General features: G+C 39.3%; 3 protein-coding genes across 5 annotated transcripts; 1 reads left to right on the plus strand and 2 right to left on the minus strand.

Annotated features, from left to right (window-relative positions):
* Positions 1–19,426: 19,426 nt before the first annotated feature.
* On the plus strand, positions 19,427–28,119 carry CYP1B1 (cytochrome P450 family 1 subfamily B member 1). The gene is made up of 3 exons (XM_019742220.3): positions 19,427–19,841; positions 20,256–21,299; positions 24,078–28,119. Exons 2-3 carry the CDS (start codon positions 20,257–20,259, stop codon positions 24,664–24,666), a joined length of 1,632 nt encoding a protein of 543 aa, XP_019597779.2. The 5' UTR covers positions 19,427–19,841; position 20,256; the 3' UTR covers positions 24,667–28,119.
* Positions 28,120–59,767: 31,648 nt separating this feature from the next.
* RMDN2 (regulator of microtubule dynamics 2) lies at positions 59,768–120,263 on the minus strand. Of its 3 annotated transcripts, none has more exons than XM_019742177.3 (11): positions 120,126–120,263; positions 110,695–111,163; positions 88,874–89,048; positions 87,761–87,863; positions 84,241–84,301; positions 77,415–77,490; positions 76,278–76,355; positions 71,926–72,024; positions 66,432–66,485; positions 66,264–66,344; positions 59,768–59,962 (listed from the first exon to the last, which is right to left on the minus strand). In XM_019742177.3, the coding sequence occupies exons 2-11, from the start codon at positions 111,144–111,146 to the stop codon at positions 59,909–59,911; spliced, it is 1,233 nt and encodes a 410-aa protein (XP_019597736.3). In that variant the 5' UTR covers positions 111,147–111,163; positions 120,126–120,263; the 3' UTR covers positions 59,768–59,908. The 3 variants fall into 3 exon arrangements, with proteins under 3 accessions (XP_019597736.3, XP_088652340.1, XP_019597766.3); XM_088796214.1 differs by lacking the exon at positions 120,126–120,263 and adding an exon at positions 115,516–115,614; XM_019742207.3 differs by lacking the exon at positions 120,126–120,263 and adding an exon at positions 115,286–115,511.
* LOC141571750 (uncharacterized) lies at positions 103,504–105,262 on the minus strand. Its single transcript, XM_074333897.2, has 2 exons — positions 105,246–105,262; positions 103,504–104,635 (listed from the first exon to the last, which is right to left on the minus strand). Exons 1-2 carry the CDS (start codon positions 105,260–105,262, stop codon positions 103,591–103,593), a joined length of 1,062 nt encoding a protein of 353 aa, XP_074189998.1. The 3' UTR covers positions 103,504–103,590.
* Positions 120,264–144,179: the final 23,916 nt, after the last annotated feature.

The following is a 144,179-nucleotide window of genomic DNA, read 5'->3' on the forward strand; positions in this document are numbered from 1 at the left end:
TCAGTTAAAAGGACATTACCCAACTCAGCATTATGGGTGATTGTTTACATCCTATGTGGTGGTAAATTGGAAAATCCTTTGAATATTTAAGAGCCTCTTCTCAGGACATTTGGCTCTACCTGTAATCACTACCCTAGGATAAAAGATGGGGGCAGGGGTTGGTCGGGAGCTATTTTCAGATATCTTAACATACATTTGGACGAAACATGTAGAAAAATATCATTAATTTATACATGTATAAATTATTCCACCCCCAAATAACCGTGGTGAAGAACATTTTTGCATGTACACATACTTAGTCTACTGGTTTTCTGGCTTTATCTTTCCCTCCCCTTCAGACTTCATGGGGCCCCATTGTGCGGACATTTAGACTCATGAATTTTCTAGACTTATTATTCCAGTGGATTTAAGCCCGTTGGGCATTGAGGCTGTGGTCAGTGCTGTTATTACTCTAATATAAATGTTCTCCCCCATTTCTCTATGCTCAAGGTCTCTAAGGAAAGGTTTTAAACTCTAAGAAGTGACTCCAGGGCCCTGGGAAGGCCCTGCTTCTCCTAGCAGCCTCCCAAAACTGCAAGTTGTTTTGCTGACTTCTGCAAAGAAAGCCAATTTCACATGGTGTTGATAAAACAAACATGTACCTAATGGCATTTTTAGAGCAGAGGTGAAGGGACAATTATGCTTGAGGTGTCACAATCATAGAAATTATTGCAGGAGATTGTAAGATCAGGTATTACATACCTTCCTGACATTCCTGCTGGCTTTCCTTTCCCTCCCCTACAACATTCCTCAGCTAGAAATGTCCCTTCTCAGATTCAGAAAGGAAAATGACTTCCCCTCCAAAGTCGTTTTTTGTTGCACTTTCATTTGTCTCTCTGGTCTCTTGTCCTAAACACTTAAGAGTCCCTCCACCTTCGCCCAGAGTTCTCTTCCTTTCCCCAGCTACCAGCTTTGAAGGGCCACTGCCTTTCTCACTCCCCTGCTTATCTTTGCGAGCTAGCTTTGCCATGTTCATTACCACTGCTAAGAGGTCTTATTAAGAAGCACACCGCCTCTCCTTTTTCTGTATGTCAGCATTCCAGCAGGCTGGGAGGAGAAAGGTCAGCTTTTCGTTGCCTCTTCCTTCTGGGACCTGAAATTTTATTCATTCCCCCCCATTTGAGGAATGTTGCGCCCCCATCTGCATTTTTGGTAGCAAACAGGTTTTATCTGTTTTGTTCCTCAAGCATTTATTGAACTTACCTCAGTCTTCTCTAGCTCTCTTCTTCACTCCTTGAAAATGATTTGTGAAGTTGCATTTGTCATGCTTATCCCAATTATTAAAGAAAAAAGGACACTTAACTACCATCCATTGAATTCCCCACATAGCTCTTCTGGTCACCATAAGTGACCTCTAAGCCTCCTCTGGCTCTTAGTGAGCCTGGGAGTAATAAAAATCCTAGCTTTCTTTACTATTAATGACTACATGTGACAACCACACACATTCTCTTACATATATCTTTGGAGAGATAAATCACATATTTTAAGAAAAAGGCACCTCCAAGGACACAGCTATCTGAGCTCGTAGTTCTTTCAATAGCAGCAATATTTTTACCAAGATGATCAGCTTTTCAATCAACTTTGTCCTTTTCTGAAGAAATTGTTCAAAATGTGCAGCGTCCATGACGTCATCTTCCCTGGGAAGGCAACAATCAAGGATGGGTATCAGAACCTGTTGATTTTTTTCTTCTTCTTTTTTGCGACAAAATTTTTCTGTTTGTTTCTTTTCATTGTAAAAGCTTTGTTGAATCTCCTTTCCAATAACATAGCTCTTCCTCATCTCTCTACCACTGTGTTTAAAGCACTTCATCTAAACTTTTCTTCATTAGGCTAACTTTTCAACTCCTCATTCGTTTTAAAATGAGAATCGGATTTTTTGCAACATCTCTACCTAGTAAAAATCAAGGAATTTGCTTTAAACTAGAATTTACATTCAACAAGAAAAAGACAAACCCCCAGGGTTTGAGGGCTCCAAACATGACTTTACACCAAAGCAATAAAGGCACAGATGCATTTAAGGGTTCCTCTTGGAGAAAGAGTAAGGCAAAAGGAAATGTTCATAAGAGAGTTGCCATATACTGAAAGGAAGCGCCTGGGACAACTACACTGAGTAGCAACTATTTTTTTTTAGGTTTCAGGAAACCTCCAAGTAATCTGAGTTGGGTGTTGTTTACACAACATGCTGACAGGAGGGTCACCCAGCTCATTCTAAGATTGACTAAGGAGAAGGGAGCATTTGACCTCTGTTAGCAAGTAAAGCTAGAACAGACAAACTTTGCCTGCCACACAAAAGCCATCTTTCTCCAGGACCCCACAGTGTATTCCCCTGGGACCCCAGAGCAGCACCCTAAGCCTACAGCCTCCCTCACACCTCGGATGGGGATCTGTGTTGCTCAGCCTGGGCGTGAACTTAGTCGAAACCAGGGAACATTCTTATCCCATTGTGACGAAATCCACAGGGTTCAACAACTTAATTCTTCTACGAACACTGAATATGTACCAGGTGCTGGGGGAGGGAGGGAGGGAGGAGAGCGGAGAGGCTGGGCTCTTACGATGACCAAGTCCTCACTGTCCAGGTCCTGAGGGGCTAGTGGAGCATAGATATATTGGATATGAAACCAAGAATATCACCAGATAGGATGAAGTCAATGGAATAATAGTGCAAATTGCTCAAGGGACCTGGAGGAGAAAACAATTTCTTCCATAAATGGGAAGGGGAAAGGAAGAGATTTTTCACAGCAGCGAAAGGGAGGGGGCATTTTTGACTGAGGGAACAGCCTTGAAATGCAGGCTGTATTTAGAGGCCATTTAGCGGTCTGGCATGGCTATGGGGGAAATTCAATAATTTGATAATTCAATGGAGAATGAGACCAACACAGAATCTCCACATCAAATGCTACGATGGGGGGTGGGAGGAGTGGTGGTGGTTAGAATCCTCCTTGATTCACATGAGTGGGGCAAATAAAAACATTTTTAAAGAAGAGTTTTGTAAGAATGTCCCTGGCTAGTGAAATCTTTGGAATTACAGAAGAGAAGCACAGATAGTAATAATAGTAATAGTTAACAATAATAATAGCTATTATTATTATTATTATTCTGTCAAACTGGAAGTGATTTAGGACGTACACAGTCTTTTATTGCTGAAGGGACTTAAAAGACCATCTCATTTAACTCAGTTTTTTACAGGCGAGGAAACCAATGCAGAGAGAAAGTTCTTCAGCTCAAATCCACAACTAGTTAGAGGGGCAAAGCAAAGTTGAAGCACAGATCTCCTTCCTCCTAAACCAGATCACTTTCCATTAAAACGTGTCAATCTGCACCCCTGCCACCTATTTTTCCGAGAAGGAAAAACAGTGGTTGGAGTTTACGAGTTTTGCCTGTATCCCCACAGCCAATGGTGGCTCAGCTGGAACTCAAACCCAGGACATTGAACCAACAGTCTCCTATAAACATTCTTACTAAAATTAAACCCATTCACAAGGGGTGAAGCATGAGACAGAAGAGTGAGTGTGGTGATATAAGCCCAAGAATGCCTGTTTCTCTAATCATGACCTGGGTAAGAAATCCCGGGGTTGCAAGGAGTCTGCTTTGCCTCAGCTGCCATGCAGCCTAACCGCACACAAGCCAAGCTGCAGGGAGCTCATTCTTCACCAGAGGCTTAGCTGCAATATGGTTTAAATTAGACATTTCTTGCCTGAGTAGAACAAATCACTTAGGCTATGTGCTGACAAAAAGGGAACAGTCTGCATGCTTGGAAAACTTAGGGGGAATTAAATTATGTGCTGTCACTTCAGAGTTGTTCCTCTGTCCTCTCACCACCACCTCTCAATTGCCCTCAGGAGTTGTGGAGCATTGCGTGCAAGCTGAGCCATAACCTAAGGCTTAACGTAAACTTCGGGCTCTCAGGTCATTGGGAAATAACAGGTATATCCGGTTGGGCCTTTTATGCTTGTCTGCACGCAAATTAAAAGCTTGTGCAAAGCCGAACTCCTTAGAGCCTCTGGTTAGGGAGAAGGGAGGATTCTTTGGAAGAGAATTCTCACACAATCTCCCTGTTTATTTTTTCAGGGAATGAAGGGGGGGTGGGGAGATAAAGCTTGTTTATGGGAAGTTCGCACCTCTGGGAGGCTGAGCTCAGAAGGGGCAGGATGTGGAGGTGGCCTTGTGCCAGATGGTCTGCTAGGGAGCAAGGCTCCAGATGACCCCAAGTCAGAGCTCTGAAGGGGTGTAATTTGTCTAGACCTTCAGAGGGGGGTTGGAGGTGGGAGTGTCAATCCCCAAACTTCTTGGCTGGTGGCAACAGTGACAAGACAGCTTGCAGGGCAGAGTTGGGTGAGGAGGGGCCTAAAACCAAGGGGTCATGCACTGAGAGCTGTCACCTTCATTAGTCTTGTTGATGACCCCAAAACAATTCAGTTCTGAAGCCTCCAGAATGCTGGTTGGAGAGCGAAAAGAGTGCCCATTCTGTCCCCATGTTTCATCCCATGGGAAGCAGTAAACCTGAATTCCAATTTTGGTTCAGCTGCCACGGGAGCTGTGTGACCTTGGTTAATATCTCCAACTGCCCCTACTTTGCTTTATTTGTCTGTAGAAAAGGGATTATGGTAATAGTTACCTCAAAGGGTTGGTTGGGAGGGATTAATGAAATGATTTATGTCAAGTGCTTGGCACAGTGCCTGGCTCAAAGCACTCAATAGTTCTGCCATTATTAGCAGCATATTATTGTTGTTACTGTTGTTATTATTGACAGAGCAGCCACTCCAACTGCTGCTGTAATTTCAGGTGCTCATTTGGCCCCACACCTGAGCAGCATCCCCCACCCCTTGCACTGAGTCATGGTCTCCCAGCCACCTGACTCAGGGCAGCAGAGATTTGCTACTTTGCCTGTCTCTTCTTTCTGGCCCTGATTGAAGGTTAAGGTGCATCATCCAGCCAGACACCCAACAGGGTTGCAGTGCTGTTTGAATGTGCCCATAGGTGTATCAGGGGCTTTCCTCCTAATATCACTCCCTCTGAAATCTACCCCGTACTCCTGCCACCCTTCTGTATGAAGACCATAGCCCTTTAGGTAGTTCTTGGATGGAGAGACACTTACAAGATAAATCACACTTTTAAGCTGAGACAGTGGTTCTCAAAGTGTGGTCCAGGGACTCCTTGGGAGGCTGGGTGGTCCCTGAGACCCTTTCAGGAGATCCACAAAGTTAAAACGATGGTCGTGACATTCTTTGCCTTTCTCACATAAGTCTCCTTCTCTCATAAGTTTACCAGGGGTCTCTCAGGGGCTACACGACGTTTGTTATCACTATAGATTGCATGCAGAATCAGATTTGAGTATTCAGTTGTCTTCTGTTAAGTCAGAAATTAAAGAGATTTGTAAAAATGTAAATCAATGCCACTCTTCCTAAATATTTTTGGTTTTGGAAAGTATAGTTATTTCTCATAAAAATGTTATTTATGTTAACATGTATTAGGTTTAGTATTTTTAAAAGAATAAATATGTTAAATTTTGTTCCATTTTCATGTCTAAAATTGTAAATATTGATAGATATAACTTGGATTAAACAATAGCTCTTTGGGTTCTACAGTAATTTTCAAGAATATAAAGAGGTCCTGAAAACAAAACATTTGAGAAGTACTGAGCTAAGATTTTGGCATCAGGGCCTATGAAATCATTGCTTTGCTCACTTGCTTCTAAATAAAACTATCATTTCTGAAGATTTGGAATAGTGTGAATTTTATAGTCATTTCAGTATACTGGATTTGAGTGTAGCAGATCTAGTCATGAAACCCATATGGAGGCTTTGTTCCAATTTTCTGCATGTTGCAGCCACTGTTTTAAAGGAAAATTTAAAGCCCTCCCAAGATTTTATTGTAGATTATAGAGGTTAAATTGTGCTGGGCAGATACCAGGGGTACTCTCCACTGGGAGGGGAGAGAGAGAATATGAATTGCATCCCGCTTGGAACCAAGATGGTTTTGCCTGTTGGGATAATGGCCCCTGGAGGGAGTCAGCTCTCCTGGCTGGGGAGAGGTTTGGGGTCACCCAGATCCTTAACAGGAGTCATGGTACCAGAGAAGCCTATACTTAGTATAGAGGGAGAAGGAAGGGGCTTCTGTAAGATTGGGGCAAGAAGTTAATGAGTGTTTACTGGTGTAATATGGATGGGCTTCAGCGCCTGCAGAGATCTGAGTTCATATCTTGGCTCCCTAACTTGCAACCTGTATGATTTTTAGCAAATAGTTCACCATCTCTGAACCTTAAGCCCCTTATATGTAAAGTAGGCTAAAAATACCCATACTTTTAGGCTGATAAGGAGAAGCAAATGAAATACTAGATGTAAAGCATAGGACACAGTGCCTGGATTTGGGGGAGTATTAGCTCCTTTCCTTTCTCTGTCCCAACCATCTCTGTGGTAGGCACCGTAAGAGCACAGAGGCAGATAAGCCACAGGCACTGGCCTTCTGATGGTAACATCAGACAGGAGGATCTCCTCCCAGTTAGCTGGGCAGAGCTCTGCATTTGGCACTGTAAATTGTTTATTCCTTGTTAAGTGATATGACTAATGAGATTTTTCACCTCCAAGGCGGATCAGCTGCCTTGGAGAGACTCAGGTATTGTTCTCAGAGCCCAGCAGTCAAAGAGAACAGATATGAAGGCACCTGCTAGTCCAGACTGGAAGTAGATTTCCATTTTACCCCATAGCCCCAGGTATTCCACTGATATGTGGCACTGATAACCTGGGAGCTCAGGGTTCAGTCACATCGTTCTTAGGAAGTCCCTGAAATAGTGGACAGAGAGCAAGGTGCTTGAGGGCACCACTGGTGGGAAGAGGTGGCAGTCACACCTGGACAGGCCAGGGTGCCGTGCTGTCAAGGCTCAGACACTGACAAGCCCCTCCTTCTGCTGCATTCAAATCCTGAAAATGAGTGGGCCCCCAGAGACTGAGTCAGCAAAGTGGCAAACGGAAAAATGGAGGTTAGCCACCACCAAAGTACAGATTATTAAATTTAACTTGTCATTTTGGATGGGGCAGGGGGGATTCTGGACAATGTCCGCCCCGGCATGTAGGAAGGGAGAGGTGAGAGGCGCCTTGCCTTGCCCTCTGGTACACACTCCCAACATGGCTTCAGCTTCTTCAGTGTAGTTGTTAGATGCGCCGTATGCCCCAGGTCTGAGGCCCCAGTGCACTTTCACCCAAACCTGTCATGTAAGAGAAGAAGGCGGTATCTTCTGGGAAGCTGGGAGCATTGCTTCATTTGTGCAGATCACTGGAAGGTCCCATGACAGCACTCTCTCATGTGCTCTTACATTTGCACAGCGTGGAGGGGTGTTTTCTCAACTTTCCTTGGCATGAAACTGCAGGGCTGCAAAGCATTCATGAAAACCACAGAGGGACTGGCCCAAAGACTAGCTTGGAGGAAATTACCCCAGCATGGCCTCGTGTAGGATCTGTCGGGATCTTTCAGGTATTAGGGGTCCTGAGTTGGCACATCTGGGTCAGGTGACACGAGGTGAGGAAGAAGTACTGCACAGCTGCCATTAGGGAGTTGGAGGAAAGCGCAAACGGGCTATTGGTGCTGAGTCCTTTTGCCAAGAACAGATGGCTCTGAGCTCAGCCTTTTAAATGCAAGAGCAAGTGGCCTCTGCCAGAATAATGGTAAGAGCTGATACTGTCGGAGCCCTGACTAGGTGGCACAGTTCTAAAAGCTTTACATGTATTAGCTCATTTAGTCCTCGCCACAACTCTGTGAAATAGATGCTAGTATCACCTCCACCTAACCTAAGGGTAAACTGGACCCAGAGAAGTGATTGTAGCAACTGAAGTCTCTCAACTATGAATGGGAGAGCCAGGTTCAGGCCCTGACTGGCTGTGGAGTGGTGCTCGTAACCACTCAAAGTGCCACTTGGAAAGACGAGGAGGAGGTGATTTGCGTCGCCTTAGGGTTTCAGGAGCTTGCAGATGAGTAAGGGCATGTCCTCTTAAAGGGAGCCATCACAGTGAATCAAGCAGGCCATTTCTTTATTCCTGTGATATCCAAGTCCTTGCATGACTCTGATTTTACTGGGCGGGAATAAGGGTTAGTAGTAATAGTAGTGATGGCAATAGTAGTAGTAGCAGTAGCAGTAATCGTAACGGTCAAGTTGTATTGACTTCACTCTTTGCAATCAACTACACTAATTGGTTTCTTCACAGTATCTCATTTAATCCCTCTGAGGTGAGGATATTATTATTCCTCTTGTATGAATAAGGAAACTTGGGTTTCGAAGAGTCAAATAACATGGCCAAGGTCACCGCTTTTTAAATAGGAGCTGGGCCTCACAGCCAAAAGTCTCTGGCCCCAGAAGCCAAACTCCTGCCCTGTTTCCCCAAAAATAAAGACCTAGCTGAACAATCAGCTCTAATGTGTCTTTTGGAGCAAACATTAATATAAGACCCAGTCTTATAGTAAAATAAGACAGGGTCTTATATTAATGTTTGCTCCAAAAGACACATTAGAGCTGATTGTTCAGCTATAAGACTGTCTTATTTTACTATAAGACTGGGTCTATAATATGATATGATATAGTATGATATGATATGATGATATGACATGACATAACATAACATAACATAACAACATAACATAACATAACATAACATAACATAACATAACATAACATAATAATATACCGGGTCTTGTATTAATTTTTGCTTCAAAAGATGCATTAGAGTTAGTTGTCCGGCTAGGTCTTATTTTCGGGGAAACACAGTAAATGGTCATGGTATGTTGGCTTCATTGCTTTTAATCTCCTCTGGAAGATTAGACAGACCCAGAAGGCATTTGGGCCTGTGTCCAGGGGCCTGTAAAGAATTGTCATCATCTCAGAGGGGATATCCAGGCTTGCTGAGGTTGCTGCCCCAACCCTGGCTTCTGTGATGTCTTCCACAGGGAAGTGGACATCTGGAATGTACCCCTTCTAAAGTCTTAAGAGGCTTTAATCTGGGGGTTTCCCTCAACTGTAAAGAAGAGAAGCCAATGTGAACTCAAGCATACCTATTCTTTAAGGAATAGATCTGAGAGACAAGTAATATTTTGTTTTGTTTGTTTTCATCCTACATTTGCAAAGTTAAATTAAAGCAACCGTTCTTTATAAAAGGTAAAGTATTTTGGCACATGCTACATGATACAAAACCCCAGGTTCATGAGTATACATACTCATTGGAAGATAATGAGGTGGTATCAACACTCTTTAAAATGCATAGTCCCTTGGTTCAAGTATCTCTACTGGGGAAACATTTGCAAATACATACAGAATTGCACAGGAAAGTAAAGTCATTGCAGTAGAATCTATAATAAGTCGGAAAACAACACAAATGACCAGCTAAGAAAAACAGTAAAATAAATTATGTTACAATCATATTATGCAATAGTTTAAAAGCATGAGGTAGATCTATTTTTTCTGTTGTGGTCACCAAGACAATTGTTAAGTTGAAAAAAAATTCACTGAACAGTAATTCTAGTATAATCTCATTTGTATTAAAAATACATACATATGTACATGTGCACATACATAAATAGAAGGCACATGATTCCTGTGGTTATGTCTGAGAAGAGATGGGAGTATGGGCTTTCCCGTTTTTCTGCATATTCTTATATACCAAGTGACTCTTTTTCAACAAGAGTCTATGTACTATGTTTGTGTGTTTTAAGAATTTATATCTGGCACAATCAGAAAAATTATATATATATATATATATATATATATATATATATATAATATGTAATTTAAATTACATATAAATAAAACTTACATGTATATATAAATATATGTAGACATATATTTATATATCATATATCCATATTTTATATATAAATATATGTATAATATATATATATAATATAAAATATCCACAATATTTTATATTTGTGGATATATGATATAAGCTGCAGTCCAAAAATTGGGGCATACAAGTAGTCCACAGTGGGCCAGTGGTCACCCAGCCACTAGACATGCTCTCCCCATACTATTTTCCTACTCCTGTTTTGGTATCTGTCGCTCAGAGCCAGCAAGAGTTTCAACATGTCCAAATTCCCGACATTTTGGAACCTTCGGGAATTGAGAATGGGAAATTGTATTTCCCAAGAATTCTCCCAAAATAATCTTTTAAATTTAATTTTCGTTGATCATCTGTAATAATGGCTGTAACAGTAAATGTTAATAAACAGAAAAGCCATAGAGCAGGTGGGGCAACCAGAGTTTGTGGCCCCGGCACAGTCTTTCAGAGGTTTCCAGATAGTCCTATATGTAAAAGATCAATGCAAAACTTGAGTAAATAAAATCTCCTAACTGGAGGTCGACTGGAATTTCATGACTAGTGCATCTCTTGCCCTGAGTGCTTAAACAGGGGTCACTAAGGTATCATTTTGGCTAGGTTTCTGTTATATTTCAGGTTTTCTCAAAATGTAAACAATGTAATTAATACAAACTGTATTTAACCAAACCTTATAGAATACAGTGAGTTTTTATATATATCAGACAATGTATTAACATTCCCAATCTCATTTAAATATTTCATTTATTAAATTAAACATTAATAGAAAACAAAAGCAAATATCATTCGTTTGAAAATTTAAAAAACACTCCAAATAGTTTTTATTTGTCATTTTTAAAATGAAACTTTAAGAAACATAGATCATTTAATTACCCGATCAAACAATCATGATCTTTGCTTTGTAATAAATATACTTGATATGGAAAAATTTCTTTTATTTTCTGTTGACATTGACGTTGGTCGAATTGTTATGAGTGCGTCTAAAATCATCTTTAAGTTGGGAGTGAGAGAATGCGTTGCTTCATAAAAGCTCATTTCCTTCCTTAGAGAAGCAAATATTTTGTCTGCATGCATAGGGCTAAGCTTTGATGTCAAAATTGATATTGCTTTAGTCAATTCACACTTCAGATCAGATTCTGATTTAACGTCAGAACTCTCTCTAAGGACATCCTTTGTTTCTTCTCTTGGAACTTCTTCTGCTGTAAATGTTCCTATAAAAAGTCTTTCCATTAATGACTTCGCCAATCGTGCAATTTCATTCTTACTTGACAAGGCAAAAAATTCATCCTCTTCCATCTCACATAGACAACTAACATTGCTCAAGTACTTTGTGAGAGACACAAGATTTTTTCTATGTTTAACAAATTCAAATTTTATTTTCTTTAAAAGCATTAAGAAAAAATTAAGAAAGACCTATATTGTGCAGTGAATATTTATAGCTAAAAAGTGCCACAAAACATTATGATATTAGATGGGAAATTATTGCAATATTGGAATAAAATATTAGCAGTGCGAGTTGTTTTTAAATAGACTGACTTACCCACCATAGCTGAGAGAGCCAAGAACACTCACACACATCACAATCCTCAGCCACAAACAAACTGATTGAATGTGGTTGGTAGTATTGGCCGTCACTTTGTGGAAACAATTCATCGTGAAGAACAGAAAAGAGTTTGTATTTACACAGAGAAATCTTTATTTTCATAACCCAGGATTTGACTACAATGTCATATTAAGGTAAACTACCTTAGATTTCCTTAGTTAGTTCACCTGAAGATGACTTTGTAGTCAAATCCTGGGTTGTGGAAATAAATATGTCTCTCTGTGTAAATACAAACTGTTTTTTGTTCTCCATGATCAAATGTGCTTGATTTACAAGAGCTAAAATGAGCTGGTCATGTGATATATGATTCTGGTGTAGCGCCTGCATGTCTGGTGGCATGTAACGTTTTAACACAATCACTTTAGATAGCGATAAATAGGAGAAATGTCTAAGAGACATATTGTGAGTGGTACGTTTATTTCCCATTGTGGGTATTTACTGGGTTCAAGGAGCCGATTTTCCTGATTTCCCGACCAACTTTTCTCGGGATATGGAATGGGAAAGCGAAAAAAATTCCCAAGAACTTCCCGCCTGGAAACACTACTTTGTATTCAGTTATAGGTACATAGGCATATTGAAAAACTGCATTGTCTAGAAAGCACAGATAAGCTGGACAAAATTCTAGAAACCAAGTTATTCAAGGAATGATTGAAGGAACTGGGGCATTTCTTAGTTAATAGAAGATTGGCTCAGCAACACACAGTAGTCATCTTTAAACATGTGAAGGGCTGTTACATGAGAGAGAAATTGGTCTTGGTTTATGTGACTTCCAAAGGGTAGCTCTAAGTTCATCAAAAGACAATCACTCCAGATTCTTTCTTAATGTTGGGAACCTTCTAACATCTAAAGCTTCCTAACCAGAGCAGTCCAATCATAGGACAGGCCACAGCTGAGAAATGAACGCTTCCACCGTAGACTGGAAAAATCCTATTGCGGGCTGATGGACAAAAAGCCAATGTATAATCATCCAGCCCTCATGTTCTCTTTTGGGAATGTGTAGGGGAGGAAATAACCAATTAAGTTATTATACTACCAATTATTTTCTCAAGCCCTGGATGTCACTATAGTTTTTTACCTTAATTTTTGTTTTTTTCTGCAAAAAGGAGAAAACCTGTGAGGGAATACAGATGTAATCCTAAAAACTAAGACGTTAATAGAGAAAAAGAAGACTGAACTCTAGATCCTCAACCAAGAATCCACCCCAAACCTGGAAGCTGTACCCGTCAACATGCTCATGTCTAGATGCTGTGATTTAGCTGAATCCAAATGTATATGCTGTCTTTTTTTTTTTTTTTTTGTACTTTACTTGTTGTTGCTTTAAGCATTTTTTTTTTTTTTTTTTTTTTTTTGGTAAACTGGTAAGTATTTATTTTTAGGAAATAAAGATGATAAACAATTTCCTTCGTCTGCCTAAAGATTTTCTGTGCTTGATCAAAGAATTAAGAAAGTGAAGTTTTTCTCTGTTGATTAAAGCAGTAGACAGCAGACTCCTACTTCCACTCTTAGAAAGGTAAATTTCAGAATTGGATGGGGTGATAGTTGAAGCTCCAGGAACAAATGTGCGGAAGCAACCACAGACCTTTGCTTGTTATGGAGTCATCACTGTCGTGAGTGGGTGAGAGCTTCCCCCCACAAACACTGAGCAGGAGGCCCTCATGGAACGGCTGGGAGACTAGACTTAATGATCACTAAGCTTATCTTTTAGCCCCGTCTTTGATATTTTGCCCCTTTTTCTTTTCTTAGTTGTTCTATCTCCCTGACCCTTTTTCTTACTTTCTTCACTCCCACTTCTCCTTCCTCCTGAGCTCCTACTCTTTACTCTTCCTTGAGAGAGAAAAGGTAATGAGGAGAAGGTAGAGAGAAAGGCTAGCAGAGATGGCGGCAGCTTGAGGAAAGAATGGAGGTCTCCAAAGGTAAGGAAGAGATAAGAATTGATCCAAAGAAAGGAAGGGTGAGAGAGAATGGGAGAGAAGAAAGAAGGGAAAAGGAAGAGCCAGGGGAAGAAAGAAGGTAGAGAGGGAAGGAAACGAAAGGAAGCAGAAAGAAGCAATTGGAGAACTGTACCACTCGCTATGTTTTATGAAGCACAGGAAAGTTCAAGTGGATTATCTCCTTAAAAGAAGGATACAGCGAAAGTAAGAGCAGGTACTTTTTACATATTATATTTCTTCTATTTTCAAAAGGAACTAAAGGAAGCTTTCAATAAAAGACATACGAGGTTGGACAATTAAGTTTGACAACTTGTTGCAACGATGTTGCTAACCTTTTTTGATATCAGAGGGATTATTCATTACAAATTTGTACCAACTAGACCAGGGGTGTCCAAACTGCGGCCCGCAATCCATTGTTAATTGGCCCGCAGCAAATTCCAAAAATATATTTAGTTTACTTAAATAAACCAGGTGAGGCAATAGGTACTTCACCTCGAGTGAGTAGCCCGGCTGTTTGTGTATTTTACTGCATATGGCCCCCTGGTAAAAAACTTTGAAAAAAGTTTGGACACCCCTGAACTAAACAAACAGTTAACCAAGTTTACTATTTGCAAGTGCTGAAAAGGATCCATTAAAAAGTTGACGACCTGAACTTTTCACAAGCAATTCCTGGCTCTTGCATCACGACAATGTACCAGCTCACAGGCTGTGAGGGAGTTTTTAGCCAGTAAACAAATAACTGTATTGGAACACCCTCCCTATTCACCTGATCTGACCCCCAATGACTTCTTTCTTTACCTGAAGATAAAGGAAATATTGAAAGGAAGACATTTTGATGACATTCAGGATATCCAGGTTGATACAACAACAACTCTGATGGCCATTCCAGAAAAAGAGTTCCAAAATTGCTTTGAAGGGTGGACTAGGCACTGGCGTCGGTGCATAGCTTCCCAAGGGGAGTACTTTGAAGGTGACCATAGTGATATTCAACAATGAGGTATGTAGCTCCTTTTCTAGGATGAGTTCTTGAATATAATTGTTACACCTCATAGATACATTCAAACCAATCAAAAAACCAAGACAGCCAAGAAAGTAAAGGTCATATTAGATCATGCTGGGGAAAACTACTGCAACTGAGCACAAACTTTTTCTTAGCTCTGAACTCATAGAAAGACGTGTCCCATGGAGGACATTGAACAACATATCAATCCTTCAATCCAGGTGCTTTTTACTGTCCTTTCTTATAAGACACCCAATAAAAGTTGAGAGGACAATGTAAATTCAAAATGTTATGAAAATATTGCTTTCTTATGCTATTTTTTTATTTTTAGTAACTTTTGATTTTGATATCATTTCAATCTTACAGACAAGTTGCAAGAACATCACAAAGAATTTTCATTTACTCCAATTCTCCAATTCTGAATTATGTTACCACGTTTGCTTTACCATTTTCCTCTCTCTCACTCCCTCTCTCTGTCTTTTTTCTTTGAACCATTTGAGAGTAAGTTTCAGACACTGATATCCCTTTACTTCTAAACATGTATGAAAATATTTTGGTGGGAAACTAGAACAATGCAGTGTAGCTCTGTGGCTTCCACTATTACCAGACTCCACGGAAAGGGCTTGGTAGGGCAAGCTTGATGGGGCAATCAAGTTGAAAGGGAAGGAGGAGTAAGAAACTTGTCTTAAGCAGCACTGATTTAGTAAGTAACTGTCTTTTTATTAGATTTATTTAGGTGATAAAATTAGCAAAATCTTCCAAAGCAGTTTCTATACACAGTTTACATAGGACTAGAAAAACATCAATTGTCCACATCAAGTAACGGTAATGGAAGGGGGATGGTTTGGGAAGTAATGTTCCTGGCCCCACTTGCCCCATCCAAGAAACCTCAGGACTAGCACTGCCTAATACAAAGGTAGAGGTGCAGAGGATCTTTGGTAGCATGCATAGTATGTCATCGACTCTAAAACACGCTTTTAAAAATAACATCGTAACATCTCTGAAATCAGAATATGTCTTACAATCCATGGTCTAATTAATGTGGGCTGCCCCCTGCTGTTTTATTAATTAGTACATAAAATAATGGTGTATCCTACAGATGACAGCTTCATAGATTTTTACCTCTGTGGTTCTCAGCCTGTTTATCATCAGGAGGAAGGACACAGAAGCAAGTCGGATAGGGACTCTTAAGGGTCCTCTCCATCCCAGCACATGATGTGCAGTACTCTACAGTGAGCATCTCCCTCTGTCATACTGTCACCTTGGACACTTGGTGTGTTGTCTTATTCCTGTTTTTCCCACCTTCCAGCATGTGTCTAATTCCTGATTGCTGCCCACCCCACACATCAAGGATTGGCCAGAGATTGTGCTTCTTCTACTCCAGTCTCTTCTCAGTGCACATGTGTATGTGTGTTTGCAGGAGGTTGGAAGAGTGGTGTTTACTCATAAAAATCAGTACAGAGATTATTCTAGAGAAAAAGCCCAGAAAGAACACTAACTTTTAGCTTGGTGACATAAGGGCTGAGCTTTGTGGGCTATTGACTCTAGGAGCAATGTATCTATCTCACTTGTTGATTTAAACTAATAATAATAATAATAATAATAATAATAATAATAATAGTAGTAGTAGTAGTAGTAGTAACTTTGGGCTATCCTCCAACCCAAAAGAGAGCAATGAACAGAAGTGGAGACAGATGGAGCTGTTATCTTTGGCTTCCTTAATGTCCCCCCTTCCCCATGTCTCTTTTTCTGATAACAATCCTAGCCCCTTGGCCACAGCGGCGGCTTGGTGCCCACCTGGCATGTTGGAGACCTTGCAGGGGGCTCTGTAATAAATGACCTTGGAAGAGAGATGTCCTCTTCTTCTTGGAGTGTTTCTTTTCACGCTGCCTATGGCCAGCTTTCTCACCACATGGAGAGGTTGCGAACAAAGCTCTAGGAAAGACCAGCACAGATAGAGATGGGGTGGGGAGCAGCCCAGGGCCCTCCATCCTGTGAGGTACCACAGTTATCCTCCCCAGCACAGGAGCCAGAGCATTCCTGTCCTGCTTAAACAAGCTTAAGCCGGATTTCTGTTCTTTGGAATCAATACAATACAAAGTATTTTAAGCCTCTACTTTAAAGTCTTTAGCTTAGCTGTTCTTTTGAAAGTTATTTGCAGTGAACAATTCAAGTTTCAGATTTGGAAAGGTGAAATCCCCCATATTCTGTGCTGTTGCCTGAAATGAGATCCCTGGGCCTTAGAGACTGACTGGTTGAGAAGTTGTGATGATAATTAAAGAGCCTAGTGTGAATTCTCACTTGAGGGAGGGCCTCACCTTGAGCTGGCTCGGAGTACCCACAGACTACTTTGGATTTACCTTATATCTTCATTAGGTACCAGATGGGCCCTGCAACAGAGGCCTGCACCACAAAGCCTGGAGGAGCCTGAGGCTGGCAGATTCTGAAGGTGTTACCATAGCCAGTCATTTTGGTTTGTCAAAATTGATAAGAGCTTATCTTTCTGACAGCATTTGCTCATCTGGTTCCTCTGCCTTTTTAAGGCATGTTCAAGAACAAGAGCTAAGCTCAAGGCATCAATAGCCCGGAGGACATGCTTAAACTATTTGCTATGGCAGGAAGGCAAGCACTGAGTTTATCTAAAAACTATGACATTATTCAGGAATCAAACAGGAGGTCTTAAGAACAACCTTGCTTTATACTTTTTAAGATAGGAATTTACTTAGTAAAAGGGAACCTGCATATGCTCTGATTCTGGAGGAGATACTGTGATAAAGGCTTTCAGGAATGTTGATAGCTCAGAATTAGCATTAACCCACAGACAATTTCTGTCCACCAAATTAAAGTTCAATGAGAGATTGATGCATGCATAAGTCTTGAATTATTAGGCAAGGGTCTTGCTAAAGCTGGACCTTGTAAGGTGGTTATGAAATTCATTTCAAAGGATATGTAGGTCAACACAGCTCTGGGAAACCAGTGCTTATTTCACTAGTTGCTCAAAAACTAAGTTCATCATCGATGTGAGTATTCCATCATGATGTGTGAAATAATTTTCAGGGGACCTCTCAAAAGCTACCGAAGGAACTTTTACAAAAAGGCATTTTCCTGTCAGGTCAGATATCTTATTGTTGGTTTCAGTGTCTCAAGAAGTCAGACCCTTTTTCAGACACCCCTTTGTTTTTCTTTTAAATTTAACCATATTCAAGCATCAGCAGTGAGGCACAGTCCACAAGTCTCTCTCATTCAAAACCAATTTAATTGCAAAAGATGAGCACACTACTTCTTCTATGTGATCCTCAGAATCCTGAATTCTGTAAACAACTATTAAAAAAATTATTCCAGGGTGATCACTTCCTACGGCGTATAAATGTCTAATCACTATGTCATGCACCTGAAACTAATATAATATTGTATGTCAACTGTAATTGAAAAAATGAAATTTAAAAAATTCTTCCAGCTGACTTTTTGCTTAAAGGCATAGAGATGGGGAGGGAAGACAGGAAAGAAGGCATTTGTGCCTTTTATCTGAGGCTTTCCTTTCGCATAAACTTGTATGATGGATCTGGAGTGGGACTTTGTGGGTTCAAATCCTCGCTCTACCTCTTGGTTGGTAGTGTGGGTAAGTCACATAACCTCTCTGAACTCCTTTTTCGCCTCCGTAAACCGAGAAACAACAGATATTCGCACTGCTAGGAAAGCTCAAACTACAGAGTTGTTACATGGTAAACGCACAACTTTTACATTCACATTAGATGACTCCGGAGATCGGGAGGTACAATTCTTACCTTGTTAACTAAGATACACCCCACCCTTCCCACGGGCTCGCCCTTTCCCCAGTCTTGCTGAGACGACCTTTTCTCTGGAAAATAATTTGTCCTAGCCAGTAGGAAAGGGTACAGCCAGCCAGGCCACCGCTGGCCCTGACGCCTCCGGCTTCCCCTGTGAAAGAAGCGTCCCCATCTCTAGCGCACGCACGCCCAGATATGGCCCGCGGGCAGGAACGTCTGCCTCGCTAGATCCATGGGCACAGCTGTGCGTGCGCTTCGGAGGGTGGTGGCTGCCCACACCCCGCCCGCGGCCGCCGCCCAGCGTGTCAGGTGCCGTGAGAAGCGCCGAGGGATATGACTGGAGCCGACTTTCCAGAAGCCGCGCACGCAAGGCACAGCTCCGCACGCAAGGGGGAGGCGACAGCAAAGCAAACTTCAACCCGATAAAAGTTAGCAGGCACGCGGCCCTTTGCTTCCCCCTTACCCCCCACCCTTTTCCCTCCCCCCTCCGGGAAGCCTCGGAGAGCCCTTCGTCCCCTCCAGTCCCTGGTGTTTGCGTTAGCTTGGCTCCGGGCCCAGCGCCAAGGACCTTAGACGCGGCCAGCGCCATCCCGGGTTCTCCAGTGGATGGCGCCACCTGGAGGAGTTTCTACGCGGGGAAACCTCAGTCAGGGACAGCTGGGTCCGGCCAGAACTGGTCTTTGTGTGCCAAGCACAGATGGGTCCCCGCAGCGGGGGGAGAGGCGTCTTCCAGAGATTCTTGATCTCGCTGCACGAGGTGGAACGAGAACTTTGTGCGCCGAAGGGCTTCATTTGAGGGTCATTTGTTTTCGAGAACGTTAAGATAAAATAACTACGGAGGCTGTAAGGCAAACCGCCACCACAAACCGAACTACCCTCGTTTCCAAATTGACAGGTTTCTTTTCTAGCTCCGGCGCCCGAGGATGTGTTCTCTTGGGGAATGAAGTTCAAGTAATTGGGAGGGAAAGGAGTTTCGGGGAGCACTCCCACGGAGAGCACAGAGGGATGGGCAGCTTCTGTCCCGAGCGCGCTTCCGGGGAAACCGTGCGGCCACAATTGGGATTGACAGTGATTAAAAGCGATTTGGGGACAAACGAAAAGTCCAGACCGCAGCTTCTAGTAAAGCGAGTGGCTATTTCTCCAATGCAGTCCGGGAACGCGAGGGGCCGCCTTGCGTGACTACCGCTTGGACAGTCCAGACGCGCCCCGCCCCCCGCAATCCCCGCCCCCGCCAGGTCCGTCTGCCTCCTCCCTCTTAAACAGACTTTAAAAACGGGATGGCGCGTTTTGACTCTGGAGTGACTGTGTGCAAACGGGCCACGCCTCTGCAACTCCAGCTGTCAGAGCTGCGAGAGGGGCGTGAGGGCTGGAGATAGACTCCACTCCTCGACCCCCACCCTCAAACCTCCGCTGTGAAAAAACCCAGACTTTACCGAGGCCCCGGGTGCAGCGGGTCTCGGCAGAGGAGGCACCTTTCTCCGTCCCCAACCCAATCCAAGTGCCCCTGGCTTTGACGACGCCTCGAGACTCTAGAGTGGGTGCTAAAGCTCCCAGAGCTGGCAGCAGGTGTCCGGGGCGGGCCTCCAACTTCTTGGAGACACTCAGTTTGACATTTGCTCTTGGAGCAGGCGGTCGCGTGCCGCTGGAAACTACACCTCCTCGCAGGTTAGTCTGTCTGCGGAGCCACCTTCCCGCGCGGCCTCTTTTCTTGGGTTCTCGCAGATCTGGGTGGGGTGGGGCGCCGGGGCTGGGATGATAGGCACTTAGAGGGAGCTGAGCGCCACTGCCTCGATGCCCGCCGTGTCGTCCCAGAATTGCAGGAACCGTTACGCGGCTGGGGACGGGGGCCGGAGGCTGAGTCACAGAGAAGAAGCAACACGCCCCTCTCCTTTGGGGAGTGGGTTTGAGATGGGAAGGGACGTCCTTAGCTGCTTCTCCAGTGAGGCATCCCAGACGTGACCTATGTGTGACCTCCATACCTAACAGCGCATAGTAGCCTGAGGCCGGAGGTAGGGGCATGGGGCGCCCGCTCCTTTTTCTGCACACCTGAGTGTCACGCCTTTGCCCTCCTCTCTCCAGCATGGCCATTAGCCTCAGCCTGGACGATCCTCTGCTGCCGATCTCGCTGTCCGCCCAGCAGACGACGCTCCTGCTGCTCTTCTCGGTGCTGGCTGCTGTGCACGTGGGCCAGTGGCTGCTGAGGCAGCGGCGGCGGCAGCCGGGGTCCGCGCCCCCTGGCCCCTTTGCGTGGCCGCTAATCGGAAACGCTGCATCCCTGGGCTCGGCGCCGCACCTCTGTTTCGCGCGCCTGGCGCGACGCTACGGCGATGTCTTCCAGATCCGACTGGGCAGCTGCCCCGTGGTGGTGCTGAACAGCGAGCGCGCCATCCGCCAGGCCCTGGTGCAGCACGGCGCCGCCTTCGCCGACCGGCCACGCTTCGCCTCTTACCGCCTGGTGTCTGGCGGCCGCAGCCTGGCTTTTGGCCAATACTCGGAGCGCTGGAAGGTGCAGCGGCGCGCAGCGCACAGCACGATGCGCGCCTTCTCCACGGGCCAGCCGCGCAGCCGCCGCATCCTCGAGTGCCACTTGCTAGGTGAAGCGCGTGAGCTGGTGGAGCTGCTGGTACGCGGCAGCGCCGGCGGTGACTTCCTCGACCCGCGGCCGCTGACCGTGGTGGCCGTGGCCAACATCATGTGCGCCGTGTGCTTCGGCTGTCGCTATAGACACGACGACGCCGAGTTCCGCGAGCTGCTCAGCCACAACGAGGAGTTCGGGAGCACGGTGGGCGCCGGCAGCCTGGTAGACCTGCTGCCCTGGCTGCAGCGCTTCCCCAACCCCGTGCGCACCGCCTTCCGCAAATTCGAGCAGCTCAACCGCAACTTCAGCAACTTCGTCCTCGACAAGTTTCTGAGGCACCGCGAAAACCTTCGGCCCGGGGCAGACCCCCGCGACATGATGGACGCCTTCATCCTTTCCGTGGGAAAGGAGGCGGCCGGGGGCTCGGGCGACCGCGGCGCGCGGCTGGACATGGAGTATGTGTCGCCCACAGTCACTGACATCTTCGGCGCCAGCCAGGACACTCTCTCCACCGCGCTGCAGTGGCTGCTCATCCTTTTCACCAGGTAAAGCCTCCAGGAGGCATTGGTCAGGCCTTCCAATAAAAGGCGGTGTGGGACTAGAATAGGCTGAGGCCGCGACCAGCGCCGGGAGGGTTTCGCAGTAGGTCCCCACCTCTCAAATCAGATCACGTCCCAAAAGCGCAGCTCAGGAAGGCACAACGCGGGCCGCGATACGTGTGCGGGCACACCCCACCCAGCGGGGCCCGGACCGCTCCGCCTCTCTGATCTTGTTGCTATCTGTTCGAGTGGAGACGAATTTGTGGGAAACCCCTTGGAAAAACAAGATTTTTAAAGTGTCCGCAGATCAGCCCGGATCTCTTCCTCCCTGGCATAGGAGAAGCAAAATTAAAACGGTTCTGAAAGAGAGGGTAACGTAGAAAATACATGTTAAATAAACAAAGCACCCTAGTCGGCTCGGCCATTCTGCTGCGCGTATTCGAGGTCGCCCAGCCCTGCGCTAGAAGCCAGCGCACGTCTGGGCTTTGTTTTCCCGCACAGTAAGCGCTCGGAGGGTAGCCCGGAGGCCCGCAGACCTGGACACGCAGACGGTTAACCCGCATGGAAGCTTTAGGAGAGCAGCGAGAAATCCGCGGGTTGTGCTGGGTTTATCAAACCGCCGCGCTAGGAGTAAGAGAAGTGTCGGGTAAAAAACCAGAGAAGCAGTCACTTTTACCGAGCGCAGAGCAGCATCCAGAAAGGCAAACAGGGTATCCAGGGGACCGCTGCATACCTACGTCTCTGGCCCCAGGGGCCGGGCTCGGTTGGTTGGCTGGTCCCCAGTGCCCACGTTGATTAAGGTCGCGGCCCTCTACGAAGTGCTGTGCACGCACTCAAACAGATTCCCACTATCAGCTGTTGCCAGGTTTAGCAAATAAGTTTTACACGGGACTACTTATACGAAAAGACTAGCCATTGTTTATCGGAACTTCAGATTTAACTGCACGGCCTGTATTTTATCTGGCAACCTTACCCCAGGGGCACATGTCTCGCTCAAGCAAATCTTGATTGCCTGGAGAGACCAGAAATCCTGGTTGTGCTATTTCTTGGCGCACAAGGTAGCGGTGGGGAAAGCTGAATTTGCTGGCACCTCAGAAACTGAAAGGCAAAGACAGCTTCGTTTCTTACTGGAATCCACTGCAACACTGCAACCCTTAGATACTGTACGGCTACTTTCACAAATTGAATTTTTTGTTTATTTAAAATCGCTTTTCAGTATTATGATCTTAGAAACACCTGGGGGAGGGGGCAGAAATCGAATAAAGAGAAGTCAGTAATAGAGCAGGACGAAGCCATCCCAAAATGGGATCAATGGGTCCTTAGTATCCCCAGATAAGCATGTTATCTTTTGAAACAGACTTTCCTAGTCATTAGACACAGATTGGGCAGCGAAAGGAAATAAAACAATTTTAGGGTCACTTTCAATTTAATATAGTTGGTGAGTACATTTTTCTTATTTTTAGTGAAAAGACACTATGACAGGGATTGGCAGATTACACTAACTCCTTTTGTATATATGTTTTATCAAAATTTATAAAATACTCATGTATTGTTCACAGCTGTTTTCACACTATAGCACAAGGCAGAGCTGAATAGTTGCAACAGAGAGGGTTTGGTCTGCAAAACCTAAAATATTTACTATCTGGCCGTTTTCGAAGAAGTTTGCAGACCTCTGTAGAGTGATGCTAATGAAGGAGGCTTTTGAATCACCCATAATTTCATCACACACGTTTAAATATTTTTCAGAGTTACAATAATTATTTACGTTTCTTTTTTACTTCTGACATTTCCACTTATTGTAATGGACATTTCCCCATCTTTTAAACTTCATTTTAGTAATTAAAAAAATTTATTTCATTTTATTGATAGATTGCATAAGTGTCCACCTTGGTAATTTTTGATGGTTACATATTCTTTTGCCATAATAAGATATCATTATATATAATCATTTTTTGAGTTTTAATATTTTGATTACATTTTAAAAATTAAAAAGAGTGGGGGAGGGATTACCCTTATGGATCTTGCTTTGTACTAAGATTTTGTTTTCCAAACGGATTGTGCTAGTTTATATCACCAACAGTGAATAAGTATTATAATTTGTACCATAATCTCATGAACATTGAGAACTTGCTTTTATATCTAGAAGATATGTAGGTTTATCCATCAGGATACCAACTATCTTTATATAAAATGAGAACAGTAGGGAGATGAGGGAAAAAAGATCTCTTTTCAGGGCTGCATTTTAACTTTGGTGGGCCCTGAGCTCTTCTGTCTTTGTGGACTCCTTACTCCATAAAAAAATAAAATAAAAATAAAAATTGTATTTTTATGACTACATTGGTATAAACATATTTAAATTACATATTAAAACATTTTCTTTGACCTAAAAGTTCATTTTTCCCTCTGATTTTAAAAGTAATAAAACCATTTTCGTGGGTATTGTGGGTTGCAGGCACTGCGCCTCCTGTGTCTAACGGGAAAGTTGGCCTTGTCCGTTATTGTGCTTCTTCAGGCTGAGAAAACTTAGACTTTTTTTTTTTACTTACGTTGGGAAAGAGAGCATTAGCCACATGAGGCTTATTAGAGGAAATATAACTATCCATTTACCCATCTTGTAATTTCGTGAGAAATTAGAAGATTGTTTTAATTTTGTTGGGCCAGAAATTCAGTCACTGATTCAGATAAATAAAAGTGGGATGAAAATAAATTGTAATGTGCTTTCTAGATGAAAGAAGAATGCATTTTCCTCACTCATTTCCTCCTTCTCCATTAAAACCCAAACAGGTACCCAGAAGTGCAGGCTCGGGTACAGGCAGAATTGGATCAAGTCGTGGGTCGAGACCGTCTGCCCTGCCTGGACGACCAGCCCAACTTGCCTTATGTCATGGCCTTTCTTTATGAAGCCATGCGCTTCTCCAGCTTTGTGCCCATCACCATTCCTCATGCCACCACCGTCAACACCTCTGTCTTGGGCTACCATATTCCCAAGGACACAGTGGTTTTTGTTAACCAGTGGTCAGTGAATCATGACCCAGTGAAGTGGCCTAACCCGGAGGATTTTGATCCTGCTCGGTTCTTGGACAAGGACGGCTTCCTCAACAAGGACCTGGCCAGCAGCGTGATGATTTTTTCAGTGGGCAAAAGACGCTGCATCGGGGAAGAGCTTTCCAAGATACAGCTGTTTCTCTTCATTTCCATCCTGGTTCACCAATGCAATTTCAAGGCCAATCCAGATGAGCCCTCAAAAATGGATTTCACTTATGGCCTGACCGTTAAACCCAAGTCATTTAAAATCAATGTCACTCTCAGAGAGTCCATGGAGCTCCTTGATAGCACTGTCCAAAAGTTACAAGCTGAGCAAGACTGCCAGTGAGAAGCCAGAAGTGAGCTGGAATCTTAGAAGTACTCAAGTTTTGGGGGGTGGGGAGTAAAAAGTTCTAGCTCCTCTGTGAGCATAAACCAATGGACCTGTAGATACTGCGTTTTATATGCGACTCCTCAGATCAGTACAGGGCTCTGCTATGCAGGAGCTCTGGAAAGATTTTTTGCGTCAGAGTTAAAGGGCTCAAAGAATTTTTATACATATATAGAATACTAGTAACAATTTCTTGAGAGAGCACTCTTTGGAATTAAAACACCATGCTACACATGCAAAACGCTGATGGAGAGGTACTTTTAATACCATGCCTTTGTGGGTGGCATCCAAGAATGCTGTTCTTTGTGCTGAAATCTCCATAGAAAATTGTATTAAGCAAAGTTTCAGAATATATTGTTGAATATGCAAAGGCAAATAATTACAGTGTAAGTCATGTGATTGTGGGTGAGAAAGAAAAGGTAAGATCAGAAATTCCCTTTTCATCTTTTCCATAAAGTAGCTTAGGCAGGCTCTGGTATCTATGGATGGATTTATCTTTTTGCCTACTGATGTGCTTTCTCTTACTTTATTGGATGACTCATAAAGTCATTTGTTCAAAAATAAATTGATAGTAGTTGGTTTAGTCATTATAGTACGTTTCAGTGACTTATCGTGAATTTTAAAGTGTAAGTTTGCTAAATTGTAAGAAATTTCGAACCGTGTTGGTTGCCGAAGTACAGAATTTCAATTATGAGAAAAAAAAAAGACAAAACCCAAAGACAAAAAAGAACAAGACTTACCAGCCCAGCTAAGCTTTAAATTATGTGATCGCGATACAGCTTTCAGTATGTCTCGTAGGTTAAAAAAGGTCACCAGGGGAGGCCAGCCCGGTGGCTCAGGCAGTTGGAGCTCTGTGCTCCTGACTCCGAAGGCTGCCGGTTTGATTCCCACATGGGCCAGTGGGCTCTCAGCCACAAGGTTGCCGGTTCAACTCCCACCAAGGGATGGTGGGTGGGCGACTAGCAACGGCAACTGGACCTGGAGATGAGCTGCGCCCTCCACAACTAAGACTGAAAGGACAACAACTTGACTTGGAAAAAAGTCCTGGAAGTACACACTGTTCCCCAATAAAGTCCTGTTCCCCTTCCCCAATAAAATCTTAAAAAAAAAAAAGTCACCAGATAATATTAAATATGTATACATATATAATTACTCATATTGTATTAGTTATTTTATTATTAAATAGTATTAATTAGTTTGGTCAAGAAAAGGTTGAATAATGTATGTCTTTTATAATGTCATAGCAAATTGAATAGTACAATCAATTCAACTAATTTTGGCCCAGATACATGAAATGAGCTTGATTGAATCAACTACCTATTTTTTAATTTTTTGACATCATGAAAATCAAGTTGAAGCAAAATCTTTTTCTCATCCAAAACTTGTACACAAATGAAAAAATATAAAAATTGGATCTGTAAGATGTGTTCCTTATTTACAGCATATTTATTATGATTATATTCATAATACAGAATCTGTTTTTGAAAATTGATCTAGTTAATATAATTCCAAGCTTTGGCATGCTTAAATTTTAATTTAATTTTAAAGACATTCTGATTATTGAGTTCCAGTTGAAGTTACTGGAAATCTGACTGTTAGCCTGGGGGAAGCAGAGAAATTTAACCCATGTTTGCCTGATGAATAGTGAAAAATGCAACAAATTATCCAGATGTTCTCTTTTCTTTTAAATGATTTTTGGAAATAGCATTAATGTCAGTGTTTTGGAAAGTCCGAACCAGAAGGTAGTCTTGGGTGGCTGTTTTGAGAGTTGCGTCATATACCAGTAGAGATGATCAGATCAGTTGTACTATTTAAAATTGGCAACGCAGTGAGAGGTAGCTTTTGTAACTGTGAAGACATAAGGCTTGAATAAAACGTATATGTTCAGTTTATGTCAATAACCTGAAAACCTTAAAATGTTGGCAGATTGTGAAAGTTTCAAGTGAAATTTGAAGTTTTAACTTTCATTGCATATTAATGTCCAAAGGAAGCTGTGCAGTGTCCTAAAAGCTTACAACTTGTTACATTTTATTAAGCTTTTGGAATCTTTTTATCATAATTATAAAGGAAGGAGTGTATAATGATTGTGTGTGGGTGGGGTGGGAAGAGAAAAGAATGAAAAAGTGAAAAGGAAGAAAGATGGTTAACCATTTCCCCACTCATTCCAAATTTATTAATTTGAAGTATGAATATTTAGAAAAAAAGATGGTTTGGGTGCCAGTGTTACATCCCAAATAGACTTAGAAAAAGTCCACATGTAGCAGATCTATGTTGTAATTTGAATTTTTTATTAGTTAAAATTTCACATACTTTTAATAGTATATCATAGCTGTACCTCTTTGATATGAAAAACTGTGACAGTGCTTTTAAAGGCACTAAAGTCAATTATAGAAATCGGACTTACGGAATACATTTATATGTTTTTGGCACTGGCAATTCCAAAATATTATTATCCTCCCTCCCCCCAGCAGGGCTGTGGTAGTGATTTTGGGCTGCTAACAGCCTACTTATTCTGAGAGGTGTGTGGCAGCAAAAGTAATCATATACCAATCTGGATGCCTCATTAAGTCAACCAGATCCAGATGTGCTACATAATCTGTTTTTATGTCCTTTTTATGTATGTGAGCTCAGTTCATCTGGCGCTTTCAGCAATGGGAAAGCTGAGCTTATATAGAAAAAAGGAAGGCGGGCAATTGGAGGTTAGCTGATTTCTTTAATATGTTTATAACCCAGTTAAAGGAAGGAAAGCAAATCCAAAAACAAAAATGACCAAATTTGGAGGCTACAGTAATCACGCTATAGCTTAATCAGAGAAACCGCATTTTATTCCTCCCAGAGAAAGAATTTACCGGTCACCATTATAGTCAGAACATCTACTCCAGGTTGTTGCAATAAAGCATATTGTTTATTAAATGCCTCATTCATATATCAAAGCTTGACTTTGTAAGAAATTGCCTTTTTTCCAAAACAAAAAAAAATGTCTCAGTTTGTTTTGTGGATTATCTAAAAGCTTTCATGTCTCAGAACTTAGCCTTTACCTGTGAAATGTTATTACAGCCTTAATATTTTTCACATTAGATCTATATCAGATCAAATAATTGCATAGCATTATATATTAACTTGTGTGATTTCAGCTATGAGACAACTATGTGATAAAAAGGTATTCTTTGTTAGACATTTATAACTCAAGAAAAACTTATTTAACCTTTTCTTATTTTTGTATTTTACAATGTATGCTTTTAATATGTACATAGCAAATATAATGCATAATTTCACCTGAAATAGATTTTGGGGACATGGCATTCATATATAGCTTTTACTGTCTGATATACCAAATTAAATAATTCTGTATCTGTGATTTACCTATAATAGGACACCATTACCAAAATAATAAAAATCACTTTCATAATATTGTCATGGAGTTTTATTTTACATTGTAGCAAATATAGTCTAATGCATCTATTCATTTCAACTACTCTTTATAAGTGTTTGAATTAAAATATTGCACTGTAAACATTTTACTTGGCCATTCTATATTTTAGGCTGCTTTCTTTCTTTCTTTCTTTTTTTAAGTAGGTTTTCAGTATCCAGTTTCCTACCAAATTCCTGATTTCTGTATTTTTGAATTTATAAGAAACAACACAGAAGTTAAATTTTAAAGCAAGCAACCAATGTCAAAAGTAATGGGAATTAATTTTTAATTCTGAAGGATTGAATAGATTGATACTTTAAGACTCTGACCTTGTATTTCTGCTTCATCTAAAAAATGCATGACACTTTTTTTTCTCCCTCAACAGCACACCAAGCCTTTCCCTTGAGTATTTCATTTGTTCATTTTTTTTTTTACATGAAAGTCTTTGTTTTTAATTTGGTTGATACACATTCATTCATTCATTTTTAAGGTACATGTGTCTTAATTAATAAGTGCAATTAATGTTCAATGAAATAGAATGGATGAGAGTATTCTGTAATACACGATGTAGACATATTTTTCTGCTGACTTATTTACCTGGTAAAAAGACGTGGCTTCACAGGAACGCTGCTGTGACTCTCCAGGCCTTCACTGCCACACCCCCCCAGATGGCAGGGCGATTCAGTGCCAGGAGCCCTTATTTCTTTCAGACTTTAGCTCCCATTACTGTGAAAACAGGAAAAGAAATTGTGAAGTAAAATTGCACACCATGTTTTTGATTCTTTGGCCTGAGAACATCACTTTAGCAGCCAAAGGTATGGCTATGAATTGCGTTAAGAGAATGTTCACTTGTTTTCCAGATGTACTTACATACAGGCTCTTGGAAATAGTCGTAAAGGTTGAGGACAAGTGAAGTAAATATTTTCATAGGAAAAAAATCTCTTTTACAAAATCATAATTGGGGTCAGGTGTTCACAAAAATGTCAAGCAGAGTTGGATTCTACATAAACAGCCCACTAGAATATCAGGCTGGAATTCAGGGTGGGAAATGAATGCAACTTTGGACGTAAGACAGGGGTGGTTGTTGCAAACTCATAGTGGTTATTTCTCAAAGCCAGTCAATTTTTCTGCACGAGTGCTACAAAAGTTTTGGCTGTTACCATTCCCTTATTATGACTCAATGACTCTCATACTCTCTGCTCTCCAGTTTTGACTTATGAGTTACAACTCTCAGAGAAGGGAAGAGAAAGAAAGGAAATGAATACATTCAAATACAGTCAGAAGCAATTTTTTTAAAGCAAAAAATTGGAGGAAAATAATCTACTTGCAATAAGTCTGGGCAAGCTATAGACAAACAACAGCCTATTTCTGTAGCTTATTCACTCAAACACAGGCTTCATCAACACTTTTCAATACATGTCGGGTATGAGGGGAAGAAATGGAGCGAAAATATCTTCAGCACTTATTATGAATGAATCACCATGCTAAGCACTCGAATACATGATCTCATAACGATCCTGTGAGGGGCAGTAATGTAACGTGCCACAATTATACATTTAGAAGTGGCAGGAGCTGGGTTTTCCCTAGAGATGAACTGACTCCAAAGCCTGTTGTTTTCCTGCCTGTGTTTGGGTATATAGTCTAGTCCATCTATATTTTAATCCCTATGATCCTTGGAGTTTCACAAGCAGTGTACCTCCTTTGTCCAGAGTGCATTCCACACCACTGTCAGGGAGTAAGTAACCGTGTGAAGTGCCGGGAAGATTCACAACGTTCTTCTGAGAAGCATCCCCAAGCTGGTCCTTATGCAAAAAAAGAAAAAGAAGAAAAGCCATGTTTTGTCTTGCAGCCCTAAAACCTTTGTCCTATCATCTGTTTGGGACCCTTGTCTGAGCCAAAGGCCATCCATAGGTTGGACCAATTGCCTGTGAAGTGGCCTGATTCGATGATTCGAGAACTGTCTCTCCAGTCGGGCTGTACTACACTGGGCATTGGTTCCTGTGACTAATCAGAGCTTTTCCTGCTCTTAGAGACCTTGAGTAGGATAAACGCTTACAGCAACGGCCGGAAAGGAGAGAGAGAGAGAGAGAGAGAGAGAGAGAGAGAGAGAGAGAGAGAGAGAGAGAGAGCGCAAGCACGCAGAACCAAGGCATGAATGAGATAGGCAAGGTGACGGGAAGCCTGCCATTGAAAACAACATAAATGGAGAGCCTGAAACTGGCTTTGGACCACTTGAGATCCTTTCAGGTGATTGAAAGGCCAAATAAACTAACTAAATAAATATTGTACTAAATAAACAACGCAATATTACACAAATTTCACAGTATTACAGCACAAACCTAAACCACTGAGATCCCTTCAGGTCAGGGCTGAGTCTCTCCACAACCCAGAAAAATCTTCCAGTCTCTTTTTACATTTTTTAATTCTGGTTTTTATCTAGTCCTAAAAATGGAAATTTTAAATTCTATTTTGTTTCTTTCTCCCTCTCAGTTGTTTCTGTCCCTCCCAATAGTGCTTAATGTGTCTTTTTTTGTTTGTATGTGTTCCAGCAAAATTTGTATTATTGTTTTGTACACATGTGTTTTTAATTTGTGCAAATGCGGTACATATCTCATCCTGTTGCTTAATCTTCTCTTAGCACAGTATTTGGAAGGCCCATTGCTTTCTAACCCCACGGCCCCTAACTGCTGCCTTGTATTGCATGCTATTCATCCACCATGTTCTCTCTGTCCACTCTGCTGGGAACGGGCATGCAGATGGCCTCCAACTTCACGCGTCCCTGGTGCTGCAAGGAGCATCCTTGTGCGTGTTATTTATCATCACCCCAAACTGGAAACGACCTAATGTCCTTCAACAGGTGATTAGCTAAACTAACTGTGATACAGCCATACAAGGAAATGACACTCAGAGATTAAACAAACAATTGATCCATGCAACAGCTTGGATGAATCTCAAGGGAGTAACGTTGAGTAAAAGAAGCCAGCCTCAGATGGCATATACTATATGAATGCAGCGATATGGCAGTTTCAAAAAGACAAAATGAAAGTGATGGAGAGCAGCTCACTGGTTGCCAAGGGTTAGGGGTGGAGGGACAGTGTGCCTACAAAGCATGATGGAGTTTTGGGGGGTTTTCTGACTGTGGTGGCGGTTGCATGGATCTAGACACGCATGAAAATTCATAAAACTGTGTATTAAAGTAGATTGAAATATATTTTTAAAGGAGAGTTGGTGCCAATGAGCTTAAATGAAGCTGAACTGAGGTTGCCAGAGGGCACAGCAGCTGCTGGCACATACAGAAACACTGAACAAAGAAGGTCAAGCCCAGATATGGGAACCTGGGTCACAGCCTGTGTTGAGACCTTGCAGGCTGAGGGAAAAGGGTGGTACTGGGTCCTTAGGGCAGAAGAGGAAAGTAGGACACCAGCCTTTGGAATGAACTATAGCAGCCGGAGCCGTGGGCTGGAACCTACCCCTCAGGGCAATTTTAATTCAATGCTGTAAGTATTAATTGAGCACCTACTAGGTGGAAGGCACTGTGCTGGGCTCTGGGGATGTAACAATGAACAAGACAGCCAGGCCCTCGGCTCTTAGAGCTGGTAGTCTAGTGGGGTGGGTGGAAGGATAGAGAATAAAGAAATAAGATTTAATTTAAGTGTGCTATAAAGACAGTAAAACAGAGTGACAGGTGTGTGTGTGGTGTGTGTGTGTGTGTGTGTGTGTGTGTGTGTGTGTGTGTGTGTGTCTGGAGGGGACTCTTTAGAAGGAATAGTCAGGGAAGACATTCTGAAAGAGGTGACATGAAGGGGTGGGATGAAGGACAAGCACCATCTTCCTCCCTCCCTGTGTGAAGGAAATACCGGCACTGAGTTATCAGACAATAAATTAATTACCTAAAGAGAAAAAAGATGGTTTCAATTGATTTTATAGTCACTAACGAGTCATAGCCCAAAATAAAACAATCTCAGCACACCCATTGGCAAAGGTTGTAGGCAGGCCCTTAATCAGCCTTGGCTTTTGGTTTTGCTAAATCGCATCAGTATGGTCCAGATCATTTCCTGCCTTAGACTCCCAAGTTCGTTCCCCAGCACGTTCCCCTGGGAGCACGAAACAATTCCTGAAGAATTAGGAGAGGGCAAGCTCTGTATGTACGTATGTTACTGGACGATGTTTTGAAAAACCCAAGTTCAAGAGGTCTTCTGATTGCTTAATTTTATGTGCACCAAAGGACTTCAGATTGATTCTTTGAAACACATAACGGATCTTCTCCTGGAGTATTTCATAGACTCTACCTCTGGCCCCGAATGAAACTTTTCTTATGTCTGATTGAAAAGGATTTGCGCTCTTATCTCAGTGGGGTTACGGAGCAGCCTGGGCTTGCTTGCCGTTTCCAGGATCTCACACTCCCCATGCCTGTATTGCCCTTCTGGCCACGCTTTCCTTGCTGTGCATTGCTTTACTGTTTCACCACGCAGCTCTTGCTATTGTCTAGGCCTTGGGACACACCCAGGGCTCAGGTCACACCCAGCTTTGAGAGCCACATGGCTATATTCTCACACTTCCAGAAAGCTGCTCGTGTGCCCTTGGGTCTGGCAGGGTCTGTGCTGCCACTTCTGACACCTCCTCTGGTATTTACTCGCCCTGCTCAGATTTCACTGCTGCCTCGCTTCAGGCAAGAAGGGCACCTGGTTCTCTCACTGCCCTCCCCAGTAACCACCATTTAAGAGTCTGCTTCTGCAATTTCTACAGCCACCAAGCAAATCCCGCTGGCACTCTGCTTCCCTAGAGCTTGGCATTGCCACTGAGGGAAAAATTCGGGAAACATAGGCTAGACAAAGAAGTGGAAGAACACATTCAATTTTTTACTGTTGTGTTTTCCAGTGTGGTTTCCAGAAACTTATTGCAGTAAGAAGCAGAGCGAACCTGCCTGCCACGTAGTTTTACTTTATAACTCTAAGAGATGGTTCTGGAAACATTTATGGAGGCTTTGTTAACAAAAAACAATAAAAACTGTCCTCCTTCCTTAGTGTCCCACCAGGCTCATTTCTTTGTGACATGTCAGGGACTTCGATTCATGCTATAAACCTGCCACTTGGCTCTGCAGAGTTCAGCACCTTTCTCTTCTTTGCCTGCCCCCATCCCCCACTCACCTCCCTCTAGCCTGAGCCAGATCCCACTTTACACATAAAGCCTATCTTGACCACTTTGTTTAATATTCAGCCTGCCCAGCCCCCAGGCACTCTAACTCACCTTACCTTGCGCTACTTTTTCTGGTTTTCTTTTTCATTGCACGTGTCTCCTGTTAGTCTCACATAAATTTAACCTTTTAATCTTGGTCATGGTTTATTGTCTGTCTCTACTGGACCCTGTTCCCCAGAATGAAAATGCCACAGGTATGGGCATCTTTCTGTTGCATGAAAAGTAGACTATACAATTATCCTGCTGGATTTTCTATACAATGTCCAACAGTTGGTTTGCAGGATATTTTAAATTCACATGATCTGAGATCACTGCCCCAAAATACAATCCACTCACCAAAGAATTAATTATTGCCCTATAGACTTGTGCTGTCCAATAAGGTAGTCATTAGTCTCACATGGCTATTTAAATGTAAACTAATTAAGAGTATACAAAATTAAAAGTTCAGTTCTGTAGTCACACTAACCACATTTTTAGGTGCTCAGTGGCCAGTGGCTACTGTGTGGACAGCACAGAAATAAAACAGTTCCATCATAGCAGAAAATTCTACTGGATCAATCTGTCAGCTAATTGAATTTTTTTGGTCAGCTTATTGGATTTTTTTCTTTTATTCAATTGGTATCTTTATATTTAGTGTCTACTTTAAGCAAGGCACCGTAATAAGAAATATGAGTGTGCAGAAAGGATTCAGAGACCTTGCCTTTTTCAGCAAGTGGGTCTGAAGATAAATATAACATGAAGATATATATCAAGAGCCTTGAGATAGATACAGATTAAGTGCTATAGGAATTCAAAGGAAGGAGAGATTTGTATTTTCCAGTTCAAGGTAGAAAATCAAGGAAGGCTTCTTGGAGGAGGTGGGTCTGCAACAGAAAACTGCCCATTACCTCAGTTCTGAAGCAGCGAACACTCAATACCTTGATAACTAAAGGAGAGACCTTATATAAAGTATAAAGTAATAATCTAGTAGGAAATGTAACTCCAAACATGGAGATTCACAGTTATGGTTCGCATGGCTTTAGAGTTCTACTTTTATTTCTCCCTCCCGTGGGCTTATTCATCCCTTCTCCTGAGACCATAGAGGCTGACTCACATTGACCTGGCCTTCACCCATATGTGACGAACCCCGTATTCCCAGTGGAAAATAAACTCAGGTCAAACAAACAAGGCATGTGAGGAGCACGATTATTCCCAAAGAAAATAATTAAACATCCAAGTAGTTAACACACTAGAGTGGCACTCTAATGCCACTAATACAAGTTGACTATTTCCTAAGGGTTTATTCTGCTACTGTTCAGATAAACTCAGTGAGCTCCACTGGCCACCAGCCACCTCGGTAGATGAATCTTCTATGGTTTACACCAGAGGTCAGCAAGCTATGGTCCATGGGCCAAACCTGGCCCACTACCTATTTTTGTACAACTTATGATTTATGAATGATTTCTACATTTTTTTAATGATTGGTAAAATTAAAAAAAGAATAATATTTCATGACACATGAATATTTTATGAAATACAAATTTCAGCATCCATAAATAAAGTTATCTTGACACACAACCACACTCGCTTAGTTACTTATTTGTCTATGACTGCTTTCCTGCTACAATGGTGAAGTTGAGTAGTTGTGACAGAGACCACAGTGCCTGGAAAGCTTAAAATATTTACTCTCTGGCCCTTGACAGAAAAAGTTTACCAACCCTGGTCTATACCAACTTCTCAAGGCACCAGCTAATAATGATAATAACTTCCTCATGCTTCTCAAGCCCTTCATGGCTAACAAAGCACTTCCACATGCATCATTTCCACCTCTGCCTTGAATCATCCTAGACTGTGCAAGAGCCCTGGCAGGCGGATGCTGCTTCACAGAGAGACATGAACCCACAAAGCCAACACCCCAAATGAGACCGCAGAAACAGGTCATCTTTCACAAAGGCAATATTCCAGATTGTTTGAAAATGTAGGCATTTTTTCACAGGCTAGAGAACACAGCAGCTGAATTCAGGCAAAATTCAGACCCATGCAGTATAATAACATCACTAAAACAAAACTGAAAACCAGATTATGGCTTCAGGACTAGAAGTCCTTGTTCAATTGTTTTCTTCTTCCAGAATGATTTGGTCTTTATCATTTTATATCATTTGATGGTGTGCTACAGTTTCACAACTATTAAACATAGCCTAAGGTAATGGAACAATGAAATAAATGAAATTCTTCCTCATATAGTCACAGGGAACACTCTGAAATCTGTTTTTGAAGAATTCTCCTATGTTCTTACAAGCAGAGCATGGTAAAATCGAGTGTAATTTTACATACATTCCAATTAGCCAGGCCATCATTTATTCAGCTTCTAATTTGTGTTTCTAAATATTGTTAAGCACCGTTAGATATTGTTACTAAATACACTTGTTATAAAAGAAATAAACACATTTTTTGCTTCAGAGGTGTTCATTTTCTATTCCAGGAGATAGACTCAAACACTCCTAACACAGTGTGATGGATGCTGTAACAGAGATATGTATGAAGTGCTGTGGGAATAAAGATGAAGAAATACCTAATTCTCCTAGGGAATGTGGGGAGATGAAGGTTAGGAAAGGCTCCACAGAGCAGGTGCCATGTAAGCTGGGCCAAGAAAGATGCTTAGGAGTTGACCAGAGACAGAGAGACAGTACTGGGGAAGGGGGATAAGAAGATCTGGGACAAGTCCCCGAGGCCTGGAAGGGCATGGTCATCTGTTGTGTCTCCTGCTGGGTCCCCAGTGAATGGTACAGTGCTGGCATCTCATATGTGCTCAATAAATATCTGTTGAATGAATGAATATGAGGCCCTTGGGGGCAGTGATAATCCAGGTGGATTGGCGGAGTGTGTGTATGTATGCTTAGTAACATGCTACTTGCAATCATTTTAGGGACCAAACAAGACTGACTTTTAATTTAGTATTTCAAGTGTCTGAGGACAAATAAATGGTACTTCTTGGAGCCCTTGGAAAGAACTTATACTCTTTCTTCAGAAGCATTTCTGAAGCAATCTCCTGTCCTGGCACATACGGTAGACAACGTGTACATTTGACATTCCCATGAAACCCCCAAAACTTCCCAGGACATTGAAGCTAACAGTACTGAGATACTCAACTGTCGACACGTCAGTAATGACCACTTGTCGTTCAATGTTTGGTCTTAGGTAAGACAGGAACTATTTTTTCTCTCACTCTAAAAAGTTGATCACGATTCAAGTGAGAAAGTTGTTATTATAGAGATAATCTTAAATCAACCACTCTCACTCATTTATTTTTAAGGAACATTATTTGCACTTGTTGGTACTTTATTTTTAGCAACAAATTACTTTCAGTTTCACAATAAATTACAATATAATACCTGGGGATTAAGAACCACTGCTTTGAATGGCAATCGAGCTGTGGCATTTGTAGATTGGGCAGTCACGGAGTTGGACAGGATCCGTTCCACATAGTGATTTTGCTGAGGCACAAATGTGAGTCCTGTGGACAGCCAGGTCAGTGTACGGGAGTGAATCTGTTAGCTAGCGAGCCCAGCTTACTGCCCACCTTCATGTCAAAGTAGCATTAACATTTTCCACTTGACTGTAGAGTCCCTGTCATTCTTGGGAACTGATTTACAAAACAAAAAAAAGGGCCGGCCTGGTGGCTCAGGCGGTTAGAGCTCCATGCTCCTAACTCCAAAGGCTTGATTCCCACATGGGCCAGTGGGCTCTCAACCACAAGGTTGCCGGTTCAATTCCTCGAGTTCCGCAAGGAATGGTAGGCTCTGCCCCCTGCAACTAAGATTGAACACGGCACCTTGAGGTGAGCTGCCGCTGAGCTCCCAGATGGCTCAGTTGGTTGGAGCCCAGGCTCTCAACCACAAGGTTGCCAGTTTGATTCCTCGACTTCCACAAGTGATGGTGGGCAGAGGCCCCTGCAACTAAAATTGAACACGACACCTTGAGCTGAGCTGAGCTCCCAGATGGCTCAGTTGTTTGGAATGCGTCCTCTCGACCACAAGGTTGCTGGTTTTGACTCCTGCAAGGGATAGTGGGCTGTGCCCCCTCCAACTAGAAACGGCAACTGGACCTGGAGCTGAGCTGCGCCCTCCGCAACTAAGATTGAAAGGACAACAACTTGACTTGGAAAAAGTCCTGGAAGTACACACTGTTCCCCAATAAAGTACTGCTCCCTTCCCCAATAAAATCTTAAAAAAAAAAAAAAAAAATTGTAGAAAATGGCACCAGAAAACACAGCAACTGCCAGTGATAGCAGTAAAAAAAAAAGAGAAATAATCTCAAGGAAGGGAGATCCTTAGGATCCTTAGACTCGTTCATAAATGCTTATGGAGAATCATTAAGAATATGAAGGTCACTCAAAATTTTCATTTCCACTTGACTGCACTGCACAGAAGGAATTTTGAGTTCCATCTCCATTCACAAATGCCTCTAGACGTGTCCCAAGTGAAAGTGAAGGGTCAACTGTGTCTTCAACACTCCCATTGTGATGTTGTTTTCACTGTGAGTTTGCACGACCCTGAAGAAGGGATTGGCAAATCAAAGATAAACATCAAACCAGACTCAGGCTAATTGCAGAAATTCCAGATTCATGAGCCTTAGCTAATGAGGTTTCATGCCTTAGAGTAAGTCTTCATTCTTGTCACTGTGTTGGTGATATCTTTTCTGAGGAGGCTCGTTTCCTGGGGGCACAGACAGCCTCAGGAGGCCACACTACAGCTTGTTCTCCTCTCTCTACAACTCCGATTCTGGCGCTTAGAAATAATGTGCTTTTCATGATACTTTCTGGGTAAATTTTTCCACGTGAAAGGTTCACAAAAAGCAGAGATTACCCATGAGCCTTCTGCATATGCTGCTGCCTCTCTCTCATTTCCTTCTGATTCTTAAGCATCAACCATTTCGGAGGTTGCCCAACTTGAGTTCTAAAGTTCAGTGAATTGCTTTTATAGCCAGGAAGCTAGCTAGATTCAGAGTCAGAACTACTATTCAATTTTGAATCATGATGATTCTGTTAGAGCGCATCGGGAGGAAACCATAAATAAAAATCATGGAACTAATTACCAAAAATTAAATAACAGCCCATTCCAATTTCTCAAACTCATACCTTTTAAGTAGTATCTTGTTTTCACAGAGTGCTCCTAATTTTTTAAGGTCTTTATATATATATATATATATATATATATATATATATATATATATATATATATTGCCTAATTTTCTGTTTATATAGATCCTATAGATAATAGCGTAAGTCATAACAATTCAATAGAATATCACAGATTATTACACCAATTCAATAGACAAAATGAAAAGTAATCACTCAGAGCCATGTAGTGAAATTTCCTCTGTTCTTACATTTAAAAATATACATGTAGTTCATGCAGAATCATGTTTTGTCTCGATTCCAAGTTCTTAATGAGGTGACCAGGAATTCTGAGAAATTGAGCCATGGTAGGATATCCAGGCCAGCTTTTCTGCCCAAATGAAAACTAGATTGCATCCTAGTCAGACAGAGCATAGGCCCTATGGACTTTTGAAGGCTCCACAAAAACATCTGAGGTCTGAAAACAATAAAATGGGCTGGTCACATTGCTTGTTTTCTTTTTTCAGGAACAAGAGAAGAGAATCAGAGAAATTGGGGCTGTGTGAGGAGATGTGTGGAAAAAGATATATGGTCAAGGAAGGTATTTTTTCAAAGTAGGTGATACTTAAGCACATGTGTATGCTGGCCATAGTGGTCCAGCGGGGAGAGAGGAAAGGATGAGGCAGGATAGGAAGGAGCCAGTTGTAGGAGTAAAGTCCCTGAGAAGGCACCAGGGGATGGGATACCAGACAGACACATGGGGATGCTGTGTTAGGTACGTGGAGCTCATGTGATGTGGGGTTAAGAGCTTTCTGCGATTCTTGGATTCCAGTCTTGCCTCTGCCAGTTTGTAGAAGTGTGTGCATTTGTGCAAGTTAACCTCAATACATGGCCCCTCGTGTGTAAAATGGAGAAAATAAGGTCTCAAATGCAACGATGGTTGGGAATATTCTAGTAAATAATGCATGCTACGTGCTTAGCACAGGACTTGGAATAAAGTAAGCATGTCCCAAATGTTAGCTACAATCGTAATAAGTATTATTGTTGTTAATATTAGGCACAGAGGTTGTGGAAGCAAGATGACAAGTAGATGTATAAATCATGGTCTGTGTCAATAACGAGTTGAAAATTCAGTGTGAGAGAGAAACATGTAAACAATGGTAAATCAAAGCAGAATTGAGTCACTGCTTTCATAGCCTTTACATTTCACCCTCAGCAGGCATTTGGAGGACAGTGAGAACCCTGGAGTGTCATTTCTGAGGGGATATGACTGGGCTCCTAGGTGTCCATTTGATCTTTCTCTTTCTCCCTTCACAGCAGGATGGTCCAGTCCACTTTTAGGACTTTGTGGCTCAGCCAGTCTCTAGCCCATGACCCTAACTTTCCCTCCCCACTCTCCTTCCTTTCCTCCACTCTCTGTCCTTCCTCCCTGCAAAGAGAGAAGGCAGCTGCACCTAAACAGGTGGACTTTCCAGGTCTGATTTGCTGGAGTCCCGAGGACAGAGTAATAAGTAACAATCCCTCACACTGTGAAGAAACTAGCCCCGTCTGATAAGCAGATTTCAATCTAATAATATATAAAAAGAACTATACACCACAAACAAGTGGGATTTATTGTAGGTTTGCAAGGCTGGTCTCACATCTAAAAATCAATTAATGTAATCCAGCACAACAACAGGCTAAAGAATAAAAATTATATGATCATATAAATTAATGCAGAAAAAGCATTAGACAAAAATCCTACACCCATTCATGATTTTAAAACATGTAGAAAAGTAGGAAAAGAGGAAAATTTTCTCAACTGTATAAAAAAGATTTGCCAAAAAACCCTACAATTAACATTATAGTTAATGGTAAAAAACTGTATACTTTCTTCCAAAGATCAGGAACAAGGCATGCATATCTCCTTTTACCACTCCTATTCAACATTGTACTGGAAGGCCAGTTAATATAATGTGATTAAAAAAATAATAAAAGAAAATAACAGGTATATGGATTATGAAATTATAAATAAAACTGTCTTTATTTGCAGATGACATGATCGTCTATGTAGAAAATCCCAAAGAACTGATAAAAAACTCCTGACATTGGAACAAGGTTGCAGGATACAAGGTTAATATAAAAAAAGTCAATTGCTTTCCTATATATATGCAATCAACAATTGGAATTTGAAATGAAAAACAATACCATTTACAATAACACACAAAAAAGAAAAACCTAGGCATAAATCTAACAAAATATGTACATAATCTATATGTGGAAAACTACAAAACTCTGATGCAAAAAATAAAAAAAGATCTGAATAAATAGAGAGATAGCCATATTCATGGATCAAAAGTCTCAAATATGTAAAAAGTTAATTCTTCCCTACTTAATATGTATATTTGGTGTGGTGCCAGTAAAAATCAAGCTATTTTTAGATATGACAAGCTGATTCTAAAGTTTCTATGGGAAGTCAAATACCCAGAATGGCAGAAACAATACTGAGAAGAACAAAGTTGAAGACTAACGTTACCTGACTTCAGGATTAATTATAATTTACTAGCGTGTTACTGATAAAAGAACAGATACATAGATCAATAGAACAGAAGAGGGAGCCCAGAAATAGAGCCATGCAAATACAGTCAATTGATATTTGACAACGGAGCAAAGGCAATTCAATGGAGAAAGAACAGTCTTTTCAATACATGGTGCTGGAATAATTGGATGACATAGGCGAAAAAAGAAAGAAAAAAAGAAAAGAAAGAAAAAGAAATCTAGACAAAGATCTTACGTGTTACACAAAAATAAACTCAAAATGCATTATGGACATAAATGTAAAATGCAAAACTATAAAACTTCTAGAAGAAAACCAAAAGTGACTATGGGTTTGGTGATAAGTGTTTTAGAAACAACAACAAAAGCATAATCCATGAAAAAAATTGATAAATTGAACTTTACTGAAATTAAAAAGTTCTGCTCTGTGGAAATCACTATAAAGAAATTGAAGAGACAAGACACAGATTTAGAAAATATTTGCAAAACACATATCTGATAAAGGACTTGTATCCAAATTATACAAAGGACTCTTAAAACTCAACAATAAGAAGGCAAATAACCCAGTAAAAAAAATGGGCAAAATATCTGGAGACACCTCACCAAAGAACATACACAGACGACAAATAAGCATAAGAAAAGTTGTTCAACAACATATGTCATTAGGAAATTGCAAATTAAAACAATGAGATGCCATTACACACCTATGAGAATGGCCAAAATCCAAAACACTGACAACACCAAATGCTGGTGAGGATGTGGAGCAACAGGATCTCCCGTTTATTGCTGCAGGGAATGCAAAATGGCACAGCCACTTCGGAAGACATTTTGGCAGTTCTTTACCAAACTAAACTTACTTTTACAATGTGATCCAGCAATCACACTCCTAGGTATTTATCCGAATGAGTTGAAAACATTTCTATGTAGAAACCTGCACATGAATGTTGATAGCAGCTTTATTCATAATTGCTAAAATGAAAAAATGCATGTAAAGGACTTAGTGCAGGGCCAAGAACACACGGCATATAACAGATGCTATTATTGTTTTTTTATTATTGTCCTCAAGGACTATATTTCGTTCAGTTTTCACTTTCAACCTTCTGCTCATTTGATAGGAGATCTTGGACAAATTACTTAATATCGCTAAGTCTTTGTACTGTTTTACCCAGTGAAAGAAAACTATAACATTTCTTGTGAAAATTAAATAAGATTGCATGTAAAAGATGCTCACTGTGGAGCTTGGGATATAGCATGTAATCATAAGAGTTATGCTAGCCATGTGACTTGAACCAGTCTGTTTATTTGTAAAGTAAATGAGAATAATAATACCTTTCTTACAATAATAATGGGAATAATAATATGTTTCTCACAATAGTAAAGCATAAGATCACAGTGACCTGGCGAATTTAAATTACTTGTTCAAGATCACATGGGTGGTTATTAATGGGTTAGGACTCAAGGCCAGATCAAGATTATAGGTGCTCAAAAAATGGTGGCTATTAATTATAGCTATTCTCTCTCTCTGTCTCTCATTTTCTCCTCCCACTCCCATCTCACACACACACACACACACAGAGTAATTCTTATGTGGTGAAAAAAAATTAGATCCCTAATTTTTCTAACAGCCTGCCTTCTCATCACTGGGTTTCAGAACTGGCACTCTGTCCTCTCATCCCACATCGCCCTTACCCCAACTTGAAACTGCTCTTTCCTGCTTGTGTACTGGGCGCCAAAGGGCAGGGGCGTTCCACCTGCCTGGGACATGATTCTGCACTGAAGAGAGGGTAGCCCTGCTGAGGGTGGCCGGATAGCCCAACAGAGATGAGGACATGCAAAGAAGCAGGAGGCGGCGGCAAGTAGGGGTTGCCATGTGTTTTGTCAGACATTGTGCTGGGCACCTTTCGTCCCTTGTCTCATTTAATTCTCACAAGAGGTTCTGATCCTCGGTGTCCTTGGGCAGATGGTGAAACTGAAGACATTAGGGAATCCCTCAGGGAACCCATGGTTCCTCTTCAGACACTGGATGACTTTCTAGAAAGGGAGGGGAGGAGTCTATGCTCCAACTTAGTTCCCCTCTGAGCAGAGGCGGGGCCTGTTAGTTAACAATAGGTGTGAACGGAGAGTGAATGTTTTCATCAAAACAGAAGGGATGTGTCAGAGGAGCAGAGGGTGTAGGTGCCCCTCCAGTAAAGGAAATGGGGGTTTCTGCGATAGAGGTGGGAAAATGGAGCTCCTGGGGCTGCTCAAACAACACTCTAGAGACTACATGGCAGCTTCCATCTGTGGCCAGTCTATGGATTTTGGAAGCAGACAGGTCTGAGTTAGAATCCCGTTTCTGTGACTCACCACTTGCAGGACCTTAGACAAGTTCCTTAGCCTCTCTGGGCAATAGTTTTCTCATTTGTAAAATGACTATGGAGGAGAAACTGTTCCACGATGTGACCCCTGCCGGATCAGTAAGCTGGACCCGAGTCAGAAGGGGGAGATTGCTTCCCATAAGCCCCCATAGAGATCGTCTGATTACAATGGATGTTTTCTTCTGACGTAAATCAGTACCTCTCTGCTGCCTCCCATTACGCACTGGTTCCTGGAACAGGCCGTTGTTCTGACCTGGTCAAGTATGTAATTTCCTGTACCTGGTGGCATTCATATACCCATGACTCTTCCCACCTTTTACTCTACATAATTCTTTGGCACCTGTCAAGTGGCGTGGAGTATATCCACTTCGTTTTGCAGCTGCCCAAGATGCACCTCTTACGTAAATTTTCCTTAATACACTGTTAATTGCCAGTCTGGAGTTGCCAGCCTCTTTCTTCAGTCTTTCCTTGCCCTCCTCTTATGGAAGTAGAGTTTCGGTCTCGGGGCTTTTTTCCGGGTCTGAGTGTACTAACAATGAGGACAATCCCAAATGACTAAAGTCCAAAAGGACAAGCCTGGATTTGTCGCGTCCAGCGCAACACGGGCAGTGAGGGTGCGAGAAGGGGCGGCTTGGGTTAAGTTTTTAAGAAAGAAACAAACAGAGACTTAATGCAGTTAAATCTCTCCGAAGGACAGGAGTCTCTCAGTCTCAGAAGACTGGAGCCCAGAATAAGGTCGACTGGAGGTTTTTATTGGTAGGTATACAAATACAAGAAAGTAACATTGTTTCTTACACGGTCTGTGAGACTCATACATCATAGCAGAAAAATGTTTATTCCAATCACCCTTTATCTATAAACAGCCAAAGCAAAAGGTCCCATGATGTCTTACTTAAGGTATGTACCCTCTCAGGGTCAAGTCTCTCATATTGTAACAGCTCCGTTGAGATAAGTGAGAGAACTGATCTTTGTTGTCCTCATGACTTCTCCCACAAACAGGTGCCAGGGAAAAGCCAGAGCCGGCAACAGCTTTTCCCAGGCAGGGGGAAGGGGAGGCCAGGCTCCTTCCCGTATTTTTCTAAGGCAGCTCCTTGGGGGTCCCCACTCGGTTCCGCCTGGCTTAGGTTGTATCTCCCATGAGATATCTTACCCGTCTTTGGCTGCAAACCGTCTTTTGGGGACCAGACAGAGAGACATAAGGTGTAAACACAAGGATGGAACAGAGTCCCAGAAAGGCACAGTCTCACCGACTCTCCTTTCCTTAAGGAAAGACACGGGGTGACAGTTGGCTAGGCTGTTGTGTGACTACATGGATTAAAACGAGGTCCAATAGCATCTGATTTTTGAACAATTGCTCAAAATATCATTTTTATCATCACTTACAAAATTCAAATCAAAGCTAGACATAAAGGAGCTCCATGCCCTGTTTGGTTTCCAGGGGGCATACCTCAATGGGAACCATGTGGATTCCAGAATCAGGTCTGGTGAGGCCAGGGTAGCTCTGCCTCTACCTGTTCATAGTATACCTGTTAGTACCAACACTGTGGGATTATGAGAAGCACCCAGTGTAATCCACCCACCTTTTGTTCTGATTCCAAAAGACTTTTACTGGGCGCCTGCTATGTGGCAGGTTTTATTCCAGATGCTGTGGATACAAAGATTGAAGATGTGTGGTTTCTGTTTGGCTGTACCCTAGCTCAGTAAGATGAAAGGAAGACACAGACTATGCCCCTAAATGCTGAGGCTCATTCATGGAAGGCGCAGAAGGCTCCGGGGAGAGGGATACAGACAGCGGTTACCACACAGGAGACAGATTTCCCAGAAAACAGCTTACATAACACTGGTATCAGTTTTCTCCTTCACGCTTTCCCCCATGTACCGAGGTAAATGAACCAGTAACAGAACACAGCTCATTTGATTGTTGGGAAAACCCGAAAACATCCCAAGGGAAGGAAGAACAGCATGTCTTGTGTAAAGAAAGACTTGAAATTAGCGGTCCGCCCTGCCTGGCGCCTGGGGATGCAGCACTGGTCTCCATGGAGGGCTCCCGTGACCAAGGCAAAGGCCCATCCCCTGGGCTTGGGAGACGTCTGCTGGCTACAACAGAGCCAGTGCCTTTCTATGGTCTAAGTGGGGGAGGAAATGGGAAAAAGAAGAGGATCAGGGAGAACAGAGGTGAGGAGAGGGAAGGAAGGTAGCAAGAGTCCTGGATGTCGGGCTTGCCAGTAAAGTCAATCCCTACCAGGCTCTAAATGCTTCTACAGGCTTACAAAACACTTGAAAGTGCTGCATTTTAATCTTTTCTTAAAATTCTCATCCTCTCACTATCACATTCTGAAAACGCTGGATGTGACTCTCAGCTGAGGCACGCACTAGCTCTGTCACACTGTGTGAGTTCTTGAACCTCAGGGAACCTGTGTGTCATCTCCCGTCAAGTGGGCATAATGGCCCTGTAGGGAGGATTAAAGGAGCCCGAGTGTGTGAAGCAAGGCTCACATTCATTTCTACGAGCAATTTGTGGGTTTCCTTCCTTGCGTTACTTTCAAGCTCTCAGTAGCCAATGGGAAATTGAAAACATTATCCGACAAAAGACATGAATTCAGGAAAGTCTCACCAGGGTTCTGAACTAGGTTTTGACACCCAGTTAAGCCAAGAAAACCAGCACTAACTCACCATCTAGTGTGTGTGTGCAGCTCAGTGTTTGGGACAATCCAACATGTGATGGGATGAAACACACAGCTCCTCTCCCACGATTTGCACAAAGTTCCTTTGAGGCCACCATGGACTTCTTCGTGGAGACCGTTCAGTGAGCTCATTGTCAAGCCTGTTTCTGCAGATATTTATTAAGCAACTAGAATCTAGGGGAATAGTCAACCAGATTCTTATATGTGAGCAACTGTCATGGCAATGCAGGGGCTTGGCGATAAAAAGCAATGTGGAAGGGAAGACATAAAAAGCCAGGAGAATCTCTGACCCTCTAGGACGCAAGCTGAAAAATATTTTCCACTTCTATGTACCAATTATTTTATGTGCATTTATTTAATCCTCCTACAAAATCCTACACAGTAGGAATTTTTATTACCATTTTACAGATGAGGAAATGAAGGCTCAGAGAGTGTAAGTCACTTGCTCAAGTTCACACATGTAGCAAATCCAGGTCTTGATTTGAATCCAGTTCTCAATCCAGTCCTCTTTTTCTCTTATATTATGCCTCTATTCCCTAGGAGCCTAAATTTCTGGGAAATAAATGAACTCCAGTGATAAAGCAGCATATTTCCCCAGGTTCTTTGCTCTCAATCCCTTCCTCCACTTTCTCTGGAAATAGATAGTAAAACCATCAGAATCCCTGAGGCAGCCTTGGGCATTCTTGCACTGTAGTCAACACAGTGGATTTTTGCTTTCCCAACAGACTTTTGCAGAAAGAACACTACTGGTCAGCTCAGTTCAGCACTTCTCTGGCTCCCTTTTTCTCCCACAGGAACTTGCGAGCGTCTGTCTGTGTGTGTGTGATCAGTCTGGCTAAAGAGTTACATGTGTTAGCACAGAAGAAGGGAGCTTTGATGCGAGCTCCACGTCTAGCAAAGCCCTCTCTACTGCCAGGCTCTGTCTTGAGCTCTATGTCTCTCCTCAAGTTCCACAAGCCGTCTCACTGCCTGCAGTGCAAAAGCAAATGAAGCAGCAGGCTCAAAGGGTAATCACTCCCTCCCGGGACCCGCAGGTGGAAGCAGCAAGAGGATGCTGGTTATTCCATGGTTCCTACCTTTAACTTCCTTTGGTGGAAGGTGTCTGGATTCTTGCTGGTTTACATGGTCCATGTGAACCATTGCTCCTTTGGAAATAAAAGGTGACAACAATGAGGTGAGTGCACGTTACAAGCCAGGCTCAACTTAGAGTGAGCAATTACATCCGATCATAGTTTGCAAAGTGTACGCACATTTGTCATGTCACGTCCTTCTTATATGAATCTTATGATCTGTACAGCAGGAAGAAGTGTCCCTAACAACAGGTACTTGGCTTGCTCAAGGTCACACAGAGCCATCCATGTCTCTGGACTCCTGGTGTGGATGGCCTGCAAATGATGGATGTTCCCAGATGACACATCAGATCTCTCTGTGATGGGATCTCCATGGTTCTTATATAGGCACCTCTTTATCTCCAAGTTGGGCCCATCAACAAGGGTCCTCTGAGTGTGTGTCCAGCTGGGCTATTCTCTCCCTCCTTTTACCTCTTTTTCTGACTTGTCCTCTTTAATTCTGAGCCTTGACTTCCTTCCTGGTTGGCATACCTTTCCCTGCTGTGGTATTCAAGGCTAAACAGCATGTGGACTCTACTAAATAGTTACTGTATACAGATCCACACACAGTTGGGCATGCTCAGAATACAACGGTCCACGCAGCACTGCCGGTGCCCGTAAGTGGATCTGTGACCATCGTGATGCGATGGGTGGACGGATCTCAAGATGCTGCTGCCTTCTGCTGGTTAAACTAAATCTAAACCTGTCATTTCATTTTACAATCTATCCCCGTCGTTCCCATCTTCTTTTTCTTCCATGTATTGAAGGCTCATTTATTGAATGATCCATTTTACATACCACCTTTGTCCATTATATTCAATTTGCATGTGTATTTGGGTGTATTTATGGCCTTTCCATTTAGTTTCACTGATCTGTTCATCTATTTATTCACGATACTGCTTAATTTTTATAGCCTTTTAATACAGTTTTTCATATCTGGTAGGTATGGTTTCCTTCCCTTACTCAACTTTTTCAGAATATCCACAAGCACTCTTGTTTGTCTTTCTATTTGAATTTTAGAACCCCAGAAGAATTTTGTTGGTATTTTAATTGGAATTGCATAAATTTATAGATTAATGAGGGATCTTTGATAACTTGAGGATGCTGTTTTCTTAGCCAAAATATGTCTTTCTCTTTGTTCAAACCTTTGGGGTCTTTAGATTTCAGCTGACCTATCAGGCATGATTCTTAGGTTTATTCCTAGATATTTGATTTTGTTATGTACTTGTAGTAAATGGGGTATTTTATTACCTTCTATTACATTATCTAGCTGTTATTTGTATTTGTGATAGTTTTTTATTTCTACACATTAATATTTTACTGCCTTACCTCAGTAAATTCTCTTACTGTTGACAATAGTTTTGAATTTAATTCTCTCAGCCCCGAGACCGAAACTCTATAAGCATGTAAGTTTATTTAGCTTCATAAATAATATTTATTACTCTGCATTACTTTCAAATATATTTTACTTTCAAATGCTATAATGCAATTTACTTGTTTTTTCCTAATTAGCTAGTACTTCCAGAACAATATTAACTAATAGTAGTGATCGTGGAGACAACCAAGATGGCGCAGTAGGTAAACGCTGTGCTTACCTTCTCTCACAACCACATCAACATTACAACTAATCTACAAAACAACCATTATTGAGAATTGCCTAAAATCAAGCTGAACTGAAGCCTTTCAACTAAGGACTTGCAGAAGAAGACACCCCCAGACTGGTAGGAAGGGCAGGGATGTGGAATGGGCTGGTCCCACACCCGCATGTGACCATTAAAGATTGGGAGGGCTATTTCTGCTGAGGGGGTCCCCCCCATCCCCTGAAGGAGCAAGAGATACCAACCCCACGCCAGCCCAGCGTTCCAGTGCCCGGGAGAGAAGTCCCCATAATTTTTGGTTGTGAAGAACAGTGGAGACTGTGACTGAGACTGAGAGTAGCTGCACTCATAGGCACTCCTCTTCAAGAGACCACACAAGGATTTACCCACCAGTGGAACCACTCTCTCTGAGCTCCAGCACTGGGGCAGCAGCTGGAAAGGCAGCAGGCAGGGAAAAATAGTGCGGAATTGAGTTATCTGACTTGGGACGGGGTCTGGAGTGGCAGCTTTCTCTCAGACGGAGGAACTGGTGGAGGCCATTGTTTCTTTGCTGAGCCCGACCCCTGCCTGGCATGTGAACACAGGCGGCCGCCATTTCTGAGTCTCTGCTGATTGTTTGCCACATCCTAGCAATTTGAGACCTGGCCCTGCCCAACTTTCGGGCCCACCCAGGCTTCTTTCAGTGTTTTTTTTCATGCAGACCGCTTACCTTGACTCAAGCTGCACTTTCCTATGGTCTCTCAAAGGTTCTCGGAACTCAGACAAGCAGCATCTGGCTTGAGCGTGTCCTGTACCTCTGGCTGAGCAGCCCTAAGCACAGCACTAGCAGCAGCTGGCCTTGGTTCACAGCTTGGCCTCTCAAGGTGCTTCCAAGCACAGCACAGGTGGCAGACATCTGCAGATTTCTTTCTGGCTCCTGCTAGGTGGCCTCAGGTGGGGTTAGGGCTGTGGCTGAGTAGATCTACAGTAGACCCCCTCCAAGGTAGCCCTGGGGCTGGTGCCCCCAATGACCAGCTTCAAAATGAGCTGGAGCATCACCTAGCCATCTCCAAGTACGACACACCCAAGGGGTGGATTGGGCAGGCACCAGAGTCCTGCTGAGGGAGATCCTGCTCTGTAGGGTCAGCCCTTGCACAACAACTCTTCCACTGTAGTCAAGGTCAGTCCTCATAACCAGTGAGCCCAAGGGTCAGTCCCTCCCACTGATGTGCAATTATCAACCAAGTCTCAACTACAAGAGGAAGACACACATAACCCACACAAGGGACGCACTTGGAGCGTGTGGCTCAGGTGACCAGAAAGACTGCACCACTGAACCCTACAGCACACCTACTACATAAGGCCACTCTACTAAGACCAGAAGAGATAGCAGCCTTACCTAATACATGGAAACAAACACAGGGAGGCAGCCAAAATAGGAAGACAAAGAAACATGTCCCAAATGAAAGAACAGAACAAAGCTCCAGAAAAAGAACTAAACGAAACAGAGATAAGCAATCTATCAGATGCAGAGTTATAATAATGCTCAATGATCTCATAAAAATGGAGATAGAAACCATAAAAAAGAACCAGTCAGAAATAAAGGATACAATAATGGAAACAAATAATATACTATAGGAAATTAGCAGTAGATTAGATGAAGCAGATGATCCAACCAGTGATGTAGAAGATAAAGTAGCAGAAAACACCCAAACAGAACAGCAAAAAGAAAAAAGAATCCAAAAAATTGAGGAGAGTTTAAGGGGCCTCTGGGACAATATCAAGCGTACCAACATTCACATTATCGGGGTACCAAAAAGAGAAGAGAGAGAGCAAGGAATTGAAAACTGATTTGAAGAAATAATCACAGAAAACCTCCCTAACCTGGTGAAGGAAATAGCCATGCAAGCCCAGGAAGCATAGATAATCCCAAACAAAATAAACCCAAAGAGGCCAACACCAAGACACATCATAATTAAAATGCCAAAGATTAAAGACAGAGAGAATCTTAAAAGCAGCAAGAGAAAAGCAGTTAGTTACCTACAAGGGAGCCCCCATAAGACTGGCAGCTGATTTTTCAACAGAAACTTTGCAGACAAGAAGGGACTGGCAGAAAATATTTCAAGTGATGAAAAGCAACGATATACAACCAAGATTGCTCCTCCCAGTAAGGCTGTCGTTTAGAATTGACGGATAGATAAGGAGCATCCCAGACAAGAAAAAGCTGAAGGAGTTTGTCACCACCAAACCAGTATTACAAGGAATCTTAGAGGGACTTCTTTAAGATGGGAGGGGTGTTAAGGATGGGTGAAAGGGAAGGGATTAAGAAGAATAAATTGGATGTTACACAGTAGTCATGGGGATTTGGGTTATAGCATAAGGAATACAGTCAACAATATTGTAATAACTAGGTATGGTGCCAGATAGGTACTAGATCTATCGGGGTGATAGATGGGAATGGGGTTGGGGGCAGGGTGAAAAAGGTGAAGGCGTTAAGAAATACAAATTGGTAGTTAATACAGTATGGAGAATATAATCAACAATGTAAAAATCATGTAAGGTACCAGATGGGCACTGGACTTAGCAGGGGGATCACATCACAGTCTGTGTAGATGCCTGACCAATGTCCTACACACCTGAAGCTGAAGTAGAATAATATTGAATGTTAACTATAACTAAATATGTAGGTATATAGTCACGGGACATGGAGTACAACATAGGGAAGACAGTCGAAGGTATTGTAACAGCTATAGAAGATGTTAAAGGGGTAGTAGCTTGGGGGGTTTGGGGGGTGGGTTATCACTTTATGAGGGGTTTAAATATCTATTACGTTGCTTTGTACACCTGAAACTAATAAAAAAATAATAGTAGTAGTGATAATGTCATCCTTGTCCTGTCCCTGAGTTCTGTACACATACTTATAAATTCAGTATTAATAAGTAGGATGGGCTACGACACATATCTTTTAACATGTTAAAAAGTGTTCCTTTATTTCTACTTTGCTAAGGATTTCTCTTTAACCAAGAAAGGAGGAAACTTACCGTTTAAAATGTTCTATATGTATGTACATTGTATCACGAACATTGCAGTAGCGTATTAATATGTATAATTTATAAGTAAATTAATGTAAATATATTGGGAGATGCCAATTTTTTACAGCTGACCCAAGCATGCAATCAAAAAAGTTAGGAGACCCATGGGCTTAAAAGATTATACTAAAATTAGTTATATTAAAATATGAAAGTTTACCACACACACTTTAATCTTTCTTTTTGAATGTAGAAGGCACTGCAGGATCTTGAAAGCTTTAGGAACATCATTATGGATATCGGCTATCTTATCAGATTACGGAAGATTGGTTAACTGAGGATTAGTCATTGGAAGGCTGTGGATCTCCTCTGAAAAACTCTGATTTTTGTGGCCCTCTGGATGTCTTCCTCTACATCAGACAACTCCAGTGAAGCAGCAGTATACTGGGCTCCCCCAGCCCCCAAACCCCGCATCGTGTCGTCACCACAATATGACGTAGGCAGGTTTAGAGGGCGGGGGGCCAGTGTGGCCTGGATCTGGCCTCTCTGGATCATGCTTCACACAAGTAGAGTTGTCCTGGCTGAAAGACGCACTTTTTGGCAAAGGCAGGGTGGGAGCAGACATACTTATGGGCAGACCAGTCAAAGGGTGGGAAGGAACCAAACCTCATAAAGATCCACTGCTTCAGTACAGTGGGACTTCCTGTGGGGCCACTGCCAGAAGTCTCCCTGATTTTGAAAAGTAAAGAAACACCGGTATCCTTTGTAGTCATAAAAAGAGGTAACATAGCTGGAGGGATAAACATCTCAACCAACAAAATTTTTTTTTTTATGGGATGTCTGGCTTTTTGCAAATTTTACTAAACCAAGACATGTGTTCTTTTCAAATTAGTACATGCAGTGCAAAAACTCAAAACAATATGCTGATTTATGCCATAAAGATAATTTCCATGCTAACTGCAGTTTATTTTACGTTTTCAACAAGAGTAGAGAGTTGGGGGTGGGGGGAGCTGGATCTCATACAGGTTTAGAGACGAAAAGTTTGGATTCACATCTAGACTAGAAATTCAATCTCAGTCTCTCTCTCTCTGTGTATAAAATTGCAAATTTAATTCAACTTTAAAAATATTGATTGAGCATCATGGGAACACAGAAGCAAGATAGGATGTGGTGAATTTTAATCTATTTGGGGAATGGATACATGTACATATGGAGCAGATAACAATTCTTATAGAATTTAACAATGAAATTAGGAGCATGTTGTGAGAGGTCAGAGAACTCATGATTGCTTATTGGGATTGTGTCGCTAGGGTTCCTATAAGTATAGCAGAGCAAGGGAGGAAGTGGGACAGATGACTGATAGCTCCCTTCTCGCAGCAATGTTACCGGTGCCACAGGTTCAAGAGACCTGCTCAACTTTTAATGCAGGGGATTTCAGAAGGTCTGTTTTGATGTTCTCACCAGGGGATGTGAGGGAAATCAGAGCTCCTATCAGCTTTTTTGTGTCCTGCCAGTGTTAAGGCAAGAAAGAATAGGTAACAACCGACCACCAACTGACAAGGATGATTTGGGCTGTAGGATTATGGAATTTCGTGTCATCTGGCTAGTCAGAGCAATAGAGTCAAGGAAGGAGGTCCCCAGTGAGCACGTGAACAGATATTCAAATGACTAGTCAAGAAAGTGCAAATTAAAACGACAGTGATACCACCCCATAATCATTAGAGGGGATAAAACTTAAAGACTGTGATCGACCATGCCGAATGTTGGTGAGGCGATGGAGCTACTGGAACTCGCATACATTTCTGATGGGAATGCAAAACAGTACAACCATCTGAAGCGCAGTAGGGCAGTTCTTGTAAAGCTACCACCCACTTACATGTGACATGACAATTGCACACCTAGGTGTTTTCTTCCCCTTTCCATGTCCTCAGAAAGACATGTACATGAATGTTCATATCAGCTTAATTTATAATAACCCCAAACTATAAACAACCCAAAACAGGTGAATTGATAAACAATGCATGGTATAGGTAAGCTGCACAGTATTACCCAGCAAAAAAATGGAACGAACTATTGATATAGCCAATAACATAGAGGAATCTCAAAAATGTGCTCAGTAAGAGAATGATTCCATTTATGCGGTATTAAAAAAACACAACCCATTAAACTATAGTGAAAGAAAACAGATCTGTGATTGCCTGACACTGTGGTATTAAAAAACAACAACAAACAGAACAAAACATTAAACTATAGCGACAGAAAGCAGATGTGTGGTTGCCTGACGTTGCTGGTGCAGGTGGGAAGCTGACTGAGAAGGGACACAAAGGTCCTGCCTGGAGTGAGGCACATATTTTATATCCTGCTTGTAGTAGGGGTTACACTGCTGTATACATTTATCTAAACTCATCAACATGCACACTAACAATGGATGCATTTTGCTGTATGCAATTTATATCTCAGTAAAGCTGATAAAAAAAAAAAAAAAAAAAAAAAAAGGAGGCACCCTAATGAATGGGCTTTAGGGACAAGTAACCGAGAGAGAGAGAGAGAGAGAGAGAGAGAGAGAGAGAGAGAGAGAGAGAGAGAGAGAGAGAGAGAGAGAGAGAGAGCATTCACTTTGGAGAGAGCGCCTTGCGAGTGATGGGACAGTGAGCAGCTCATCCCCAGATCCCCTAATACACCGCCGTAGGAGAACTGAGGCCGTCATAGGCTGGCACCTGTGGTGTACCATCTGCTTGGTCTGACGATTCTTTTGACACCTGACTCAATTTACCAGCTCCCTCCCTTGAACAAGAGACTTAAGCTGGGGTCTAATCGTGTTCAGAAGAGCCTTCCTCACGGGCCCTGTGCGTCCTGAGGAGCCTCTGCTCTGAGAGCACGTCCAGCCTGAGACCAACGTGGGGGGCCAGGAGAAGATGTGCAGCCCAGCAAGCGGTCCTCTTAGTAAAGAAACCGCTGTTCGGAATGCATAGCTGAGTTTGGGAAAATCCGGACAAACTCTCCCCTTACCTCCAAATTTCTGTGGCCAACTCAGTGAGCCACATGGTACAGTCCTGATTGGGGAGTGGGGGAGATTCGCAACTGTGAGATAGATCATAATTCCCACTAAGTATGTTATGAAATGTAAATTATAGTTATGGAACAGTGAAAATTCACATAATTACACCAAAATGAAAAGGGAAACAAAGTATGACTATGAGCAACATCTTGTGGGGCAATTACCACAACCAGATGGAAGTAAATTGTTCCCTAAGTAGAATAAGGCACCTTTCCAGACGATTCCCATGAATTAATCTCATATACACATTAAGCTCCCTATCCAAAGCCCATCTAAAATTATTATTTTCCCTTCCAATGAACTATTTCCCCCCACTGTGGGAGATACCAGTATGTTCCTGGCTAAGTTAACAATTATACAAATTTCAAGAAATCTTTGTTTTTAGAAGTTTTTTTTTTTTTTTTTTTTTTTTTTTTTTTTTTTTTTAAGCTGCCTTAAGTACATTTTAGATAAATGGCAATAAAAAGGAAACGAAGAGTTAGTTCCTAAGGACATAAAATCTTAAATGTAATGGTTTAAGACTGGTTGTAGGGTTCCAAAATGATTTCTTTGCTCATTGCACGGGCCTGCATTTGCGAGTTAGGACAGCTGGGTCCAGTCCCTCCTCTCTCATTAGCGAGGTGTGTGACCCCCAGCAAACCTAACCCTGGTCCAGTGTCCTCCTTGGTCAAACAAGAGTGCTATCCCTTTCCTAACCTAGGTCAGCAGGTAAAGAGCTTCCATTGAAATACTGGAGGTGTAACACTGAAAAATTAAAAATTTACTATGAATGTAAAGTGGGGTTTATTTTGCATTTAAAAGAAAACTTAAAATGTCATAAGCATAGTATATGTGTTCTCAGTGTATGCATATGTTGGAGGACCCGGTTTCTAAAGCAATCATCTGTCATCTCTTTCTTTTCCAGTCTGTTCGCAATGAGCACAGGGGTTCAGCATCCTGTAAGAGCAACACTCACAGTTGCCAGGTTGTCAGGAATGTGACTGCTCTAAATAGTTTTAAGTGTCACACTGGGGTATTAGAGGAGTTACTTTATTGCTAAAACAAGAAACTGGAAACCAGAGCCTAGAAATGGCATCAAAATGAAAACTTCCAAGAGAAAGAGAGAAAAGAAAGCCATTGGGTCATAGAAATGCCACAATGACTAACCCTAGTATGAGGTCTATATGCCATGTAATGAAGGCTACAGCAGTAAAACAATAAAATAGAATGTACCCAGGTCTGTATTGTCTTTAGGAGAGGAAGACAGTGCCATGACCTTGAAGTCTAAGGGCTGGTTTTGGCATTGCCTCAGACTATCTCCTGTCTGGTCCCTGACCTGCTGGGCTTCTCTATTTCCTGCCCTGCCCTCCACCTGTCCCTCGGCTCTCTCCCTGTCACATCACACCTGAGGGGAGACGTGACTCTTGGTTTTCTCTTTTAGGAACCGTAGGGACACATGTGAAGTGTGTTTCTCTTTGTTGAGTGGTTTCACTTAATTGAATACATGTTATTTGAGTCCATACTGTTAGACGGGAGATACAAAGGTGACCGACCAATAGACGGCCTTTGTCCTCATCTTGCTGAGGATCTGAAGGTTGGTCAGGCTAAAATAAAACACACTAAGAAGGGCCTGCTATGTTGAGGAGGGAGAGAGCACATCTAGTCATGCGGATCAGGAAGGTTTTATGCAGAACTTCCAGTCACCTGAGTCAGGCCTCCCGTGGAGAGGGAGATTTCCATAAACAGGTATGGGGGAGGGAAGGAGGCCCTACAGCACCAGGAAACCCACACTAAAGGGCAGAGGAGCACGAGGCAGGCTTTAAGCAACAATCTATCCTGTTAGGAACGCAGCCTGCATGCGTGCATGTGTGTGTGGTTGGGGCGACAGTGGGAGCGCCTCTGGAAAGACAGCCTGTGGGTGCACCGGAGCATGGGGTATCTTGAAACCCGGACGAAGACTTTGGCCTTTATGCTTTAGGCAGTTGGCGATATACTGGTATTAATCTACTGATCAGGGAACCTCACTTGCATGGGTTTGTGCTCCCTGTCCCATCGCCCCACGAGCACCCCTAGCCCCAGTAAGAAGGCTTGGGGAGCCGCCCAGCTTCAGGGTCCCTTACACACCCTGTGGCGGATTTGGTGGTGGGGATGCTCAGCGGGGGAATTCTAACCTCTGTACCCACCAGCCCCAGGGACAGCTCATTTTGGGGCCTGCATCGAGCTTCAGACCCTGACTGGCTCCAGGGACAAGGATATGAACAAGGTGCTGCATGGTTCCCTGCTCAGGGCCCACGATGACCCCGGCTTCCAGGCTGGGCAGGTGCCAGAACTGGGCAGAGCTGGACCAGCTACCGCAGGGCCATCGAGGCTCAGCTCAAAAGGTGCTCAAAGTGCTGGAGTTCTCCAGGGCTCAGTCACCGCCTGCATTACTAACAAGAAGTGAGGTCGAGAGGAGCTTTTCTAAACCACCAGTTATAAAAAATAAATAAATGTCAATCAGTCATGCTAGAGGCAAGACCAATTTTTCTCTCCTCTATGCTCTCTACAGAAAATGTTAAAAAAAATTAAAGCCATATGACAGAGTGAACAAAGCGTGTGTGGCAAAATGTAGAAAGACAGTATCCTAGAAACGTGCCTCAGGTACAAGCAATGATACATTATTTTCCTAAATTTTGCAGTATTTGTGGCATTTGTCAGCTTTTTACATTTCATAGTCTATTGTGATGTCTCTTTCATTCAAAGTAAAGTTACTTTCATATCTAATTTTGTATTTCAAATTTTGTATTCTTTTTCTTAACAATTCCCCAAATTGTATAAGTTTGAGCCCCCACAAACTTGAATCAGCCCTTGGATGATTCCAACATATTAGCTCAATAAATATTTGATTAATTATAATTGCTAAGTACCCCTATGACTGAAGAACACCAAGGAAATAAAATGCATTTCAAACAAAGAGACAAAATAAATAACTGAATTAGTAGCTTGGTTGGAAGATCACTATCCTTGTGACTGGGATCTTTTAAAAATTAGGACAATGTTGAGCTCCAGAGGAATTCCACACCAGCCCATGGAAGGGCCAGTCTGCCGAACAGGAAGTGGCTTTCCAGTCAGGGCTCTGCTAGAGGCAGTCATTTGGCATTAATAATTTCTACTGCCGTTTCCACTCATAATTTTCAGCAGATTATTTTCCCAATCAAGTTTCCCAACTTTAACTTAGTTGGGATGTATAAAGTATTCAAGAAGGAGGGAAGGCATAATTTAACTCATCATAGGCAAACTTTATACGCCAAAGCTTAAGAATGCTAGAAACAAACCACAAATTGTCTCAGAGTTCTAATTAAACTCCAATTAAATAATTAATTGCATGGTACAATTGCTCAACTTGCTTTATTTTATAAAATGGATCCCTTTGCGCATTATAGAAACCTGTTTGAAAAAGAAATTTAATATGTGTGAGTTTGCTCTACTTATATGAAATAATGATTTATTAGCCTGGATAGTGCTGCAGAGTTGTAACTTCCCAATGTTACAACTTCCCAAAGTCTTTCAAAATCCAAAACATATAAATCAATAGTTTTCAAGATACTAGACAGCAACAAACGAAGGACAGTCATCCCTGAGAGATGGGATCGCTACAGTCCTTGAGAGAATTTCCAGGACATCGTGCACAGAGCGGGGACCCTAAAGGAGCCCCATAATCTCGAGCTGAGAAGACAAATTGATCAACACAATCACAATCAAAATCCCAGCTGGATGTTTTGGGTAGAAATTTTTAAAAAACCCCAAACAAACCTGATTTCTAAAATTCACACGGAAACACAAAGAACTAGAATAGCTAAAACACATCTGACAAGGAACAAAGCTGGAGGAGTGACAGAGGAAAATACAAGGAGCATCTTAAGTGCAAGTACAAGACAAAATAGTATATACACAAGATCTATATCATTTTTGTAATTATGTTTAATGTTAAAATAATATTCTATTCAGGTGGCTGATGGCTCAGTTGGTGAGCGCGCAAGCTCTGAACAAAAGGGTTGCCGGTTCGAGTCCCACATGGGCCAGTGAGCTGCACCCTCCACAGCTAGATTGAAGACAAGGAGCTGCCGCTGAGCCTCTGGAGGGACCACCGGATGGCTCAGTTGGTTAGAGCGCCAGCTCTCAACAACAAGGTTGCGGAATGGGATGGTGGGCTGCACCCCTTGCAACTAAAGATCGAAAATGGTGACTGGACTTGGAGCTGAGCTGCGCCCTCCAGAACTAGACTGAAGTCCAATGACTTGGAGCTGATGGGCCCTGGAGAAACACACTGTTCCCCAATATTCCCCAATAAAAATTAAAAAAAGAATTCTATTGCAGTTATATTCTAATATGGTTAACCACTTTCTTATTGTGGGACATAGTGTTTTGCTGTAACATTTGTGTATAAACAATTGTACTTTTTCTCTTTAGATTTATTTCTGTGAAATGAAATCACAAGATTAAAGAGTTAGTACATTCTTAAGGCTCTGATTATATTTTACCAAATGTTTATGTCAAAACGCCCTCCTACCAGTGGAACATAAGAATGTTCCACCTCATGGCATCACCAGCACTGAATGTTTCTTGAAAGAAAAAGAACAACCAAAACAATCCTTGCTAATTTAATGGTAAAACAGTATCTTATTGTAATTTTATTCACATTTCTGATTACTAATTACAATATATTTCTTCATTTGTTTATCTCTGTTACCAACAACTTGTTCATGTCCTTTGATCATTTTTTTCCATTTTCATCCACATTAATGAAATTATTTTGTTTTGTAAGGTTTCCATTGAAGCCAACAATAAAACACTCATTCGAGTTCATTTTATTGGATTGACTTAAATATTTTATTTAAAGAAATATTTAAAGATATAATCTGAAAACTATAGATTATTGATAGGAAAAATACAAAGCATACATATTTAAAGATCATTTGTACTGACATTAGAGGACATGGACTTGCCCACATAACATGATTAGTTTTGTAATGCTATTAGTGAATGCATTCTGCAGAAATATGGTTTTACTTTCAAATCTGAGCACACTGCCTTCACTTCAAAAAAGAAAAAAAAAGGATAATAAAATAACACAACTTTGATTAGTTTAAATTTTAGTGGACCACATCTGATTTGTTGAAGTTCTTTTATTTACCTCTTCAAAGAAGTGCTCATTGCTTTCACCTCTTTCTGTGCATCTTTATCCTGTAAGGAAAACACAAATGTACAATGACAAGTCACACATTCATCCTGATACTCTAGGTACTTTGAAATAGACTTTTGTTGAGTGGGGATAATTTGAGAAAGATGATTACAGAGAAACTGTGGGTTACTTAGAAGCAGGCATGACGTAGATCTCTGAGAATGTGAGTAATGGAAAGCTACTTCCAGGTTCATCCTCCACCGGGTCTGGGGTGGTAAAACAATGGAAGGCAGTGCCTTCCACGTAAGCAGACACACTGGATCCCACCAGCGTGTTAATAACACTGTTTTCTTCTTCAACTATAAGATGTGGAAGAAGTCCTGGCCCTGGCAGAAGGATATGAAGAAATCTGAGACTCCACTGTTAGATGTAGAGAGGCAGATACATTTCATTATTGACTATCAGGGAGCGTATAGTTAAGATTAAAAATCACATAATGTGTTTTATAGGACTCCACATGTATTGTTATTTCTTTAAAACAAGTGTGGATGATAGAAACAGTGACAATAACTTCAGATGGTAGGTTCTCCTATGCATTTCTGTGTTTAACAAACCTTTACTGAGCACCTATCAGACAGAATTTAAGTTATGTAACAAATTTAAACAGATGAGGAAAACTGGACAAAGTAGATATTTGGAAGCAGCTGCTAGCTAGATTTTTTTTTAAAAAAACTGGAAGTTCTTCATAAACATGAACACACGAATTCAATAGCAGTGTCTGGTCAACTAGTAGTGTAACTTCTATCAAATCAGTATTTTTTGAAGGTTGTGAGAAAATACGATGAATGAATCTAGAGTATTAATGTATTATTTTTAAAAAAGCTTATAAAAAACCATAATTCATGTTTGTCTTTGTAACCCTAAGGCTAGCTCCGCGCCTAGCACCTAGAAGCCCTAAATAAATGCCTGCTAACTCAGCGGTTCGATGCTGGAACACTAGACAACAAACAAAGGCTACCCCTCCCCCTACTCCCTGTCACCATCACCTGGGATATTTGAATCAAAAAAGCGTGTCTTATTTGTCTATGTTTCCATTGACCCTTGCCATGCAGAAACATATTTCAAAACTAATATAATTAGAACACATTATTTGTGTTCTACATTTTTTCAGTTACATTAAATGTTGTTTTCTGATTGAACAAAGTTGTAAGTATGTTTAGAGCTGCATGAAAAATAGAAACTAATCAACTGATCAATCATGATGTAATAAAGGAAAAATGCACCAATTACTCACCACAATATTTCATGATTTTTCATGGTATTAAAGACAAATACCAATGTATTGGATATTGGATTTTTAATCAGCTTTCATTAAGGTACTGAAGAGAGGTTATCTCATTGCTTATTGTGTCTTGCCAAATTCTGCATTCAACATTTCCAAAGGTGCATCACAGTTTTTTTTTTAGTGTATTTACACTACACTATTTACAGCAATACGTCATTTGGCAAAAGTCTAAATTATATGTTGAGTTGTGTACTGAAGTGTTCTTGATAGTGTTTTTTTCAGTCTGAGGTGTCTCATATAAACTCATGATGAAGGCATTTCCACACTGGCTTGAGGACTGAGGAACTCCCAATTGCGAGAGCTTAAAGGCTGACTAAGGTATGTGTGACCATTGAAGACTTTCCTTCATTCATGTCACTGAGAGTATTTTATACGGTGAAAATCTTTACATGTCCTGGAAGGTTGTTCCATGAGTAAATGGATTCCCATGCTTATTTCACTGAATTGCTTCTCTAACATGAATTATCTGGTATTTCTCATATGGCTTCCTCCACTTGGTAAAGATTGCTGCTTTCCTTCTTGGTTTACTCTGAGTTTTCTGTGCACACCAAGGCTTGAGTTTTGGCTGAAGGCTGCAGGGTTTCTCCCTCATGTGAATGCTCTCCAGTATAAAGGTGAGGCTGAGGCTCTTCCATATTCATTACATTTATAGGGTTTCTCTCCAGTACGCAATGTCTCATGACAGCCAAGGTTAGAGCACCAACTAAAGGCTTTACCACAGAGATGACATTCACATGGTTTCTCTGCAGTGAATTAATGCATGCCATTTGAAGGATATTGTTACTGAGGCATCTCCACACTGATCACAAATGGTTTCTCGCCTGTGTGAGTACCCGGCTATGAACAATGGGTACTCCCTCTGGCTGAAGTGGTTCCCACGTTTGTTATATTTGTCTGGTTTCTCTCTAGTGTGAATTAACACATGTTGAGTCAGTGTCGGGCTGTGAGTGAGTATTTCCATTCTCATTATATTCAAAGAACTTCTCTCCAGTATGAAATCTCTGCTACTGAGGAGATGAGAGGCTGTTAAAGGTTTGCCCACATCCATTCATCTATTCATTTTTCTACACATGGATTCTGTGTTGATCGTTCAGTGGTAATCTCTAGCTAAAGTCTTTGCCACACTGGTTACATTTACATGGTGTGTTACTCTCCTGCACGTACAGAAGTTTTCTGCTTTGTAGCATGGCAACCGCAAATTTATCTGATTAACTTTGAGGTCTTCATTATGTCTCAAGCCCTTCATACGGTGACCATATTTATGCACATGTCCTCTTGTAAGAACTCAGGTTATGGTTTTCAGCTCAGGTTATTCCTTTCTTCCCCAGATTCAAACTATGCAAACATTTCTCCTGAGACAGCACACAGTCTCTCCCCTGAAATGCAGCCCAGAACTTGACAGAACAGGTAACTTCAAAGACAACTATGCCACTTGCTAAATATGAAGACGTACTCTTTACTTTCAGCATCCCCAGAGTCCACCTCTTCCTGTGGTTGTCTCTGGAACATTCTATTTACTATGCTATAAGAGTTTGTCTTAGAAGAGTGATTAATGTCACTTCAAAATATTACAACAATTTTAATAATTGTTGTATTATTTATTAATATTGTTGTATTATTTATTAATTTAAGTTGTAATTTTAATGAATTACAACTTGTATTCATCTTTTGTTATTGGTATATATTATTACAATTTTAATACAGTTTTCCTTTCTTAAAATGTGTATACATGTTTTTGGCACCGTGTGTGCGTGCGTGTGTGTGTGTATTATAATGCTTTTCATATTTGAGCTTTCTCAGTATACTCCAAGCCAGTAACTGGAATACTTCCTCTGCTGCTGGTATAGTCATTACTTCACTCAGTAATCATTCTCACATGGCCATAAACACAGGAATTCCTTTTATTTTAAAAGAAATGTTAAAAGGACCTGAGATAACCTTCGTAGGGTCAAGAAAAGTCCACATGGGTAATAAAATACTGTAGCTTCAAGTCTGGGAATGTAGAGCTGCGTATACGCACGACAGGGCTCTAGAGCCCAAGCGCCGACACTCGCATTATCCAGTGCAGTGTGATGAGCTCCCACATAGGGACAGAAGACATGTTCACAGATGAGGACAAGGCCAGGAAGGGTTACAAGTGCCACAAGAAAGAAGCAAATATGTTATGTGAGTTCACATGAGGGAGAGAAAACTGAAGGCTGGGTTGACTTCTTTGTAATTAGTGGCACTGCTAGACATTTTGGAAATGAATCAATTGATCAGTAAAATCACTAATTGGGTATATTTCAATCTGGAAAAACTTTAGAGATAGGGATTACTACAGATAACTCATCTCATCCTGTTTTCAGTTTTCTAACTGAAAAAGAAATTGAGATATTTCCAATAGTATATTTACTACTTGGGGAAAAAAAACCCTGCTAGAAATATAAATGGACACATCACTGGAAAATATTTGCTAATGTTATTTTGCTTATTATATAAGTATTTCCACAGTGTCCAGTTTTCTTAGTTACATTTATTACCAGTCCTATTTTCTTTTTTTTTTTTTGGCATGGTATTAATCTTTTGATTCTTCCTACCAATACTTACCGAGTCCTTATTACATGCCAGGCACTATAGTTGGCACTAGGAATAGAGTGGTGAATGACACACACCTGGTTGCTACTTTCATGGAACAGTCACACAAATAACTATATAATCACAACTGTGCTAAATGATGGCAAAGCACAAAGTACTTTCTTGCCTGGGGGTCAAGGAAATCTTTCCTGAAGAAATGACATGTATGGTGAGGTTTCAAGGATGAGTACGAATAAAGCTGGTGAAGGGAATGGAACATCCGGGTGCGAGTATTTCAGGAAGAGACACCAGCATGTCCGAAGGGCAGACACATGAAGCTTGAGAGATTTGTAGGAGCTAGATCAGAGCCTTGAAGGGCATGCTAAAATTCTGAACTTCAATCTGTTGCTTTGGCTGCTATGGAAAGCCAAGCATGACTGGGCAGGAAGCGAGAAGCTGTGAGGAGACCAACTTGGTGGCTTGATGTGGTGCCCCTGCTCAGGGAGGCAGGGGAGAGAGAGAGGGAGGGAGGGAGGGAGGGAGGGAGGGAGGGAGGGAGGGGGGGGGGAGAGAGACAGAGAGAGAGAGAGAGAGAGAGAGAGAGAGAGAGAGAGAGAGAGAGAGAGAGATTGAGTAGATGGGGGTGCCATTTACTAAAAGGGAAAGATGGAGGAAGAACAGATCCAAAGGCCTGATGACAAGATAAGCTTGAGATGTCTGTGAGACATTCAAATGGAGGTGTCCAGTAGGACATTAGATAATCAGGTCTAGAACTCAGAAGAGAGTTCTGGAGATATAAGTTTGAGGACCCCTGGCAAGCAGATAGCATTTGAAGCCACGGACATAGGTTTGGGGGGTAGGGAGGAGGAAAGGGGAGAGGAGACAAGAGACTTAGGTACCAAGGATTAAACCCTAAGGACCATCAATATCTCACATTCCTCCTGTGAGAGATCTGTATTTCATGCATAAATATTTGCATGTCAAACCATGCAATTATATTTCATTATCATAGCATATTCTAATCTCATATTTTAATATGAATGCACGGGCACTCAGTTTTAAACTGCATGTAACTCAAACTGACATCATTCAGGAGAGACGTAAGAAAGTAGGGTCCCAATCACCAATACGGAGCGAGCAACCAGCAGGACAAAAATCTGTTTTTTGCTGAAAAAATTGTCTTCTGGAGAAGGAGTGCTGCTACTGAGACTGTGCCATTTTGCACTAACTATTAACCAATGGAGACAACTGAGGGATTCACATTAGAAGGACAATCTGCCCTGCAGGAAATCCCACATATAAGCAGTCCAAGACCTTGCACAGGAGGGTGGGGAAGAGGCCTGCTGGAGCCCGAGCAGCTGCTCCTGGGCAGGCCTTGTCTCATTGCCCCTTTTCAGCCTTATTGTCCGTGACCGCCCTGAACACTCCTTAGACAAATCTTTGCTTTTCCACCTCTGTTCATGACCTGCAATGTGCTTCGCCAACATCTCACTTACATATGTCTTTCAGAGACAACCTCTAATGCTGCCTGATCTCTTCCAAGTGAAAACAATTTCTCCCTTTAGCATTTCCATAACCAATGATTTGTACCCCTCTTAGCACTTCATGCTTCCTACCCTGAGCTTAGTTGTTTGCCTCATGTTCTCTTCTAGGCTATAGGATCCTACAGGGCAACGGGCATGTCTCACATGTTTATACCGCAGATTCCAACAAATGCCTTGAATTGCTCCAACAGAGAAGAGGAGTGCTTATCTCTGAAGCATTTCTTTTCTATTGTGATTCAGAAGATGATGATGGTTGGTGGTATGCGAAGGGAGCAGGAAAACATTTATCTATTTCCTTTTGTTCCCATCAGGAACATGGAGTGAGCTATATTAACTCTATGAAATTCCTAAATCTTAGAGCGTACCCAGAATCCTGAATTAGTGAATGAAAGGGTAAGAATCAATGTGATCATTTTTTTTTTCATGAATGGTACGTGCTCAAAGACCAAGAAAAAAATATTAATATACATTCGGAATCTTCTTTATGGCCTTGGCTAGTCACACTGTGCTATGAGCTGGGGACTGAAGATGGCACCCCCACGGACACCTCTTCTTCTAAATGGGCAGCCTGTCCAGCTTGTTTGTTGCCTGCCAGTTTAATCACCAACTCCCCAGAATTATGCTGTCCTCCATCCTTCCTAGTGGGGCTTGTCCACTACCTGCTGTCCAACATCTAATGAGCATCAGCATGTTTTAACTGCTAGCCCATGATTTGCATGTCTCTTAAAGATACAGAGGTCGCCTGCTGAAGGTTACCTATAGCGATTTTAAAAAGTTCATAGTACAAATTAAATCAAAGTCAAAATGTTTTAGCATAGAAGAAAACTCCAGATGTTCCTAAGCCATTGTTCATACTTGAAACTGGAATACCGCAGTACCGATAAAATAATAGCACTCATTGGCACTGTTTGGGCTTACCTCTTTGGTAACACAAGGAAGCAACATTGCCAAATTACAGAACTTCCTGGCATTATCTATTTGTTGAAGATCCATATAACACTAGAAATGAAAAATAATCACTATTAAAGGTAATCACATTTTTATGTAATGGGTCTAAAGTCATCTTAAAACAGCAGTCTTCATTACCTTGGCCAGAAACATGTAATTGGACTTAGAAAAACCAGGGTGTAGCTCTTCAACCTGATTTTAAGAGGAAACAGAAAAGAGAATAATAGGGTGATATTAAAACAGCAACAATAACAACCAATGAAGAGGATATAGGTCCATAAATCAAACATTAACCAAATTACCCTAAGAGTTTAGATTGGTTGTGTCACATCTGAGTCATTTTATCAGTTGAAGTGTCTTTTAGGTGGAAATATAGTTTTTGAGTTTGTCCCTTAAAATGAAATTATTATTATGGTCATAAAGTTTACAAAGCAATGGGATACTTTAAGGGTTTTGGACTCCTTTGTATAATCCTCTCCTCACTTCCCCTTCCCTATCCTTCCTCTCTTTTCCTTTCAAGAACAAAAACAACTGGTGATACACTCTCCCCAGAACAAGTCTTACGTACACATCTCACAATCTATTTAGGAAATAAGGGTACAGCATGACTGGAATCCCATGGCAAACATCTTCTAGGACATTAATATTTGATTTTGATGTCTTGTGATTTTAACACATTCTATATGAGTTGAATAATATCTTAAGTCCATCACCTCAAGTACATTTAAAGAAAAGACAGGTTCTTGAAACAACTAGTCCAAGTAGTAGACCTACTTGCAGAGTTTCATAAATGGGAATTATGAAGGTAATGTACTCTTCATCTACCTATCTATTATGTACCTGTTCCTTTTCTTTATCTCTGGTAAATAAGAACTCTTTCAGGTATATGGTATTGCTACTAGAGTGCTTTTCTTTGAACCTAAGTCAGTCTTGGCATAGAGTCAGCTTCTGCTGTTATAAAGGCCTATCTAAGTAAGCCCCCAACCGGACCCCGCTCCCAGCCCACAGGGATGCAGAGCCCAAGAGAAAAACAGGTACTTAAAAAAAAAGTTTATAAAAAAATGCAAGATACAAGCAATCCAGACATTTTCAAAATTAAAAAGTAAGAGTTTCTCTGTTCTAATTTTATTCTTAATTTCAATCTTATTCCCCAGGGGTAACCATTACCAACAGGCTGACATGCATTCTACCAGACCATTTTACCAAGCATAGGGAAACCAAACAAACAAAATGATCATTTGTTTTTGAGAAATTAAAAAGGGACCATTTTCTACATGTTGGTCCAAAACTTTTTTCCCCACAACATATTGCAGACATTTTTTCATGTCACCATACACAGGTCTACCTTGTCCCTAAGACCTGTATTTCCTACTATACAGATACTACAATTAAATTAAACATTCCCCATTAGACATTTATTTAGACTTATTCTTATTTTTCATTGTTACTAATAATGATCAATGAACATACTTGCTCCTATATCCTTGGGTACATGTGTGATAATGTCTGTAGGAAAGATTTCTAGAAGTTGAATTGCTGAGTCAAAGGATAGACACATTTCACAGATGGGTACTCATGGAGAAGAATCCAAGACCGTGGGGTGTGAGGAGTATACCTTAAGTAAGCACATCTCTTGTGCAGGACATTTCTTTTCCATAGAATCCCAGAAGGAAGGGTCTTCAAAGGAGGAGGCCAAAATCTCTTGGGCCGGGGAGCCAGACTGAGTGTAACTCTTTCAGACTGAATAGATAAACAGTGTGTGGATCTGGCCTAGAACCTGCTCGTGAGACAGCAAGGCTGCCGACAGACTGAAGGAAGTTGTCAAGTTCAGTCCTAGCCAGAGCTTTGAACAGCCTACAGAGCCATCCACGGTGCTGATGGATTCTGGTTCTCCTACGTTCTTCTGGTGTCTTGTCCAAAGATTTCCATTTCCACTCCATGAGTTTACTAAGTACATTTCTTTAGCTATTCTAATAGAGGGACCTAGATTGAACTTTGTTCAATTGTAACTTCTTTTATGTCCAGTTTCTGCAAGCTCTGTTCAAATTCTCTCTGGATAACTTGCCCCAAAATATGTAAATAAGCAGTTTCTTGTTTCTTTAATGTTGGCATTTTAATTCTGTATATATACCTTAACACTATGTTTAATTATGCAGAAGGATTATAAATCAGAACATCTTTTTTTCTTAAAGTTAAAAAAAAGAAAAAGAAGCCTAAAGGAACACAGGCCTTAGCTGAATAACAAAGAAGGCAGTATTACTCAGTGAAGTGTTCTAATTAAGGGGCAGTTTCTGGCTAGGCTCTTAGACCACTCTTTATCATAACACCTGGCAAAGACAGTGTACTTGTTTACTTGGTCTTGGCTGTACAAGTTTCCTGGAGGCAGGGGCTGTGTTGGTCATCCCTGTGTTTCCTACATTTGAGACTGTTTGATGCTAGATATGTGCTTAACAAACATTGCTGAATAAATTAGCTTTGTTTTCAAACATCTCATAACCTCAAGCAGCAGCCTTCCATCATTATCTGGGAGATCCAGGGATCGCATGATTGCAAACAGTGGGTGAGATCAGGGGAGCCTGTCCCCCAGCACTGCCATCCCTGTCATTTATTGCACATACCCATCCATGAAGCTTTATTCACAATAGCCCCAAATTGGAAATGACTTAAACATCCATCAATAGGTAAATGTGTAAGCAAATCGTGGCATGTCCACATAATGGACTATTACCTGGCAATAGAAAGGTACTACTGATACACTCAATAAAATGCAAGAATCTCAAAACATTATGCTGAGCAAAAGAAGCCAGAAACACACAAAAAGTACAAGCAATATGACTCCATTTATACACAGTTTTAGAATAGGCGAAACTAACCTACAGTGACAGAAAGCAGGTCAGTGGATGCCGTCAAAGGTCCCTTTGACAGCTAGTGGGCAAAGATAACTCTCCAGGGTGATGGCTGTGTTCTAGATTTTGAAACGGTGGTAGTTACATGAGTATATAAAATTTTCAAAGTTCACTGGACTGCACACTGAAAATGGGTGCATTTTACTATATATAAACTAATCATTAATATATTCAGAGATTCTGAAACAATTAGACTGAGTTGTAACCTGGGCTGGCATTTTTTTAAAGCTCCCTAGATGATTCTAACACATAGCCAAGGGTGAGAACCACTGCCTGAGGGAATCCTGCCAGAATTTTGGTTGAGGTGGGAGGCATACTATAGTTAGAAAGAAACAACAGGGGATTCACAGATAACTCCACATCTAAAACCACCTCCCTAGATGTTTAGTTGTGGTGGACAAGATTTCACTTGTTATAAGAGCAAAATAATAGCAACTAACATTTATTTTCAGTTAGAACACTTAATGTGCTAGACCTTGGGCCAAGAAAATTACATGTACTATTTTATGCAATCTTCACAAAAACCATATAAAGTATGTATTTTTATGCTTACTTTATAGAGGAAGAACTTAAGATGAGGAGAAATAAACATGCCCAGGTCAGACAGACAGGAAAAGGCTCAAGTCTCAAACTGTCTGATTATAAAGCCTGTGCTCTTGATCTCTGCAGGACTGAACTTGAAGGCTCTGGGGATACATTCCTGGCCCCGGTAAATGCTCTTTGAAGGGATGGAGTGGGGGGTGGGGGCAGGTGTCCTAGTCTCTAACAACATGACCTCCTGCCAGGGCCAGGGGGTGCATACTCTCCTAGGGTGTGAGATCCAACATCCGTGCTGTTTCCTTTCCTTTCCCTCCACCTCCCAGGTTTCTTACTTCCTCCACAGCCTTAGGCCTCAGCAGTCTAGGCTCCTCAGTACCCTTGGTTGTTAGCGTAGATATGGGGAGAAGCAGCTCTGATGATTTCTCTCTTGACAAACACCATGGAATGCATTTTCAGTAAGAATCCGAGTCACGATTGAATGGTGAGGTCCCCAAGATGGTTACATTTTAATGAAGTTAAAATTCTGTGAGCTTTTATTAGCACTTACTATACGCTGGGCCCTCTCTAAGCAATTTACTTGTATTAACTTATGTAATCTTCACAACACTGTGAGGCAGGTATTATTATCTCCATGTTATTGACTAAATTGTGAGAGAGGAGTTAAGTAATTTGCCCAGTGTTAACCAGCTGGTAAGTGGTAGAACTGGGATTTAACCAGGAGTTTGTAATCTTTACCCCTGCATTCTTATGCCTCTTACCACTTCTGATTTTCTCTGTGTAATATTTCAGGTACATGAGCACCTTAAGAACTTTTGTGCAGTGTCCTGAACCTGACCCCACCCCCCAGTTATAACTTTGATACTATGAAGAATGAGTTTCAAGTTCAAATGACATTTTTTTGCTAATTAACTCAGCACCTTTTATACATCATTTACCTTAAATATACCATGATCTACATTCTTACGAAATTTAAAATAGAGGAACTAATTCTCAGTGGTAGAAAAAAGATGAACAAATAGGGATGATGCAGCCTTAGACTTCACTCATGTCTTTGATTAACCATTGTGTGACTCTGGAAAAAATTATGTTCCTGAGGTAATTCCCTCTTTATGAAACAAAAAAGATCACTTTAGATAAAAAATAAGAAATATATGGCCCTTGTACTTTCTTCCTGGTACTATTTTTTTTTTTTAATTTTATTGGGGAACGATGTGTTTTTCCAGGACCTATAAGCTCCAAGTCAGGTCGGGACTGAATTGGCGACCTTGGTGTTATGAGCACTGCGCTTTAACCACTGAACCAACCAGCCGCCCCATTCCCGCCACTGGGCTCGTGCTGGATCTCACTTATTTACTTATTTTTTCACAAAGCATTCTAGGCAGCCTTAGCCATTGTTCAGAGATGAAAAGTGCGATGAAAATATTTGCCATCTTAGACTATATGATCTCTAAATTCCCTCTCAGTTCTAGAAAATTGATCCTTAAAATACAACAACAAAAAAATCAGCATAGACAGTATGTTGGACAATACAGTTCAGAGCCTGATTTTGTCTGTATTGTTACAGATCTGAAATTGTAGTTTGGGAAAAAATATGTTAGTATCTATAAGATTCTATCACTGGTCCCAGAAAAAGATAGAGAAATTAGCCCAAAAGGAAGTTGGTTATGTGGAGGGGGCTATTACACATTTACATGTGTGCACATACATATATTACTGTTTGGAGTTTTATTAGCATAGCCATTATACATTTTAAGACAAGAATGAAAATAGTGGTTTGGTGTGATGTCCCAAGAATATTTCATAGAACTGTCTGTAACCTATGGAGTGGCATTTAAAATAACTCTTCCTTTTGGTATCTTTTAGTTCTTTAAGATTAAACTGTTTCTATATTAGGCTAATCTGGTATATTTGGGATCAGCTTTAATAATCAGGGCATGACCTGGAGAGTTGCTCTTGGACTTGGAAGTAAGGGCTGCTGTACCTGGAAGGGCGTAACTTGCTGCTCCAAGAAGTCGTTTGAATTTTAAAACATTATGACAGGCTTAAAACAGAACATGCCAAAACTGGGATTCAAACTGTTAGAGATCTACACATGGAGATGAGAAAGATTTCTTTGACAAGGGTAGAAAGGACGGGTGCAGGTAGTAACCAGTTTGACACTAAAGTAATGGATAGATAAAATATACCTTAAGGAAATTCTGCAAAGCTTCTTGTACCGTTGAGGATGGTATTTTTCCAAACAGAGTAGCAGCCATTTTTTTCTCAATCCAGCTCAGTTTCGAGACCTGCAAGTATAGAGCAACATCACTCTTAGAAAGTTGTTTACCTTTTGAATGAATAATTTCTCCCGAATTAGATGTGTGTGTACATATATATGTGTATACATATAATATATAAAGATATAAATATATATCCATTACTAACATATGAGAGATATCACCTTTATGATATTAATATTTTATTTCCCTTTTCCATAATTCTAACAAACTATGATCTCTGAAAGCACTGGTTACAAAACCAATTTGAAATAGTAAGATTTGTGTTCAATAAGAGAAAAAGAGGTGAGGGAGAGAAATAATGCTGATCTTGCTTGTTCATCAGATTCATGATTCTGAGGTGACTGAAACTATTTCTTTGCACAAGAATATAGTAGCTGAGACCCTGTCTTTGCTCTCTTACTGCCTACTCCATGCTACCAAGCTGACACGGAGAGCCCAGCATCTCATAAATGTAAATAGAATGAGTATCCTCAACCCAGAGAGAGTATATGGAGGGCCCAACACATGAAGGTCTGACAACTAAGTTCGCGAACTCATCCTAGAAAAAGTGCTACATACCTCATTGCTGAATATCCCTATGGTCACCTTCGAAGTACTCCCCTTGGGAAGCTATGCACCGACGCCAGTGCTTAGTCCACCCTTCAAACCAATTTTGGAACTTTTTTTGGAATGTCCATCAGAGCTGTCCTCATATTACCCTTGATGTCCTGAATGTCATCAAAATGTCTTCCTTTCAATATTTCCTTTATCTTCGGGGAAAGAAAGAAGTCATTGGGGGCCAGATCAGGTGAGTGGGGAGGGTGTTCCAATACAGTTATTTGTTGACTGGCTAAAAACTCCCTCACAGACAGTGCCGTGTGAGCTGGTGAATTGTGATGCAAGAGACATGAACTGTTGGTGAAAAGTTCAGGTCGTCTAATTTGTTCACACAGCCTTTTCAGCACTTCCAAAGTACGCTTGGTTAATTAACTGTTTGTCCAGTTGGTACAAAATCATAATGAATAATCCCTTTGATATCAAAAAAGGTTAGAAACATGGTTGCAACAAGTTCATGAACTTAATTGTCAGATCTTGTACATATTTACAATCCAGGAGAAATTTTTTTAATCCAATAACCACCAAAATTAGATTTCATATTATCATTTATTTTTTTCTTTCTTTTAAAAATTTTTCGTTTTTTCCAAATATGAATATTAGATGTTTATTATACAAGATTAAAAGGATTCAGAAATGAATACTTTTAAAAGGGTGTTAATGCTGTCCCTAACCCTATCAAGTGCCTTCCTTCTTCATTGTATCTTCTAGGTGTCTAGGAAGCTTATTTGAAAAATGTTATGTTGTTTATCTCCTTTTATGACTTATTTTTTCACTTAACATTACAGTTTTAAGATTTCATCCAGGTTGGTGAGTATAACTGAAGTTCAGTCATTTAAATAACTATGAAACATTGTATCACTTAAATATATAGTTTTCAATCCACTCTTTTGTCAATGGACGTTTAGGTCTTTTCCATTTGTTTGCTCTTTGGAACAAGGCTGCTATAGGCATCCTTGTACATGCCTTCTAGAGCACATCTACAAGTTTCTCTAAGGTAGGCACTTGTGCGAGTTACATGGTAGACAAGTAATCAAATTTAAAAGATAATACCCAATTGTTTCTAAGGTGGTTGTGCCAATTTATGCTCCCACAACAATGTAAGAATTCCTGTTGCTTCATATTCTTGCAACATCTCATATTGGTGTTTTTAAATTTTATCAAATAAGTAGGAATAAAATGGCATCTTCTTAGGGTTTTAATTATCATTTCATATTATTTCTAACTTTGATATTTATGGTTTTAAAGTTGTTTTGTTTTTTAAGCACTAATTTAATTGCATTATGATCAGAAAAACTGTATGATACCAATTCTTTGAAATTTATTAAGGCCTCATATGTGGTCAATTTTGTAAACTTTCTATATATGCTTGCAAAATGTGTATCTTCTGATGGTTAGGTATGTATTTTCATATATATCTATTAGAGCAAGTTTGTTAAAAGTGAGGCTCCAATGTTTATAAAAGTAATGATACTTCTTTTTCCTTGTCTTCTTATTCTATTAATTACCAAAAGAGGTGGGTGAAAATTTACCGCTATTTGGTGTCCTTAACTTACTGTCCATGTCTTTTTATCTCTCCTTCTTCATATTTTCTATTCTTTGTTCTCTGTGCTGAATTCCAGGTAATTTTTTCATATTTATCTTAAAACTTCACTGGTTTTCTCATTACGGGGGCCTATCGACTGCTAAATCTTATCATTGACTTTTCTTTCCATGTCAAATAATATATTTTTTATAAAAATCAAAATTATTTCTTTTTCAATTTTTCATCTTTATCTGGTCATTTTTGTAGTCCTATGTTCCTCAACCATTTTTTCCCTAATTCCTTTTATCTTTAAAAAACACATTATATAGAAAGCTGTTGAATATTCTGTATTCCATGTTTCCAAAATCTGAGGTCCTTTTAGATGTATTTCTGTTCTTTTTTTCTTCTGTTTTATCATTCCAGATGGCTTGTTTTTTGTATATCCTATTATTTTCGTGATCATCATTGTTGTGCCACACTGCAAGAGTTTTATAAAGCCACAAGAGTTTTATAAAGCCTGTGTGAGGATACATTTCTCCAGGGAGTATTAACCTTAGCCTCTGCCATTTTTCTTTGGCATGAATGAGGTTCCATTTTTTATTTATTTTTATTTTTTTATTGGGGAATATTGGGGAACAGTGCATTTCTCCAGGACCCATCAACTCCAAGTCGTTGTCCTTCAATCTAGCTGTGGAGAGTGCAGCTTAGTTCCAAGTCCAGTCACGGTTTTCAATCTTTAGTTGCAGGGGGCGCAGCCCACCATTCCATGGGGGAATTGAACCGGCAACCTTGTTGTTGAGAGGTCGTGCTCTAACCAACTGAGCCATCCGGCGGCTCAGCAGCTGCTCATTGTCTTCAATCTAGTTGTGGAGGGTGCACCTAACTGGCCCACGTGGAAATTGAACCGGCAACCCTGTTGTTCAGAGCTGGCGCTCTAACCAACTGAGCCATCTGGCAGCCCAGATCAGTTTCCATTTTGAATTAAAATTTCCTTCTTGGGTTTTTGAAGTCTAAGAAAATAATGTGCATTCAAGTTCCAGACCCATGTGAGGTTGGGTCAATGGATTTTAAATCTTAGGTCAATCTCCTATCTTCATGAAGACTCAGATTCTTAAATATTTTCTCTTTTTTTTAAAAATTCATTTTTATTGATAAAAGTATTTTAAAATCAGATTCTTACTGTTTAAAACTGGCATAATAAAAACTGCTTATAGAGCTGTTATAAGTATTAAATAAGATGAGAAAGGTAAGGCATAAAATGCACATTGATGGATAGCAGGTATTCAATAAAAGCATGCTTCCATCTTTATCCCTAATCCTCTTCAAGCATCAATTAAAAAGCTTCCTCTTTTGCTCACCCTAATTTTCTCATTCAGAAATATCATTTCTCTTTATGGTAATTTTTTCATTCATCTCTTAAGATATATGTTTACATTCTGTTAATTTTCTGTAAACTAATGTCCTGTAAGACACTCGGTCTTAGACTTGCCAGCTGCCTTTATTTATTATTGACCCTGAGGGGTTATTTATTGAGCTATTGTAACTAGAGGCACATTATAAATGATATGTATTTGCATTACTTATTTCACTCATCTATCATGGTAAATTTAAGGCCTAGATTGGATTCCACTCCTTCCACCAAATCAATATGCAGAAAATGTTAACTAATTAGTCCCAGTCACGAAAATGTTGGTGAGCCCATGTCCCCTTTCTATATTAAGTTTCTTGAAGACAAGGGCAGTGTTTTATTTATCTTCTGGCTAATGAGCACATAATTTATGCTTAATATACTCTAATGGATGAAAAAAAGTCCTCCCACAAAACAGGGAGCAGTGCACCAAATACAGGGCGCATATGTGTAGGTGGCTGATGACCCCCTGAGAGCACCAAGGGAGACAGTGTGACTGCTTCAAGGGGAAATGGAAAGGTAGCAAGGAAAGAAATACACATACATATATGAAATAACATCCTATATATAACACATGTAAATGAGAAATTCATAAAATATGTATTGATTTTATCATTTTTCCCTACAGTAGACATTAGGTAAAACAATAAAGGAATGAATAAGTCACTCAACATATATCACACAATAATAGTATATTCAAATAAGATTTACAGATAAAAGTATTCAACTTACAGAATAACAGTATCTTCCCGTGAGGTAATACAAAAAGGGTTCTTCAGGTAAAAATTGGATTGCTTTATCTAGATGTTCCTGAAAGAAAATCCAAAGAAATATCATCTCCTAAGGTTTTGGGTAGTGTTGAATGGAACTGTACCTAGTAAATTCAAAGAAACTTTACAATGTTGTTTCGTCCCCCTCCTCAATCTCTATCATTAATACAGTTAAGTTTTATCAATGATTTGATGATCAAAAATGATTGCTCAGAACTAGCAGAACTGTGACTATGATTTAATAATCATATAATTTAAAGCCACAATGTCACTATAAAAATAGACAACACCCAGTCACATTATTGTTTGCCCATGACACGCTCAACTCATACTTGATTCAGAGACAAGCTTACAAATATCAACAGATTAGGATATAATGGAGGAAACAGCAGCACGAGGTGGTAGAGGACTCCCCTCCTCTTGACATTGATAAATGGTTATAGGGAGCTAGGAAACAAGAACTCTGTGCCCATCCCTACAATTATTGATCTCGAGGGGTTATTTATTGAGCTATTATAACTAGAAGCACATTATAAATGATAAGTATTTGCATTACTTATTTTATTCATCTATCATGATAAATTTAAGCCCTAGATTGGATTCTACTCCTCCCATCAAATCAATATGAAGAAAATGTTAACTAATTAGTCCCAGTCATGAAAATGTTGGTGAGCTCATGATAGAGGCTAATCCTGTATGTTTGATGAAATAACATTCACCTATGTGACTTCTTCAGGATCTAGAGTAATGATAATCTTTAATCATCCAAAATAGTTTGATTCCTTTGGGCATAGTATTATTTAAAGACTGATATTTCATTTAAATAAAAAGATAAATTCCTAGAGACTAATTGTTGACTAATTTGATGTGTACCTATTAATGGAACATATAGCTACATTAAAACATTTTTAATATCAAGAAATACCCTTATAGCATAGGGAATAGAGTCAATGGAATTGTAATAGATATATACGATGTCAGAGGGGCAACAGATTGGGGGAGGGAGGTTATCACTTTGTGAGGGGTGAAATGTCTAACTAGTGCATTGTTTTGTACACCTGAAGCTAATAAAAAAAAGAAAAAAAGAAAAAAGAAATACCTTGAAGCGATGTCCATAGTTAATTTTGTTTTGTAAGCCCTCAAACTCAGATACATAGCCACACAAAACTGCGTACCTGAAAAGGATAAAAGCAGAAGATATCGTGTAAACTTTTAATCAAATACCATCAAATATAATATTTTCAAAAATTTCTGAAGCATTCATTAATATTTAACAAAAGATTCGTTAAATGCAAGGGCTCTAAAAATACTAAATACTTTACACTGATATGAAGCCAGTTTCCTCATCTATAACTGGGGATACTAATGCCATCTGTCTCATACGTATGCTGTGAGATAAAGTATCTGAAACGTGTAGTTGCTTAGTTAGAATAGTGTCTGGCATATAGCTAGTTTCAAGAAATGTTGGGTGCCATCATCACCATCAAAGTCACAAAGAGGCTCTCAGAAAAAGTAGAGTCACATAAATATTAAATTGAAAATTATATCAGCAAATCCCTATTCCTCTTTAATAAAAATAAAAATTTCGTGGCTTCCTTTAATGTCATTTGAAAATAAAAATAGTATCATGACTAAAACCAAACAAAGTCAAAGGTAATGTTAGAACATGCTTTTTCTTTTTTTTCTTTCTTTTTTTTTTAAAAATTAAATTTATTGGGGTGACAATTGTTAATAAAATTACATAGATTTCAGGTGTACAATTCTGTATTACATCATCTATAAATCCCATTGTGTAGAACATGCTTTTTCAAAAATATTCCCCATGTCCTTCAATCCTTCCTTAGAAACACTGAATTACTAGAATAGCGCATCCCATGGGTTATTTCCTTTTTTTTCCATTGGGAATGCAAAACTTACAGAAGTAGCCATTTGGCTATAAATTGGTACAATATTTGTTCAGCTATTTGCCTTCTTTAAAATTTGGGGATATATTACTTTTCACAATCAGAATGTTTCTGCCTGTACAAAAGTCTTCAAAGTATTTCAGAGTATTTCTATCTTAGGGAAAATATTCATTTCCCTACGTGTTTCAAGAGTAGATGTTAAGTTTTACTAGCATGGTCATAACTGAAATGAAAATTGTAATTTTGAGTGCTAAATTGATTGTTTCTGTGGATAAGCATAACTTTCAACTACAAATATGAAGTGAACAATTCCTTAATTTGGAACAGTAAGACTATTCCTGAACACAAAAGGTCACATAATTCACATAACTTATGCACAAATGGCCATTTTTCCGTTATGACTTTTTGATTTCTTAAATTTTGTTTCTATGATACATAATCAATAGAATCTGCTACAGCACAAGCAAGAGAGATGACTGAATCAACCAATAAAAGTGATCTGAGAATTTAACTAGATGAGGAGCTACTACTACTCCCAAATTGCAAAATCAGACTGCATTTCACATACATTTCCGCACCCACCAGAATTTAAAATTGCTGGGAAAAGACTCTCCAGCTGCCTTGTGAAAACCGCTACTGTCCCCTCCAGCCTCATCATGTTCTTTGGAAATGTTCTCTGTCATTCTGTCATTCCTTCCCAAAAGTTCCAGATTGGGGAGCAAAATCCTGCCCAACTACATATCCAAACTCCCTATTTTTGTTATGGGCATTATAACTTATTCAGACTGAAAAGCTTAGGCCATTGAAAAAAAAAAAAAATTTTAAAATAGCTTGAGATTTATAGGAAAGTTGCAAAAATAGTATAGAGTTCCCATATATCAATATCCAGTTTATTGTTTACATCCTACATTACTATAGTACATTTATCATAACTGTATCAATACTGAATACAATATTAATACATAATTTTCACAATGAATCAATATCAATACATTATTAACCAAACTCCACACTTTATTCAAATTTCCATTGTTTTTCCCTAATGTCCTTAAATGTTGACACTTTCTCTCCATCTCCCCTTCCATATTTATCCCTATTAATTCACACCTTGCTCGGTATTTCTTTTCAACATGTGAAAGATCTTTTTTTTTTTTTGATAGATCCTGCCCTGCCTCAGGTTTACTTGCACAAATAGCACAGGAGGTCACCCGCCCCATGCAGACAGCAGCCCAGGGGTCACACCAGTCCTTTTATCCTCACATTCGCAGACAGAGGCCTGTGCTCTGGAGCTTTTGTGGATGCCTGGGAACCTTGGGGAGCCAGAGCCTGAGCTGGAAGTGGAACTGTCGCTGTAGCCACGCTGGGGCTGGGCCTTGGTTTGAGCCTTGACCTTGGACTTTGGCCCACAGAGCCTGAGACCCCTGGCAATGCGGGCACAAGCACGGTTCCCAAGCTTGGAGTGGGCAATGTGGGCAAGTCGACTGAGCTTGCGGCTGCCACCCTTTGGGATCTTGGGCTTGACCTCCTTGGGCTTTCCGAGGGCCTTGATGACCTCAGCCCATGCACTCATGGCCTTGGCATTGTTGGTTTGCATCTTCCTCAGGCCCTTCTTGTTGTGCTTCTTAGCAAAGCTCATGTTCCAAGGGTACTTGGGGTCCACTCCCTTAAGAGATTTCTATCTTTGTGATCCGGGTTCCTTAATGCTGTTTGTGTGCCATTTTCCTGACGTGGCCATGTCAGCACCAAAGCCGTGGCTCCAGGTGAAAATCCTTTGAATTACTATTGTTATCCATCACACACCCTGTTCCTCATAATTTTGTGTTATTTGTAATTTTTATAAGCATACTTTTTATATCTTCACCTACTGCAAAAATTTCTGAACACACTAGTATCAAAGATACAGACCAGGAACTCTAGAATCACGTCTAGATTGACAACGATATTGTCAATAGTTTACTCTGTTGAATAACAGAGGCTCAAACCCTTCTGTCCGCATGGGGAAACCGGTAGTTTGCAAGTTTCTACATCTTGTCCTCAAGAATGTTAGGAGTGAATGTGCCTTAAGGCCTTCACGTCTTAAATCCAGATATACTGGCTCAATTTCCCTACTTTATCTGCTAGCAAAGAAATAAAAAACAAAACAAAACAAAAAACAGTTCATGTCAGATTTTTAGGAAAAAATCTATGTTGGGTCTATTTGAATTTTCTTATCCAGAGGTTCACAGAACAAAGGCAATTATCAGTGCTGGACTTAATCTTCTATTTTCTGAAAATTGGCACTACTTATGCGTATCTTTAGGCTTTTATTGAGCTCTCAGCACATGCTCTCCAAGTTACTCTGAGTAAAGAAAAAACAGGAAAAAACCCCCATGATTTATGAATACCATTATATAAAATATGTACATTTTCCTTTACAAATAATGTCACTAGTCTTATATTTTTCATAATCTTTTTTGAAATCTTCTTAAAAGTTTAAAATATTATTTATCTTCCTAAATCATAAATATCATAAATTCAAAGTTCACCTGGCCACTTTGTTCCAAAGGATCGTCACATCTTTTCTGGCAATCAATTCCACCTCTCTCTCTGTGTTGTTGTTTTTTATATTGTTCATCTTTAAAAATGTAATTTAAAATTTTATTTCCTAAACTCTCTGATTAACAGGAACTCTGAGGAAAGTTAATTCACAATGTGGTCTATTACCTCCACCTACAGGTCATTCTAACTACAAACGCTTTGACACAAATTCTGTATTTTCTTTGCATTGATATTGAACATATCTTGAACAACTGACAAACATTCGCGTTTCAACAACTTCATGAGTTTCCCTGCAGCACTTTTGATTCAGCATTTATGCTGTGAGAAAGCAGAGGAAGACTAATGTAATAGAGCACTGAGTATATAAGAATACATGATCTGCTTTTGTTTTTCCACTTGTGTAAATGTTGATTACTAATCAACACCACACACAAACACACACACACACACACACACACACACACACACACACACACACAGCCTTGCTTACACTATCTATAAAATGAAAACAAGTTGTTCTACAAATCACATGCTATAAGGCATGTGGATACAATTTGTGAACAGTAGAGCACAACAAATATGTAAGACATTATTTATAATTAAGGTCAGGCCCATTTGGCTGACAAACTGCAAATCCACTGGCGATTTTAATCTCTTGATTCCAGAAGTATTTTAGGCTGGTACAACAAAAACAACAGAATTTTACAGGAAGCTCATGTAGTCTTAAAGTTACAAAGCAATTTCATTTTGGAAAAGATGAAGATGAAAAACAAGTCTTTAAAATAATATTTGTTTTCCAATTATTCCCTCAGAGGTAATCCTTGATGATAATTATTCCTAGAGATTGCATCTTTTATTTCAAATTGAAGGCTTATAAACCATCACACAACTCTGTAAACCACATGTCTGCAAACTTCTGCTGCACAGCCAGCTAACAAACATTTCATTCAGGCTTTGGGGTCAGAGAGTCTTTGTTGCAACTGCGCCTCTGCACCACTATGCACAAGTGCAGGGGTGAGGCCGTGCTCCAATACAACTTAACTTACAAGAGCAAGCAGCTGGTTTTGTTCTGTAGGCCAGTTAGTCATTTATGCTGAACGAATGAGAAAATGTCTTAACATACTGATAAAGATTCCAGCAGAGTAAGACCTTTCCACTACATTTTATTACAATTAATTATGGAATCAATTAACCTAAATTCTACCCGTTGCTTCTCAAGTCAAAGTTTTAGTTTCTGTTTTTTTTCATCGCCTCTATTATCTATATGAACAAGAACTTTTGTATGCAGATATTACATAACATAGTATACATTATATAATATATTTTAAGAATTAAGATAAAATTGACATTTGAATTTGTTAATTTTTATCGACTGATTAGATTTTAATATTTTTTAAAAATTAAAAGCCGAATAAGAAATCATATGAAACACAATTGGATGATTACGTGTGTATGTGTTGGTAAGATCTGAGCTTGGGGTTAAATCCCATGGTTATATAGACTGCAATTATTCACAACAAAAAGTGAACAAAGATAAACAGAGAAGTAGCCAGATTACTGGAAAAGAGACTGGGCAACCCACTAAAGAAGAAAGAAGCATAATCTTTCCTCACAAGATTTCACGGTACGTATGAAGAAGCCCTCAGAGAAGACTGAACATTTTCCTCCATGAAAATTTTGAAGCTCACACTGACAAATGTCCTCAAATTGATAATTAACATCAGATGTACATTTTTAATGTGATTCTTCATGGATGCAAATGCAGTATGGATGAGGGAAGAGAGCAAAGGAAGAGCAATCAAGGAGGACGAGGAGGAGAAGAGCTTCGAGTTAAGAGTAGGAGCTCTTAGGAGTTCTTTCTGCATCCAAATCTGGAGAACCAGCTCCCAAATACCTCCAATATCAAAGGAGAAGAAGAGAGCATGGCTTGATCCTCATAGATTCATTACTTACTACTAAAAGTGGAAGAACAGATGCGCCTTAATGCGTACATATGTTAATTTGTTAAGTTAGTATTATGCAAATTCGATTGGGAAGATAAAGTTGGCTATAGAAATAATAGCCAAGACTCCTACAGGGGACTCTTGGGGACATTTTCTTAAAGATATATACCAGGATGTTAACTGAAAAATTATCTTTCCCCTAGAGTTTTGGCAGAGGCACCAAGGGCACAGAAAAATACTCAATATTTTAGACACTCCAATTCTTAAACAAGACACTTTACTGCCCATGGGTGACATTCTAAAGAAATGATTCACAGGTTCTGCTGGGCTTAGCTCTTCACCTGTCTCCAGGATACATAAGAAAAGACAAAGAATTCACTGTGGGAGGAAGGATGTGGAGTGAGGATTTCTATGGACAGAATTGTGAGGGTACTGTTGGCTCCACCTCCCACCTTTTTATGAGAGAGGGCAGCGGTAGGCCTGCATCTCATCTTAAGGCAAGTGAGTGCAGCTGCAAAAGAATTCTCCTTATTTGGCATGTGTCCCTTGGAGTTTTAAGCGGTATTAAAAAATGTTACCTGACTCCTGTCCAGGGAAGTTTTAAGATGCGAGTTTGTGGGTGGAGCTCCCCCTGCTGGTAGCAGAGTAAAGAAACAGGTCTGCTTTAAGGAAATGGCTTGCACTTCAGTTGGTGGGACAAAAATGAATTTCCTATGGGACAAATGTAGACCTGAAGAAAGGGAGCCATTTTGAGAGATTTTTCTCTAAGAGTCTCCATAAAAATAAAATAATCTCGAAGAGGGGTCGATTTCTGGAAACATAGCTCTGAGAGAAAGTTCATAAATTAATTATTATTGTATATTCCTAGCACCTAAAGTACCTGTATTGCTAGGATAAAAAAAACAACCAATGAACTAAAAAATTGTTGCAAAAATGAAATTATGGATAAAAGGAAGTGTTAATTAAGAATGCATTTCTTATTTGTGTTTCATAATTCTATACATACAAGGACTCAAAACAAAACATATTTAAGAATACTTTTTTTTGCTCCAAAGATAATCACCTATACCCATCCAACTAATTAAATTTCCTTTGTTTGAGTTTTCTTATTTTATAAATGGCTTTTCTTTGACCTGTGGAACTTGTATGCCTTGACTCATCAAGGTATAAGAAATGGCTAATGTGCTTTTATTCTTTGAAGCATTCTTTCTACATTTTGGTTATAAACATGGCATCATTTTAGTATTTGTTGTCAAAATGTTGTATTGGTTTTAATTAGAATTTATCATGTTCAAAGCCATTGGACTTGGGTTCACTTACGAAATCTTCAATGAAAGTATACCTTAAATATATTTAAAATACACATACTGAAAAATACATGAGAATAAACAGAACAAGAACAGTTACTGTGTTATCTACTAAATATATTTTTCAGTGAATGTGACAGATAGGTTAAATGGGTTAATATTTTTAAAATCCATCGTAATCTATAGAGGCATATTAGAATTTTAAAAGACTGCATACATTTTTACGTACTTACCACAGATGACAATGTCCATTCATGGGTGCTCTAGTAATAGCTTTTTCACCTAATGTCTTTCCTGAAAGATAAATGTAATTACACTTAGTACTTTCATGTAAGTTGGAGGGAGGTAGATTACGGAATTAAATCAGTGGTTCCCAAAGTATTGTCCCAAGACCAAAAGAATCACCTGAAAACTTGTTAGACAGCAAATCTTCGGACACATAGAAGACTTACTTTATCATAAACTCTGGGGACTCAGCAATCTGCTTTAACGAGCCTCTAGCGATTCTGATACATGCTCAAGTTTGAGACTCACTGGACTAAGTGATTTAACCAAGTGCAAGAAAAGTCATTTAACCATTACTTAAAAGCGTTAATAGAAGTTTTTTTGTAATGAACTCAACCAACATTTTCTGAGTGCCTCCTAAGTGCCACATTATGTGAATTTCTGGGAATAAAAGTCAAATAAGACACAGTTCTTAACGTCCAAGCGTTCACAGTTCAGCAGGCAGCAAGTATATAAACAAATTACATGGAAAAAATAAAAGCAAGGTGAAAAAGAGCGCAGAAGAGAACAGAGTGAGTAACTCCCTCTGTAAGGCTAAGGGAAAGCTGCCCAGGAAAGATATCGCCTAATCATTCACAATGAGCAGGCGCAGTACATAAAGAATTCTCCCAAACCACTTTTATTTAGTTTAGAATAACTTTTAATAATGCAATCATTACTTTGGATAGAGGTTTGTCTATTCGCCTGAAAAATCAGAATGCTTGCAACAAAACTGAACCACATTCTGAAAATCTTTCTCAAAAAGGGACTGTTTTATTTGATACTGTCTCCCTTTTCCCCTGCTCCAGTCCCCGCCCCTCACCCCCACCCCAACCCCCACTCCTTGGTGGGGAGAGAATATCCATTGATCTGTAAAATGAGTCATTGAGATAATCTTTATAAATAAGTCTTTTATTCTAAAATCATTATCCTATTTGTTAATTTGTTAAAGTGGTACTTTATAGCTCTATCCATGAGGAAAACTACCCTGTGTAGAAATCTACGTAAACTGGAAAGATTAAAAAGTGAAGTATTTTAAAATAACTGATATTACATTGTGGACATAAGTTAAAAGAGTAATTTCTAAATGAAAAATTGAAAAACATACTTGCACAAACATTAAAAACCAAATCAACATTTTAGCTACATTGCCAAATGAACAAAAACAGCTTTTAGTAAGCACACAACCCCAAGCCTAAAATAGAGGAGAGTCCATCACTCTGAGAATATTCAAGTAAAAGGTAGCTGGGTAGTATACAGACTAGCTCTGCAGCCTCATTTATGCAGCTGAAGCCTCAAGGGAAAGCTATTTCCTTTACCGAATTGTATTTGGTGATCTCTTTGAGGCATCTGTATCGATCATTTGATTCTGGAAATTATTATAATGTTCCTTTAGATATAAGATTCGTTTTTTATTTGGAATACAAGTTACAATCAATCATACTTCAAAAGATGTACTGCATAATACACTTTTCTGCCCTCTCCAGTGATCACATCTTCGCTCAGATAACAATCTCAAATGTACTCTTATGAAGAACAACAGGCAGCATCTTCCTCACTCCCTCCATGGCTGGTCTCAGCTGCAGTGCACGTTGTCATCACCTTCATCAGGCCCTTACGACCTGCACACTGAATTATAATTGGCTGCCTCCATGTTATCTGTGTGTCTAGTGCTTACATTGACAGTTTCCCAGTGTCACACCATCTTAAACATGTTTGTGTCTCTCCTCTCCCTCCTCTCCTTCCCTTCCCCCTTCACTTTAACAGTGTTCCTGGACACAAGGATTTCGAATAAATACTTCTTAAATGGACAAAAAAAAAAAAGGAATTCTTTTTAATTTAGTTCAATATCTGAATGAACGCATCTGAGACATCACTCCTTTTTCTTTGACACTATAAACGTTTCTGTTTTGGATATATCCTATTCCAATCTATTGTCCATTCTTGTCCCAATTTCCTCCAGCCAATTTTTTTTTTCCATTTTCACTGTCTCATACGTTAACTCGATTAAACTCCCACTCCATTTTAAAATACAGATCCCAAATAATTTTACCTATGTGGAACTATTCCTTCCATAGGAAAGACTTCCCTGCATCAACGCCCACCCTCACCATCACGTCCCCCTGTTATATACTCTCTTCACCCTGCATTCTTCTTTGCTAACAATTTATTTCAGTGTATTTCTTTATATGTATGATTATTTGAATAACACTGCCTCCCCACAAAGCCATAAGGTCTTCTGAGTCTGAGAACATGTTTATTTTGCTATCATATTTCTATCTCCTAACCCCTAATGCCCAGGGTAGGGTAGGTGCTTAAGAAAAAAACTGCATTTAATATTGATGAATGTTGAAACAATTACATAGATACACTTTGATTTTCTCAGTAGACATAAAAATAAATCACTTTGTTCTCTTTGGTTAAATTTTTATCTACCATCAAATTAATAAATCTCTTCTCTAGATTTTTGTGTATGGCCTGCAAGATGGATTGCTACAGAAAAAGTGCCCCGCAAAGTTGATGAATATGTAAAGAACAAGAGGGGAATTACTCCATCCTCCTCCCACTGAGAAAGAATTATAGTGCAGAGGTCATTTGGCAAGGAAATCTACAAGTGGAAGAAATGTAATTATAAGGAGTTTCCTTCTTGGAAATAAAAATGACAGGGAACTGGACTGAAAGAGATCTGAAATATCATTACCTTCCTGCTGTTTCTTCCTCATGCTACCTTAGAGAAGGAAAAATTGGAAAAGAGGACTGTGGAATAAAAGAATTAAAGAAGTCCTGATGCCAAATTACTACCCTGAAACTAACAGAGTTGGCTGTAAGGGGCTTTTTGCAAGAAAGAGTTGCAGTGAGAGTCAAGATGAGATATATATATGTATAAACGATTTCACATTCTGGCTATTTTTCTTTTGTTGTTGTTGTTGCTATGGAAAATTTCAAAACCATGCCCAAAAATGTAGAGGATCGTATAATGAACCACAAGGACTCATCAGTCAGCTAAAACAATTATCAGCTCAAAGCTAATCTTGTTTTATCAAGATAAATGTTGAAAAAATATTAAAGTCTGAATGGTTATTTCTTTGTAGTACCTGGAGTTCTACGTTACAGGAAGTAGGAGGGCTATTTTAATTGTGATGAAAGTCTACTGCGGAACACAACCGTTCTCCGCCTATTATTGCTTCCCAAACACGACCACTGTATATCTCATCTTTCTGTGGTTTTATAAACTTTAAAAACTGCAATTTGAGTTTTTTAGTTGCCTATTCTAATATGCTCAAATATTTTTAAGGAACATATATTTTAGTTCTAAAAAAAACCTTTCTGTCCTTAGACTATGAGTAATTTTCAGTACCAGGATATATTGAAATAGATTAAACATATTGGTTTTAACTAAGATAATTTAGCTTTAATTAAAATTCACTAATGTTTTATTATACATAATAACTGTCACTTGAGGATAATCAATCTTTACAAAATACTTACCGATATTAGCATAATGTTTCTTTTCTTCTGTATTTGTAGATAACTCATACATGTCTCCATAAGCACGAGAAAACCTCCAAATAAACTCTACTTCATCTCTAAACTGAAAAGAAAAGATAGAACTACACATGAGATTAACTCAGTAACTTGACCAGACTACAAATGTTTTCCATTGCAACTTTATATTATTAGGCAGGTAAACTGGTGTTTAAAGATGACTGAATCTATTCCTGAGCATATAACATTTTAAACTGAAATATTCATGGCTACAAAATATGATTTAATATAGTGTTACATTTGGATCTTAAAACCAATAAATATTATCCAGACACTAGCTCCACACCTACATAGAAGAGAGACTTGATAGGTGCCAGAATCTATGGGTTCTCTCTGGGTTGTAGTATCCTCTTCTTATTTCCTAAGTTATCTACTATCAATATGATGCTTCAATTAGCATTTCAGATAATATTTGTAAGTTATTACAAATCATATATACTCAAAAGAGCAATCAATTTTTCACCTACATGACCTGAATATAATCCTGGAGATTTAAAAACTTTTAGACAATGTGTTTAGGGTCTCTAAATCTTCAATGGTTAGACATGGGAAAGAAAGAGATTTATTGCTCCTTGGGGTATTTGTAAACTCCCTTTTTTTGGAAGTGGTGATGGTGGTGGTGGGAGGGATGGGCTTTCCCAATTCAGTCCAATGTTAAACGCTGAAGAGTGACCACTGGTAGAAATACATTAAAATAGTAATGGCTGTTATATTAATAACTGTAAGTTAGAAAATTTAAAATGTAGCTTCGCCCCTCCCGAGAAGCAATGTATCTTGTTCTTTATCTGTTAAAAAATATTTATTAAATATAACAAATAAAAATCAAAGTACATATGTATACTTATGTCTCTGATTATCATTTTTATGGTCTTAGAGCCTAATAAACTCTCATATTTACTTTTTTAAAATTTTAGTCATGTTATAGAAAAATTTTGTATCAATCATTTAACCTGTGCAAACTGTGACACAATTGTTATGGTCATAATATGAATGGGATAGATTAAATAAAAAATTAAAACTATATAAACATGTCAAAACTATACAAACATATCTTACCTTTTCTTTGTAGTCACAAAGTAGTTCAAAACTTTCCATCTTGCTAGACTCGTTCGAACGTAAATTATCTACCTTCTGAAGAAGGGCATCTAAATTTAATTCCTCTACATGTGTGTTAAGTGCTATAGAGACCGGAAAACTCTGTTCTTCTGTGTCAGTATTAGCTGTAATATACCTAAAATTGCAGAAATAATCATTAAATCCTTTGAAAGTTATACTATAATAGCCAGAGTGATCCTTTTAAAACACAAGTCAAATCATTCCACTCTTACGCTTGAAACCCTGCAATGGCGCCCCCTTCACTCAGAGAAAAAGCTCACGTCTTCACCACAGTCTTCAAGGCCCTGTGAGATTTGTCTCCTCACCCACATCACCTCTCTGACCTTGGCTCTTCCATTCTTCTCACTCATTCAACTCCACACTGGCCGCCTAGCTGCTCCTTAAACATGCCAATCACACTCCTACATCAGGACCCACGCTTGCTCTTCCCTCTGATGGAATGTTCCTCCCTCAGAAGGGCACATAATTCACATCCTCACATCCTTCAGGTCTCAGCTCCAATGTCACCTTCTCAACGTGGCCCATCCAGACCACTCTATTGAATACTGCAACCTCCATACTCCAACCCACCCACATTCCCTTCACATCCAAACTCCCTTACCGTTGACATTTTTTCCCTGTAGTATCATCTTCTAACATACTATATAATTTACCAGTCTACTACATGTGCTATTCTTGTCACTATCACCCCCACTAGACTGCATGCTCCCTGACAATAGGATTCTTTGTTTTATTAACTGATGTATCAAGTACCTAGAATAGCACCTGACACACAGTAAATATATACTGAATATTGCTGAATGAATGATAAAGTGGTAGGAACTCAGCAGGTACTCAAATACAAACACACACACACATACATAAATTTATTGTTCAAGATGATGTTCTAACTCTTAGCTTAGTTTAAAAAAAACTTTTTTTTCTAAGCTTAGTTTTTAAAAATTCATGCTAACTTCCACATTTCATTTTTGGGTGGCATACAACCCAAACGATGTTTTCATTTATTCAAACGCTGTCCTGTACTAAAAAGATTTTTAAAGAAGTATATATATGGATGCATAACATAGAATAAATTAAAAGTTGTGAGATAAGATAAAAAAAAAAACAAGGTCAAATGTGACGTCAATAAAAAAGTACACATACTTTAAATATCTATACACTTGCTACAAGGGACACAAATGTGGTTCTACATCTTCTAGCAGCCAATGTAGTCACAGTCCCCAGCAGACACTAACAAAGATACAAACAAAACAAGTTCTTGAGAGAAGTGCAACTACTTATAATACTGAGGCTCAAAATAAATTTATTTCAAAGTCCTTATAAAGAAGACACTATATGAAATGATATTCAACTTCTTCAACAACATATTAACGGAAACTTTATTCTTCCAGTTGCCCAAATCAAAACACTTAGAACCATCCTTGACTCTACTTTTTTCTCTCCTAGGCAATATCCAGTCTGTTAGAAATTCCTCTTGGTTCTGTCTTTGAAATAGAGCCAGAATCTCACCACTTTGTACCACCTCCAACCACTACTTCCCTGGTCCAAACCACCATCCTCTTACCTGGATTACTGCAATGGTCTCCTATCACATCTCCCTGCTTTAGTCCTTGACCCTTATAGTTTATTCTCAACACAGTAGGCAGACCGGTACTTTAAAAAGCTGAATCAGATCATGTCACCCTTTGTTCAAACCCCTCCAAAGGATGTCCAAATCACAGTGAAAATCTACGTCCTTATAGTGGTCTACAAGGCCCTACCAACAGAATCTAGCCCAGGACCTCTGACCTCATCGCCTACCACTCTCCTCCTTGCTCAGAGCACTCCATGTACTCTCTGCCTTCCCTGATATTCCTTGAACCCACAAGTCATGTTCCTGCTTTAACATCTTTGTATTTGCTGTTCCTTCTGCCTGGTATCGTCTTCCCTTGATAGCCACACAGTTTACTTCCTCGTCTGTTTCACATCCTTGTTCAAATGTAACCTTTTTATTATTGCAGATGATAAATTATTTATAGAAAACATTTAAAAAGCCACAAATTATGAGACTAACAGGAGAGTTTAGCAAGTTGGCTGCATATAAGATTGACGTATGAAAATCAGTTTCATTTCTATATACTAGCAGCAAAACAACCCTAGAAAGCATAATTTAATAAAATATTTTATTTACAATGATTTCAGAGAATATCAAACACCTAGGAATAAATCTAATAAAAATATATGAAAATTCTATGGAGAATATTATAAAAGATGTATTAAAAGGAACTAAATTCATTAAAAAAAGGATCATGTTCATGGCTAGAAACACCCAATATTGTTAATATGTCAATTCTCTCTAATCCACAGATTCAACATAATCCCAATTTTATAAACCTAACAGGAATTTTCATGGAATTTAATAAGATGATTCTAAAAGTTATATGGAAAAGTAAAGAGCCTAGAATAGTCAAAGTACTCCTGAAGAAAGAGAGTAGGGAGAGAAGAATTACCACAATAGATATTAAGACCTATTACAAAGCTACAATAATTAAAGACAGTGTGATATTGGTACAAGGATAAATGGATGAGTGATGGAGTAGAACAGGGCTCAGAAACAGATCCATACATATGCAGAAATGTGGTACATGACAGAGTTGGTATGTCAGATCTCAGGCTAATCATGGATAAACTCAATCATGGATTGAGCTGGAAAAAAAATGGTGATTTCTATGGAAAAAGATGAAATTCAGTCTCTACCTTATAATATTAAAAAAAATAACTCTAGATGTTATAAACAATTAAGCATTAAGAATAATTTTAAACTCTAAGTAGAAAATATAGGTGACTATCTTTTATGCAACACATCTAGCTGAAGAACATTAATATTAAGAATACATAAATATTTCCTAAATTCAGTAACAAAAACACATTAAACACCAGAGAAATATGCTAAAAAATATATAGGCTTTCCCAAGTGAGAAAATACATACAGCCAATAAACAAAGGATGTTAAACATTCACTAGTGATCAGAGAAAAACAAAGACCACAAAGAGACACTGTTTTACACCTTTTCATTTACAAAATTTGAAGTCTGACAATACCAAATGTTGGAGAGGAAGTCGCTCCACAGGGTCCAATGCGCATATAAATTGGTAAAACTAATTGAGAAAGCACTTTGGCATTATTTTTAAATATTGAACTTTCACATACCCTAGGACCCAGTAGCCCAAGTCTCACACATGTACAAAAGGGGATCTGTATAAGAATAGAGAAAGCAGTACTCTCACAATAGCAAACACCAGGAAACAACCTAAATGATCATCAAGAGAGTGGATGAATACTACACAACAGTCAAAATAAAAGATATACAGTGATGTGCAAAATATAGAGGAATCTTAACAAACTTATATTAAGTGGAAAAATAAACTCCTAAAATTATATACAGTATGAACACCTTTCTATAAATACAATAAAGATAAATGTTTTTTAAAGGAATACACACATGTAATAAAATTATATAAAAAGGAAAGCAAGGAATGAACAATATAGATGCAGGATGATAGTTACCTTCTGGTAAGGGGAGGCAGGGGAGCCAAATGGTGTCATGAGGATTATTGCCCAGGTCTTATCATTTATTTTAGGAGGTGCTTTCATTGGTATTTATTATATTATTTATAACTAACTATTAATAAATAAATGAGTAAAAGTGACACATGAATGGACCAGTAATCAGAATTTGCATGAGCTAAAATAGCTTTTAATCCAAGTCTTTGCACCAGAGAAATAACAAGAAAATGGTAATTAAAAGAAAGTAACTAGATTAATATCAGAGATAACACTCTTTAGAGCAAAACGCATTGAGTTTAAAGACAGACACGAAACAACAACAAATGGTTCATTCAATTTGTGAGAAAGAAAGAGCAGGTTCAGACTTCTACGCATCTAAAAACACTAGCTTCGAATATATAAAAAACACAAACTAGAAGACATACAAAGAGAAATTAAATCCATTAATCTGAATGGGAGATTTTTAACAATATTATCAGTAATTGAAAAAGTATATAAAAATAGTAAAGATGCAATTTAAACACAAAAATTAACAAACTCAAATCCAACTAATATATAGAACCAGACATCAAACATATGGAGAACACTTTCTTCTCCAGCAAATAGGAAATATTTATGAAAATAGACATGTATATAAGGCCATGAAGCAAGCCACAAAAGATAACAACCTATTACGGAGACTACGTTCTCTGTTGACAATGCAACTAAAAAGTAGGGGAGAAAAACCCAGTATTTGAAAATAATTTAAAAATACACTTCTAACACTATGCCTATCAGAATGGCTAATATGCAAAAGACAAAAATACTAAGGGTTAGTGAGGAAGTGGAGAAAATGGAGCTCTCATACATGGCTGATGGGAGTATAAAGTGGTATAAACACTTTGGATATATGTTTGGCAATAAGTCCTAAAGCTGGCATATGTGTACTCTGTGGATCTAGCAATTTCACTCTTAGGTATATACCAAAAAGATATGTTTATCCAATCATAATTTTCCATAACGGGAAACTACCAAATGCCTATTAGAAAGACCTTAAATACTATGGGATATTTATACAATGGAAGAATATTTAGTAATGAGAATGAATGATCTACAACTACAAATAACAAAGTGGATGAATATCACAAGATAATGTCAATTGAGAGAAGTTAGACACAAAAGAGTATACAGTGTATTATTTCATTTGTATAAAGTAGAAAAATAATTTATGCATTTAGAAATCAAGATGGGTTATCCTTTTGGGGTTGGGGGCAGGGAGTGACTAGAAGAGAGCATGTTGGGAATATCTGAGGTTCTGATAATATTCTGTCTCTAAATCTAGGTGCTGACTTCACAATTGTATTCAGTTTGTGGCAATTCATCTGTATATTTCTTATTTAGTATAGAAAAAAAAACCACATAGTCTCTATAGGGGTTGGTACAAACCAATGTTTCAGGCATCCACTGGGGGTCTTGGAACATGTGCCTTATAGCTAAAGGGGACTACAATACTTACAAATCATTTATATGACACGGGACTTGTATATAGAATATATCAAGAACACTTCCAACTTAATAATAAAAAGACAAATGACTCTATTTAAAAATGGGAAAACCACTTGGATATTTCTCCCAAAGATGATAACAAATGACCAATGAATACATGTAAAGATGCTCAATATCATTAGTCATGTGGAAAATGCAAATCAAAAATCACAATGAAATACCACTTCACATATTCTAGGATGGCTAAAATAAAAGAGACAATAACAAGTGTTGATAAGGATGTGGGAAAATTGGAACCCTTCTACATTACTGATAGGACTGAAAAATGGTCCATCAGGTTTGGAAAACAATTTGGCAGTTCCTCAAAATGTTAAACATAGAGTTTCCATATGATTCAGCAATTACACACTTAAGTACATATCTGAGAGACTTGAAAACATATGTCCATATAAAAATATGTACAGGAATGTTCATCAAAACATTATGCATAACAGCCAAAAAAATGAAAACAACTCAAATGCCCGTCAGCTGATGAATGGGTAAAAAAATGAGTAAACAATGGAATATTATTTGGTAATATAAAGGATTAAAGTATTGTTGCATGATACTACATGAATAAAGCTTGAACATATTATGCCACGTGAAAGGCCATATATTATAAGATTTCATTTTATGAAATGTACCAGACAGGCAAAGCCATGGCAACAGAAAGTAGATTAATAGTTGATAGGGCCTGGGGATAAGGGGAGATAGAGAATGAGTGGGCGCAGGGTGCAGGCTTTCTTTTTGGGGTAATGAAAGTGTTTGGAAATTAGAAAGTGGTGATGGCTATACAGCTCTGTGAATAAAATAAAATCCACCAAGTATACTTTGAAAGGGTGAATTTTACGGTATATGAATAATATCTCAATAAAGACATTATATAGAAAAAGGAACAAAAACTTGAATATTCCTATAGCCATTAAATAAATTAAATCAGAATTAATACATGTATGGAGAGACAGAGAGAGAGAGAGAGAGAGAGAGAGAGAGAGAGAGAGAGAGATAACAGAGTTTTATGGTGAATTCTATCAAATCTCCAAAGAATCAGATTTATTCAAATTCTTCTAAGGAATTAAAAAAGAAGAAACACTCCTCAGTTCATTTTATGAAACTAGTAAAACTGATACCCAAACCAAACAAGGATAGTATAAGAAATAAAAATCATAGGCCAAATTCATACATAAAAATAGATGTAAAAATCCTCAAAAATAATCAAAAAACTGCAATGAACATGAAAGAAAGCATCATAACCAAATTGAGTTTCTTCTAGGAATTACAAGCACAGTTTAACATTTCAAAATTTCTCTGGCACAACAGATAAAATAATAAAAACTATATGAGTATGATAATTTCAGTGGTTACCACAAAAATTTTTTTCAATAAATTCAATGCTATTTCAGGACAAAAGAAATATCAAACCCATAAACAAGGACTATAATAGACTTTTGAACCTGATAAAGGTTATATACCAGAAACTATAATACATTTCACACTTAATGATGAAACATTAGAAGCATTTTCCTTAAAATCAGGAATAGAGAAGGATGTACAATATTGCTGCTTCTATTTAATATTGTACTGCAGGTCCTATTAGCACAAATATTAAAAGAAACACAAATAAAAATTATAAGAATTGAGAAAGAAGATACAGAACTGTTACTGTTTGACGATTATTCCTTTTTTTGTTTGTTATTTTTTTAAATTAAAGTTTATCGGGGTGACAATTGTTAGTAAAGTTACATAGATTTCAGGTGAACAATTCTATATTACATCATGTATGAATCCCATTGTGTGTTCACCACCCAGAGTCAGTTCTCCTTCCATCACCATATATTTGATCCCCTTTACCCTCATCTACTACTTCCCTCCCCCCTTACCCTCTGGTAACCACTAAACTATTGCCTGTGTCTATGAGGTTTTATTTCTCATTTGTTTGTCTTGTTCTTTTGTTGTTTTTGGTTTACATACCACATATCAGTGAAATCATATGGTTCTCTGCTTTTTCTGTCTGACTTATTTCGCTTAGCATAATAATCTCAAGATCCATCCATGTTGTCACAAATATTCCTATATCATCTTTTCTTACTGCCTAATAGTATTCCATTGTGCATATATATATACACCACAACTTTTTATCCATTCATCTATCAAAGGACATTTTAGTTGTTTCCATGTCTTGGCCACCATAAATAAAGCTGCAATGAACACTGGAGCACACTAGTCTTTATGGATAGATGTTTTCAGATTTTTTGGGTAGATACCCAGGAGAGGCATTGCTGGGTCATATGGTAATTCTACTCGTAGTTTTTTGAGGAACCTCCACACTGCCTTCCATAGTGGCCGCACCAATCTGCATTCCTACCAACAGTGTATGAGGGTTCCTTTTTCTCCACTCAATGATTATTCAACAGAATAAAAAACCTAACAGAATTTACAGATAAATAAAAAACATTTATAATCAATTTCTGAAAAATCAATTGTATTCTTATACCTATAAAACAAGTTAGAAAAATGTAATTTTATAAAAATATAACATTTATAATAGCAGGAAAAATACATGGTACCTAGGAAAAAATTCCACAAAGTTTTTTTTATGACTTTTCTACAGAAAATTATAAAATATCATCTGAAGACATTAAAGAGTACCTAAATAAATGGAAAAAGATGATATATCTATGGACAGGAAAACTTAATATTAAAATAATTTCATATGGCATCAAATCAATCTACACTTTTAATGCAATTCCAATCAAAACCACAATGGTGTTTTTCTAAGGAACTTACCTAACTAAAATTAATATGGGAGGGTAAGTGCAAGAACAGCCAAGAGCATTTTAAAAAACAGATATCAGAACTACAGTATAAAAGACAAAGCTATAGCAAGTCAGTGTGCTACTGGCACAACAACAAACAAAATAGCCAACAAAACAAAAGAGAACATCTAGGCTAGTCTCTTCCCCACATTAAGAAACACCCAAGTGTAGGAAAATTGTTTTCCTACTTTAGACAGGAATCTTTTACTTATAACTGGGCATTTATAAAAAACTAGGAGGAAGTTTTGAAAGCAAATTTTAACAATAAGGCATATCTAATTATGCCTGGGAAACTGTACTAACTTCGGGTTAGAGCTTAGATTTGTACTGGGGGGGAGGGTAGGAATTTCATAGATTATTTGATGTCAAACACAGTTTTCCAACACTATTTTAGCAGGCCTGGAGAAGTTCACCCTAAAATGTCCAATTTACCAACAAACACTGGTCTCCTCACATACTTTTCTGGTCCTATTTGCTGCTCCCAATTTGAATAAGAACTATGCCATTTTCCCTAGCCCATCATTTCTGTATAATTACTTGCTGCAATAGCAACAACAGCATCTCTAAAAGCATACTTGCATTATCTAAAGAGGAAATGACATTACTTACTGTGAAAATAAAATAGTGTATTTATAAAAGTATATCGTAGTAAGTTGCATCAGAATAGGCAAAACATTCCTGGCTACAGTAATGTAGTCTCCCCACAGGAAGCATCCTGATTTAGTTTCCTGTGCTCAGCTTTACAAAACCTCACTCCCATGATTTTGTTTTTCAAAAGATACATGTGAAGAAAGAATTGTGTCAGCAAGATGGTAGACTACAGAAGCACTAAATAAATAACAATAGACAGACTACAATAGCTTTTAGGGAGATTTATAAACTAGTCAAAGATTTGCAGTAAACAAGTGACTATCCAAGCAAGAAAAAGCCATACTCAAAGTGGTGGTAAACTTCAGGGTGCTTTTGCTCAGCCTTGCCTCACCTCTCCCTGACATGGCACAACATGGCTGGGAAGCTGTCCAACTCCCGTCTTCTCCCCTGGGACAGAAGAAAAAGAGTGGATCTTGTTTTCTGGAATGTCCCGGAACTTCCTGGGAGACTGGTTTCAGTTTTGCTTGCCTCAGAGCTCAGACAGAAATGAAGGCATAGTTTGGATATCAGATTGGAGGCCACTAAAAGCGGTGGCAGGCACTGTGGCATGTGACAGCAACAGGAGAACTGCAGACTCACAGGTAGCCTGGGTGCAAAGAGTATGGGGAAAGGAATACAATAGGACAACTAAGGCACCAAGAAGAACAAGGGTGAGACTCATATTGAAATTACGATATTTAATAACAGTTGTGTGTATGGGGCAATTGGGAAAAAAGCATACACACAGGCCCAGGGAAAATAAATGCCTAGGAGACCTGAGAAAACCTTAAACTCTCATACGGGGCTAATCAGAGTCTTCCTCTGCATGAAGACAGTCTATAAAGGCTGGGATAGATGGCTTTTTCAAATGCACAATTTTTAACAAAGCATACAAAGAAATATGGAAAGATGGCCCATTCAAATGAACAAAATAAATGTGCAAAAGGAAATAAAAGATTTACTTAACTTATTTAAAAGATTTAAAAGAGAAAAGCATAAAAATAATGATAAATCTATGCTAATGGTTATTACAATGTATAAAGATATAATCTATGATATCAATAAAATGAATGGGTGGAGATATGTAAAGGAGAAGAGTTTTTGTATACAATTGACATTAAGTTGTTATCAGTTTAAAATAATTGTTATAAATTTAGGATGTTAAATGTAATGCCCAGGGCAAACACACAAAAAAATATCTATAGAATATAAACACACAAAAAATGAGAAGGGAATCTGTGTTTTACTACAAAAAATCAAGTAAACGCAAAGGAAGGCAGTAAGGGAAGAAATGAAGGACAGAAAACGCTACATAAGATACACAGAAAACAAATAACAAAATGGCAATAGAAAGTCCTTCTCTATTAGTTAATTACTTTAAATATAAATGGATTAAATTCCCCTATCAAAGACACAGATCGGTAGAATAGATTTTTAAAAAATCAGGATCAACCATATGTTGTCTATAAGAGACTCACTTTAGAACTAAGGACACATGTGGGTTGAAAGTAGAAGGATAAAAAAGATATTCCATGTAAATAATAACTAGAAGAAAATAGTGCTGGCTATATTAATATCAGACAAAATGGACTTTAAGTCAAAACTTACAAGAGACAAAGAAGGACATTATATAATTATAAAAAACTCAATTTGCCAAGAATATGTAACAATAAACATATTCACTAAACATTAGAGCTCCTACATACATGAAGCAAACACTGACAGAATTGAAGGGAGAAACAGACAGCAAAATAATACTAGGAGACTTCAATACCTCACTTTCAATAATGGATAGAACAACCAGACAGGAAACAGAGGAATTGAACATCACTATTGACCAATTTAACATAACAGACATATCCAGAATACTTAACAATAGTACAATACACATTTTTCTTAAAAGCACATGTAATGTTCTCCAGGATAGATATGTTATGCCACAACACATGTCTTAATGATTTTTAAAAGATTGAAATCATACAAAGTATTATAATGAAATGAAACAGAAATCAACAACAGAAGGAAAACTGGAAATCCACAAATATGTAAAAATTAAACAACATATTCTTAAGCAACCGTGGGTAAAAGATAAAATCACAAAGGAAACTAGAAAATACCTGAGTCAAAAGAAACAAAACCACAAAATATCAAAACTTATAGGATGCAATAAAAGCAGTGCGGAGGAAATTTATAGCTGTAAATGTCTACGTTAAAAAAAAAAAGAAGTTCTCTAATCAACAACCTAAATTACCTTGAGGAACTAGGGGAGAAAAAAAAGGCAAACTAAACCCAAAGCTATCAGAAGGAAGGAAAGAGTAAAGATTAGAACAGAAATATACATTAATAGAGAATAAAAAACAATAGAGAAAAATCAACAAAACCAAGAGGTGGTTCTCCAGAAAGATCAACAAAATTGACAAACGTTTAGCTAGATTGACTAAGAAAAAAGAGAGAAGAATCAACTAAAATCAGAAATGAAAGATGGGATCTCACTATCAACGTTACAGAAATAAAAAGGATTATGAGAGTACTACAAAGGATAGTATGCCAACAAACTGGATAACCTACATAAAAATGGATACATTCCCGAAAACAGGCAACCTACCAAGTCTAAATTAGGAAGAAATACAAAACCTAAATAGATTGGTAACTAGTAAAGAGATGAAATCAGTAATCCAACAAGGGAAAGCCCAGAACCACACGGCTTCACTGGTGAATTCCACAAACAATTTAAAGAAGAATTAACACCAGTATTACTCAAACTCCTCCAAAAAGAATATTTCCTAACTCATTCTATGAGGTCATCATTACCCTGATACCAAAGCTACAAATACACTTTAAGAAAATTAGACCAATATTCCTGATAAATATTGATGTAAAAACCCTCAACAAAATACTAGCTAAAAATATTTGGAAACACATTAAAATGATTATGTGCCATGACCAAGTGGGATTTATTCTGGGAATGCAAGGATTGGTCAACATCAACATCAAAAAAGGAAAAAACAAAAAAACTGTATAAAAACAAAAAAGGGAAAACCAATAGTGCTGGGAAAACTGGATATTCATATGCAAAAGAATGACACTGGACACTGGTGCAGAAAAAAGCATTTGACAAAATTCGACACCCTTTCATGATGAAAATGTGTGACAAACTAGCAATAGAACAAAACTACTTCAACATAATATAAAGGTCATACACGAAAAGCCCATAGGTAATATTGTACTCAATAGCAAGAGATTAAAAGCTTTTCCTCTAAGATCAGGAACAAGACAAGAGTGCTTGATTTGTAATTTCTCTTCAACACAGTGCTGGAAGTCCTAGCCAGAACAATTAGGCAAGAAAAGAAATAAAAGGCACCTAAATTGGAAAGGAAGAAGTAAAATTATTTCTTAGCAGATGACATGATCTTATATGTAGAAAACCCTAACGATTTCACATAAGAAGTAAGAATTAATAAATTCAGTGAAGTTGCAGGATACAAAATCAACTTGCAAAAATCAGTTGTGTAAAAGGAAATAAACAACTCTCCAATAGCATCAAAAAGAATAAAATACTTAGGGATAAACTCAACTAAGGAAGTGAAATATTTGTACACTGAAAACTACAACACATTGCTGAAAGAAATTAAAGAAGACACAAACAGAAATCTCATGGGTTTGAAGACTTAATATTGAACAGTATATACTGGCATAAAGTCAGACATATACATCAATGGAACAGAATAGAGAGCCCAGAAGTAAACCCTCACATATATGGTCAAATGATTTTTTTACAAGATTGCCGAGATCATTCAATGAAGAAACAGTCTTATCAATAAATAATGCTGGGGACAAACACACACACATATCTATATATCTATATATCTATATATCTATATATCTATATCTATATCTATATCCAGGAAAACTGGATAGTGACATGTAAAAGAATTACAATGGACCATTACCTTATATTATACACAAAAATTAACTCAAAATGGATCAAAGACCCAAGTGTACAACCTAAAACTACAGAAGTCTTAGAAGAAAACATTGTATTTGGCAATCATTTCTTGTATGTGACACCAAAAGCATGGGCAACAAAAGAAATAATAGATCAATTAGACAGCAAAATTAAAAACTTCTGTGCATCAAAAGAGATGATCAACAGAGTGAAAGACAACCCACAAAGTGGAAGAAAATATTTGTAAGTCAAATATCTCCTAAAACTCTACAAAAAAAGCAAACAACCCGATTATAAAATGGGCAAAGGACCTGAACAAATATTTCTCCAAAGAAGATATACAAATGATACAAATGGCCAATAAGCACATGACAAAATGCTCAATGTCACTAATCATTAGGGAAATGCAACTCAAAACCACAATGAGATACCACCTCACGCCCATTAGGATGGTTACAATAAAAATAAAAATAAAGACAAGTGTTGACTAGGATGTAGAGAAACTGGAATCCTTGTGTATTCTCGGAGGAATATAAAATGGTACAGCTGCTATGGAAAAAATACATGGCAGTTCTTCAAAAATTTTAAAAACATAATTACCATATGATCCAGTAATTCTATTTCTGGGTATATAATCAAAAGAATTGAAAGCAGGGTCTCAAAGAGATATTTGTGCACCCATTTTCGTAGCAGCATTATTCACAATAGCCAAAAGGTAGAAGCAACTAAAGTGTCCACTGACAAAGGAATGGATAAATAAAATATGGTACATACATATAAAGGAATACCATTCCGCTTAAAAAACAAAAGGAAATTCTGACACATGCTACAACATGGATGAACCTTGAGGACATTATGCTAGTCACAAAATAAGCCAAAAAGACAAGAACGATGTAATTCCACTTATATAAGGTACCTAGAAAAATCAAATTCATAGAGTCAGAAAGAATAGTGGTTGCCAGAGGCTGGTGGATGCAGGATAGGGTGTTGTTGTTTAATGGGTACAGAATTTAAATTTTGCAAGATGAAGATTTCTGGAAATGGATGGCAATTGTACAACAATATGAACGTACTTTAATGCTACAGAACTTAAAAATGGTTAAGATGGTAAATATTATGTGTACTTCACAACAACTAACATAGAAAAAAAATTAAGATATATGCTAAAAGGAAGAGAAAAACAAAAATAACGTCTTAGTTCAATGATACAGATTTAGGGGGCATCTTATTATGACAAATAATCAAGAATAATGCAAATTCCTTTCCTCTAAAAAGATTACTTAAATTCTAACTTAACTATTTTTAAGTTTATATATATATATATTAATAATGATGAGTGGAATATGATGAGTGGAATAATGATGAGTTAATAATGAGTGGAATATGCCTATATACATATTTCACTTATTAGTTATTCTGATAAATACATTTATAAACTTTGTTTAATATAATGGAAAAAATCTGAAACATATTCGCTCTTAAAAATAAAATTTTTGGAGACACTTTTTAAAATAAAAATTTTGGAAAAAATGTGAAAAAATTCACTTTTAAATATAAAAATAACCTTAATATATACATTTTTCCAAATCTCTGATTTCAGAGTTCTCTGAATTCTCAGACATATGCATACATAAATGTGTATTAAAAGTATTTAGTTAAAATAGCTGGTCTCAATATATTCTACATATTTCCATGAAAACATGGTTTTACTTATGATTTGATCTTTGTATTAATAAAAATATCATCTGTCAGTGGGATATCTGGCACGAGAAATACAGCTAGCAAAGCTTACATAAATGAAAATTTGAGAATTGATAAATATAGCAATATAGACTACATAGGTACTATCTCTAATGATTAGACTAGGATGAAATAAGATGTTAAACTTTCAAAGAGTGTAATACATGTAGAAGACCTATATAACAAAGCTTAATGTTATTTTCAGACCATAGATGTGTTACAATAGTCACTCAGAAATTTGGGACTAGTCAGTCTGTCCCAAATCTGTTAAAAGCCTGAAATACATGAATAATCTTTGACTTCCATATGCTAATAATGTTAATAAACTACCTTTCAAAAAATATAGCAATGAAAGTTAAGTTTAGACTGCAACATAGAAATACATTTTAGAGAATGTGGTGAAGCTTAGTAAGAGAGAAGACTGCTATGAGAACCCAGCAGTGATTTCTACAGACTACCGTGTGCCTGGTAGGAAAACGTCTGATTTGAGCTGCCCTTCTAAGAGTCGTAAAATCTGAGGTGACCTTATTTTAGGGATTTCAATAGGTGAAGATTCGTCTTCATCTTGAGATGAGTTGGCAATATTTTCATCCTCCAAGTAATCTGAGGTAACTTCATTTTGAAATGGGGTAACGTTCCTGGTATTTTTGTAAAACAAAGAAAATCCAACATTATGGAGACTAGGAGAAGATACACTTTGAGAGGGATGCAGCTGAGTCGTAGCTGCAGGATGATCTGTACTGAGACTTTGAGAAGCAGAATGAAGGGAATCGTAGCTTAATTGGCTTCTTTCTTGACTATCAGTGGCAATTCCATTTTGTTGATAAGAATAGGAAGTAAGAGATGGAAGAGAAAAGTAGGTTGATGTACGTTGTTGATAGGTGCTTCTATCAACAGAGTTCCCACGGGCTGAGGAATTAGCTCTTGTTTGAAAATCCATAAAATGCTTGTTATAGACAGAAGAAGAGCTTCCATGTTTTTCAGTATCGGTAATACGTGACTTTTTAAAAACTATTGCAGTTTCTTTTGGATTAAGTATGTTCTCATTACTTGATTGAAGAGTTAAAAAAGTACAACTTTCATAACAGGAAATTATACTTAGTTTAGGGGCAGAAGAAGGTCTTTGGAATCTAAAGCTAAAACGGCCAGAGGAAGATTTTAAATCACTGAAGCTTATTTTTTCTTGAGACTCAAAGTTAGCTCTACTTTGTTGACGGTGAAAGGAAGCACTGCTTTTCTGAAATTTAACCAATAAAGGAAATCTTTTTTCAGAGGAAAATGAGCAAGTAGATGTACTTGATTGAGAAGATAAATGTTTACTTCCTCCAGGTAAACCATCTCTACGGAAACTGACTTTACGCATTGTAGGACCATTTGTTTTAAGACCAAGAGATGTGCTTGGTTGAATAACAGAAGAGGTTCCATGGTGCAGCAGAGGGTCTGAAGTCACTTTATCTGCAGGACAATTTGGTTGGAAGTTCTGGTCCTCTTTACAGCAGCTAGAGTGAGAAAGTGTCAAATGAGGGAAAAAATTAGGGATCAGAGGTGGAAACCTGCCAAGCCTCCTGAAGAACTGCATCCACCTTAACAATCAATATGGAAACAACAGGGAATAAGAAAATTATGGCAACTGAAGTGGATGGTCACATAGAGGTACCCAAAAGAATGCCTAAGTCTAAAAGATTGTTTCTAATTACCTGCCCAGCCTATTAAACCTTGGAAAGATAATTTGAAAGACCCAGGGGAGCAGACAGAAAGAAAGAAACATATGAGAGGGCACCAGAACTAACGGATCCCCTGAAGGAAAAGGTAGACCTTTCTGTTTTAAAAATAATAAGCCATGATATCTATTTGAGACTATTAAACTACTTTTATTTAAAGCAGTTAAGTAGAATAAATTTATATACTGTTGACTAACGTACTGAAAAATATTAACCATGGATGAAGCAGAACCTCTCTGGAGAATATTTCAGATAAATATCCAGCTATTCCAGATATTCAGTTATTGTGGGAAACTAAACGACGCATTAAAGCTTGGTTTATGAAGATATCAATGTTCTTTAGCACATTAAACTTATGGAGAAGTGTTTTTCCTTTTGAAAGGCTTACCTTAAGCATTTTCCCATATTGAATTTAATCCAAAATAAATCTCTCCCTTTCTAAGCCATAATCCTTAAGTCAAAAAATGCCCTGTGTAGGTGGAAGAGATCACAAGATTGAACTCTTAAGTTGCATGTGGAATGAACATTGCAATAATACAGAATGTGATGACAGCAGACTCTAGAATCTAATGACATCAGTTCAGCATAAAACAGTCCTGTGACGCACCTTTCTGAAAAGCTCCAATTTACGTGCCTGGAGTGTATATTGTAAGTTCATATGTTCAAGGAGTCAGCCAACAAATCCAGGGATGAGAAAACAGCTGGATGATGGCAATAACATATATGACATCTGCACAATTCTTTACTTAGAACTGTTTCTCTCACTAGCTGTCCTACATAGCCCTGGCCTATGAACTCTCACTTAAACGCGCTTTACCCCAGGTTTTTACGACTTCCAGTAATATGGAAAAGTGACTGTTACAAACTTTGGTCCGAAGATATGCTGAGAAGGTATAAAGACCTAAATAGCAAATGTTACAGCCCCACAAATGAAACAAGCTTCACCTACCTTAGCAGTATAGTGTAACATCTGATTGTATGGGCCACATGCACAGCCTATGGAGATATGTTTATAACCCTTGAAACAACTTAAACTCACTTAAAAGCAAGGTTAACAGCGTTATTAGAAATATATATATATATATATATATATATATATATATATATATATATATATATGTATATTATCCTCTCCTTTTCCAAACCAACTTGCACTGTTCACATAATAGGTGTTACGTGTATAGCCACTTACAACATAAAACACCCTCCCAAGTCTATTTGTTTTTACTGTTCAATATCCTGAATACCCTACTACCACCTCCTGTTTTTGTTCCCTTCCTAACAACCTTCTTTGAGAAACCTTTGAAGAAATTCCTTTCCAGAGGCCTAAAGCTCTCTAATTCTCACCATATAATTGCCAGTTTATAATTTGATTTCACCCTACATACAAGGTGATAAATTAATCTGTTACTGTTTCATAGATGCTGAAGATACCATTCTTGGGTCAGACACAGAGAACTTTATTACTCACAGCAAATCAAGCAATGTGACCACCAGCGTATTTGTATTGGTTCTCCTTGACCCGAGGTCCCACAAGGGCAATGCAGAGGGCCCAGAGACTCTTGCATGGCAGTGAGTTGTGTTACAAAGAAAGGAACACTGAGTTTAAGAAACCCACCACTTTTAAAGCAAGCCGTAAGCATATCTGCTAAACTTGCTGTTCCTCCTGGAGAAAACTATTACCTAATTTCTCATGGTTTCTCCCCACAACTCAGAAATGGGCAGGATAAAAGGTGGTTACTCAGACTTTCCACCTTCATAAAAATTGACTCAAAATGGATCACAGACTTAAATATGAAATGCAAAAGCATAAAACTCCTAGAAGACAACAGTGGAGAAAATATAGATAAAATTGGGCATGGCAATGACTTTTTAGATGCAACACCAAAGGTACGATTCATGAAAGAAATAATTGACAAGCTTCTGCTGTGCGAAAGACAACATTAAGAGAATGAGAAGCCACAGGTTGGGAGAACACATTTGCAAAATACACATCTAAAAAAGGACTATTATCCAAAATATATAAAGAACTCTTAAAATTCAACAATAAGAAAACAAACAACCCAATTTAAAAATAGGCCAAAGACCTTAACAGACACCTCACCAAAGAATATATATAGATGTCAAGCAAATGAAAAGATGCCCCACAGCATATGTCATTAGAGAAATGCAAATTAAAACAACAATGAGATACCACTACATACCTATTAGAATGGTCAAAATCCAGAACACTGACAACACTGAAATGCTGGTGAGGATGTGGAGCAACAGGAAGTCTCACTCATTATTGGTGGGAATACAAAACGGTACAGCCACTTTGGAAGATAGTTTAGAGGTTTCTTATAAAATATACTCTTACCATACAATCCAGCAATCATGCTCCTTGGTATTTACCCAAATGAGATGAAAACTTATGTCCACTCAAAAATCTGCACATGGATGTTTATAGCATCTGTCTTCATAGTTGCCCAAACTTGGGAGCAACCAAGATGTCTTTCAGTAGGTGAATGGATAAATAAACTGTGGTACATCCAGACAATGGAATATTATTCAGCACTAAAAAGAAATGAGCTGTTAAGCCATGAAAAGACATGAAGGAAACTTAAATGCATATTCTGAAGCAAAAGAAGCCCATCTGAAAAGGCTATATACTATATGATTCCAACTATATGACGTTTTGGAAAAGGAGAAACTATGGAAACAGTAAAAACATCAGTGGTTGCCAAGGGTTGGGGGAGAGAGAGGGATGAATAGCCAGAGCACAGAGAATTTTTAGGGCAGTGAAAATACTCTGCATGATACCACAATGGATTTATATCTAAACTCATAGAATGTACAATGCCGAGAGCAAATCCTAATGTAAACTATGGACTTTGGGTGACGATGATGTGTGAATTGTAGGCTCATCAAATGTAACAAATGCACCACTCCGGGGCCGGATGTTGATAATGGGGAGGCTATGCATGGGAGAGGGATTATACGGAAACCTCTGTACCTTTCCCTCAATTTTGCTGTGAACCTAAAACTTCTCCAGAAAAATCAAGGAAACAAAAAAGAGTGCTCAGGGCCTCTTTTTTGGGACACCTAGGAAGATGTGTAGGAGAGTAAGAAGCCCAAGGAGGGCTGGCTCTCACTACAGCAATCTACTACTTTTTCCCCGTCTTGTGAAATGGTCCTCTATTCCATTTCCTAAGTCACAATGAGACCAATGACTACATTTTCCAAAAGAACATCTTTTGCATATTGAAACAATAGATTATGTAACACATATAAAGTTTCTATAAGAAACTTTTTTCAAAATGTGGTTAGCTTGTTGTTCAACAGTCCCAAATAGGGCCTCTAAATAAAGCACTTGCCCACTGAGCTAACCCAAAGGAAATGATGACGTTATAACTAGATCTCAATGGTAACAAACATTTCTGCCCATTGGAGGTAATAAATGAGGACAGATCACTCCACCCTCCCCCCCATTGAAATAAATCTATGATAACTAATTTTTTAAAGGGTCTGGGTATGTGTTTGGGGGGTGGGGAAGAAGATGCCTAGATATTTGAAAGGAACAGAAATCATATACTAGTCTGTGTAATATATAGAAGATGTTTAATATTTTTCTGGATAGACTACTTATCTAAATCTCCAGTCCTAAAATTGCCCCCTCACTACTTATTTTTAAGAAAACCATAATGAGACTTAGCCCCCCAAAGCTAGTAAACCCTCATCATGGCACGCATCTAAAACATGCTTTTCCTTCAATCCATTCCCGACTCTTCATTCTATCAACTCCACGATGCCAGGCACCTTCATTATGTGTTATGATCACCTACACCTCCTCCTTTTTCACCTTAGCCAATCCATTCCAACCAAGCCCCAAACCCCAGCATGACATAGCTCGCTATGCCCCATGAACATCTTGCTTACTTGTAACTATAACTATCACTAATTAAAACAATTTCATCATGCTATTTCGGCAGAAGTTTAGAAAATCTTCCAGAACAAAGCTTCTCAAATTTTAGAGTACATCAGTGTCACTAGGAGAGCATGTTAAAATTCAGATTCTTGGGCAGCATTTCCAGAGATTTGGATTACGAGTTGTGGGGTGAGTCTTGCGAATGTGCGTTTCCATTAAGCTCCCAGACCAGATGGGATGTTTATGCTCCTGATCCACAGACCACTCTCTGAGTAGTTCTGTTCTAAAACATCTGGGTAATGAAGAAGTCCTCATAGTGAAGGTTAAAAGGACCTTTTAAGGTACATTCTGGAAGTTTCCTGCCCGAGCTGGGGTCCAGTAAGGACAACAAATGCTATCAGGACTGACTGACCCTTCTCTTGGCGCCTAGATGGACAAGGCCCTTCAGGAACCTAGTATACACCTGGGGAGGGAAGAGGGGAGAACCCTGAATGCGACTGAGTCTTTAACTCAAAAGGACCAGCTCTAAACTAGAATTGACTGAGTTCATTTGGACTGACAAATTCCAAGTTTTCCCAAAACAGAGACAGTGAACTACTCTGAATTCGATTATAGTATAGTTATACCTTTAGCTGATCTGAGTGTAGTGAATGTAAATTATTCAATCTATTACATTAATTATAGTTATTTGTACAAATGGCTTACCAGATGTAACTAATTATACAAAATAACAATAATGTTCATCATTAAATTAGCACCAGGTTAACTGTTATATTTTCGTTCATTACGTTATTAAATTTATCCACATAGGTTCGCTATTTGTAGTTTGCTACTCAGCATGGTTATCTATATGTGACTTGAAAGCTAGGAAAAGCATTGCTTGGGATCACCAAATAATTTAATATATACTATCTCTAGAATTGCCTTATCCATTATTAGTTCCCTTTGAAAGAAAGAAGATTAATTAATTCACTAAATAGCAGTTACCAAATGCAGTCTAGTAAAGATAAAGAAACAGAAGGGTTTGAACTGATCCAATAATAAACTGGAAGTAGTTTTAAAAACAACAGAAACAAACAAAAACGTACATATTTTAGGTCAACAAGCACAGATGTGTTCCAGCAACATTAGATGTGAGAAATACAAGGATGAAAACAAGAGTTCCTTGCCCTAAAGAATTTCAGGCTATGTCATACTCACTAGTGCTTCTTTATTTACTTGCCTATTTTACTTCTCAAAAACACTAGTCAAGCACAATTTCTTTATTCATAAATCATTTGTTTTTCCCCTAAAATAATACTATTTATGTTCTTGATTTTAGAATTCAACGTATTACCCCATGTGAGGATGAAACGGAATCACTTGTACATTCTCAAATCCTTTTAGGTCTGCACTGCCCAATCCTGGAGCCACTAGTCCCATATGGCTATTTAAATTAATTACAATTAAATAAAATTTAAAAATCAGTCCCTCAGTTGTACTAGCTATACTTCAACGGGCTACCATATTGGGCAACACAAATTCAGGCCATTTCCATCATCACAGAAGATTCTATTGGACTGCATTTATTGGATAGTTCTTATACAAGGAGTCATGCAGTATAAAATAGGCTGTATTTAATACTGTATAAAAATATGTATAAAAATAGGTTACAAAGTTTGGCAAACAATTATTGTCTTATTCAATATGCACATGATGTCATCCAATACTAGTAAGTCACTTACATTGTTTTTGTCAATGCAGTCTATACTAGCTTAAATGCTGACTTCTATTGAATACGGTTTTAATGTATTGTAAACCAAAATAATCACTTTTTCTGTCTTGTTAGTAGCAAAATATATGACCAGGAACGCATAATGAAAGTACCTAAATAATAGCAAAACATAATAAATAATCAATTCAACATGGGAAACATCTTAAAGAAACTCACCCTCCTTCACTTTCCGCTTCCTCTGAACTATTACTTGTTCCTGAACTTTGAACTGTGGCAAGCCTTCTTTTTCTAGCTCTGTGCTGAGGACTTATCTTATGAGCAGTGGTCTTCCCTCCAAGTTCACCATGTATATATTCCTCCAGTTTTGGAATGGCTTCTTTAAGAACTCTGATTTCCGATTTCAGTTCTTCCACATTTGCCAGTAATTCATTTAACTTCTCCAGTATCTGAAGTTGCCTTCCGTGAAAGATCGCTGCTGCTCCTTGGTCATCATGCATTTCATCTTGCAAAGTCACTGGATCAAATGTATTACCCAGAGAAAGAAATTTAGGTAAATTCATTCCTGTCCTCGGTTTACAAATCTTGCGGTACCACAACAGAAGCAAGCTGATGCCAGTAGTTCCCACCATAATGCCAAGTATCAGTTCTTTGTTTGTGGAATGAGGCATTTCTTGGGCTTTTGTTTCTAAAAATTAAAAAACACAAACGTAAATGCAGAGTGTTTCTGTCTTTGCCCAAGACAAAATAATACAAAAAATACTTGATAAATCATAAACTAAAATATACTACCTTTACAATGTACGTGGCCCAGTGGAAATATATACTTTAAGGGATATTACTGAAGTCCAGTGTAAAGTATCAACTGCTTTAATTCAGAATTTGTATTTTACATGACTGACTGGAAATTTATTCTTTACCATATCTTTTTAAAGGGTGTGATAAACAGAGAAGTAAAAGCATCATTATAAATTTTTGAAAAAACGATTTAAGAATTCAAATTATGCTTAACTGTTTCTGAACCTTTTATTTCTATAAAATTAACTAGTGTGCTGATTTCTGGGTCTCATCTTTAAGGAAGGCCAAAAAGCTCTTCCTTAGCATCTCGTTCACATTTATACTTAAATTTAGAGTAATAAACATTTTAAAAGCCCACGGCTTTGAGATACCAAACATAGAGAATTTTGGCAAGTTTGTAACTCACCCCATCTCTGGTTTTTTTCAACATGGAAAGCAGAAATGCTAACATCTCCTTTCTTCCTTTGACCCAGAATTACTCTGCTCCTTACATTTCTATTTCTGTCTGAGGACTTAATGCTTTCCTTTTCTTTCAAATTTTCACTTTTTAAAAAAGTAACAACGAAGTCATTTCTTTGACTCCTTTCTCCTTCTGAACTTTCGTCTTTTTGCATTCAGGGCCCAAGCTCTGGCCCACCTAACTCCATATAAACTCAGCTACTTTGAGTAAATGCATCATAATCTTTCTTTAGTACCATGTTTCCTCGAAAATAAGACCTAGCCAGACCATCATCTCTAATGCATCTTTTAGAGCAAAAATTAATATAAGACCCGGTCTTATATTATATTATTGTATTATATTATGTTATATTATATTATATTATATTATATTATATTATATTATATTATATTATATTATATTATATTATATTATATTATTATTATATTATATAAGACCCAGTATTTGATATTATATTATATATTATGTAAGACCGGGTCTTATATTAAAATAAGACAAGGTTTTATATTAATTTTTGCTCCAAAAGATGCATTAGAGCTGATGGTCTGGCTAGGTCTTATTTTTGGGGAAACACAGTATATCCCATCTTCACTAATTTTATTGCTTATCTCTGTTCTTCAAGTCAGGAGACCATTAAAGAAAAATAATAACAGAAGCCCCCTTTCCTTCTTAGACTTTACAGTGGCAATAATTATATTAGAACTGTGATGAAATTTTGTAATCAGAGTAAAACATAGTAAGATTTTTTTTAATAGACTTTGAAGTTCCCCAAACTGTTTTCCCATCAATTTCCCGTGTTCTGTAAAAAGGTGAACGAACACCTGTATTAAATTTTGTTAGCAACTTGGGAGAAATGTTACAAATAAAGGCAAACTGTTCATTACAGGCAATCAAATTTATAAATGTTTTGGTTTGTTTTTCCTGACACTTTCTCAAGGAGATTATTACAGCACTGCTACCTGTGATCCTTGAGAAAAAGGAAACAAATGAGGTAAATTCTTTAATCTCCCCAGGTTTACAATTGGAGGCAACTTCTGGAGGAGGGCACAAAAGAGGAGAAAGCCAAATAGAGCCTGGTGGTCTCACTGAGGTGAACAGAGATCAGAGCTCAGAGAAACTGAAACACCTAGAATATGTGTGGCATTACAGGGAAGATGAGTGAGGTATGCAGAGAAAGAGCTATTTGGATGCTCTATTACATTACAGGTCTAAGTGTAAAAGAGAAGGACTAATGATTTTAAAATAATAATCTTCCAGAAATAGCCTCAGGTGTTGGTGAATATTATATCCAAGAGAATTAAAAATGCCTTCTTCTGAAGCTAAGGGTCTCAGTAGCAAGCCCTTGTGCTTAATCTGGCCTGCCTGACCTCAGGATACAGTTTGCCTAGAATTAATTTTTTTTTTTAATAAAAAGTATTTTCATGTAACTGGTAAAATTGTGAACTGTAAGTCTACTATCTATCCACTCCCATCCCATCCAGAATACTTGCCAGCAGTAGACTCAGATCAATTTGTAACTTCAGCTGAAGTTGTAGGTAATTATTATTAGCTGTTCAATTTTATTTCCACACACAAAAAAAAAATCACAAAACTAAATTATTTTGAAAGACTATTGTGAAAAAGTAATAGATATCAAAGCCATTATATCCCCATGACTTATATTTGCATAACATCTAATAATTATTCATTAAGCTTGATCATTTTGGTTCTTTTCTGTCAGTAAAAAGATTAATGCAGGATGTTCATATGCTGATGTAGAGATCTATTAAAAGCAATATTCCTATTCTGATTGCTTTCTTGGCTCATTCCTACTGGGCCTTCCTTGAACATTACATTAAAAACAGTCTAGTTCGAATCTTTTTCACTTTAGTAAGTAAATGGAAGTCAAAATCTACCTATGATGATCTCTTTAGGAATTATTCCAAATCATCTCTTTGAGGCAGGTCCTGTTATGATCTTTATTTCACAGATAAGCAAACTGAGGCACACAGTTGTCAAGCCATTTACCCAGGGGTCATCCAACCAGGAAGTGAGAACTGTCACCCTTGATAACTCCTGGCTGCGCTGCTGCATGATGAAGATTCAGAAAGTAACAAGGACGTGGAGGAGAATGCTGGCTGGGCAGAGATGTTCAGAGCTGAAATACAACTTCAGAACTATGAAAGTTCTGGGGAAATAACTAGAATCATTGGAGTAGGTAGTGGTTTTAAATAGCCACAATTAGAGACTAATAGCTCAAGCTATGTTTGAGTTTTACATCAGTATAAAATGAATGTGCTTCTAAGCAAATAATTTGAAAAATGCCACTCATTAAAAATACTAATGTAGAAAATGAATAAATTAGAACACTTGCTTGCCTGCAGGATGACTTCAAAGGCTATATTACATCATTTATTTAACTTTTATAAATTTAATTATCAAATTAGTAGTAAATACTTGCACTGTAGTATAAAAACACAGTAATTAAAAAAAATCTATTGACTAATTAGATGTTAAGTGTTATTCCTGTTACAAATTTCAATTTGTAAGATGCCAGTAATAATAATGGGAAATAATCGACATTATTTTAATATAAATTGGTATCCAAAATTAATGTGTAATAAAGATTATTCAGAGAATCAAGAATTCTGAAATAAATTGTCAAAATGTTGACTCTAATTTCTCCATTAAAATTTCTCTGTAGAAACTCATGAAAAATTTTAAAACAATTTTCGTTTTCTAGTTTAAATTAACTTTTAGATAAAAATTATGCTTTACTAAGTTAATTATAACGCTTTCAGCAAAATCTAGCATATTCACTTAATTCATAAGCAGATTCTTGGGGGAAATACATAAAATACATAATTCGGGATGGAAAAGTTTTTCAAGAGGAATACAGGAACATTATGGGTTACAGACAAGGTGAGGTTTAAGTTTCCCAAAGGAATCGCTCCGAGACCTTGACTTAGTGATCAGATTCCCTACAGCAACCTGGATAACCTGATACTTCTAAGCGAATTCTAATTCTCATATTTCATCAGGTTTCATTTTTCCAATTTTATAATTTCTTTTTAATTTGGAGCTCTCTGAAATTCGGCTTATTTGCAACTGTTTGTCGCACTGAAAATCGGGTCTTCCTTTTGTGTAAAATAGGTAGAGAATCCGAGTTTGTTTTGAGCAAAACAAAACAAAGGAAAACGTCTGCGGGAGGCTGAAAGGTAAGACCCAGAGAGCCGCAGCGAGTGTCTTGGGCAGAAACTCATCGAGGTTTGCAGAGACCTGCCGGATCGAGGCAGCACACCGCCCACTTCCCACGCACCCCACAATGGGAGGGGCTGTGGCTTCTGAGCCACCGGTTCGGCGACGGCTGCGCCCCGGGAAGCCGCTTGCAACCCCACTCAGCAGCCGGGAGAATGAACAGCAATGCCAGCGGGCATGAGGATACGGCAGCCCGAGGGCTACGCGCCCCGGAAGTGCAGTGACCGCCACCGGAAGGGCAGCCTCGACCCTCCGCACGCCCCCGGCCGCGTCCGTTCCGGGCCAGCCGAGCCGCCCACTTCCCTCTGCCCGCACCTGTGCTCGCCGCTCGGGCTTGTCTGCCGTCGTAGACTGGGGACCGAGGACCGGGAACCGGCGGGCGGGGAGGGTGGGAGGGAAGCGGCGAGCAGACAGTAGTTCCGCAGTCCGCGCGTCCCGAGGTGCGGCGCGTGGCCGCCGAGTTCTGACCCAGATGGCGGAAGCGCGGGAGGAGGAGTCCGCGGCCCCTCGCCCCGCAGGTGCCGCCTCTTCGCGTGCTAGCTCACCTGGGACCGACGGCCAGCGCACCTTTTGTAAAAGAAAACTGTGCTCCGCGGGGCCGCTCGACCCTCACCGGACATTGTTGCCCGGATGCCGCCTTCCGTGGAAGCCCGTCCCTCCTCCCCGGCGCCCTGGCTCGGGGCCACCGGCGTCCCGCGCCGCAAGAGCCTTGGCACAAGTTTCCACCTCCCAGCGCGCTTCTCCACTGCCTCACCCCGGTCCTTTCCCGCGCCCCAAGCCACCTCCCCTCCCCTATTATTGGCCTTCTTTTGTGCCATTTTCTAGGCACAACCTTGAACCATCCCCTCCGCGTGACAGTGTCTTGAACTAATTAGTGATCATGTCCACAGCCTCGTTTTCCTAACTTGAACTGGTGTGCCCTTTTAATGAGCACCGCCCACAAATTTTCGTCCCCGCACCATTTTAGTAAGTAGTCTGTAGAAGAAAACCATCGTTTTCTCAGATCCTTAACATAGGAGATTTTACCCAATTTCACTTCTTGTGGTTTCTATAATGAAAATGAAATTCTGCCAAATAAACTGTGCTCTCATTCCCATCCGTAGTGCCCTCACTTTGAGTTTTAAATTTAGGCTTGCAGACTTACCGTGTTTCCCCGAAAATAAGAATTTTTCCTCCGAAAGATACATTAGAGCTGATTGTCTGGCTAGGTCTTACTTTCGTGGAAACTCGGTAATCTGATTGCTAAATTCCCCACCAATGTACTGAATGAATTAAAAACGGGTACAGCCTACCAAAACTATTTAAAAAATTATGGCTAATTTTACAGTTCATATAATACTCTTGACTGATGGAGATTCTATAGGATCTTTAATGCTATAAGATGGTTTTTGAGCTTTAAGCAAGCTGCATTCAAGAAAAAGCCTAGCCATAGTCGTTTTATTAAAACTAAGTTACATTTTGGAAGACATCAGACTAACCTAAGATTTGAAACTACTGAAGCACTGCCTTTTCTAAGAACTTTCACTCCCATTTTATTATGGTGTGCAAAGATATTACAATATAATGTTAACACTTGCTTTATTTAGCCAGAATACTATACAGTGTAAACCTATTATGCAAAGTTTAACAAGATCTTATGACTAAAGAAACTTTACTGTCTCCTCAACAATACTGAAAATAAGCTTAAAGTATCTTGAGATTTAAGCTTTTCCAGAAGGAGCCCACTGAGTTATTCACTGTTGCATGCCCAGCACACAGCACAGAAGACATCTTCAGTTAAAATATAGGGTGTGGGCTGAAAACAGGCCTTACCTACTCTGCTCCAAGAGTGAGATGGCACCTGGTACTGACTTGTTCTTCAAGTTCAGGAAGTAGGGTTAAATAGCTGGACTCTTGCTGTATTCCTATGCAACACCTGTTCTGTGCCTGCCCTTTGTTTCTGTTCCTTGATCAGTAAAAATTATCTGGGAAGTACAAACTCATGTAGTGGTAGCCATTAATGTTTTGTTAAGGTTAAAACTAAATAGCAAAGAGAGGAGCTACTTTTGCCAGGTACTGTTGTAGGGATGACATGAAAAAGAAGAAATGACTCCTCCGACCCGTAATAGGAGTGTAGAGTCTTAAAGGAACTTCTGAAGAAGAAAAAAACTAGGAATTTCAAAAGTATCTGTCCCCATGTTGATGTTCCCCCAAAATTCATATTTAAGCCCTAATCCTCAATGTGATGGTATGTGGAGGTGGTGCCTGTAGGAAATAATTAGGTCATGAGGTCAAAGCCCTCATGAGTGGGATTACTGTAATGCCCTTACAAGAAGAGTAAGAGAGCGGAGCTCACTTTCTACCACGTGAGGATTTAGTAAGCCAGCTGTCTGCAACCCAGAAGAGGATCCTCACCAGAACCTAACCATAATGTCACTATGATCTCAGAGTTCCAGCATCTAGAATTGTGAGAAATAAATGTTTGTTATTTAAGCCACCCAGTCTCTGGTAATTTGTTATAGCAGCCCAAGCTAAGACACTAATTCATCACAACTAGCATAGCATTTACAATCATCTGGTACGGTACCAGTGGCATACAGACCCTTCACAATTTGTCCCCACCGACTTTTCCAGCTTTTCCCTTACCATTTCACCAGGTACCGTGCTATACCTCAGCTATAGCCAAACTACCTTATCATCTTTCCATAAACCACCCTTTTTCTAGTCTCTGTGTCCTTTTCAGGCTGCTCTCTGTGCCTGGAATACCCGGCTCTTTGCCACCTGTCAAAAACCAATTCAGCCAGTCTAGCCTGCTTCGCTTGAGAAGCTACTTTACACATTCTCCTCCTCCCTAAAGGTAGTATCCTTCATGCCTGATCAAAACTTCTGTGGAAGGCTAAGGAGTTTAAACAAATATAAAACCTCTCCCTGCTGTCCTTCAGCACTCCTCTGTCGTGTACACTGTATTATTATATTATTGCTTGGTCACTGACTGGTGGCCCTGAGATGGTGAATGTTATCAAGGCAAGGACACATTTATCTTTATATCCCCAATGCTTGGCACAGTACACATACTCTATATTAGATAAATATTTGAAAACATTTCTCTGAAAAAAATATGTACACTCAAGAGAAAGGCATTAAGAAATTTGTAGTCCTTCATATAAGAGTAATATGAGAAATGTGTATCAAGAGTTTTTGTGTTTTTGTTTTATTTCTTGGGTTTTATCTGAGTGGTTTTGTTCCTAGGAAGCCTTTAAATGACAAAGATAGTTTTAGCCCTCTGACCGTTATCAAAATACTCTATAGTTAACTATTCTTATACTTCTTGTTGTGCATTTATTTCCAAATCCTTTTATCACCTGTCAAATTAGTCAATAGACCATTAAAGGAAATCAAACTGTTTGGTTAGAAGGCAATCAAGAGTTTTGCCTCCATCTCCTTGAGAAGATATAGTCTTGTTTGTGTTCTAGAAATTTGATCTGGGTTTTACTTGAAAACTCAGGAATTGGTGATAGTCAGAGATTAACATTTACATTACATTACATTACATTACATTATATTTTTGTTCTTCAAATTTTCTAATTTACAGCCTGGATTTCTTCATTGACAAATTCAGAGCTGACCTGTAAATATAATTAGCAACACCATGTCATCCAGAAAACCTACCACAAAACAGCAAAGTATACCTTCTTTTTTAGATGGGTTTAAGAAAGTATTTTACTGCTAAATAACTGAAGAAATTATTTTAAAATTAAGAACACATTAACTTTAAGAGAGCAAGAAAGAGCAAGAAAAGATACAAGTCTGCCTGTACAAAGGGCAGTGGTGGAGAAAGGAGCCAGCCGGGCATAACTGAAGCTCCAAGTTCTCCTGTGAACTGGATGGAGAGCAAAAACAGCCACAGCAAAAACTGTATTGAGTCTTCTATTCAGTTACTGCTTCATTCATTTTTTTAAATTTATTTTTTGATTTTTATTTTTCAATTATAGTTGATATTCAATATTATATTAATTTCAGATGTACTACGTAGTGGTTAGACATTTATATAATTTAAGAAGCGATCCCCCTGACTAGTCTAGTACCCACCTGGCACTATACATAGTTATTACCATATTGTTGACTATATTCTCTGTGCTTTACTTTACATTCCTGTTACTGTTTTGTAACTACCAATTTGTACTTCTTAATCCCTTCAACTTTTTCACCCAGCTCCCCAACACCCGTCCTGCTTCATTCTTTACATGAATGATCTTATTCCATCTTCCTAACAGTCCACTGAGGTTAAAAAAAAAAAAAAAGAGGTGAAGAAACTTGTTGCAGGCCACACAGTTAGCTTTAGAGGCAAGTCAAACCTAGCCTTCCTTCAAAACCATTCCCTGTGAGCCCCGCTTTCCTGCCTGTGATAGCACATTTGAAGGGAACTCTTCACAAGCATCTTTCATAAGCACATTGTAGCACTTGTCACATGCTATTGTTCTGTCTGCATCTCCCACTTCAGTGACTTGGGGTTCAGCTTTCACTGCTCCTCTTACAGGAGGGACTGAATCCCCAGACGAGAGCATTTACCTCTGGGAAGGCTTTCCTGTAGGGTTTTACCGTGATCTCTAAGCCACAGAGTACAAAATTGTTGTGGGTCTCTCATTTTCAGGTTAGGCTAAGAACACAGTTTGGAAAAAAGAGTGAAATTAATACTGTGTCTAATATAAACAGTTATTTGTTTTATTTTTAATTTTCCCTAGAACACAAGAAAATTACCCCCCAAATTTCTGAAAAATAACTATGACTAAATTGGGCCTTCTAAGGCAACAATGCTTTCTTTGAAAAAGACATGAGGAAAAGTTTATGAAATATTTCCATAAGACTAAGTGGTTAGTGTAATAAATCAATCACTTAAATACAAGAAAATAGTTGACCCAGTATGCCTGTACTGAATGAATCAGAAACAGTATTTTAGAAAGATACTCATGAAAGAAGAGCTATCAACAAAACTTATATAATACTACAAGCAATTCAATGTTGAATCAATTTATTAAAAACATAACTACCTCATTAAAATATAGAATTCTTATTAGAAATTTTCTGTTTTGTTAAAATAATTAAGTTTTCCGTCAGCGAAGAAACAGTCATTTTCAGAAAGGCATACGAGTATATTCCTTGCCCAGTTCATACTAACCTTGCTCAGTGATTATCAACAGCTTTTCCGTGACACGTCAAGATAGGAATGAAGTGTTTTCAGAAATTGCAGGATCTTTTGTAAGTCACATTCTTACACTGATTTTCTATAATCAGCCTGTTCAAAGTGCAACCTTGGATACACTCTACAGTGGAACTCAAGAGATTCAGAGCAAAGAATAATTCGGCTCCTCCCTTCTGTATTCTTTCTTCCTCTTGAGAGAAAATGTTCAGGGACATCCTTGATCATATATGTCAACTTCCCGAGGCAAGGTCAGTTTCATTGTTTATGGCAGAGTGAAAATAAACTTGAATGTTCATCAGTTAGACAAAATGTTTTTACGATACATGTATGCACAAATTAGTTAACATAATTAGTTTAAATGAATAGTTTTAATTGTATGTAAGTCAGACAAAAGATTTCATTTTGGACTTGGGTGGTAAGTTAATTCTGGGCGAGGGTCTGCTGGGAAAAATTTGGGTTAACTGTTTTCCAGACCCACTGTCCTCAGACTATTTAAAGACATTATTTTTCCCTTTAGGAGCATAATTCTTTCAAGAAATTATTTAATAGATGGAGAAAGCCTCTTTCCTGGTATGCAAATCAGTCTGTAGAGATAACACACTCTCCTGCTGCAATAGAGACACAGTAATTAATCGACGATTGTTAAAACTTGTTCCATTTTATAAAAATTGTATTCCTATGTTTATAATTAAGACACATATTTGGACTCATTCAGAGAAGTGAATCTAAAAAAAGATAAACATTGAAATTCACCACTGTAATGATTTTAGGAGAAAACTTGCCTCATAAGTCAGGTGACCAAACCATTTGTATTGTGATCCAAAATAATTGTTGTTTGATGGTTTAGAACTGGGAACCTATCTTATTATGAAAATCATGCTATAAATTGTGGTTTCTTTCTTAACTAACCCCATCAAATCCTTCATAATCCATTTGACCACATACCGTATGGTTGTCAGATGGATTCTAACTCAGAAATGCGGAGGTCAGGAATTCATCTATCTGTTGCTATGGCCTTGGCTGCTTCCGCTTGAAAAACATAAAAAGTGGACTTGTCCCTGCCAGTTGCAGCAACTAATAACTATCCAATGAAAAGAGAGACCCCACCCTCCAGCTATGGAGTCTGCTTACCAACTAATACAAGAAAATTCCTACCACCAGCCACACACTGTCAGGTTGCTAGCAAGAAAAGAACAAGCCATTCAGCCATAAGACTCTTTGACTTTCTCACGTAAGGCAAAACAACTCTTCCAATGTTCCTTTAAAAAAAAAAAAAAGGCAATTCTGACAATAATGACTTTTGCTCTCTCTCTTAGTAATAAAAACCTCTCATTTCTCAAACAGAAGGGTGCTGAGAGGAATTTTTCTTCTGGACATAATGTCTGGCCAGTCACTCATGGTACAGAAAGCACAACTCAAGGCGTGTCTGTATTTAATAAATGAAAGACTATTTACAAACTACTTGAATAATTTAGATATTTACATACAGAAATGTAATAAGACTTTATTTGCAGAGTGACAATAGCTTCCAAGATTTTCATAAAGTATTTAATTGTGAGATTCAATTTTATACAAAAGGCACTTGTATCATTTTCCTTTGGTAAATGTTTGCAATCATGGAGATACGACCATAATTAGGCATCATTATTTTCTCGTATTTTTAAGATGTGGAATCTATAAAGATCTTTGATCAAAATAATGTATTGCTACTGTGGCTTGATTGCGGCTTCAAAATTTTCAAACATCTAAATGAAAATGAAAATTTCAGTTGATTCAAATACTTTAAAATACTTTGGTACCACCAATTTTCCTTCCTACAGCCCTGCCCACCTCTCATGTTACTACCTTTTTGCACATTTCCCACTACCAAATCCTTTAAAATTTTTCTCTCTTTTAAAATTTTTCTTTTCCTGACTTCCCTCCCTTTATTAGTCTACTGCAGAAACCACTAAAATTGCACTGAAATAGCTCTCACCAAGGGGGAAAAAGATCTCCCAATTTCCTCCAAAAAGTGGCTTTTGATCTCTTCAGAACAGTTTCTCAACCTCAGTGCTACTGACTTTTTGGACTAGATAATTGTTTGTCCTAGGGAGACTTCTCTGTCATTGTCAGGGTGTTATGGTCGTAGGATGTTTAGCAGCGCCGCAGGCCTCTACCCGCTAGTTGCTGGTAGATCTGTAAGTTAACATGTAACTTCATAGAATCCCAGCCCTTAGTTAATGGAAATAACACAAAGACAAGTACATTTTTCCAGAGAATTAAATAATGCTTGGGGAGGCTTGTTGGGCAGCATTGAAAGAATATGCTATAAGTTAATTTCTACATTTTGCATGATTTTTCTTAAAAACATGGGTCGTGCCTTAGTTTTCTACCCTCAGTACTTGACCTTCAGTAGTATATATATCTTGAATGAATGAGTAGATTCATGAATACATTAAAATATCTAGGTATCTCAATTGTTCAATTTTCAACCAGAAGGTTTGGCAAGTTTGCCCACATGTGATCAGCCTATGTAATTGCTTTTTAATATGTATATATTTTTTATTTAGCTAATGCCAGGGAAGGTAGCTTACAGGGAAGAAAGGCCCATGGGTCATGGAACATGGAATTGTAGGGAAGCTGAGAAAGGACGAATGAAGTTTCCAAAATTAAATGGAAACCTTTGACTTCCTGTTGGAGATCTAAATTTTGCCTGAAGCCAGCCCTGTTTATCAAACTACTTCTCTTATCAGAACTTTACTATCAAGTGTTTGGAATTCTTTCTATTATAAATATATGTATATTCTAAAATGTTTTAGTCACTGGTTTCTGCTTTGCAAGGCCCACTAAATCTTCTTGGTAGCATTTGTAGTTAAGGTGGCAAACGGCAAGATTGAGATACGTATATACATACATAGAAATCGACTGAGTTGCTTGCTGATTATGTAGATTCTCAGATCACCCAACTGTCAGATTTTTAGTTCTGAGATGGGGCACAGGAATTTGCATTTCAAAATATTATCCTGAATTGATGCATGAAACACCCTTTGAAAAACAATGCATGTAGCAGTGTAGGTGACGATCTACTGCTGAATTCTAAAGTAAAAATGAGATCAAGAAGCTTTATTCTAGAGGAACCACTGTTGAATCTGGTCTTTGTTTATTTTTGGTCTTTTACCCAAAAAGGTGTTCAAAGACCATGTTGAAAGAAACTAAATGATATTCTGTTTCTGGAAATTGGATATTTCATTAGGGATTCTCCTTGCAATTCTCCTGCCAAAGAGAGAGAGATTGAGATAGATAGATAGAGAGAGAGATATTAAAACACAGTTCCCTTTCTCTCAGCATGAGAAGAAACTGTCCCTGCTTCTCCAATATCTTCTGACAGGGGCACTCTCTTCTCTGGGTCTTGTTTGGCAGCTTTCAGAGCTTACATGTTCTAGAAAGCCTTCACAGCTTGAAATGAGGCAACTTTCCTGTGAGCAGCACCTGCTCTGTAGTAGTTGCCCAACAGATCTATTGTTGTCATCCAGATAAATGATTTGTCACAGTCATTCTCTGCTTGCCAAATTCCTTTTCTCTCACAAGTTAATTCTCAAGTTGTGTATATTCAGTGGGCACAACCTAAGATTTGATGCAAGAGGTGTGAGAACGCTTTCTGCCTCCTTTGTCAGACACGTAGAACACGGCTTGCAGGGGGCACTTTGTAGCGATCAAAGGACTTTCCTGTGTTTGTGTTCCATTGTCACCCCAGCCTCTGAAATGGGCAGAGCGCATATTTTCATTTCCATTTTGCAGATAAGGAAACAGCCTCTCAGGGAGGAGTGTGACTTATCCAGGTCACATAGTAAATGAAAGCTTAGAACTCTTCACCTGCAATTGACAGCCCCTCCTCGCCTTTCCTAATCCAGCCTAGTTGCTAGTGTCCATTTCTGCAGCATGTGGGCTGATCAGTGATAGAAAGCTTAGGCTCAGACGATGAGTGCACAGAAAGGTAAGATGTGTACATTACATGTCGCTGAGTGGGCTCTGACTCCTGGCAATCCTGTGAATGAGTGACGTCCACAACGCCCGGCTCAGCTCCTGTGGACTCATGCCTGTGGCTTCTTTTCTGCAGTCACTCCATCTCATAGTTGGTCTTCCTCTTTGCCTGCTGCCTTCTATTTTTCCCAGCTTTATTGTCTTTTCCAAAGAACCCTGACTTCTCATGATGTGCCCGAAGTAGGACAGCAGCAGTTTTGTCATTTTTGCCTTCAGTGATGTTTCAGGCTTCATTTGTTCTAGCACGCATTTGTTCATCTTTCTGGTGGTCCGGGGGGGGGTCCATAGAGCTCTTCTTCAACACTGTATTTCAAATACATCAAAAGTTTCTTTTTTTCTATCAGCCTTCTTCACTGTTTAAGTTTCACATTCATGCATAGTAATTGGGAATACGAGGGTGTGGATGATCTTAGCCTTGGTTTCTAATGACACATCTTTGCTCCTGATGATCTCTCCTAATTCTTCCATTGCTGCCTTTCCAAATCTCAAGGTAAGATAGTGCTCAGTAGTTTTTAATACACAAAATTAAAAGTTCATTTTAAGTTTCCCTCTTGTGTTTTATTTTACTCAGTAGAAGAAAACTTAAAAACGTTAATGCATAAAAATGCTACCCTTAATTAATAAGTGACTAACAAAATGCTAGTTGCCTATAGAGATGCCAAGTTTTTTGCGAAATGTCTTCAAAAATGATAAAGCATGTTCATTGTCTTCATCAAGCATTGGTGTCAAGTTCCTTTCAGATTACTTTCAGTCCAGTGCTTTTCTGGAAAACACAGTTTATTCATACCTTTGCTATACAATTCTGTAGCATATTGTAAGTTCATAAACATAGAGTTAGAAGGGACTCAAGGAAGTCACTTAGATTTTCAAATACTTTGAGATGACACCTAATGGCGTATTTCTAGGGTTCTGCAAATAAAGCCAGAGGCCGTGTAGGTGTGCCTGGGATCTTTATTAGCACAGCTTGGGGGAAAATCTGTTGCACTTATACCCAGACAGAGTAAGCATTTGTATTTTCAGGTGGAAGTTTGGAATAGCTGACAAAGAAATTTTAACTTTGCAGGTTCAAAGCACTTGAGCAACTGGAAATTTATTTTTCAAAGTATTGCTCAATTTCAAACAACTATTCTCACAAAAAGATAACAGCCTCTTGAAGTGTATCTCAGGAATATAAGATTGATAAAATTCGGCAGTATTTGGACTATGCAATAATCAGCAAAGATAAGGAAGGCCCGCATTCATTACATGAGTCACTGAAGAAACATTCTCAAGATTGCAACTCAAAGGGAAAATGCCCCTTAGTACTTTTTGTTTATCCTGAACACTGTGGTTTTAGACACTTATTAGACTGATTTTCTGAGATCATCAATTAAATCACTGGAGAATAAATTGTTAAGAGTTGTGGTAGGAAGGGGAAAAGATAAAGAATGAAAATCTAGCTTTTTCATGAAGATGGCACTGAAAGTGAAGAAGGAAACCCCTGCCCCTCCCAAAGCCGAAGCCAAAGCACAGGCTTTGAAGGTAAGGAAAGCAGTCCTGAAAGGCGTCCTCAGCCACAGCAAAGGAAGATCCGCACGACACCCACCTTCCGAAGGCCCAAGACACCGCGGCTCCAAAGGCAGCCCAAGTACCCTCGGAAGAGCGCCCCTAGGAGAAACAAGCTTGACCACTGTGCCATCAGCAAGTTCCCCTAACTACCGAGTCAGCCAGAAGGAGATAGAAGACAACATACACCTGTGTCCATTGTGAGTGTCAAGGCCAACAAGCAGCAGATCAAACAGGCTGGGAAGACGCTCTATGACATTGATGTGGCCAAGGACAGCACCCTGATCAGGCCTGATGGAGAGAAGAAGGCATATGTTCCACTGGCTCCTGACTATGATGCTTTGGATGTTGCCAACAAAATGGGGATCATCTAAACTGAGTCCAGCTGGCTAATTCTAAATACAAAATTTTTTCACTATAAAAAAGAAAAAAACAACAATAAAAAACGAATGAACATCTAGGTGGAGGCGGAGGGGTCACAAAAAGTAGTACACTCTGTCCACATGTACGTTTACAATATCTGAATACCCAGGACAGTAGGTAAGTCTCTTATTTGATCTGTCATGGTGCTATGAGTTCAGAATAGTTCAGGCCCAGATAGCTCCTATCTCCTGAGAGTAAGTCTAGCTGATAACTGACTTCAGGGAATGGGATGCCGCTCATGAACCTGAGCTAGTCTTCTGTTACCATGCTTTTGTACTTTAAGGAGTAATGCTTGAACTGAAAAGGAGAATGTGTTCCAGAAACACATTATGTTGTCAGAAACATCATTAACGGGGGCCTAAGTAATATAGGTCAGAAAATGGGGTTGATCTATGCTGGCTCCAAAAGTTTGTCAGATGGGCCAAGAATAGGCCTCAGATTCTTATGGTAAAGAACAGAGTTTATGTAGTACATGGAGGAGAGGATTCCAGCAGTACTTTGGCGGAAGGAGATCAATGGGCAGAGTTGGGATGGACCAAAGTTGTAGACTTGGTGAATTGCCAGCAAGGCCTAGAGGGTGGGGCCGATTCCAGGTCTCAGGAGTTCCTCTCAGCCTCTAAAGATTTTTAAGAATAAGCTCCCAGCATCTGACTACACCAGCTGCATCTCCCATGAGAGAGATTTGAAACAGACTCTTCTGGATGCAGATATGCCACAAGAACAATGTCAGATCTACTTGTAGGGCCATTCTGAGTCACAGTTCGATTTTCTCCTCCTCAACCCACTCCTCCCCCACCTCCCCCAACCTCCAGAAAAAAAATTACTGACGACTGAAATACCTTTACACAAGACTTTTCAGTCTATACTTATAAATAAAAGGGTTAAGCTGTAAATGTCCAAGAGATGTAATAGGTTAATGTATTCATACTAGATTGAAACCACTGAGTTAATAAGTATACACTGGTATAAACATCAACTTTTTTCTTTTACTAAATTATATAAACTTGGTTTCAAATCTAAGTTGCACTCAGCACACATTTTTATTCACTTCCTGTTGAGAGGTCTGTGGCGGGCTGTGGCAGAATGCTGTAGGTTTGGTGATGGAATGAGACACAGCATGATTTTCCTTATATGTCAATAGGATAAACCTTGAGTGACAATGGAGTCCTTCCCCCAATTTAATGATGAAAAGCTAGCTACTCTGGGCTTTGGACTTCTTGAACCTGTGGGTCTCTCAATCCATATGGGCTACAATGACCCTCAAAATTTAATGTATCTTTTTGTGCATTAGCAAAATAAAGAAACAGAGCAGAAAGTTTGAGTGGTCCCAGGGCATATGGTAGGATAAACATGCTGAATAGGAAAGAACCTGCGCTGAAGTCACCCTTTAAGCAACAATTTAATTTCAGCAAAACAACATCAATTATTATTAAATCAATATTACTACCTTGAATTATATGGGTATTGTTTATATTTATGTTTTTTCCTTTATAAATATAAAAGGACATCAAACATAAGGATTTTATACCTATTTTATTTTGTACCTATTTAAGAAACATTATAATAGAAATAAGTCAACATACTGATTCTATTGATTTCTGTTTAAAACAGGTTCATATATTAAGTATGTAAAACTCTGACTGGAGTATTACATATTAGGAATATGGATCCATTCTATGATTTAATACTAAAAAAAAACAAAAGACAAAAACCCTTGATATCATCAAAGCTAAATTACCCTATTAGGCTTCTGGATTAGATTTGGTATAAGGCATGCTGACAACGGCCTTTCAACTTTTAGGGAGTAAACATATTTTGGAGAGATCCATTACAACATCCTACAATACTACAAAAGATTGCTAGTATAGCAGGTAAGTCTTTCAGTCGTAGGATTCAAACATGCAAAGATGTCACGTTCTTTATCAATCTGTGACTGAATTTAGATTAGTGGTGGAACTCTTAATCCTGGCTAGCAATGCAATGGAAATCAAAATTGTCTATTCAAGGTCACTCAGTTACTTTCAGATTTTAAATCTGGGACTCTTCCCCACTCTGTTCGCCCTCTCTACTTGCCCTGAGGGTGAGCTAAACTCTTGAGGCAGCTCCTGTATCCTGCCAGGTAGCCATGCTCTATTTCCATTCTCTTCCCTTGACAGTGAGTTTGTTTGACCACTCCCTCCTGCCCCCCAACCCCTACCTCCACCCGTCTTTGGGTTCATGCTTTGGGTTCATGCTATGGCTTCAGCTGCTGGCATCTGTGGTCATTTCCATGGCCTTTAGTTTCAAGATCTAGCATTTTGTTTCTTTTGTGGCAGAACCATAAGCTTTCCCTGGTCTCTGGCTCTCAGCACTTCTGCTTCCCCTTCCTCCCTACTCCATCTCTTGCCAGCTTTCTTACCTGGGTGGTGTAACAGAACTGTCTGAGACAAACTGGGCTTTTTATAAAAACAGTGGTGACACATTTAAGCACAGATATTGAAAAAGAGACTTCCTGACTGTGAGATCTTGCAAAATCCCTAATTTCCTTTTATAGAGTTGCATAAAAGTTGTTATTATGATGGAAGAAAATTAGAAGTCAGCATTGCTTCCAACAGTACAAGTACTACATTGGGAAAGCAGGAAGAATGTGATGCTCTTTCTTCTTAGATAAGGGAACAAAGTCAGAGATAAGATAATGTTGCCTTGGGAAACAATGTTTGCTTTCAGTGATTTAACCTCTAGGGAGCCTGGCTGCTCTTTGGGGATTCAGTACTCAGTACTGTGGGTTTCTGTGCCAGTGAACTTTGTGTGTAAAGCATGAAGCATCTCAGACAAAGAACAGCAGAATATTAAGTATCCCTGGCCGAATCAGTGCCACCAGGTCCTGAGTGGTACAGGGGCTATGCATGGAAACTGAAGTTTCTCGTTTTTAAAAAAACATGGAAAGAAAAACGTGTCGATATTGTTTCACCACAATTCCTAAATGTTCTTTCATGAGCGTTTCATGCAAGTTAAAGGAAGAGTTTTGAATAGTGAGAGTATACATGTATAAATATACACCATTTTGAAAGTTCAAATTTAAGTTAAAAAGAAGTATTACATGAATGTAAATCTATCAAGAATTTTTCTGGGAGTGGTTATGGTGGGGGGTTGTTTTTAAGCTGTCTTGATTGAATAAAGCAGGAAGGGAGAACTGGGTTGCTGTTTTGGGCCCTGAAATCAATTTACTTTGTGACCTCCAGCCAGTCACCTTATAGGATCTTTGTCATAGATGAGTCAGGGACCTAGCCTTGAAGTTGTACTGAGGGATAAAGCAGACATGTCTGAATGTCTAGAGCTTCTCAGAAGGGCGGCACTGCAGAAAGAGCAGATGTGACTGTTTTATGCTCTGGTAAACCTGATACTGGCTCTTAGACCATCCAGCCCAGCCCTTTCCTTTGCAGATGAGGAACCCAGAGATAAGAAACTAACTTAACAAGGTCACATAGCCAGTGAGCACAGAGTTGGGTCTATCACTCAGGTCATACGGTTACCATGAAATTTTCATTTTCCCCAATGGTCAGTTATGAATAAAGAGTTTACCTTATGGTTAAGTGCAAGGCAAGTGTGCTCACAATAACACTCCAGACTCTCTGTCCGAGAGAACAGAGAGATGACTTAAGGAACTGTCCCCAGTGAGTCAGGCAAAAGTTGATTTGTGTGGGAATTCTGGTCAATGCCGCCTTCCCTCGGAAGGGGCCATGTCAGCAGGTCTGGGCTGCCGTCTTCTAGCGGAGGTGACCCAAGGAATGGTACGACATTGTCGACATGAGAAATGTCCAAATCTGTAGAGAAATTTTATAAAAACGTACTTGATCCAAAACAATTGCCAAGAAGCAAGATCTCAAATGCTTTGGAGAACGACAGTTTCTTTTATGCATTTGAAATTCAGAAGGGAATGTAAGGAAGATTACATTGGGAGACGGTGGGAGAAGGAAAGGCAGGGCTTGGATTACAGGATAGTTAATAACGCTGTGTGCTTTGTTGAGCGTGGTTACACATTCGAGGGGTATTACTCCTGGCATTTCAAAGGTGTATTAACCTAGAGGCACAAGAACAATGGACAGGACTTACTTAAGGCAAAGATAAGCCTTGTAAGTAAAGAAGTTATATGATCTGGGCGTGACTATACACCATGACCTGCCCAGTTAGGAATTTATGATCAGATCATCCTGTGAGAAGGTTACTTTCTGCAGAATGCCATTTTCAGCCACAATATGCTCCTCACCACAGAGACTTGACTTGTGAGTGCAAGAGGCAGAAAACATTGAGTAAACAAGAGACTCAAGGGTAGGTGCTGAGTGTGTGTCTGGAGGGTTTCTCAACAGAGCAATATCAAGCACATCACATTTATTGTTTTATTTTATTTTCCTGGGGTGATCTGAAGAGTGTCTTTGAGGGATTCAACCATTGCATTTGAAGCATATAACTATGGGACATCTCATTAGAAAACAGTGTTCTCTGAACCTGAAAGCCTCAATCCCCAGCCTCTGAGTGACAGAGGATGGATGTGTGTGGAACACTACCTCATTCTTGGCAGGCTGAAAGTAATAAATGAGAGGAAGTACAGGGCGGAGAGGGAGAAAGCCAGCTGGAAAGTAAATGATGAGAAAGAGGGTTCGTGCTCCTGACTGAGCATAACCCTTGGTGCACTGAATCAACAGGGAGGGTGGTGTGGTATCTGGGCTGGAAGGTGAGATTCCAGCTGCTGGGCCAGAGTCATGATGGAGTTTGAAGGAAACACTTAACGCAGAGTCAAACTGGAGCATTCTTTAGAGAGTTCCCAGTGATCTGGCTGTTTCGAAAGGAGCTTTTGGGCAATGGATGCTGCCCAGGGCTCCAAATGACTCCACTCTTGAGTACAGCTCTTTGAGCCCTAAAAGGGCTGGACTTTATAATAAATAATACTTATTAAGCACTCCCATGTGTATGAAATATGATAAGCATTTTTTATGCTTTATTTTATTTGATAATCACAACAAACTTTGAGTTAAATATTATTATCCCCATCTTACAGATGGGGAAATTGAGGTATAGAGATGTTAATATAATGTCCCAAGATTCCTCTGCATATAAGCAAGCAGGGATCCCAATCCAATTCCTATCCAAAATCCATTATTTTTCATCATTACACTGCCTTTTACTGGGTGGGTTATGACCTCATGAGGAGGAAGCAGGGACTTATTCATTCAAGAGAGGTTAGTGACCATGTGCAATAACAGGGTCTAAATTCAGGACTCTCATGGGGGTCTTAGCTGGGGACAGAAAAGGGGCAAAGTAAGTGCAGACTCTGTACACTTGGAATCTGACCTTGGAGTCTGGTCTAGGCTCTTCCTTTGGGTTACACCAACTCCATGATTTTTCAGAGTGAACCTGCCCATTCCAAGCCCAATGTCCAGAATCAGAAACTCTTACCAATTGAAAAAGAGAAAAAGAAAAAGGAGGAGAAAGGAGGATTGAGGGGGGAAGCAGGAGGCACTGAGGATGTTCATGGCAGGCTCTGAGCATGCATCTACCTCAGGATGGCATTTCTCCCAGGCTTTTGAATTTTACCCTCTTAGCAGCCATGGTTTTATGGAAGTCAAAGAGCAGGATAGGGTCATGCAGAAGAGCCCAGGACCAGGGGTCTAGTTAGACCACAGATGTTTGTTCAAGCAGAGAAGGAGACCAGGAGTCAACAGATAATGGGTCCAGGTGGGGAGACAGGGTCCAGATTCAGTGCATCTCTGTGGGCAAGGGAGAAACAGGAGGGTCTGCAGCAAATAAAAGGGGTCTCTGGGCCCATGAGGTCCTCCCTGTCTAACGGAGCACAGCTAAGTTTCAGGCTTGTAAGCCGGGCTAGAGAACTTGGGACTTGAAATAGAAATACTGGACAAGCTAGTGGGTTCTAGGTGCCGTGTTTTGGCATCTAGCCCAACTGTGCAAGTTCTCAGAGCCTCTATCAGACCCAGACAAACCACTTATCCCAGGACAGAATCTGTCGGTTCCCTTGCTCATCTAGCTGGCTTATTCTCCACAGTTTGGGCGGGAAAACTGACCACAAGAGGGCAGTAAGGAGCCACTGACGCCCTCAGGAGAGTCACTGCAAAGGACTGGTCGCTCAGGAGAGGCCCAACAAACATATCTAGGTAGATGAGAGTAAAAGGGATCAAATACATGGTGACGGAAAGAGAACAGACTCTGGGTGGTGAACATACAGTGTGACATATAGATGATATATCACAGAATTGTACACCTGAAGCCCATATAACTTTACTAACAATTGTCACCCCAATAAACTTTAATTTAAAAAGGAAGAAGAAAAATAAAAGAAAACTACCTGGACAAAATGGCACGGATTCCTCAGCCCCACTCTGGACATTCTGATTCTGTAGGGTGGGGTCCCACAGTCTATAGTTTTAACACAATGGCCCACACAATTTTAATGCAACAGGTACACAGCTGGTTTTTGGGAACTGCTCCCCTAAAGCATTTAGAATCTACTTTTCAGTTCCCTTCAACCAGATGACAAATATAATTGTTAGGAGAATAATATCTGTTAAAATGTCTTACTGAGAAAACAGATATGTAACAACAAGTATATAAAACATGCTTGTTGCAAAGAATATAATTAAGGTGTACAAACCTCTCTTAGGTTAAAGAGTAGACTGTCACCAGCACTTTTGAAGCACCTTGAGTATCCCTACCATCTCCCCAGATGTAACCTCAATCCCAAGGTCTATGACAATTTCCCCTTTCCTTTTCTTTAAAGCTTATCAACTCTGTTTTTATCCCTAAATAACATATTGTTTAACTGGGGCTGATTTTGAATTTTAAATAAAAGGACATTTTTTTCCCAGTTAACAGTGTGTTTGTGACACAAATCCATGTGGACTCAAGTGTTTTAGTTCATTATATTGTATGGACCTGCTTACATGGATTTATCTCCTCTCTTGTGAACATTTAGGGAACTTCTAAGTTTTGGGTTTTTTTGTTTTGTTTTGTTTTTCTATTAGAACACTGCTTCTGTGAATATTCTTTAACCTGGAGAATTTTGCAAGAATTCTCCTAGGGCACATATCTGGGAGTAGAATTGCTGGGTTTATGTTTATGTACAATAAGCACTAGCCATAAAAAAAACTGATAAATTTGATCACATCAAAATTAGGAACTTTTTAAAGACAGTGAAAAGGTAGGCCACACACTGGGGTAAGATATTTGCAGTACATATAATTGATAAAGGACTGATATCTAGAGTATATGACAAACCATGAATCAGTAAGGAACAGGCAGACAACCTAGTAGAAAAATGGTCAAAAGTCACATGCACTTCACAAACAAGCAAATCTAGAAAACCACTAAAAATGTTAAAAGATACCCAACCTGAGGAGTTACCAGGGCAATGCAGGTTAGAGCCACAAGAAAATACCTATCAGCATATAGTTTACAGACTAGTCAAAATTTAAGAATAAGCCAATATGGAGTGTTGTTGGGGCTATGGGACAATAGAAACTTCTATCATTGCAAAGTAAATGGCATGATTACTCTGAGAAATACTGACATTACTTAACTAATCCTCTCTAGACTCTGGTATCAGAGGACAGGTTGAAGAATGCAATGGAATCTGAGGAGCCAAATGTCCAGCACTGAAGTGAGGCTATGAAGGGGAGTTTGTGCAGGGGTCTCTCAGAGCTTTTGCCTCAGTGCACCTATGGCCTCTGTGGGTTCACAGCCAAGCATCGGATGGGTTAGCAGCACCCGCAGTCTGGAAGAAGAGCTGGGCATGGAGCAGAGGAGAGTGAGGACTCTACAGAGCACATTCTCTCATCACAAAGATCCTCAGAGAAGAAAGGGCTCCTGCTTCACTCACTCCTGATTCTCAAAATCTTGTCCAAGTTCTTCTTTTGGCCAACTCTAACCAGGATATACAGGAAAGGGAGTTCTGGGAAATGTAGTTTCCATCTGTATTAGTTTTCTATTACTACTGTAACAAATCACCACAAATTTAAAGCAATGCAAATTTATTAGCTTACAGTTCTGGAGGTGAGAAGTCCAAGATGGGTTTCGCTTGCTAAAATCAAAGCATGGGCAGTGCCGGACTCCCTCTGGAGATGGGTGAGAATCCATTTTCTTGCCTTTTCCAGCTTCTAGAGGGTGCCTGCATTCTTGGCTTATGGTCCTTTCCTCCATCTGCAAAGTGCATCACTCTAACCTCTGCTTGTGCTGTCACGTTTCCTTTCTGATTAGATCCTCCTGCCTCCCTCCTATAAGAAGGGTGATTATATTAGTAGGTCCACCTGGATAATCCAGGATAATCTCTGCAATTTAAGATCCTTAATTATATCTGCTGAGTCTCTGCCATGTAAGGAAACATATTCACAGGTTCCAGGGATTAGAAGGTACCTAGACGTGTTTGGGGGGTTGTGATTCAGCCCACCACAACACAGCCCACCACCTTTACCCGCCTGCCCCCCACCACACCCACATACAATTGGAGCCTTTCTCATTTTCACTAGATGTTTTTCAGTCTGCTCACCTAGGTCCTCACACAGTGTATGGTCCTCTCCTTTCAGGACAGAGTTTTGCTGGCAATTTATTGATCCTCTGGCTCATAAGATTTTTTTGGACTTTGCTTTCTCTCTCACTCCCTGCTGCTGTCTCATGTTTTGGCATACCCACCCATATTGTGGGGTTGTGGGAATTCCTTTTCAACTCATTTTGTTGAAGATGTCCTCAGTGTTTTTCTTTTATGGGCCTAGTAGCTATGTGTATTTTTTATGATTTGGGGAGATTAAATAATACTACACTGCCACTAAATTCTTGCTCTCTGAATGATCTGCATTCTTGCCATGGTTTTGAAACAATGAATAGAACAGCATTTTAAAAATATTGAAGTAAGAAAATAGTTATGATGATAATGATTAATGGAGGTTTTTGAAAGACCCTTTCTGGGAATGGATTTCCTAGCCAATCTCTTCCCAAACCATCGCCTATAATAGGATTCAGCACTGAGCTTCAAAGCTGAGTAGTTCTTTATACCACTAGAAACAAAAATTGGATATGAGGGCAACATGGCCAAGATAACCTTCCATTATGGTCAGAAATGAAATTGCAAAGGTTTAGGGTCAAGATATTTTCTCAGTTGAAATATCAGTTACAAATACCTGTTTTAAAGATTTTCAAACAAAGTGGTTTGATTTCTTAGTGTCTTATAAGTGTTTGATTTTACTTCATCCCAAATGAGATTTTAGACTGTGAACCACACGGAAGGAATCCCTTGGAGCATTTACTTCAAAGCTTCTGTTGCAACCACAGAACACACAGACACACACACGCATATACACCACACCATTTGAAGTGTTTGGCCTAGCATGTGACTTTCTGGTTACAATTTTCAAATATCTATTTCTGTACCCTCTTATGGAGAATTTAAATCTCTAGCAGAAAATACCCTTCAAACAAAACCTTCTCCTTGAATTTGGGCAACCACCAGGCGGGCCTTCAAAGACCAGATTTTCCGAAACTGTAATTTAGAGCATAAAAAGAATCATGGGGTCTTGAGTTGAGGACCAAAGAGATACCTGGTACGGCCTTCCCCCAAGTTTAAAAACTAGGAAAGCCAGCAATTTTTATGGGTTCAGATATATACTTTAAAAATGTCTTAAAATGATTAACTATGTGTGGGGACAGAGCCAGAAGTGCAGTTTCCAGGCTCTTGGCCTCATGTGGAAAGGTGCTGCCTCAGGTAGTAAATGGCCATCAACTGTGATTGGATGGCCATCAGCTATGGCTGGTTGGCCGTCAACTGTAACCAGTTAGCCAATTGGCCACTAATATAACTGCGTGGCTACGCTAGCAGAAAAATGGGGGCTAGCAAGAAGATGGTGGCTGAGCTAGCAAGTGGCGAAGTGTGGATTGCAGATTGCAGAGAAGCAGATTGCTAGCAAGTGAGATTGTTTGGCAGAGACAAGTGGATGGCGGGTTGCGGATAGTGTGGCTCCTGCCTCCTGTGTCGCCAACCCAGCCACCAGAGAGACTATAGTGGTGTGGCTCCCCTACTTATGGCTCCGTGGGTGCTCCTTTTTGGCCTCACCATGTCCTGCATTCTTAGGTGGGGAGCGGGAGCTGAGACCCCGCAGGCCGCCTCGCATGACACTATGGAACCCAGATTTCATTTGAGACCTCTGTGCCCTTCAGGGATTTAGAAATCCTCTAACATAACTAGGCTGAACTCCTGCATTTACAAATGTTTCTGTGTTTTGCCTCCTCTCCACCTGGAAATTCAGGTCTTTGGAGGGCTCTGTAACTGGTCATTCTCCTCAGTCATCTCTAGAAGTTACTGATGTCATAGAGTTGTTTTAGGGGGTTATGTGATGCCATACTCCACATGCTGCCATCTCCTGTATCCTCTCTTCTCCCCTCTGTCCTCCCCACTCCCTAAGTCCAACTGTATTCTGCCACAGGGAGCAGACAATCCCATCTCCTTGCACTGGACACCCTTCCCTCACGGCCTTGGCACCAGCTTCCCATCCCCACATACACCCCCCAGAGACTAACCTGCTCCGAGTGGTCCTATTGAGTACTTTCCCAACAAAGGTGGAATGCCTATGAAGAGCAATTCACATACCAGGAATTAAAATAACAAAAATGTCTTCATCTCCTTACATATGTGGCAGACAAAAAGATCATAAAGTCATGAAACATGAAAAGTTATTTAATCTCTTCCTCCACAGAGGAAAATCCATGCAGAAAAACTCAAACAGGTAAGGACAATGAGAAGACGTCTAAGGTTTCTCCTTAATACGCCTTTCCTTAGTGAGGTCAGCAAAATGCCTCACCTGAACTTTATGCCTCTCCAATGCTATAATCAAAGTAGATTGCTCTTCTTTCTTCCGCATTCTTTTCTAATCCTGGGAAATCTTTCTTCCCCATTAATTAAATCTGTCATCTTCCTTCTCCTTTGGATACACATCCAAAAAGTAAACTTTCCCCTGCTGGGTTTTGTATTTATTTCTCCTGCGGTTGGAAAGGCAATGTTGCAATGAACTCTACTTATCTGATATTTCCTATGTAGAGAAATCAGTAACTTCCTATGACAAAAACAAGATGGATTCTTATATTTTTCTTTAAGAGTTGCATGTGTATATGTGTTGTTTCACTGACAAGGCTGTAAGCTCCCAAGATATATTTCTTTTCAACTTCCACCTAATTTAACATGCTGCCACCTACTTGATTTAGAAATGAATATATATCACTAAGCTTCATTGGGCTTCTTCCTACTAAATCAAACAAAAGAGGGCAGTGTCTTTAGTCAAAGGACTTTAAGAGACAACATGATGTAATAGGAGATGTTGGACTTAAAGGCGTGACTCCCAAGGGGGTACGGGCAGGTTATTGAACCTCTCTGAGTTTCTTTGGTTTCCTTATATATAAAATGAGTAATAATAATTACAGCCCAGCATGGCGCAGTGTAAGAATCAAACACAATCGTTCTGGGCAGGCTGCAAAGCATTTACAATATTGATATTCAAGGGTCGGCCATCAATACAAGCCAAATAGGATGTGAAAGGAAGAAAAAGTGGATCCAGCTCATTCTGAGGCTTCAGATGCATTTCTGTGGACGTGAGATTCAAATCCTTTCCTTCAGCTCAATTTTTCATACAAGAGTTTCCTTTATCTCCAAAAGTGGGGTTGGGTTTGGGATGCATTGGCCACTGCCTGATGCCCACACTCCTTTGGGAGTCAGGCCTTTAAACTTTAAGTCCTACATCTCCTATTCCATCGTATTGTCTCTTAAAGTCCTTTGAATAAAGACAGTGCCTCTTTTGTTTGACTTAGTAGGAAGTAGCCCAATGAAGCTTAGTGATGTATATTCGTTTCCCAGCAAACTGCTTAAGTTCCACTCTCATGACGAAAGGTCCCACTGAGCCACAAATTGTCCAGAACTGATTGTTTGCCTTTCCAGGGTTGCAGGCTCCAAGCCTATGTGGATGGTGCCTTCTGCTTCTTCCTGGACAGCATTCTAACGCGTATAGAAAGAGATGCAATCGAGACTGTCAGGTCGAGTAATTTTGGTTGATTCAACTCCCTGGTGCAACCTAATCCTCCATGGAGGGTCTCCCCAATGTTCCTTTTGTGGACTTAAGGGTGCTGGATTGCCGGATTTGGCAGGGGCCAGAGCAGGTGGGCACATTAGTGATTTATCAAGACCACAGGGCGGGATGGGAAGATCCCTGCTGAGTCAGGCATTAGCCCTTTAGTTACCAGATCAGGGGGAAAGGCCAGAGGCAGAGACAGTCTGGACAGTGAGGGTAGGGAGGATGAGGTTGAAGGAGAGCCATTAGGGGAAGTGGGCCAGTAGCTGTTTACCAATTAGTAAGAAAGGATTTCAATATATTAATACCTGGAAGCGCTTATGGGGACACACATGCTGAATACCAGCCCAGGCATTGAGACGCCAACTAGTCTGTCTCCTGACTTCATAAATGAGGAAATTGAGTAATTGGGCCAAGGTCATGCTTTACTAGGAATGGCCTCTTTGCAGCATTCTCTCCAGACAATTGTCCTCAATTATCTGGGCTTTAAACCATGAGGCCTGAAGAGCAGTCTGATTTCTATGACAACCATAAAACACATGCTAGGCTGGGACAAGCCTTTATTTCGTCAAAGTCTTGTTACTGGTTCCTTGAATTTGATTTCCTAACACTTTTTCCTGTTCTTTCTTGAGGAATTCATGTCAACAAAACTTTATTTAGCAGCTACTGTGTAGAAGGGGTTAGATTCCACAGGAAGTACAGAGGACCAGAGAACCTCTGGTGTTAAGGAGGCCACAGGCAGAAGTGGACAAAGGTGTTGCCTGAAGGAGTCCAGTAATTCCTGAACAGCTGAGCTGAGAGAGGGAGGAGTATTCCGTCAAGAGCACACACAACAGGAAGTCCCCAGACTGATATGGAGGCGGACAGGTGGAGCCAGGTAAAGAAGAAGGCGTGCTCATCCCATAAAAGATATGTCTGTAGATTTACAGGTAAAATAAGAGGAACCCGGAGAACTCAGTATTGAGAGCAGATACAAATGACAGTCAGGTAAAGCTATAGTTTTCCAATATTTCTTATGCCAACGCTGAAAATATAAAATGGATTAAAGCCGACCTGTGAAGTGGGGGTAGGGTAGGATGGAGAACACCATGGAAATGCAAGGCTCCAGGAGCGCAGTTTGGAAACTCCTGGTTGAAAAGAAGGCTTTTGGGGCTGGCAGATCTGCTGGATGTCTTCTGCACTAGTCACCTCATCCCAGGATCCCCACGGGGAAGGTCTCAGACCCCTCAGACCCTGAGAGGTTAACTCAGGTTAGAGATGAACTGCAGGAAGACCGAAGTAAACAGCAAAATGTCAACTAGTTGGTTCTCAGTGAGAAAAATGGGCTATTTACAGATTTGCCATGTAGCTATGCTACGTGGCAAACTGAATCATCACCAGAAACCATGTTATTACTTTAGCATAAGAAATCATGGTCACAGGTCTAGAAATATTCAAAGTCTGTATCCTCAACACTCTTTTTCCATATAAACATACATACATGGCAGGACATAACTAAAAGGAATCAGTACTAGGGAGAATTAAAGAAATCAGATCTTTAATTGCACCAAGCTAAAATATCTTTATAGTTCTATCTTCTCATCCAGGGGACTCCAAACTTTATTGATTGTATACACCAATCAGCAAAAACTATTGGAGTCCACATTCCCAGCATATGTATATTTACTTATGAACTACTGCTACCTTGAATATTAAATATTAATAAAACTTAACTAAAAATGAGAGTAGCATTTTTAGTATTTTCTTTCCTCATGATACGTAGTGGAATATTTAAATAATCTTTTATGAAAGAAATGAATGTCGTATCCATGGATTTCCTATGTGTGAATCTTCTTTTGATGGAAAAATTCAAGACATTCTACCAAATGCATAAGGTGTTTGGTGGTAACTTTTCTCCAGTGTTATCATTTACCTCACTGCTAACTATTGTCATCACAATGTATAACAACAGTGCTTCCAAGCTCTGTGTTTGCCCTTTGATCTTATCTACCATGGAGAAGAAGTATGCCTTCCTTCCTTGCATGAAGTATTATGATCATTAAAAGTATTGAAGACATCAAACAAAGAAGCAATCTGACTGTCCAGTTCACATCTACAAGCGCTGGAACGAAACTGCTTTCTTACCTTGCGGAAACACTGTGAGCTCATTTCATAGTACAAACATTCTTGACTTGGCGTAACTTTTCACCTCAAAAGCCATTATGACTCATCAAGAAACAATTGCTATTGTTATGGATCAGCATCGTGATTCATACCTAATAAAGAGAATGATTTGAATTGAACATGTTGGCCTTGAAGTCATTCCATTTTTACTGTATCACTAAGCACCCTGTGTGTAGTTCAGCCAACTTTCTAAAGATTTTAAATAAGTTTTTCTTGATGAATAAAGCAGTGAGTTGATTCACATTCATGGCACAAGCTTCTTAATACCAAAGGGAGTATGAGAAGCTTGTCTAACCTACTTAGTCAGCTTCTTCTTTCTCTTTGCTATACATCCCTGGATCTAAAGAGAAAGACATTCCTCTCACCTCTTTTTTATTTCCTGTATGGACTTCTATGGCCCTATGCGGATTTTCATATGTCAAAGAAGGAAATAAAAGAATTTCTCATTCTTTGAATGAAGCCTGGTTTTTAAGCTTAGTGTTTTGCTACAAAATCCTGTTTTGAATAACTACAGCTATTGTTAAAAAATATTTTTTTCCCCATTTTGGATTCCTGCTGCAACAATCTTAATTCTTGTGACAGACGATGCCTTAGGCTGCCTACAGAGAAGGGCATGTACACCCAAAATGTAAAGAGAAGAGCACATTAACATTTTTAGACTCTTCCTTTACAGAGCGCTCCATCAGTTGACTTCTGCAGAAGGCTTTGCAGTGTACCGTGGTTTGCTGGCCTTACGTTTTAGCAGGGCCAGCTAGCCGTGCAATGCAGCAGCTTGCAGCTCTCTAAGGACACTATGTCTGGGTTCTCTGTCATGATTAGCATTTCCCCCATAATGCTCCAGTTACAGTAGTTCTGGGCTTTGCTCTTTAATCTCTTCCTGCCCATTGCCACCAGGGACGCTCTCACCCACCACAGGAAGTCTCCAATTCATGAATGGTCTGTGTTCGGAATGTCTATAAGCATAGCGTTTGAAACCCAGAACTCATATTTTTCTGTAGAGAGAATGTTATGAGTGTTTTTGGGTCTCCAGGTCAACCCACAAAGGCCCATTCAACCCCTAGTACAGGTAATGAATTTTCCCTTTGCTCCTTTTATATATCATAGAATTATAGAATGTCAGAGCTGAGATGGAATTTAGAGCATCTTGCCATACATGAGTAAGAGTTGTTTTCCACTGGATTCTATTACCAATGCCCCACATTCCATCTATGTTAGACGTTAAGTGGGTCCTGTGGTCTAGCCTGGAAACCCAGTCACCCTTTACAACATGGTAAATCAAGTAGTCATAAAGCTGGAATGGGCTCACCACAGAGAACTTCACCTTGGCTACTTTTCTTTATATCTCTTCACACTGCAAGGACCAGGTCTTTGTCAATGAGATGGTCCCTAGCGCTGTGTACCTACGAGGTCAGACAATTAAGTTCGCAAACTCATCCTAGAAAAAGTGCTACATACCTCATTGCTGAATATCACTACAGTCACCTTCGAAGTGCTCCCCTTGGGAAGCTACGCACTAATGCCAGCAACTAGTCCACCCTTCAAAGCAATTTTGGAACTCCTTTTCTGGGATGGCCATCAGAGCTGTCATCGTATTACACTTGATGTCCTGAATGTCATCAAAATGTCTTTCTTTCAACTTATCTTTGAGTAAAGAAAGAAGTCATTGAGGGCCAGATCAGGTGAGTAGGGAGGGTGCTCCAATACAGTTATTTGTTTACTGGCTAAAAACTCCCTCACAGACAGTGCCGTATGAGCTGGTGCATTGTTGTGATGCAAGAGCCATGAATTGTTGGCAAAACATTAAAGTTGTTTTAGTCTAACTTTTCCATGTAGCCTTTTCAGCACTTCCAAGTAGTAAACTTGGTTAACTGTTTGTCCAGTTGGTACAAGTTCATAATGAATAATCCCTCTGATATCAAAAAAGGTTAGCAACATCGTTGCACCAAGTTCGCGAACTTAATTGTCTGACTCATACACCTGGAGGTTTATAATTATTTTTGTTCTTGATTATGGTCAAGGCTATATATCATACTCTCTACGAGTCTTCCTGAAATTACTTTCTTAAATATATTTGTATAGCATGGTTAGGCAAACGTGGCTCATCCATACAATGAGATACATGCATCAGACCACAAAGGACAGGGCACATATCAATACATGAAAAGCAGATTCTCACTGATGGCCCCAAAGTGAACATCCACAGAAGTCTATCAGAAGGGGATTCAGAGCCATGTTTTGTGAGTTAACAGGAATGGTCACAACTTTGAAAAATGAAGAAAAGTTGGATTTAAATCTGGCTCTCACTTAGCTGTGCAAACTTGGGCACAGTGCCTGCTGTCTCAGAGGCTCCCCGTCTCACAGGATCACTGTGAAGAAAGCTCCTAGACAGTCTGTACTTAGCATGTACTCAGTAAATATCCTACAATAGCCACTTGTTCTGCTAGCTTTGGGGTAGATTTTATATATATCGTTTAATCAACAAAATAACCTTATATGTATAATTATTCATATTTAGGGGTGAAAAGACCGAGGGTAAGAGAAGTCGCATATCTACAACGTGATTTAGCTGAGACTCACCCCGTTTTTATCCTCTTCCAAAGTTAGTCCTCTTAAGCATTACATAAATAATTACATTTTCATTTTATCTGGCTTTCTGTAAGTTGCTTAAGGAATTCATAATCTAAAGTAAAAATGTATGAATATGAATCTGTATCAGTTAAGTCCTGGGGTTATAAAATTGTGTTTCCCTCATTAAACCCTAATTTTCATTGACGAGTTGTTGCAATCCTTCGTGATTTTATTTCTTGACAGTAGATGGCGATGGTGATTACCAAATGAGACAAAGATGACAATACACACCCCACCTCCCACTCTTCTCCTTAGCTGTTAAATAAACAAAAACAAAAACAAAAACAAAAAACCGGTGACAAGAAAGTAAAGATTTTTATTCCAAAGAAAGGATAAAATTAAAAATTTTGGAACTGCCATGTAATTGAGCTGGAACGTGGTATGATCCATGTGTGTTTTATTTGGCACTCTGGGGAAAATATCTCCTGAGCTATTTGCAAGTTTTTATTAACAGGATTAAAACAAAATATAGTAAAATTTAATTATCCAGACAAACAATAAATTTAGAATTCTCTGTTAGACAGCTTTTGATTTTCTGCACCACAATTTTAGGAAGAGATGAATATTAAGACAACTATGAATTATATATATATATATATATATATATATATATATATATATATGATCAAGATAAAAAAACCAAACAAATTAATTATATGATCTTTAGGTAAGTTACTTAAACGTCTCAGGACATAAGTTTCCTCATCTCTAAAACTGAAATATTTCTTGCCTAATTCCCAGGACAATTGCCCGGATCAAATACAATAATGTAGTATAAATACCTTGGGAATTACAATGTCTTAGGTCCAAATAAGCCTTTATTTATCTTTTCTATACATTCAACCCAACTTCCTATAGATACAACCATAACACAATGAAAACTGAAATTCAAAATAAAAGGCTTGAGTGTTTAATTTCCTCATTTGTCTATGAACAATTTGATGAGCCCCCATGCATTAGATTTGTGTAAGAAAAGGGACTAAGATATTTTCCACCATAAAAGGCATGGTTAGCTTATTATTCAGTGACACAGAAAGTTAAATAAAAGAACATTTGAATCCGAAGTATGTAAGTTAATTGAGGTAGCCTATACTTTACTCCCTTAACTGTTTCCACTTTCCTCTGCAGGCGTGTATGCGCCCAGGTGTGGAGACAGCGG

Source organism: Rhinolophus sinicus, chromosome 2, assembly GCF_057876585.1.
Source record: "Rhinolophus sinicus isolate RSI-liver-muscle chromosome 2, RSI-T2T, whole genome shotgun sequence".
In the NCBI taxonomy this organism is placed as follows: domain Eukaryota; kingdom Metazoa; phylum Chordata; class Mammalia; order Chiroptera; family Rhinolophidae; genus Rhinolophus; species Rhinolophus sinicus.

Bases quoted from the DNA above. Each gene is read 5' to 3' on its own strand.
- CYP1B1 (XM_019742220.3), top strand. From the start codon at position 20,257: ATGGCCATTAGCCTCAGCCTGGACGATCCTCTGCTGCCGATCTCGCTG. The intron at 21,300-24,077 runs GTAAAGCCTCCA...AAACCCAAACAG, and splicing joins CTGCTCATCCTTTTCACCAG to GTACCCAGAAGTGCAGGCTC.
- RMDN2 (XM_019742177.3), bottom strand. From the start codon at position 111,146: ATGCCTCATTCCACAAACAAAGAACTGATACTTGGCATTATGGTGGGA. The intron at 89,049-110,694 runs GTGAGTTTCTTT...CTGCAATTTTAG, and splicing joins GAAGCGGAAAGTGAAGGAGG to GTATATTACAGCTAATACTG. The intron at 77,491-84,240 runs GTAAGTACGTAA...TATCCTTTTCAG, and splicing joins AATGGACATTGTCATCTGTG to GTACGCAGTTTTGTGTGGCT.